The 138,740-nt window shown below is 43.9% G+C and overlaps 4 protein-coding genes, 3 long non-coding RNA genes and 1 other non-coding gene across 12 annotated transcripts; 4 read left to right on the top strand and 4 right to left on the bottom strand.

The window, feature by feature from the left end:
* Positions 1-3,193: 3,193 nt before the first annotated feature.
* On the bottom strand, positions 3,194-5,088 carry LOC135968060 (uncharacterized). The gene is made up of 3 exons (XR_010582496.2): positions 4,862-5,088; positions 3,827-3,964; positions 3,194-3,309 (listed from the first exon to the last, which is right to left on the bottom strand). It is a non-coding gene; the product is annotated as an uncharacterized lncRNA (long non-coding RNA).
* Positions 5,089-17,592: 12,504 nt separating this feature from the next.
* LOC135968059 (uncharacterized) lies at positions 17,593-43,878 on the bottom strand. Its single transcript, XR_010582495.2, has 2 exons — positions 43,127-43,878; positions 17,593-18,284 (listed from the first exon to the last, which is right to left on the bottom strand). It is a non-coding gene; the product is annotated as an uncharacterized lncRNA (long non-coding RNA).
* Positions 43,317-43,388, bottom strand: LOC123569891 (small nucleolar RNA SNORD27). The gene has a single exon (XR_006693776.1). It is a non-coding gene; the product is annotated as a small nucleolar RNA SNORD27 (small nucleolar RNA).
* A 98-nt stretch (positions 43,879-43,976) lies between the features above and the next one.
* Positions 43,977-52,857, top strand: SAP18 (Sin3A associated protein 18). The gene is made up of 4 exons (XM_045377618.2): positions 43,977-44,117; positions 44,323-44,432; positions 50,834-50,956; positions 51,238-52,857. The coding sequence occupies exons 1-4, from the start codon at positions 43,989-43,991 to the stop codon at positions 51,392-51,394; spliced, it is 519 nt and encodes a 172-aa protein (XP_045233553.1). The 5' UTR covers positions 43,977-43,988; the 3' UTR covers positions 51,395-52,857.
* Positions 52,858-58,483: 5,626 nt separating this feature from the next.
* On the bottom strand, positions 58,484-84,167 carry SKA3 (spindle and kinetochore associated complex subunit 3). Of its 4 annotated transcripts, XR_012426703.1 has the most exons (10): positions 83,967-84,167; positions 77,685-77,746; positions 77,404-77,569; positions 73,059-73,470; positions 70,688-70,808; positions 66,963-67,048; positions 65,099-65,184; positions 62,479-62,682; positions 60,612-60,730; positions 58,484-59,768 (listed from the first exon to the last, which is right to left on the bottom strand). XR_012426703.1 is itself a non-coding variant. In XM_045376843.2 (9 exons), coding segments are annotated over exons 1-9 (1,239 nt in total). In that variant the 5' UTR covers positions 84,070-84,167; the 3' UTR covers positions 58,484-59,767. The 4 variants fall into 4 exon arrangements, 2 of the variants coding, with proteins under 2 accessions (XP_045232778.2, XP_065389116.1); XM_045376843.2 differs by lacking the exon at positions 70,688-70,808; XM_065533044.2 differs by lacking the exons at positions 62,479-62,682; positions 70,688-70,808 and having other exon boundaries at positions 58,778-59,768.
* A 74-nt stretch (positions 84,168-84,241) lies between these two features.
* Positions 84,242-85,096, top strand: MRPL57 (mitochondrial ribosomal protein L57). Its single transcript, XM_005585417.2, has 2 exons — positions 84,242-84,298; positions 84,493-85,096. Exon 2 carries the CDS (start codon positions 84,498-84,500, stop codon positions 84,804-84,806), a length of 309 nt encoding a protein of 102 aa, XP_005585474.1. The 5' UTR covers positions 84,242-84,298; positions 84,493-84,497; the 3' UTR covers positions 84,807-85,096.
* A 20,317-nt stretch (positions 85,097-105,413) lies between these two features.
* Positions 105,414-106,313, top strand: LOC123569804 (large ribosomal subunit protein uL23-like). Its single transcript, XM_074021624.1, has one exon. The coding sequence runs from the start codon at positions 105,548-105,550 to the stop codon at positions 105,911-105,913; it is 366 nt and encodes a 121-aa protein (XP_073877725.1). The 5' UTR covers positions 105,414-105,547; the 3' UTR covers positions 105,914-106,313.
* A 10,913-nt stretch (positions 106,314-117,226) lies between these two features.
* LOC141408930 (uncharacterized) lies at positions 117,227-132,784 on the top strand. Of its 2 annotated transcripts, none has more exons than XR_012426661.1 (2): positions 117,227-117,352; positions 132,615-132,784. It is a non-coding gene; the product is annotated as an uncharacterized lncRNA (long non-coding RNA). The 2 variants fall into 2 exon arrangements; XR_012426660.1 differs by having other exon boundaries at positions 117,227-117,380.
* Positions 132,785-138,740: the final 5,956 nt, after the last annotated feature.

The following is a 138,740-nucleotide window of genomic DNA, read 5'->3' as shown; positions in this document are numbered from 1 at the left end:
AGAGTCTGAGGTGGGATGATTGCTTGAGCCCAGAAAGCCAAGGCTGCAGTGAGCTTCAACTTGGGCGACAGAGTGAGACCCTGTCTCAAAAAAAGAAAAATAAATTTAAGGAGTCAAGACAAAAAGAAAATATTTGTTAAGCATTTTAAACAGCTGAAACTACACTAAAAATCACAACTCAGAGTGAAACTAACAGGCTCGTTTTCTAAGGAGAGATCAGACATGATAGATGTTTTTCGCAGCCTGTCTTGTAAGCATCCACATCACCCTCGCAGATGGCCCTTCCATCTGACAAGTCTTGTACTAATTATTTTTCAAAATGTGTATGAGTTGAAGATCTCTCTAACGACTGTGCAACTATTCAAATGTTGAACACAACTTAGCTGGATAAATCTGGAGAAGTCTGGCTGGGAAGGGAAGAAGAAGCTGGAAAACAGGGCTAAGCCAAGGCGTGCAGCTGGAGCAGAAGCTGGGAGTCAGAACGGGCTGGCAGAAAGCGCTGAGCTCCCAGCAGGGAAGAAACCAAAGAACATTGAGGCTCCTGCGACTAGAGGCCTGTAGGTTTTGGGCGCCCACCCTGCTACTGTAGAATGGTTCTTGGCAGTAGATTTCTTAATTTCCTTCTCCAGTTTAATTTTTTAATAACTGAGTACAGTTAAAAATAGAGTAAGATCACAGTCTCCCAAGCCCAGTTCCTTATTTATTTGTGGGCCCCAAGAGGAGTCAAAAGTAAGAGCAGGTACTTGGGGGTACCCTGTGTGTCCTGGCATCATTTCACGGAAGATAAGGCCATGTCACCGCATCCCCAGTACAGGGCTGGCCCGGCATGGTATCCGCAGGAAACAGTGATTGAGCCCTCCTTCCTCCTATGTCCCCACCGCATCCTGGGCAACATTTTCTCTCTTAACTAATAACCGCTGAGTATTTGTATTTTTCAGGGAACTTCAGGAGACGTAAAGCCTTTAAGGTTTAAAGGACTGAATCTCTTCCGGTGCAATTTCAGGAATTACAAGTATTTTTTTCCTTTCTTCATTCATTCAATCAATACGTATGTTCTGAATTCCAGGCATAGCGCTAGCCATGGAGACCATAGTGGTGGGCAACGCAGACGCGACCCTGTCGTCACAAAACTTAAAGTTTAGAGAAGACAGACGTGATAAAACAATCACAGAAACGAGTATGTGCTGCGAAGCGGTAGGAAGTGCCCCGCGGTCTGATTCCCCCGGCGGAGAGACCGGCCTTGCGGAGGGAGGCCCCGCGCGGAGGGAGGGCCGGTGCGGCGAGGCCCGGCGGGGCGCGCCGTTGGTGACCAGGGCGCGGAGCCTGCGCCAGCTCCACAAACGCGGTGTGGACGCTCTTGCTGGACGGCTCCCCATAGCTCAGACCAAAAATCCCCCTCTGGGTGGCGCTGGCGGGAGTGACTAGGGCCGCAGTTAGGACGCGGAGTGGGGACTTGTCCCGAGCTGCCTTGGCGGACCCGGCGGCGGCGTTCTCCCCGAGGCTGCCCGCTTGGCCGCGCGGCTGAGGCCAGGTGAGGACCCAGCCCGCCCCCGCTCCCCTCACCCCTCCGCCCCCCGCTCCCCTCACCCCTCCGCTCCCCGCTCCCCTCACCCCTCCGCCCCCCGCTCCCCTCACCCCTCCGCCCCCTCTCCCCTCACCCCTCCGCCCCCCGCTCCCCTCACCCCTCCGCCCCCCGCTCCCCTCACCCCTCCGCCCCCCGCTCCCCTCACCCCTCCGCCCCCCGCTCCCCTCACCCCTCCGCCCCCCGCTCCCCTCACCCCTCCGCCCCCCGCTCCCCTCACCCCTCCGCCCCCCGCTCCCCTCACCCCTCCGCCCCCCGCTCCCCTCACCCCTCTGCCCCCTGCTCCCCTCATCCCTCTCTGGCCCCCGCCCGCCCCCCTCCGTCCCCCCTGCGCCCCCGCTACGCCCCACCTCCTCACTCCTCCGCCCCACCTCCTCACCCCTTCACACCACCCCCCGCTCCCCTCATCTCTCTCTGGTCCCCGCTCCCCTCACCCCTCCGCCCCCCGCTCCCCTCACCCCTCTCTGGCCCCCGCCCGGCCCCCATCCACCCCACCTGCGGCCCCCCTACGCCCCACCTCCTCACCCCTCCGCCCCACCTCCTCACCCCTTCGCCCCGCCCACTCTCCTCACCCCTTCTCCCCCCGCCCCCCCTCGCTCTCCTCCCCCCTCCCGCCGCCTCCCCGCTCTCCTCACCCCTCGGCCCCCTCTCCCCTCACCCCTCGGCCCCCTCTCCCCTCACCCCTCCGCCCCCCTCTCCCCTCACCCCTCCGCCCCCCTATCCCCTCACCCCTCCGCCCCCCGCTCCCCTCACCCCTCCGCCCCCCTCTCCCCTCACCCCTCCGCCCCCCTATCCCCTCACCCCTCCGCCCCCCGCTCCCCTCACCCCTCGGCCACCTCTCCCCTCACCCCTCCGCCCCCCTATCCCCTCACCCCTCCGCCCCCCGCTCCCCTCACCCCTCCGCCCCCCGCTCCCCTCACCCCTCTGCCCCCTGCTCCCCTCATCCCTCTCTGGCCCCCGCCCGCCCCCCTCCGCCCCCCCTGCGCCCCCGCTACGCCCCACCTCCTCACTCCTCCGCCCCACCTCCTCACCCCTTCACACCACCCCCCGCTCCCCTCATCTCTCTCTGGTCCCCGCTCCCCTCACCCCTCCGCCCCCCGCTCCCCTCACCCCTCTCTGGCCCCCGCCCGGCCCCCATCCACCCCACCTGCGGCCCCCATACGCCCCACCTCCTCACCCCTCCGCCCCACCTCCTCACCCCTTCGCCCCGCCCACTCTCCTCACCCCTTCTCCCGCCGCCCCCCCTCGCTCTCCTCCCCCCCCCCGCCGCCTCCCCGCTCTCCTCACCCCTCCGCCCCCCACTCTCCTCACCCCTCCGGCTCCCGCCTGCCCCACCCCAACCCCTCCCGCCCCTGCTCCCCACACCCCTCCTCGGGCCTCACCCCTCCGCCTCGCCCCTGGGTGGGGACCTGCCCAGGCGGCTTCCCCATAGGCCAGTGCTGGGCCCGCGGTGTTTTAGCGGCCCAGGGAAAAGTTTTAATTTTCATTTCTTTTAAAATTAAAAGAAATAAGTCAATGTGATGACATTGAATCTAAATAATAAAAACTCCAGTCTGGGTCACGTTCGCCTTTATACACTACATCGTGAAACTACTTACATCTTCAGGAGGAAGGGCCCATGGAGGCTGCAGTCGTCGCACAGCCCTGGGAGTGCAGGGCGGAGGGGTGGTGGCCGAGGATCCAGGGAGAGGGGAGGCTTGGGGGTTGGGGGGCGGCCAGGCCAGGTCCTGTGAGAGGGGAAGAATGGAAGACTCTGGAAGCCTTAAGAGGGCGAAACTTGATGTTATAAAGAGCACGCTGTGGCCGGGAGCGGTGGCTCACGCCGTTAATCCCAAAGCTTTGGGAGGCCAAGGCAGGCGGATCACCTGAGGTCGGGAGTTCGAGACCAGCCTGACCAACGTGAAGAAACCCCGTCTCTACTAAAAATACAAAATTAGCCGGGCAGGGTGGCGCATGCCTGTAATCCCGGCTACTCGGGAGGCTGAGGCAGGAGAATCGCTTGAACCGGGGAGGCAGAGGTTGCAGTGAGCTGAGATGGCACCATTGCACTCCAGCCTGGGCAACAAGAGCGAAGCTCCTCAAAAATAAATAAATAAATAATTAATAAAATAAAGAGCACGCTGAGGCGGGGCTCACACCCATACTCCCAGAGCTTTGGGAGGCAAAGGCGGGCAGATCGCTTGAGGCCAGGATAGCCTGGGCAGCATAACAAGACCCCATCTCTACAAAAAATACAAAAATTACCTGGGCATGATGATGCGGGCCTCCGGTCCCAGCTACTGGGGAGGCTGAGGCTGGAGGATTGCTTGAGCCTAGGAGGTTGAGGCTGCAGTGAGCCAAGATTGCAGCACTGCACTCCAGCTTGGGCGACAGAACCAGAACCTGTAAAAAGAAAAAAGCAAACAAAACAAAAAAAAAAACACAAAAAACAAACAAAAACGCACTCTGATTACCGAGTGGGAGCAGCAGGTGTGGGGAAGAGGCCAGCAGAAGTGGAAAGAGCCAAGAGGTCCCGTGGCAGCACCGAGGGTGAGGGCTTCTCAGGGCAGGCCCTGGTAGTCAGCTAGGGAAAGCTCTGCCAACAGCGGGGCACTAAACAACAGGAGTTCACTCCTCTCACACTCATGGAGGCTGGAAATCCGGAACCAAGGTGTGGGTAGGCTGGGCTCCTGTGAGGCCGAGGGAGGATCTGTTCCAGGCCTTTCTCCTAGCTTGACGTCTTCTGGTCATCTCAGGCATTGCCTGGCTGGCTGGTTGCTATCTTTTCCCTGTGACTTTTTCCTTTCTTTCCTTTCCTTCCTTTCTTTTCCCTCCCTCTCTCTTTCGACAGGGTCTTGCTCTGTTGCCTAGGCTGGAGTAGAGTGGCCCAATCTCGGCTGACTGCAGCCTCTATGTCCTGGCCTCAAGTGATCTTCCCAACTCAGCCTCCCGAGTGCTGGGACCCCAGGTGCGCTCCACGGCACCTGGCCCCACCTTCCCTTTTGAATGCCCTCGGGATGCAGCCTTGGGGCACTTTCTCTTGCCATCCTCTCCTTTGGTTCCCAGGCGCAGCTCTGCCTCCTCCCTCAAACCGGATCCAGCCCTCCTGCACCCCGGCCTGTGGGCAGCCGCAGGAGAGGAGGAAGGCAGCCTCTCCGGTGCGGTGCTTTCTGCATAGGTTTAGTGGTGGGGACCAACACGCAAGCTGGCGCTTTCTGCGCGAGCCCAGCATCAGGCGGAGGCCCAGGGCCAACCGGACTCTTGATGAAAGGGAGCCGACAAATGAGAAAGCAAAGGCACCTCAGAGACCACGAAGCCCTTCAGATGGAAATGGTCATCTCCCAACAGCTTCCCTGGACCTCTGCCTGCAAGCCCGGCCCACACATCTTGGACCCAGGCTGGAGACACAGACAGCCGGGCGGTGATGCCCACGCGCAGCTCCACGACCCTGGGGAGCCTCCGCCAGGCCGGAACCGGCGTCAGGTTTCTCTGGAACCTTCTCTCCAGGACGCTCTTCTGCGGTTCCTGAAAAAGGGAGTCTATGTGAATTAATAAGAGAAGGTGAAGAAGGGAGGGAGGAAGGGAGGGAGGGAGGGAGGAAGGAAGGGAGGGAGGAAGGGAGGGAGGCAGGGCCTTACCTCGTACTTGACAACAGCTCTTTGGCAGGGATTATTTTAGTCGTGGTTCCATCCCAGGACCTAGAAAAGGGCCTGGCAAGTAGGAGGTGATCAATAAATGTGATAGAATAATTGAAATTAATGACTTTCTAAAGAACCAACCATGCAAGTGATGTGAACTCGTGGTTCCTTCAGCTGCCCAGGAATGCTGTTTATTTCTTTCTGTTTATTTTCCAGATGGTTTTGATTCTTAATACGTTTTCCCACTTATTGCTCTGAAAGCTCCCATTGCTCTTGTCTTAAAACTCCTCCCAATCCTGCCACTTCCTTCAGGATCCTTTCCTGATCTTGTATTGCAAACATATGGCCTCTGGTCTGGGAGGCAGCTGAGTATCTGGGAAAGACTCGGGCTTTGGAGCCAACATATTTCGCTGGTTGTGAGATCTTAACCAAGTTTCTTAAAACGTCATAGGCTTGTGTTTTTTTCATTTGTAAAGCAGGTATTTATATCTGTTTCTTAGTGATATGAGGATCAAAAGAGATAATACATGTGAAGTCCCTGGCATGTGGTAGGTGTTCATTGAATAAATAAACCTTTTATCCAAAGAAAAATTGGGAAGAGCTGGAGCTTACCACGTATCAACAGAGTGAAAAGAATATTTTACAAGGAAAGATAAAGTCAGTAACCTTTCTGTGAATTTTAAGTCTAATGAATCAAATTATTAATATCAAATTTGGGGAAGAAAATGCATTTCTACAGAAGGTAATGGCACCATATGCTGTCAATTACAGCCCATAGCTGTGAATTCCTAGGATCGTGAACAGAACATCTAAAAAAAGGCATTTATGATGATCTTAAGTAAGGCATAGTTGTGACAAACATCCCGTTGATATTGAATAGTTTTAAAATAAAACTACTTAGCTACATTAAATTCTGCGTGCTGTACATGCCAGAAATCTAAAAGAATTTGGGGACTTTGAATGGAATTTCCCTAACCTTAGGAAGGAACACCACAACTTGAACATCGCCACTGCCAACTGTGGAATTAATTCTGAGCCATTCTAGGGCCTGAAAGTATTTTGTTTGGCGAGAGTAGAGCAATGTATTATGGAGGATCTCTGAAATTCAGGGTTCTGGTTAAGGGATAATCCTAGTTTTTCTTTAATGCTGTCATACAAAGAGAAGAAACATAGGATTTTCAGGTTAGACTGGAAAATACGAGAAGTTGACTTTGAACTTGCTGGTATCCCATGTGTTATGTTACCACTTCACCCTTTTTGGAGGTTTGTTTTTACATCCATCACATAATTAACTGAATTGATCAAATTCATGCTATCCTTTGTCAAAAGGAGACCTACACATGCGTGAGTATGTGTGTGCACAGTGGCCTCTCTCGGCTGGAAATTAGAGGTGAGAGTGGTTCAGGCAGGCAGCTCCCTGCAACACACTCTGTGAGGCAACATCCCATTTGGTCAGTTCACATACCCGAAAGAATGTGTCACTGCAAAACTCAGAATGTCAGGAAACTGAGACTATGGGTGAGGAGAAATGGTCAAATGATTTCAATTCCTTCCTTGAGAAGCAATTCCTCACACCATGGAGAATGCTTGGAGGAATTTGCTCTTTCACTTCAGGAAACAGTCCTCCTATCTAATGGGCATGATCACAAATGCCAATGGGCTGACCCGGGACAAATGCCAGTTCGAGGGGCTCAGCCCTGAAAATTCCCTGGCATTGCTGGACGTTAATCTGCAATGAAGTCATCACATGCGAGTTCTACAAAAAAGCACAACTGACACACTGACGTACGGGCTTTCATTTGTGTAAACAACAAACACTTGTCTGCTCAGCTGAAAACAAATCTCATATTTAAAGTTGCATTCATTGCTCCATGCTCAATGCTGAGCATAAATCTGGGCAATGCAGGGGTAATAAAACAGCCATTTGGGTGAAAGCTCTCCTAGCCTCTTTGGCATATAGTTACTGTGTTCTTTAAAATGCCTTCAAGATCCCATAATAATATAATACTTAGTTTCTGTAGGTGTGCCAGTTAATAAGATTGTCTAGGACTGGATGTCAGCCAATAGCATCTACTGAGCACTTTTGTGCCAAGGGACTATGAAGCGAACGAGCAGAATTGACTGATGGAGAGAGCCCCCCACAGGAGAGAGGTAATGACAGGATGCTTTTCATAGAGCAACAGAACAAGAAGCTCAATGTAATACACTGGCAAAGCAAGGGCTTAAGTGCTCAGAGGGTATCGTATAGAAATCCAGGGCTCGGTTGGAATCTAAAGTTCAAATGGGGCCAGCTGTACAAAAAACACAAACGAGGAACTCAGGGGCAGCTCTGGTGGACCGTTTGCGTGGTTTAAACACAGGTGCCTGGGCTTGGAAACATGATTTTAAAATAGCAACCCAAAAATTAGCCTCAGAGAGCTAGCTATAATTTCACCTCCAAAATCTGGAAGGCGGAAATAAATATTTTTTCTTTTATTTATTTATTTATTTATTTACTTATTTATTTATTTTTGAGATGGAGTCTCGCTCTGTCGCCCAGGCTGGAGTGAGTGGCGCGATCTCGGCTCACTGCAAGCTCCGCCTCCCGGGTTCACATCATTCTCCTGCCTCGGCCTCCCGAGAAGCTGGGACTACAGGCGCCGCCACCACGCCCAGCTAATTTTTTTTGTATTTTTTTAGTAGAGACGGAGTTTCACCGTGTTTGCCAGGATGGTCTCGATTTCCTGACCTTGTGATCCGCCCGCCTTGGCCTCCCAAAGTGCTGGGATTACAGGTGTGAGCCACTGCGCCCGGCCTATTTTTCCTTATTGAATTCTAAAAAGAAAAATCTGCTTTTGTTAAACTGCTATTGGTAAGAAGAAAAAAAAATCAGTTTGTGTGACTTTGCACAGTTAACTGATATTTGGTTTGAAGACAAATTACCACTTAAGGTTGTGGTATTTGATAGTGATAAGACAGAAGGTATAAACAAGTGGAATATTAATTTAAAAATCAATTCAATGATTTATGCTTGACCTCACAGCCTTGTTTGTTTGTAGAAGTGGTCTAATTATTGACTGGTAAATTAATAAAATTTACCATTCCCAGCAAACAAAATATACGATAGGTTAATATATAAATAACACTGTGCTAAATCACAGCTTTTTGTGACGGTAAAGGGAAAGCCTTCATCATCACTTCTTGAACACAGGTCTGGATTCGCCAAAGGGAGCCAACAAATGAGACAGCAAAGGTACCTTACACCAGTGTGGTGAAAACCTGGAATGTATCCTAGACTGGGATAAGAGAAACTCCGTTCATTTGTAATTCACAGACTGGGGCCGGAATCTTCAAACAGTATTGTCTGTAGGCATAGTCGGAGGAGCCTGTTAAAAAAGCAGATTCCTGGCCGGGCGCGGTGGCTCAAGCCTGTAATCCCAGCACTTTGGGAGGCCGAGACGGGCGGATCACGAGGTCGGGAGATCGAGACCATCCTGGCTAACACGGTGAAACCCCGTCTCTACAAAAAAAATACAAAAAACTAGCCAGGTGAGGTGGCAGGCGCCTGTAGTCCCAGCTACTCGGGAGGCTGAGGCAGGAGAATGGCGTGAACCCGGGAGGCGGAGCTTGCAGTGAGCTGAGATCCGGCCACTGCACTCCAGCCCGGGCGACAGAGCAAGACTCCGTCTCAAAAAAAAAAAAAAAAAAAAAAAAAAGCAGATTCCTTAATCACTTATCTCAGAGATTCTGAGTTCAAAATCTGTGATGGCTTGGGCACAGCACGGTGGCTCGTGTCTGTAATCTCAGCACTTTGGGAGGCCCAGGCAGGCAGATCACAAGGTCAGGAGATCGAGACCATCCTGGCTAACACGGTGAAACCCCGTCTCTACTAAAAATACAAAAAATTAGCCAGGCGTGGTGGCGGCGCCTGTGGTCCCAGCTACTCTGGAGGCTGAGGCAGGAGAATGGCGGGAACCCAGGAGGCGGAGGTTTATATGGAAAAGGGACCAAACAGGAGAAGAAACCTCATTTTATAACAACCTCGTCTCATAAGAACGAATCCATTCCTGAGAAAGCAAGAACTCCCTCACTCCCATAAGCTGGCCTTAGACTATCCTGAGGTATCTACCCCCATTACCCAAACACTTCCCACTAGGCCCCACCTCCCAACATTGCCACATTGGGAATCAAATTTCAACATGAATTTTGGCAGGGACAAACCACATCCAAACCATAGCAAATCTGAAAATAAAATTAAAAATCCACACAATAACATCAAAAAGAATAAAATACTTAGGGATAAATTAAAGCAAGAAGCACAAGACTTGTACACTGAAAACTGCAAAACGTTTTTGAAAGAAATTAAAGTATATAGACCTAAATAAATGGAAATACATCTTTGTTCATGGATTGAATAACTTAATATTGTTATAATGAAAGTAATTCCAAAATTGATCTACAGATTCAATGCAACCCAATCAAAATTTCAATTTTTTTTTTTTTTGAGACGGAGTCTCGCTCTGTCGCCCAGGCTGGAGTGCAGTGGCCGGATCTCAGCTCACTGCAAGCTCCGCCTCCCGGGTTCACGCCATTCTCCTGCCTCAGCCTCCTGAGTAGCTGGGACTACAGGAGCCCACCACCTTGCCCAGCTAGTTTTTTGTATTTTTTTAGTAGAGAAGGGGTTTCACCGTGTTAGCCAGGATGGTCTCCATCTCCTGACCTCGTGATCTGCCCGTCTCGGCCTCCCAAAGTGCTGGGATTACAGGCTTGAGCCACCATGCCCGGCAAAATTTCAAATTTTGAATTATGGAAATGGATATGCTGGCCCTAAAATTCATATGGAATTGCAAGGGACCGGAATAGCTAAAACAGTCTTGAAGAAAAAAAGTTGAACTCTTAATTTCAAACTCTACTACGAAACTACAGTAATCAAGATAGCATGGTACTGGCATAAGAATAGAATCAATGGAATGAAATTAAGAGTCTGCAAATAAATCCATACATCTATTACCAGTTGATTTTTCTTTTTTTGACAGTAAAAGCACAAGCAACAAAAGAAAACATAGATAAATTAGACTTCAAAATTAAAAGCTTTTGTACATCAAAGGAGTGTCAAGAAAACAAAAAGACAGCACAGAGTGGAAGAAAATATTTGCAAATCATATGTTTAGTAAGGGTTAGTCCTCAGAATATATAAAAAGTCTTACAACTCGCCGGGCGCGGTGGCTCAAGCCTGTAATCCCAGCACTTTGGGAGGCCGAGACGGGTGGATCACGAGGTCAGGAGATCGAGACCATCCTGGCTAACACCGTGAAACCCCGTCTCTACTAAAAATACAAAAAACTAGCCGGGCGATGTGGCGGGCGCCTGTAGTCCCAGCTACTCCGGAGGCTGAGGCAGGAGAATGGCATAAACCCGGGAGGCGGAGCTTGCAGTGAGCTGAGATCCGGCCACTGTACTCCAGCCCGGGCTACAGAGCAAGACTCCGTCTCAAAAAAAAAAAAAAAAAAAAAAAAAAGTCTTACAACTCAACAATAAAAAGACAAATAACCCAACTAAAAGATAGCTAGAGGATCTGAATAAACATGTCTAGTAAAAATATATAAAAATAGCCTATAAGGCTGGGCGTGGTGGCTTATGCTATAATCCCAGCACTTTGGGGCGCTGAGGTGGGTGGATGACCTGAGGTCAGGAGTTCAAGACCAACCTGATCAATATAGTGAAACCCTGTTTCTATGAAAAATATGGAAAAATTAGATGGGCCTGGTGGCATACACCTGTAGTCCCAGCTACTCAGGAGGCAGAGGTGGGAGGATGGCTTGAGCCGGGGAGGCAGAGGTTACATTGAGCCAAGATCATACCACTGCACACCAGCCTGGGAGACAGAGCAAGACCCTGGCAAAAAAAGAAAAGAAAAGAAAAAAGGAAGTAAAGAAGGAAGGAAGGAAAAAGAAGAAAGAGGAAAGAAAGAAGAAAGAAAGAAAGAGAAAGAAAGAAAGAAAGAAAGAAAGAAAGAAAGAAAGAAAGAAAGAGAACCAAGTATCTTTTGCAGCCACAATGATCTATTGATCAATAGCAAAAGGAAAACTGGAAAATTCAGAAATATATGAAAATTCAAAAACATACTACTGAACAAACAATGGACCAAAGAATAAATCAAAAGGGAAATTAGAAAATTAATCTTGAGACACATAAATGTAACAAGTGAATCTCGAGACAAATAAAAACGAGGCCCAGTATGGTGGCTCATGCCTATAATCCCAGCACTTTGGGAGGCCAAGGAGGGAGGATCATGAGGTCAGGAGTTCGAGACCAGCCTGGACAACATGGTGAAACCCCGTCTCTACTAAAAATACAAAAAAATTTAGGTGGGCGTGGTGGCACACGCCTGTAATCCCAGCTACTCAGGAGGCTGAGGCAGGAGACTCATTTGAACCCAGGAGGCAGAGGTTGCGGTGAGCTGAGATCCTGCCAATTCACCCCAGCCTGGGCAACAGGGCAAGATTCTGTCTCAAAAAAAGAAAAAAAGAAAATGAAAACACAACATACCAAAACCTATGGGATGTAGCAAAAGCAGTACTAAGGGGGATGTTTTTAGTGACAAATGCCTATGTTAAAAGGAAGAACTATCTCAAATAAACAACGTAACTGTATACCCCAAAGAAATAGAAAAAGAACAAACTATCCAAAGTCAGAAGTGGGGCAAAAATAAAGAATAGCACAGAAATAAATGAAATAGAGAATTTAAAACAATGAAAAAAAATTAACAGAGTTAAGAACTGGTTCTTGAAGAGGTAAACAAAACTGACAAATGTTTAATTAAACTAAATTAGAAGAAAAGAGAGAACACTCAAAATAAGAAATGAAAGAGGAGGCATTACAACCGATGCCACAGAAATGAAAAGAATTATAAGAAACTACTATGCAAAAGTACATGCCAACACATTGGATAATCTAGAAGTGGAGAATTTTCTAGAAACATACAACCTACCAAGACTGAACCATGAAGAAATAGAAACTCTGATCAGACCTATAACTAGCAAGGAGAGTGAATCAGAATCAAAGTGAAGTCCTGGATCTGATGACTTCACTGGTGAATTCTAGCAAATATTTAAAGAATAAACACCACCTCAAACTATTCCAAAAAATTGAAGAGAAAGGAATACTTCCAAATTCATTTTATAAGGGCAGCATTATCCTGATACCGAAGCCAGACAAAGACACTACAAGAACAGAAAATGGCAGACCAATATCACAAATGAGTAGGGATGCAAAAATCCTCCACAAAATGCTAGAAAACTGAATACAACAATACATTAAAAGGACCATACACCATGACTAAGTGGAATTGGTCTCTAGGGTGCAAGGATAGTTCAGCACATGAAAATCAATTAATGTGATATACTACAATCAAAGAGGGAAGAGTAAAAACCACATGTCATCTTAATAGAGCCAGAAAAAGCATTTGCCACAATTCAGCACCTTTCATGATAAACACTTTCAACAAATTAGGAACAAAAGAAATTACCTCAATATAATAATGGCCATACATGAAAAGCCCACAGTGAACATCAAATCCACAAGGCAAAGACACCTACTCTCCTCACTCTTATTCCACATAGTACTGGAATTCCTAGCCAGAGCAATTAGGACTTCACAAAACAAATAAAAGGCATCCACATTAGAAAAGAAGAGGTAGCCGGGCGTGGTGGCTCAAGCCTGTAATCCCAGCACTTTGGGAGGCCGAGACGGGCGGATCACGAGGTCAGGAGATCGAGACCATCCTGGCGAACACGGTGAAACCCCGTCTCTACTAAAAAAAAATACAAAAAGCTAGCCGGGCGAGGTGGCGGGCGCCTGTAGTCCCAGCTACACAGGAGGCTGAGGCAGGAGAATGGCGTAAACCCGGTAGGCGGAGCTTGCAGTGAGCTGAGATCCGGCCACTGCGCTCCAGCCCCGGCGACAGAGCGAGACTCCGTCTCAAAAAAACAAACAAACAAACAAAAAAAAAAAAATACAAAAAACTAGCCGGGCGAGGTGGCGGGCGCCTGTAGTCTCAGCTACTCAGGAGGCTGAGGCAGGAGAATGGTGTAAACCCGGGAGGCGGAGCTTGCAGTGAGCTGAGATCCGGCCACTGCACTCCAGCCTGGGCGACAGAGCGAGACTCCATCTCAGAAAAAAAAAAAAAAAAAAAGAAAAGAAAAGAAGTAAAATTATCTCTGTTTGCAGATGACATAATCTTATATGTAGAAAACTCTAAAGGCCCCCCGCCTCCCGCAACACACACACACAGAAAACTGTAGAACTAAATTCTATAAAGATGAAGGAGAAAAAATAGACATACAAGAATCAATTGCATTTTTTTTTTTTTTTGAGACAGTCTTGCTCTGTTGCCCAGGCTGGAGTGCAATGGCATGATCTCGGTTCACTGCAACCTCCGCTTCCTAGGTTCAAGAGATTCTCCTGCCTCAGCCTCCTGAGCAGCTGGAATTACAAGTGCACACCACCATGGCCAGCCTAATTTTTGTATTTTTGTAGAGATAGGGTTTCACCATATTGGTCAGACTGGTCTCGAACTCCTGACCTAAAGTAATCTACCTGCCTTGGCCTCCCAAAGTGCTGGGATTATAGGCATGAGCCACCACGCACGGCCATCAGTTGCATTTCTATACACTAACAATGATCTATCTTAAGAGGAAATTAAGAAAACAATGCCCTTTACAATAGCATCAAAAATAATAAAATAGAAATAAACTAAAGAGGTGAAAGATTTGTATACTGAAAACTATAAAACATTGATGAAAGAAATTAAAGGATATATAAATAAATGGGAAAAAAATCTCATGATCATGAATTAGAAGATTTAATATTGTTAAAATGTCCATACTACCCAAAGCAATCTACAGATTAAATGCAATCCCTATCAAAATCCCAATAGCGTTTTTCACAGAATTAGAAAAAAAAAATCCTAAAATTCCCATGAAACCACAAGGGATCTGGAATAGACAAAACAATCTTTTTTTTTTTTTTTTTTTTTTTTGAGATGGAGTCTCGCTCTGCCGCCCAGGCTGGAGTGCAGTGGCCGGATCTCAGCTCACTGCAAGCTCCGCCTCCCGGGTTCACGCCATTCTCCTGCCTCAGCCTCCCCAGTAGCTGGGACTATAGGCGCCCGCCACCTCGCCCGGCTAGTTTTTTGTATTTTTTTAGTAGAGACGGGGTTTCACCGTGTTAGCCAGGATGGTCTCGATCTCCTGACCTCGTGATCCGCCCGTTTCGGCCTCCCAAAATGCTGGGATTACAGGCTTGAGCCACCGCGCCCGGCCAGACAAAACAATCTTGAGAAAGAAAAAAGCTGGAGGCATCACATTCCCTGGTTTCAAAATATGTTTTAAATAAATGATTATTAAAATAGCATGGTATTAGCATAGCGACATAAATATAGTATAATGGAACAGAATAGAGAGCCTGTAAATAAACCCACCCATATAGGATCGACTGATTCTCAACAAGGATGCCAAAAATACACAATGGGGAAATAATAGTCTCTTTGATAAATGGTACTATAAAAACTGGATATCCCCATGCGAAAGAATGAAACTGAACCCCTAACTTCTGTCATACACAAGTATTAACTCAAAGTGGATTAAATAATTAAGCATAAGACCTGAAACTGTAAAACTTCTAGAAGAAAACATAGGGAAAATCTTCATGACATTGGTCTTGGCAGTAATGTCTTAGATATGACACCAAAAGCACAGGCAACAAAGGCAAAATTAAATAAGTGAACTACATTAAACTAAAAAGCCTCTCTGCAGCAAAGGAAACAACAACACAGTAAAAGTCAGCCTATGGAACAGGAGAAAATATCTGCAAACCATGTATCTGATAAGGGGTTAATATAAAAAATATAAGAAACATCTTCAACACAAGAACAAAAAAGCAAATAGCCTAATTTTCAAATGGCCAAATAAACTTGAATAGACATTTCTCCAAAGAAGACATACAAATGGCCAACAGGTGCATAAAAAGATGCTCAACATCACTAATCATCAGGGAAATGCAAACCAAAATTACAGTAAGATACCATCTGGCACCTGTTAAAATGGCTATTTATTTATTTATTTTTGTTAATTTTTGAGACAGGGTCTCACTCTGTTGCCCAGGCTAGAGTTCAGTGTGCAGTCTTGGCTCACTGCAGCCTCAACCACACCCAGCTAATTTCTTTTGTTTTGTATAGACTGGGGTCTCACTATGTTGCCAGGGGCGATCTTGAACGCCTGATCTCAAGCTATCCTCTTCCTTTGGCCTCGCAAAATGATGGGATTACAGGCTAGAGCCACAGCACTTGGCTAAAATTGTCTGTTTTTTAAAAGATAAAAAGATATGTATTAGCAAGGATGTGGAGAAATTGGAACCGTTCCACACTGTTGGTGGGAATGTAAAATAGTGTAGCCACTATGGAAAATCATATGGAGTTTCTCAAAAAATTAAAAATAGAACCACTGTATAACTCAGCAGTTCCACTTTTGGATATTTACCATAAAGAGTTAAAATCAGGATCTTGAAGAAATATTTGCTTGCTTACGTTATGGCAGCTCTATTCACAAAAGCCAAGATGAAGAAGGAGCTGGGCATGGTGGCCAGTGCCTATCATCCCAGCTACTCGGGAGGCTGAGACCGGAGAATTGGATGAACCCAGTAGGATGAGAATAGCCTGGGCAATATAGCAAGACCCCTCTTTCAAAAATAAAACAAAACAAGAACCAACAACACCATCAAATAACAACAACAACAACAACAGATGTGGAAGCCACCTGAACGTCCATCAACGAATGGATGGACAAATAAGGTATGATCCATACATACAATGCAATATCACTCAGCCTTTAAAAAGAAGAAAATCCTGCAATGTATGACAATATGGATGAAGCTTGAGGACACAAAGCTAAGAGAAACAAGCGGTCACAGAAGGACAAATGTGGCATGATTCCATTACATGAGGGATCTAAAATGGTCAAACTTATAGAAATGGAGGGTAGGGGGCTGGGCACAGTGGGTCATGCCTGTAATCCCAGCACTTTGGGAGGCCAAGGCAGGCGGATTGTCTGAGGTCAGGAGTTCAAGACCAGCCTAGCCAACATGGTGAAACCCTGTCTCTACTAAAAATATAAAAGTTAGCCAGGCACGGTGGCGGATGCCTGTAATCCCAGCTACTTGGGAGGCTGAGGTGGAAGAATCGCTTGAACCCAGGAGGTGGAGGTTGCAGTGAGCCAAGATTGTGCCACTGCATTCCAACCTGGGTGACAGAGGAAGACTTCATCTCAAAAAAAAAAAAGCAGTGGAGAGTAGAATGGTGGTTGCCAGGAGGTGCAGGAGGAGGAGATGTGGAGTTGTCCTTCAAAGGGTCTAAAGTTTCAGTTATGCATGATGACTAAGTTCTAGAGATCTGCTGTACAACATTTACAACACTGTGCCTGTGGTTAACAATACTGTACTGCATGCTTAAAAATCTGCTAAGAGAGTATAGCTCATGTTAAATGTTCTTACTATAGTAAATAGAAGTTAATCAGAGGGTGTCCATCAGCAAACACCTTTAATTTAAAATGCATTTAATAACGTTAACAGGGATTTCCCTCCTTCCCTCCCTCCCTTCCTTACTTTCTTTCTTCTCTCTCTCTGTCTCTTTTCTTTTATTTTCTTCTGTCAGAGTCTCGTTCTGTCGCCCAGGCTGAAGCACAATGGCGCGAACTCCACTCACTGCAACCTCCGCCTCCTGAGTTCAAGCAATTCCGCCCAGCCCCCCATGTAGCTGGGATTACTGGCGCCTACCACCACTCCTGGCTAATTTTTGTATTTTTAGTAGAGAATAGGTTTCACCATATTGGCCAGGCTGATTTCTTGGCCAGGCTTGTCTTAACTCCTGACCTTGTGATCTGCCAGCCTCAGCCTCCCAAAGTGCTGGGATTACAGGCGTCACCCACCGCACCTGGCCCCCTTTTTTTTTTTTTGAGATGGAGTCTCACTCTGTTGGCCAGGCTGGAGTGCAATGGCAGAATCTTGACTCACTGCAACCTCTGCGTCCCAGGTTCAAGCAATTCTCCTGCCTCAGCCTCCCGCATAGCTGGGATTATAGGCGCCATCACCACATCCAACTAATTTTTGTATGTTTAGTAGAGATGTGATTTCACCATGTTGGCCAGGCTGGTCTCAAACTCCTGATCTCAAGTGATCCACCCACCTTGGCCTCCCAAAGTGCTGGAATTACAGGTGTGAGCCACTGCACCTGGCCTCTTTTTCTTTCGTTCTTCTCCTCTTCTTCCTCCCCTCTCCTTCCTTTTATTACACACATTATGTTCATCTTGAGTGTGGAAAAGCTTCCAATTAGGTTGTACAGCCAGCAAAGGAGAAGCAGGGTTTATTGGTTTATTTATTCATTTATTTATTAAATGAGATGGGGTCTCACTATGTTGCCTAAGCTGGTCTGGGACTCCCGGGCTTAAGAAGCCCTCCTGCTTCGGCCTTCCAAAGCCCATACCTGGGATTATAGGCATGAGCCACCTTGTCCAGCCCAGGAGCAGTTTATCATTCATTTCTGTATGATTGGCTAAGGTGAACTTCAGTGAAAACTGTGCAATAAATGTGTGAAAAATCTACTCTTGTTTTGGTACCATGAAAAATACTGAGGTTCATACCAAAAGTGAGGAATTTGAAGATTATTACCTTTTAATAGAAAAGGATTTTACTGTAACAATGAAATACTAGCAAATCTCCAGGTCCAGATGGGAGACATGGTGGAACACTGAAGGAGGTGACAGAAAAGAACTGAGGCAGATGCCTCCTCTTCTGGTCTGGTTCCTTGAGCAACTGTTGTTTTCCATCGTCCTGCACTTTGCCATCTACCCTTCATCCAACTCCTCTGAATTCAGAATAATTGTTGAAGTCTGTCTGGCAGATCCTCAAGAGGAGTTTCCAATCTTTACATGCTTCTGAAATAAATCTCCGCAAAACACCTCTCAGTCTGGCTAGGCAGGGATTCTGAATCTTTTCTGAGCCAAGAACCCCTTTAACAGTCCAGGGAAGTCGGTGGACGCTTCTCAGAAGATTTTCTAATGCATAAAATAAAATACATATGATTACAAAAGAAACCAATTTTATTGAAATAACCACAATCATGTGTATTAGTCCATTCTCACACTGCAATAAAGACATACCTGAGGCTGGGTAATTTAAAAAGGAAAGAGATTTAATTAACTCACAGTTCAGCATGACTGGGGAGGCCTCAGGAAACTTACAACCTTGGTGGAAGGGGAAACAAATGTCCTTTTTCACAGGGCGGCAGGAAGGAGAATGAGTTTGAGTGAAGGGGGAGGCCCCTTATAAACCATCAGATCTCGTGAGAGCTCACTCACTATCACAAAACAGAATGAGGGAAACCGCCCCCATGATTCAATTACCTCCACCTGGTCCCTCTCAGGACACATGGAGATTATGGGAACTACAATTCAAGCTGAGATTTGGGTAGGGACACAGCCAAACCATATCCTCATACATTGTAAAAATCTGGTTATGTAGTGATATGTGTGTGTGTTTCTTTATTCATGCATTAGGATCTGATGGGAGATCTAGCAACTTCCATAGTTTTAAAGTAAGATTAACCATAAATGGTATTTGAAGAATAACTACAACAATTATAACGTCATATGAAAATATCTACGATTTCTCTGGAAGACAAAGTCACAGGTACTGCTAATATACTTGGATGTGTTGCCTACATTCGTAACAAAAGAGAATGCTGAGTTTCAGCTAGAAATCCCTAGACTTGTGTCCCTTTCATGAAGGGGCAGCCTGGTAAAAAGCTTAATGTAGAATTAAATATTAGGCATGATTACAATATATGGCAGGTCATTTGGTTTCCTTCCAAATGCAATGACATTTCTGGAGTTATCAGTAACTATTTTTCAAACATTTGGAAAAAGGAGAAGTCTGGCTAACAAAAGAAGGCTTTAATAAATCCTAACCAGATTTAAAAAAAAAAAAAAAAAACCAAAAGCCATGTATTTTTGCAGTCAATGTTTAAAAAGGGATTTAAGACGGGCATGGTGGCTCACGCCTGTAATCCCAGCACTTCAGGAGGCCAAGGCGGGCGAATCACTTGAGGCCAGTTCAAGACCAGCCTGGCCAACATAGCGAAACTCTGTCTTTATTAAAAATATAAAAATTAGCCAGGCATGGTGGCGGGTGCCTGTAGTCGGAGGCTGAGGCAGGAGAATCACCTGGGAGGTGGAGGTTGCAGTGAGCCGAGATTGCGCCACTGCACTCCAGCCTGGGTGACAGAGTGAGACCCTGTGTCCAAAAAAAAAAAAAAAAAAAAAAAGGATTTTAAAAGTAGTAGCAGTAAACAGCTGAACTTCTGGTGAAGCAACCACACAAATTTCCAAAACTATTTGGATATCAAATAATCGGTTTTCTACTGTTATAATTGACTTAACCAGATCACAGAGCTCCTAGGTTCATTTTGGTAGGTAATGGTAACTGCCAAAGAATTCTGAAGTGATTAGGATTGGCTATTCTCCCATATCTCACTACCATCTTATAAGGAAAGCAAGTCTCAGCCCAAATTCACACACACACACACAGATTTTAGACAGACATTTATTAGCAAAGCAAGCGTAAAACAGTTCATAAAACCTATTCTGTAAGCTTAAAGAAGTTCCAGCACTCTCTCCTTTTTGTTGCTCTGTTCAGACCCTTGCTGTACTAGTTGCAACAACATTCCTACGATGCAAAAAATGCACATTTTCAGGTCAGACCCACTGAATCAGAGACTCTGGGGGAGGCCCAGCAATCTGTGTTTTGACCAGCTCTCCAGGTGATTCTGGTGCTAGCTACAATTTGAGAACTCTTGATGTAGCTGGTGGCATATCGGTGTTCATTGTACAATTCCGTCAAGTTTTCTGTTGAATTTTTGTAATAAAATGTTGGGGCAGAGAGAAATGTTTGGCCTCTGGGCTGAGGAGCCCTCACAACTCAGGCCAGACCCCAAGAGTACAGTCTGCAGGCTTCTCCACTCTTTGCAAGAGACCAATCCATACTCAAATGTCTTTAATTTCACCAAATGGTGCCCTATTTCTATCATTTATCTTGCCAAATAGCAAGACACTGTTTTCATCAATAAAAGCCCATTTTTTATACCCAGTATGGTCGTTAGAGAAGTCGAGGTTGCTGATGGAGCCAGAGAACAGAGGGACCGGTCATAACCACCTGAAAGGGATCTTCCCTCTGATACGGTGCTAGCTGACCACTCCTGCACGATGCGTTCCTCTCTCTGCCCCAACATTTTATTACAAAAACCGTGCCCGGTCTGTTCTTTACAAATTACCTAGTCTCAGGTATTTTGTTACAGTGGCAGGAACAGACTAATACAAACAGCATAAGTAACGATTTAAGATGTGGTGACAATAATGGCAAAGTTTAAGATGACCAAGAAGCACCGAGTGGTTTGGAGCCAGGAATGCTATGATTAACTTGATGGATTAAGCAGATCTTTGGGCTGTAGTGTGGAGACTGGAAGGGAGAAGGCAAACCTGGGACCTGGGAGGGCAGGCAGGAAACTTATACACCAGGCAGGAGGGAGGGAGCCCTGAGCCAGGCTTTGGCAAGGGTGACCAGAGAGCCTGACCAGGACCTGGTTTGCATAGAACAAGCCCTATTTACACCTGTTATCCTGGGGCCCCATGCATTCTCAAATGCATCCCAGTTGCAAGGCCGGGCGCAGTGTCTCACACCTGTAATCCCAGCACCTTGGGAGGCCGAGGTGGGTGGATCACCTGAGGTCAGGAGTTCGAGACCAGCCTGGCCAACACGGTAAAACCCCATCTCTAAAAATAATATAAAAATTAACTGGGCATGGTAGTTCACACCTGTAATCCCAGTTACTTGGGAGGCTGAGGCAGGAGAATTGCTTGAACCCAGGAAGCGGAGGTTTCAGTGACCCAAGATCGTGCCATTACACTCCAGCCTGGGTGATAAGAGCAAAACTCTGTCTCAAAAAAAATAAATAAATAAAATGCATTTAATATGCTTAACCTAAACAAGGTATGGTGGCATGAGCCTATGATCCCAGCCACTCAGGAGGCTAAGTCAGGAGGATCACTTGAGGCCAGGAGTTTGCTGTGTGCTGTGATCACACTTGTGAATAGCCACTGCACTCCAGCCTGGGCAACTCAGCAAGATCCGTCTCTTAAAAAAAAAAAAAAAAAAGACACCTAGCCAAGCACGGTGGCTCATGCCTGTAATCCCAGCACTTTGGGAGGCCGAGGCAGGCAGATCATCTGAGGTCAGGAGTTTGAGACCAGCCTGGCCAACATGGTGAAACCCCATCTCTACTAAAAATACAAAAATTAGCTAGGAGTGATGGCACATGCCTGTAGTCCCAGCTACTCGGGAGGCTGAGTGGGGGGAATCACTTGAACCTGGGAGACAGAGGTTGCAGTGAGCTGAGAGCATGCCAGTGCACTCCAGCCTGGGTGACAGAGCAAGACTCTCTCTCAGGAAAAAAAAAAAAAACACCTAACCTACTGAACATCATAGCTTAGCCTCGCCTACCTTAACATCCAAGAACACTTACAGTAGCCTACAGTTGGGGAAAATCATCTAACGCAAAGCCTATTTTGTGATGAAGTGTTGAATATCTCATACAATTTATTGAATACTGTGCTAAAAGTGGACACAGAAGGGCTATATGAGAACTCCAAGTATGTACGGGCTGCAGAATGAGTGTTGCTTTCACGCCACCACAAAGTCGAAAATCTTAAGTTGAACGTCAGGGACGTCTGTACTAGATCATGTGTTACACTGGGGACAAGGGTGTCTTGGTGTGAAGGGGAGGGCAAGGAATGACCAGGGCTAGGGCCATGAATTTTAGCAGGGCCATGGCCATGCAGCCTGAGACTTGCCTGCAGCGCACTGTGGCTCCGTGATTGAGTGATTGAGTTCCTGCACTGAGATGAGATCGGAAGTGACGCGGACCACGTCCTTGCAAATGACGGTGAGGGCCTCCCCCATCTCCCCTTCTCCTGCTGTTTTGCAGGAAATGTCAACAACCAGAGGCTTCCCTCAGGGAAGGATGGCAGAGCTGCCCCATGAGCCTGGGCCACCACATCTGGACTGTACGGGAAGGAAAAAAGAGCTCCTCTATTATTTAGGCCATCCCCTACAGGTGGTCAGGCATGTGGGTGCATTGACATCAGCCTGGGAAGCCGTCACATTGCTACTGTGTTACCCTTCCTCCCTGCGGTCCTGCTCTCTGCTTCCCATCCCCCTGCAGTCCCTGAAGCTTCTGCCCCAAGGGCATTTACTCCACCCCAATGCTCCTCCATGCTCCTTGCTAGCCAAGCAGCACTTTTACTCAACCAGGAAAAGGCAAGCCGGCCGGCGGGATTTCAGACTGGCCTGTTCACCAACATAGCGAAACCCTGTCTCTACTAAAAATACAAAAATTAGCCGGGTGTGGTGGCACACACTTGTAATCCCAGCTACTTGGGAGGCTAAGGCAGGAGAATCTCTTGAACCCAGGAGGCAGAGGTTGCAGTGAGCTGAGATCGCGCCATTATACTCTAGCCTAGGTGACAAAGTGAGACTCCATGTAAAAAAGAAAGAAAAAGGTAAGCCTTTCTTCAGACCCTTTACCACCCGCTACAGGACACGGTCATGGTCATTGTACTATTTGATGATAACTATAATGGGACGGGGCTCACACAGAGTGGTGCAAAGCACAGTTTGCACAACCGTGAGCAGCAGCTTTTTATGCTGTCTATGGAGAACTTTGACTCTGCAATTAATCTGAGACTCCTATTTCCTGCTACTTTGGCCAACATACATCACACAAATTAGTGTGCCTTTTTATAGAACAAAACTGATGTTAAAGCCAATAACTAATCAAAGCCAGATTCCTAAAAACATATCTCACAAAACTGCTGTCACACAAGCACAGAAAGTAGTTCCCCCACCACCCTCATACCAAACACGACACTTCAGCATTTCCTAAGTGTCAGACATTGTTGTTAGTACTTTACAAATATTAACTCATTTAACTGCATCCTCTTAGCAATCTTATGAAGCTGCCATGATTATCTATTATAGATGAGAACTCTGAAGCATGAAAAGGCTAAGTGTCTTAGTCCGTATTGTGCTGCTATAGTAGGATACCTGAGATTGGGTAATACATAAAGGAATTTCTTTCTCACAGTTGTGGAAGCTGGGAAGTCCCAGATCAAGGCAATGGCATCTGGTGATCTGGTGAGGGCTGTATCCTCCGGAGGGGATAGATGCTGTGTCCTCATATGGCAGAAAGTAGAGAGGCAAATGGGCAAATGCTACATGAAGCCTCTTTTATAAGGTCGTTAATCCCATTAACCAGGAAGGAGTCCTCATGGTCTAATCATCTCTTAAACGCCTACCTCTTAATACTGTCACATTGGCAACACCTGAGTTTTAGAGGGGACACATTCAAAACAAAGGACTAAGTAACTTCCCCAAGGTCACCCGGAGTTAGCAAGTGGAGAACCACGAGTGAATCCAGGCAGCTGGCCTCAGAGCACTACACAATGCTTCCTTTGTTTGTCTTGGCATTTTTCTTTTCTTTCCCTTTTTTTTTCTTTTTTTGAGTGTCTCACTATGTTGCCCAGGCTGGTGCATCCCAGTTTCTTATTTCCATTTTTACTCATTATTTCACTTTTTATTTTCACCCAATGAACACACCCAAAAGCCTAACGCCATCTTTATATAGGCATTATAAACACACACATTTTTGAAATTTATGTAGATCAACACAAGTGGTCATGGAAGAATGATGAAGGTAAGCAAAATTAAAATGACTGATAATCTGCATTTGCACTACCTGGATTTGGAAAACAAGTGTGGGAGTTCAGCGTGACATTTATTTACAAATTAAGAATCAGAAAGACACCATGCTCAGTATTTCCTGTCACTCACCTCAGCCCTAACCAGTTGGGACCACCCAATTGCCCCAGGAATAAGAGATTTTTCAATGAACTTTCTGTTTGGGAGGCAGCACCCCTCCCACCCAGCGGCTGTTCCCTAGTGGCTGCCACATTTTCAGCTGGGGAATTCCAGCTCTGCCTTATCTCTGTGGCAGTGAGCTGACAACACGCTAGCAGCCCTCACTCGCTTTCAGCGCCTCCTCGGCCTCTCGGTGTCTACTCTGGTCGCGCTTGAGGAACCCTTCAGCCCACTGCTGCACTGTGGGAGCCCCTCTCTGGGCTGGCTGAGGTCGGCTCCCTCTGCTTGCGGGGAGGTGTGGATGGAAAGGCCTGGGCAGGGACCCGGCTGCATGCAGCGCTCGCAGACCAGCGTGAGTTCTCGGAGGGCGCGGGCTCGGTGGCCCGCACTCGGAGCGGCTGGCCGGCCGGCGCCACCAGCCCTGGTCAGTGAGGGGCTCAGCATCCCGGCCAGCAGCTACAGAGGGTCCCCCGGGGCCCCCAGCACTGCCGGCGCTGCACTCGAATTCTTGCCGGGCCTCAGCCGCCTCCCTCAAGGGCAGGGCTCGGGACCTGCAGCCCGCCATGCTCGAACACCCTCCCCGTCCCCTGTGGGCTCCCGAGCTGCCTGAGCCTCCCCAACCGGCACCGACCCCCTGCTCCGTGGCACCCAGTCCCATCCACAGGCCCAGAGCTGAGGAACGTGGACGCTCCCCGCGGGACTGGCGAGCAGCTCAGCCCGCGGCCCAGGTGTGGAACCTGCTAGGTGAAGCCAGGTGGGCTCCTGAGTCGGGTGGGGACTTGGAGAACTTTCGTGTCTAACTAAAGGATTGTAAATGCACCAATCAGCATTCTGTGTCTAGCTCAAGGTTTGTAAACACACCAATCAGCACCCTGTCAAAACGGACCAATCAGCTCTCTGTAAAATGGACCAATCAGCTCCCTGTAAAATGGACCAGTCAGCAAGATGTTGCTGGGGCTGGGGAGGTCAGATAAAGGAATAAAAGCAGGCTGCCCGACGGGGCAGTGGCAACCAGCTCCGGTCTCCTTTCGTCTTTTGTTTTGCAATAAATTTTGGTGCTGTTTACTGTGGGCCTGCATGGCCTTTATGAGCTGAAGCAGTCACCGCGAAGGTCTGTAGCTTTATTTCTGAAGTCAGCGAGACCACGAACCTACCAGAAGGAACGAACAACTCCGGACAGGAGGAAGGAACAACTCCAGACGCGCCACCTTAAAGAGCTGTAACACTCACCTGGAAGGTCTGCAGCATTGCTGCTGACGTCAGTGAGACCACGAACCCACCAGAAGGAAGAAACTCCAGACACGCCTGAACATCCGGACACACCATCTTTTTATTTATTTATTTATTTTTTTGAGACGGAGTCTCGCTCTGCCGCCCAGGCTGGAGTGCAGTGGCCGGATCTCAGCTCACTGCAAGCTCCGCCTCCCGGGTTCACGCCATTCTCCTGCCTCAGCCTCCCGAGTATCTGGGACTACAGGCGCCCGCCACCGCGCCCGGCTAGTTTTTTGTATTTTTTAGTAGAGACGGGGTTTCACCATGTTAGCCAGGCTGGTCTCGATCTCCTGACCTCGTGATCCGCCCGTCTCGGCCTCCCAAAGTGCTGGGATTACAGGCTTGAGCCACCGCGCCCGGCCCGGACACACCATCTTTAAACTGTAACACTCACAAGGGTCCGTGGCTTCATTCTTGAAGTCAGCGAGACCAAGAACCCACCAATTGCAGACACAGCAGGCCACCAGGAGCCATGCTGGACGGAAGTCAAGACACAGTCTGATGATACTGATCTATAATTACTGCTTGTGCCTTGTAACTCCACTTTTAAGCACTGTCAAGAAAAGTACTGTAACTTTTGTAGTATGTTAAAAGCTAAAGTGGAAGATTTTAAAGATTCCCATTCTATTTATAAGGCTATGATGGTGTCATATCCTTAGCAATGACAAGTTGTACACGCATGAAATTTGTAACATAGATCAAGGTTTGGGAATTTTTACCTTGTAGCTGGAAGCCTAATGAAGATGTACCTAAAGTAACCACTTTTGCTTCATACTTAATTTTTCCGTATGTTCTTAAGCGTAATAGATAGGATCAATTTGTTGGCAACTCACTCGTTCATTCATTCACAGTTTCAACCATTAATGTTGAACGTTAGATGTCGGGCTCAAGCTATGCCCTAGGACGCAGGAAAAATAGACCCTACCATCCCGGAGGAAAAAAAAAAAAAAAAAAACAGACAAGAAAGTGGGGCAAGTGCCACTCAGCTCTGCCAGGCATTGGTCTAGAAAGACTGACATGGTAGCAAATAGAGTTTGAAAGATTTGGGAAATCTTCAAGATTTTGTGGGTGGCTGGGTGCAGTGGCTCATGTTTGTAATACCAGCCTTTTGGGAGGCCAAGGCAGGAGGATTGCTCTAGACCAGCCTGGGCAACATAATGAGGTTCCATCTGTATAAAAATAGCTAGGTGTGGTGGCACACACTTGAGCCTGGGAGGTTGAGCCAACAGTGAGCTGAGATCATGCCACTGCACTCCAGCCTGGAAGACAGAATGAGAACATGTCTCAAAAAAAAAAAAAAAAAACTCGGTGGGTACAAGAGGAAGGAATGAAGTGTCCTGCCACTTGCAATCACAGGCAGTGGTTTATCTTCTAATTTCATGTTTCTTCCATGTGATCTGGGACTCTTTTTTTCCTGCAATACACAGGACCTCTTCAAATGGGAGATGATTTAGGAGCATAAACTATCAATAATTGAGCTAAATCTCAAGCATAATCTCAGTTTACCCAGCATTGCTTTGCTTTTTCATTTTTTGTTTTTATTTCTTTCTCGAGTGGTAAATATGCCTACATGGTTCAAAAGTAGTATTTTTAGGCCAGGTGTGGTGGCTCACGCCTGTAATCCCAGTGCTTTGGGAAGCCAAGACAGGCAGATCACCTGAGGTCAGGAGTTTGAGATCAGCCTGGCCAACATGGCAAAACCCTGTCTATACTAAAAATACAAAAATTAGCCAGGCATGATGGCATGTGTCTGTAATCCCAGCTACTCTTTAGGCTGGGGCAGGAGAATCACTTGAACTCAGGAGGCGGAGGTTACAGTGAGCCAAGATTATAGCATTGCACTCCAGTCTGGGCAACAGAGCAAGACTCCATCTCAAAAAATATATATATATTTTAAAATATAAATGTATTTTCATGTATTATTTATATATTAATATATTACATGATTAATATTACTAAGTTATTTTATTAATAAAATAATTTTATTAATAAATGTTTTATTAGTAAATATTAGGTTTATAAAATAGAGTAACTATAAAATAATAATTATATTTATGTGTATATAGACATATATATACATAAAACAAGGTATACGGTCTCTATAGGTAGCTACTTTTGTTAGTTCCTCATGGGCTTTTCCTATGTTCATTCATGAATAAACCAATGCAAATGTGCTTACTTACTCCTCCTCTTCCCCGTTTTATAAATAAAATGTAGCACTCTGTCTACAATACTCAGCACCTTGCTTTTGTTCATTTAACAGTGTATCCTGGACAATGATAATGTCCTGACTCTTTTTTATGGCTGCATAATATTCCTTTTTGTGAATGGGCCATAGTTTATTTAACCAAACCCTGATGGATGAGCATTTGAGTTTTTTAGTTTAAAGTCTTTGGTTGTGTCAAGCTTGTAACCACAGTTTTTTGTACACATGCTTGTGTATCTTAATTATTAGTACTCAGAAAAGGGGTTGCAGGGTCGAACATTTTAAAATTGGATTAAATACTGCATTGACAAAGTGTTCCCAATTGGGGTTGTAACATTTTACATTTTCATCAGCAATGTAGGAAAGCTCCTGCTTCTTCAATGTTTGGGTTTTTGTTGATGCAATAGGTAAAAAGCAGTATTTTCGTCAAGTTTTAATGTGCCTACTTTTCTCTTACATGAGAGAGGTTGAGCATCCTTTCATTGGTTCCAGGGCCATTTGCATTTCTTGTTCTATAAACTGTCCTGTGCCCATTTTTCATTTGATTAATCTTTTCTATTTCTAAGAACTCATAAGTCAGAGAGGGCAGGACAGATTGGTTCACACCTGTAATCCCAGCACTTTGGGAGGCCAAGACGAGTGGATTGCCTGAGCCTAGGAGTTTGAGACCAGCCTGGGCAACATGGTGAAACCTGGTTTCTACAAAAAAAAAAAAAAAAAAAAAATCTAAAAAAATAGAAACTAAAATAATAATACGTTAGCATAACCCTGTGTCTGTGGCATAGTTTCCAATATCTTTTCCTGGTTTGTCATTTGTTTGCTGTTTACAGGCAGGGTCTTGCTGTGTCATCCAGCGGGAGTGATGTGGCACAATCAGGGCTCATTGCAGCCTTGAACTCCTGGGGTCAAGTGATCCCCTCTGCCTCAGCCTCCCAAGTAGCTGGGACCACAGGCATGTACCATGCCCAGCCATGTCATTTGTGTTTTAACTTTGCTTATGGTGATTGATTTTTATGAAGTGGGATTATTCATTCTGTCGCCCAGAATGGAGCGTAGTAGCATGATCATAACTTTCTGCAACCTCAAACTCCCAGGCTCACGTGATCCTCCCACCTCAGCCTTCTGAGTAGCTAGAACTACAGGTGTGCACCACACCCAGGTAATTCTTTATTTTAGTAGAGACAGAGTTTTGCCATGTTAGCCAGGCTGGTCTCAAACTCCTGACCTTAAGTGATCCACCTGCCTCAGCATCCCAAAGTGCTGGGATTACAGGCGTGAGACACCATGCTGCGCCAATGTCCCCACTAGAAAATGTAACATCCATGCCTACCCAAACACTCCAAGCCCCTTACCCTGCGTTACCTTTTCCACAATGATCACTTTGTAATACAATGTTTTTTTTCTTTCTTTCCTTCTTTTTTTTTTTTTTTTTTTGAGACAGAGTCTCATTCTGTTGCCAGGGTGAACTGCAGTGGTATGCTCTTGGCTCACTGCAACCTCTGCCTTTCAGATTCAAGTGATTCTTGCGCCTCAGCCTCCCAAGCAGGTAGGATTACAGGCATGCCACCACACCGGCTAGTTTTTTAATTTTTAGTAGAGATTGGGTTTCACCATTTTGGCCAGGCTGTTCTCAAACTCCTGACTTCAACTGATCTGCCCGCCTTGGCCTTCCAAAGTGCTGGGATTACAGGTGTGAGCCACCATGCCTGGCCACTTTGTGACATGACCTATTATTCACTTATTTATTTTATTCCTTTTATTGCCTGCAGTGGCGTGATCTCAGCTCACTGCAACCTCCACTTCCTGGGTTGAAGCAATTCTCATACCTCAGCCTCCCGAGTAGCTGGGATTACAGGTACCCACCACCATGCCCGGCTATTGTTTGCCCTTTTTTGCCCTTCTACCATGTGAGGACAGAAGGTGCCATCTAAGAGGAACAGGCCCTCACCAGACACCGAATACCTGGCTCCTTGATCTTGGACTTCCCCACATCCAGAACTGTGAGCAAGACATTCTGTTGTGTATAAATTACGCAGTCTGAGCTGTTCTGCTGTAGCAGCCTGAACAGACTGAGACACCCACATTTGACAGTTGTTTCCTGGGGCCACTTCTGGCACCAAACACTTACACAGTGTTCAACTGGAAAAACAGAAACCATTCTAGATATTTTAAGCAGAAAGGGATTTAAATTATGGAATCAGATACTGTAAAAACTACTAGCAGGTCTAAAGGAGCAAAAATGCAGGGAAGTTTGTCAAAACAGCATGAAGAAAGATGCTAAGTAGCATGAAAAAAATCCAGGAAAGTAAGGTGTTAGTTTCCAGCTTCATCATGGCAGCTGAGGGACATGGACCCAGGAAATTGCTGCCCCCTGTTCCCTGGTCAGAAACCTCCATGATGCTCAAACGCCCAGCAGTGGGAGGGGCAGCCTCGCAGGGGGTGCCTGGAGGTGGCTTGCAAGGCCTCAGGTGTGCTGAGGTCCCCACATGCCCCCTGCTCATGGCCTCAGCATCCCTTTGTCTTTCAAATAATGCAGGAGTACCTGTCCTTGGTCCTTGGCAGAATGTAATCCTAGAATCCCGGAGGCAAGAGGCTCTGGGAAATACAGTTCTAGGATTCCCAGGAAGGCAGCGGAGATAAACCGTGGTTGAAGATAAGGAGAGAGAGCTCCATAAAATGGCTAGCACTCGCCATTAAAAACCTTCTTTCTTATCAGGAATTCAGCTCTCTTCATTATACTCACTCTTTCTGTGAATCTCCTGACCCCCACCCCTCCCTCCACAGGCTGCTGTTTCTCAGGGCCTGGTCCGCAGGCCAGGTGTGCCTCATCCCAAACCTAGTAAAATGTGCTCTCTGCAGGCGGCCTTTTTAGGACTACCCTTAAGTATGATGACAGCCGAAACTTTCCTTTAATCCAAGCTGTGAAGCTAAGGTTTCTGGAGTTTCCAATGGTTGCAAAGCCCACAGAACTCGCTGAGCAACTGAGCTTGTGTCTGTTCCCTCTCTGCTGGCACTGCCCAGAGTGGCAGCTTGCGAAGTCAGGAGCAGGATGGGGCATCAGAGATGGCCCTGCCTCCTCATTACGCTTCAGCACACTCCAGTGTGTGAGTGCAAGGCAGGAAGCGCTGGCTGCTGTCATTCCCTTTGTCCTGAAGAATGACAAATACTCCACTGTAGGGTCCCAGAGGCTTCCCTGCCATGCCCAACTCATACCCTCAGTATAAATTACAAATTTACAGTTACAGACCCTACCCTCATACCTTAGCAGAGAAAAAAAATTAAGCTGAGCTACAAACTAGATGTTATTAAAAGCCTAAAGATTATGGTTACAAAGAAAAATATAAGTATTACAAATTTTCAGGGCTTAATTATTTTTTATTTGTAAAGACAGGCAGGCTGGATGTGGTGGCTCATGCCTGTAATCCCAGCACTTTGAGAGGCCAAGGTGGGTGGATCACCTGAGGTCAGGAGTTCGAGACCAGCCTGGACAACATGGTGAAACCCTGTCTCTACTAAAAATACCAAAATTAGCCAGGCATAGTGGCACGTGCCTGTAGTCCCAGCTACTCGGGAGGCTGAGTCAGGAGAATCACTTGAACCCAGGAGGCAGAGGTTGCAGTGAGCCGAGACTGATCCACTGCACTCCAGCCTGGGCGATACAGAGCAAAACTCTGTCTCAAATAAGTAAATAAATAAAGGCAATTAATATGTAAATTTGTAAAACAACAACAATAACAAGGAAATAAAGGCTTGTGATACTATCCAGTGGATTAGATCAAGCAAAACTTTGGATCCGGTTTTTTTTTTTTTTTTTTTTGAGACGGAGTCTCGCTCTGTCGCCCAGGCTGGAGGGCAGTGGCACGATCTCGGCTCACTGCAAGCTCTGCCTCCCAGGTTCACGCCATTCTCCTGCCTCAGCCTCCCCAGTAGCTGGGACTATAGGCGCCCGCCACCACGCCTGGCTAATTTTTTGTATTTTTTAACAGAGACGGGGTTTCACCATGTGAGCCAGGATAGTCTCGATCTTCTGACCTCATGTGGATCCGTTAATTTTTAAGTCTTAAAAATTCTTTGAACTCAGAACTGTAAATAATGAAGAGATGTCCAAAGCATTGGCAGGCCTGGCACAGAAATTGCCTGGCTGCTTGAATTTCAAACTCTCGCCTCCCTACATCAGTGAGCATCAAGCTTTGGGAATGATTCCCAACCCCAGGGAGCCCTCGAAGCAGCTGAGGCCCGGGGCTTTCCCAGGAGGTGTTGGTTTCCACTGTTTGTTGTTGTTGTTGTTTTAAGATTCCCAGGTGCTTCCAATGTGCAGCCGGGATTAAAAACCTCTGGTTTAGGGGTTCAATAAGGCAGGCATCTTAACCGTTTTCATATTGATACTCCACTACTTCTACTACTCCCAGAAATAATCTAGTAACTATTTCCAGTCCCACAATGTAATGGTCTTGAACTGATGGCATTTAAAGTTGTTTTCACCTGGCCTGTACCAGCCCCCTTGGCTCCTTTCATAGCCTGGGGTTGTGGCTGACTTTTGTGACTTTCCCTGAGTGAAGCTGTGTGTGCACTGGAGTTGCTGTCTTCTCTCCTGGCTGGCCATTTGGAAATATCTTCCACATACAATACCTGCCTACTTACTTGCTTTTTCTCCCTTTTCCTTGCTCAGAACTTAAGAGTTTTGGAAGTTGATTAAAATAACTATTCTTCAGAACTTGAATCTGGCTGTCAAGAATGTGAGTGAAGTCCCATACAGCGGCTCACACCTGTAGTCCCAGCAGTTTGGGAGGCCAAGGCAGGAGGGTTGCTTGAGCCCAGGAGTTCAAGACCAGCCTGGGCCACGTAGGCACTCCGGTGGGGACATGCCCTCTGCACTAGCTCTGGGAGGCGATTCTGCCTGTTTTGCTGACTGCCCAGCCCCAGAGTGGTTGTGTGTTCTTCTAAGTCCAATTGATCAGCCTTCTTGATGGTTCTGTGAGTTGCTCTTTCAGTCCATTCCTTTTCTTAAATTGGCTAGAGTCCTTCCGTGTTTGCAAGAAGAATCCCAAACGCTATGACTCTTATTCTAATTAAAATAAAATTCAGACTCCTGTCATGGCCTTGGATAGGTGACCTGGCCCCTGCCCACATCTCTGGCCTTTCTGTCCTTTGTCCTCCCTGCTCCAGCCCCTGGCCTGGCTTTTTAATTTTATTAAATTTATTTTTATTTTTAATTTTTTTGAGACAAAGTCTCACTCTTGTCCTCCAGGCTGGAATACAGTGGTGCGATCTTGGCTCACTGCGACCTCTGCCTCCCGTGTTCAAGAGATTCTCCTGCCTCAGCCTCCCGAGTAGCTGGGATTACAGGCACCTGCCACCACACCCGGCTAATTTTTTTGATATTTTTAGTAGAGACGGGGTTTCACCATGTTGGCCAGGCTGGTCTGGAACTCCTGACCTCAGATGATCTGCCTGCCTTGGCCTCCCAAAGTGTTGGGATTACAGGTGTGAGCCATCGCGCACTGCTGGCCTGGCTTTCTTTTATTCTCCGTGCGTGCAGCCTGGGCCATCTCAGCCCCTTCCCAGAGCTCACCTTCTGCCTGCAAGCCCCATCTCCCGGATCTCCAGGCTGTTTCTTCTCATTTGGCATCACTTCAGAGCCCTGTGTGGTTTCTCTTTCTCTCTCTTTTTTTTTTTTTTTTTTTGAGACAGGGTCTTGTTCTGTCACATAGGCAGGAGTGCAGTGGCGCAATCATAGCTCACTGCAGCCTTGACCTCCTGGGCTCAAGTGATCCTCCTACATTAGCTTCCCAAGTAGCTGGGACCATAGGTGCACACTACCACACCCAGTTAATGTTAAAATTTTTTGTAGTGATAGGGTCTTACTATGTTGTCCAGGCTGATATTGAACTCCTGGGCTCAAGCGATCCTTCTGACTCAGCTACCCAAAGTGCTGGGGTTATAGGCACAAGTTACCAGTTAATTTGGGTGAATACCAAGAAGCGTGATTGCTGAATTGTATGATAATAGCATGTTTAGTTCTGTAGGAAACTGCTCAACTATCTTTCAAAGTGACTGCACCATTTTGCATTTCCAGCAGCACTGAACGAAATTTCCTGTTGCTCTATATCCTCAGCATTTGGTGTTGTCAGTGTTTCTCATTTAGCTGCATAAACAATCATGTCACCTGCAAACTACAAAAAAAAACCCCAAAAAACTATTTTATATAAATACAGAGTTTTGCCATGTTGCCCAGCTAGTCTCAAACTATTGGGCTCAAGTGATCTGCCTGCCTCAGCCTCCCGAAGTTCTGGGATTACAGGCATAAGCCACCATGCCCAGCCAGTACAACAGTTTTAATTCTTCCTTCCCAATCTGTCTACCTTTACCTTTCTTCTCTTGTCTTCTTGCATTAGCTAGGACTTCTAGTACAATATTGAAAAGCAGTAGTGAGAAGGGATGTCCTTTCGTTGTTCCTGATCTTAGGATAGGATTAATTTCTCACCATTAAGAATGATGTTAGCTGTAGGCTTTTTGTAGATGTTCTTTATCTAGTGGAGGAAGTTGCTCCCTATTCCTAGTTTGCTGACAGTTTTTATCATGAATGGGTGCTTGATTTTGTCAAATGCTTTTTTTTTTTTTTGCATTACTGATATGATCATTTTTTTTGTTCTTTATTATTATTATTATTATTTTTTGAGATGGAGTCTTGCTCTGTTGCCCAGGCTGGAGTGCAGTGGCATGATCTCAGCTCACTGCAACCTCTGCCTCCTGCGTTCAAGTGATTCTTCTGCCTCAGCCTCCCGAGTAGCTAGGATTACAGGAGTGCACCACCACACCCGGCTAATTTTTGTATTTTTAGTAGAGACGGGGTTTCGCCATCTTGCCCAGGCTGGTCTTGAACTCCTGACCTCATGATCCACCAGCCTTGGCCTCCCAAAGTACTGGGATTACAGGCCTGAGCCACCGCGCCTGGCCAATTTTTCCTCTTTAGCTTGTTGATATGATGGGTCATATCACATTAACTGATTTTTTTTTTTTCCTGGACTCTGTGGCATTTGTCGCCTTTTATTTTATTTATTTATTTATTTATTTATTTATTTTTGAGATGGAGTCTTGCTCTGTTGCCCAGGCTGGAGTGCAGTGGCCCAATCTTGGCTCACTGCAACCTCCACCTCCTGGGTTCAAGCGATTCTCCTGCCTCAGCCTCCTGAGTAGCTGGGATTACAGGCACTTGTGCTCATTTATAAAAACACAGAGTTCTGGTCAGGCGCAGTGGCTCATGCCTGTAATCACAGGGAAAGGTGAAGCCGGCTGGACTTCTGGGTGGAGTGGGGACTTGGAGAACTTTTCTGTTACAAAAGGATTGTAAAATACACCAATCAGTGCTCTGTAGCTAGCTAGAGGTTTGTAAAACGTACCAATCAGCACTCTGTGAAAACACACCAATCAGTGCTCTGTAGCTAGCTAGAGGTTTGTAAAATGGACCAATCAGTGCTCTGGAAAATGGACCAATCAGCACTCTGGAAAATGGACCAATCCGCAGGACATGGGCAGGGACAAATAAGGGAATGAAAGCCGATCACCCGGGACCACCCTCCCCCCCAGCCGCCCCCACCAGCAGCTGCTGGCGCTGCAGTGTCCCTCTGGGTTGCAGAGGCTTTGTTCTTTCGCTGTTTACAAGCTCTTTTCGCTGCTCCCTCTTTGGGTCTGTGCCATATTTAAAAGCTCTAACTCTTGCCGTGCCATCTGTAAGAGCTGTAACGCTCAGCGCAAGGGTCTGTGGCTCCATTCTCCAAGTCAGGGAGACCAGGAACCCACCGGACACGAGCAGTTTGGGAACCCTGGGAGGCCGAGGCAGGTGGATCACCTCAGATCAGGAGTTCTGAGACCAGCCTGACCAATATGGTGAAACCCCGTCTCTACTGAAAATACAAAAATTAGTGGGGTGTTGTGGTGTGTGCGCCTAATCCCAGCTACTTGGGAGAGACAGGAGAATTGCTTGAACCCAGGAGGCAGAGGTCATAGTGAGCGGAGATTGCGCCATTGCACTCCAGTCTGGGAAACAGGGAGACTACGTCCCCCCAAAAAAAGAGTTCTTAGGACGGCAGAAAGTAACCACCAAGGCTTGGTGGCTCATGCTTGTAATCCTAGCATTATGCGAGGCAGAGGTAGGAGAATCACTTGAGGCCTGGAGCTCAAGACCATTCTGGGCAACATATCAAGAATCCATCTCTACAAAGTATTAAAAAATGAGCTTGACGTGGTGGCTCATGCCAGTAGTACAAGTTGCTCAGGAAGCTGAGGAGGGAGGATCCCTTGAGCCCAGGTGTTGGAGGCTGCAATCAGCTATGATCATGCCACCGCCCTCCAGCCTGGGCGACAGAGTGAGACTCTTTTTTTTTTTTTGTAAAAAAAAAAAAAAAAGAGAGAAAAAGAGGCCAGGCGAGGTGGCTCACGCCTGTAATCTCGGCACTTTGGGAGGTTAAGGTGGCCGGATCACCTGAGGCCAGGAATTTCAGACCAGTCTGGCCAACATGGCGACTCTCTGTCTCTACTGAAAAATACAAAAAATAGCCAGGCATGGTGGCATGCGCCTGTAATCCCAGCTACTCCGGAGGCTGAGGCAGGAGAATCCATTGAACCCTGTAGACGAAGGTTGCAGTGAGCCAAGATGGCCACTGCACTCCAACCTGGGCAACACACACACACACACACACACACACACAAAAGGAAAAGAAATGTATATTCTAAGTAATAATTGTACTGAATTGTTATGGAAATTTATGTATTTTTTGACTCCTTTTTTGAGACAGGGTCTCACTCTGTTGTTTAAGCAGCAGAGTTGTACAGTTACATAACCATGGCTCACTTGACCTCCTGGGCTCATACAAACCTCTCACCTCCAGCTTCGTGAGTACCTGGGACTACAGGCACGTGGCACCACAGCTAATTTTTTTTTTTTTGAAGAGACAGGCGTCTTGATATGTTGCCCAGGCTGGTCTTGAACTCCTGGACTCTAGCGCTATTCCTACCTCAGCATCCCAAAGTGCTGGGATTACAGGTGTGAGCCTTTGCGCCCAGCCTTTACTCTTGGTAACAAGTAGATGCTTTACTGAGACTGTTCACATACACCCCTTTGTGAAACAGAGTCCGGTAAATATCGTGCTTATAAATGCTGTACACCTTGTCTCCTACAGATGCACCTGAAGGAAAGAGTGTCATGTGAGGAATTTGAAAAGCATTAATAGTCCCCTAGAGATTCAAATTTATAATCCACAACTTTTATAAAGAACCAGAAAGTTCTATGAATAATACATTTAATTACATCTTCTCCAGAAACACATTTTGTATAGTGTTCACTTATTTCCCTGCCATTAGAAGGTTATTCTTCATCATCTTAACATCAGAGAATGCCATGGAGTTGTAGTGATTGACTGAGGCATATTCTTTAGAACTCATTACATATTTCTGATTTTAATTGGGAGAATCTGCCTTTTCCTAGATTCATAATGCTAGGACACGCAAAAGAGAGGGAGTAGAAAAAGAAGAGTGGAGAGAGTCTGATGACTTATTTTTTACATACTTCGGATGTTCACTTTTTTTAATTTTTAAAATTGTGATAAAATTTATGTAACATAAACGTTATTATTTTAACAATTTTTAGGTGTACAATTCAGTGACTTTAAGTATCTTCACAGTGTTGTGCAACCATCCCCCCATTCATATCCAGAATTTTTTCATAATCTCAGACAGAAACTCTGTACCCATTAAGCAATAACTTCCCACTCCCCATGTACCCACCAGACCCTGGTAGCCTCTCTTATACTTTCTGCCTATAAATTTGCCTGTTCATTCTATGTGCCTCTTATAAATGACATCACACAATGTTTGTTCTTTTGTGTCTGGCTTTTTTCACTTAGCATAATGTTTTCTACGTTCATCCATGTTGTAACGGGTCAGAATTTTATTCCTTTCGAAAGCTGAATATTCCATTGTATGTATATCTTTCCGTCAGTTGATGGACATTCAGATTGTTTCTACCTTTTGGCTACTGTGAATAATGCTGCTATGAACACTGGTGTACAAATATCTGAGTCCCTGCTTTCAATTCCCGTGGGTATATTACTTAGAAGTGTAATACTTGTCCATGTAACTTCTAAAAAGAAAGAAAGGAAAGATGCATAGCCTTAAATATTACAATTTCAGACCAATTCAGAGCTGGTCTTACAAGGCCATGGAGGTAGAATGAGGGCTGCTGAAAAGGTATTCCAAGTATTCTAAAATATAGCTGCCCTTCTACTGTCTCAAGGTGTCGGAAAGTTTCATTTTGATGACAGCTGGTTGTTTGGAAAGGTCCCAAAATGGGAGCTAATATCTAAGAAATGAACCCTCCCCAGTATCACCAATAAAAGGTTGTGAAGTTCTTCATTTTCATAGTTTCAGTGTTTTCCCTTTAATGGATTGATTAGAGTGCCCTCATGTGTCTGCATTATATTATGGAGGTTTTGAAAAAAATACAATAGTGGAATCATCCTAGAATTCTTCTTTATTCAGAAAAATAAATTTTTTGAAAGGATATACTAGAATCATAGAACTGGGGAGAAAATTTAAATATCTTTTTGAAAAAACAAACATCGCCTGCATGCAATTCTGCATGCATGCCTACTCTAGGCACAATGAAAAAATAACTTTTTTATGGCTGGATGCGGTTACTCACGCTCGTAACCTCAGCACTTTGGGAGGCCGAGGCGGTGAATTGCTTGAGGCCAGGAATTTTTTTTTTCTTTTTTTAAGACGGAATCTCTCTCTGTCACCCAGGCTGGAGTGCAGTGGCACCATGTCGGCTCACTGCAAGTTCTGCCTCCCCGGTTCAAGCCATCCTCCTGCCTCAGCCTCCCAAGTAGCTGGTACTACAAGCGCCCGCCACCACGCCCAGCTAATTTTTTGTATTTTTAGTAGAGATGGGGTTTCACTGTGTTAGTCAGGATGGTCTCGATTTTCTGACCTGGTGATCCGCCCGCCTCGGCCTCTGAAAGTGCTGGGATTACAAGCGTGAGCCACTGCACCCTGCCAAGCTCAGGAATTTGAGACAAGTCGGGCAACACGGCAAAACCCCATTTCTAGAAAAAATTAGCCAGGCGGGTGGTGTGGTCTGTGGTCCCAGTCACATGGGAGGCTGAGGTGGGAGGATTGCTTGAGTCCAGGAAGGGGAGGCTGCAGTGAGCTGAGACTGAGATTATGCCAATGCATTCCAGCCTGGGCAGCAGAGCCAGACCCTGTCTCAAAAGTAAATAAGCACCTAACTAACAATATTTTAAAAGAGTAATCTAAATCACACATACAAAAGAGTTTCTAAGATGTACAGCTACATCTTGTAAATTAAAAAAACCACACCCCTCCTAGTGAGAAAGAGTATATTATCAGTATCTTAGAAGCCCTGGATGCCCTTCATAAATTGCATCACCCAAGCTTACCCTCAGAGAAAACATTAAACTGAATTTAGTGTTTGTTTCCTCCTGCTTCTCTTTGTAGTTTTACTAGTCATGTTTGTTTCCCTAAACAGTATTTTTAGGTGAGGGGTTCCTATTTTTCCCCGAAATTGAATAAATTGCATCAGTTGAATCCTATGGTATGTATTCTGTGACTTGCTGCTTGTACTTTTAGAAAAAAGAAGGCCGGGCACAGTGGCTCATGCCCTTAATCCCAGCACTGGGAGGCTGAGGTGAGCGGATCACGAGGTCAGGAGATCGAGACTATCCTGGCCAACATGGTGAAACCCCGTCTCTACTAAAAATACAAAAATTAGCTGGGCATGGTGGTGCGCGCCTGTAGTCCCAGGTACTCTGGAGTCTGAGGCAGGAGAATTGCTTGAACCTGGAAGGCGGATATTGCAATGACCTGAGATAGCGCCACTGTGCTCCAGCCTGGGGACAGAGTGAGACTCCGTCTCAAAAAAATAATAATAAAAAATTTAAAAATTAAAAAAAATTCCATTCATTTACTTTCAAGTCTTTATAGTATTCCATTTTATGACTATACTCTAGGTAGACAGTTGAATTGTTTCTAGTTATTATGAATAAACACGTTATAATATTATTCAAACTGTTGCCTTGTGCTCATTGCCAACAGTTTTTATGAGTTACACATTAAGGCATAGAATAGCTGAGTCTTTTTTTTTTTTTTTTTTTTTTTGTCTTGAGACGGAGTTTCACTCTTGTTGCCCAGGCTGGAGTGCAATAGCGCAATCTGGGTTCACTGCAACCTCCACCTCCCAGATTCAATCAATTCTCCTGCCTCAGCCTCCCAAGTAGCTGGGATTACAGGCATGTACCACCACCCCTGGCTAATTTTGTATTTTTAGTAGAGATGGGGTTTCTCCATGTTGGTCAGGCTGGTCTTGAACTCCCAACCTCAGGTGACCTGCCCACTTCGGCCTCTCAAAATGCTGGGATTACAGGCGTGAGCCACCGCGCCCGGCCAGAATAGCTGAGTCTTAAGCTGTACACATACTGAATCTTTCTAGGTGATGCCAATCAGTTTTCTAAAGTGAAAGAGAGCAATCTATAAGATTTCCCTTTTCTCCATATCCTTGCGAGCACTTAAGTTGTCAGACTTTCACATTTTGGTTAATCTAATAGAGTAAAATGTTATCTGTGTTTAACTTTGCATTTCTATGACTATTCTTGAAGTCGGGTATCTTCATATGTTTACCTTTATTTAATCTTCTATGAAATGCCCTTTTTTTGTTTGTTTGTTTTGTTTTGAGATGGTGTATAGCTCTGTTGCAAAGGCTGGAGTGCAGTGGCAAGATCTTGGCTCACTGCAACCTCCGCTTCCCGGGTTCAAGCGATTCTCCTGCCTCAGCCTCCAGAGTAGCTGGGATTACAGGCGCCTGCCAACACACCTAGCCAGTTTTTGTATTTTTAGTAGAGAGGGTTTTCCCATGCTGGCCAGGCTGGTCTCAAACTCCTGACCTCAAGCCATCCACCCACCTCGGCCTCCCAAAGTGCTGAGATTACAGGCGTGAGCCACTGCTCCTGGCCCATCCATGTCTTTTGTCATTTTTTCTGTTGAATTATGTATTTTTAAAATAGCAAGGTATAGCATTAGTACAGAAGGGTGCATAAAAAATAAATGGGGTTGGGCACGGTGGCTCTTCCCTGTAATCCCAGCACTTTGGGAGGCTGAAGAGGGTGGATAGCTTGAGGTCAGGAGTTTGAGACCAGCCTGCCCAAAATGGCGAAACTCTATCTCTGCAAAAATTAGAAAAATTAGCCCGGCATGGTGGCTTGCGCCTGTGTTCCCAGCTACACGGTCCCAGCTACCCAGGAGGCTGAGGTGGGAGGATCGCTGGAGCCGGGAAGTCAAGGCTGCAGTGAGTCATGATTGCATCACTGGACTCCAACCTGGGTGACAGAGCAAGACCATTTCAATAATAATAACATAATTGTACTCTTTTAAAGAGTAATTTTAATTCAGGCCGGGCGTGGTGGCTCATGCCTGTAATCCCAGCACTTTGGGAGGCTGAGGCAGGTGGATCACGAGGTCAGGAGTTCAATACCAGCCTGGCCAAGAGAGTGAAACCCCATCTCTACTAAAAATACAAAAAAATTAGCTGGGCATGGTAGTGGGCGCCTGTAATCCCAGCTACTGGGGAGGCTGAGGCAGAGAATTGTTTGAACCCAGGAGATAGAGGTTGCAGTGAGCCGAGATTGTGCCACTGCACTGCACTCCAGCCTGGCGACAGAGTGCGACTGTCTCAAAAAAAAAAAAAAAAAAAAAAAGTATTGTAATTCAAACAGCTATGTAACCACCAGCCAGGTTAAAAAAAAAAATTGAACGTGTCAACACTCTAGAAGCATTCCATTTCCCCCTGCCTTATTACAATTCCCTTCTATACTCAGAGGTCATTACTACTCAGACTTTTTGTTAATTATAATTACTTCTCCATTTTCTTTATAATTTTGTCACCTGGGAATTCTCCTGAACAATATATTTTAGTATTGCCTGCTTTTGAATGTTTAGAAAATGAATTCACACAGTAAATAAGTTTTTGTCTTTTGTTTCTTATACTTACCATCATGTTTGTGAGATTCACATTGTTTCATATGACTGTAATTTGTAAATTTGTGTTGCTTTATAGTATCCCATTGTTGATTGTTAGTGTTATTGCTGTCTAGTACAACATAATTCACTCAAGTGTCCTACTGTTGATGGACACTTGGGCTGTTTCCAGCTTTTTGTTATAGCTAAGAACATTCTTGTAATGTCTCTGGATACACTTGAGCAAGATTTTCTCTAGGGTAGGTACTACTTTCCAAAGCTAGGTGTTCTAGTTTACATTCTTACCAGCAGTATATCAGAATTCCCAGTAGCCTACAAACACTTGCTACTGTCAGAGTTCCTAGATTTTTTGTTTAAGATGGAGTTTTGCTATTGTTGCCCAGACTGGAGTACAATGGCGTGATCTTGGCTCACTGCAGCCTCCGCCTCCGGGTTCAAGCAATTCTCCTGCCTCAGCCTCCCAAGTAGCTGGGATTACAGGCTTGCGACATGAATGGTTAGTATTTTTTAGTAGAGACAGGGCTTCACCATGTTGGTTAGGCTGGTCTCGAACTCCTGACTTCAAGTGATCCACCTGTCTTGGCCTCCCAAAGTGCTAGGATTACTGGGGTGAGCCAGTGTGCCCAGCCGTATTTTTTTTTTTTTTTTTTTTTTTTTTTTGAGATGGAGTCTTACTCTGTGGCCAGGTTGCTGGACTGCAGTGGCACAATCTCCACTCACTGTAACCTGTAACTTCCGCCTTCCCAGTTCAAGCAATTCTCCTGCCTCCGCCTTCCCAGTAGCTGGGATCACAGGCGCTCGTCACCACTCTTGGCTTATTTATTTATTTATTTATTTATTTATTTATTGAGACGGAGTCTCGCTCTGTAGCCCATCTGGGCCCACTGCAACCTCCGCCTCCCGCCTCCCAGGTTCACACCATTCTCCTGCCTCAGCCTCTGGAGTAGGTGGGACTACAGGCCCCCGCCACCATGCCTGGCTAATTTTTTTTTTTTTTTTGTATTTTTAGTAGAGACAGGGTTTCACCGTGTTAGCCAGTATGGTCTGGATCTCCTGACCTCGTGATCTGCCCGCCTCGGCTTCCCAAAGTGCTGGGATTACAGCCATGAGCCACCGCGCCCGGCCGTTTTTATTTTTATTTTTATTTGTATTTTTAGTGGAGCCGGAGCCTCATCGTGTTGGCCAGGCTTGTTTCAAACTCCTGACCTCAAGTCGGGAGTCAGGAGGTCAGGTGATCCGCCTGCCTCATCCTTCCAAAACGCTGGGATTACAGGCGTGAGCCACCACCACGCCTGGCCAGAGTTCCTAATTTTTGCCAATCTAGTGGGTGTGGCTTAAAAACCAGTCAATTGAAACTAATCATGGTTTTAATGCATTTCCCTGATTTGTAATGCGCTTGCTCACCTTACATGTTTGTTGCCTCTCTGGATTTTGTCATTTCCAAAGCACCTGTTCAGTAATTTTATCCATTTTTCGATTGGGTTGTCTGTTTACATCCTATATATTCTGGATAATTGCCTTTGTCAATCATATGTGTAACAAATTTCTCCCACTCTGTGGCTTTTTTCTCTCTTATGATGTATTTTTTTTTCCCACTTTTCAGTCGTAAGATGATATCACTTTTAAGTTCAGTCATATACTTGGCATTTTGGGTTCATCATGGAGTTTGTTCATCACGGAGTTTTGAAGGTCAGATTATTTTTGTCCTAACCCAGTCAAATCAATTGCTTCTCGTTAGTTTTTTCTATCATATATTCCCATCCATAGGTCCTGAAGATATTCTAGAACGTTATTTCCTACAAGTTCCGGGTTTCCTGCTCGCATTCCGGTCTCTAAGCCGCCGTGTATGTGGCTGGAAGGATCGCTCCATGACCACGTACGCTGGCGACGCCTCTTCCGGCTTACCTCAGGGGCGGGTATGGCGGACCTGTTCTTTTATCAGAAAGATCTATATTTTGCTAATAAAGGAACGTTTTGTGTCCAATAAGGTTTTCGTCATTACGAGTGAAAACGCCACCTTAAGCTTATTTCGCCTGTGAATATTTAAGGGAAAAAAAAAACACCCCGGCAACCAACTGCCAGGCGACGGAGGCTAAACCGCTCCTCCCCACTGAGGCCAGCACCCACCTTTTCCCGAAGTCGCAACACGCAGGCGCGCCCGGCTCGCACGCCACGAACGGAAGTGCGCCTGCGCCAGGATACGCCCCGCCCAGCCACTGCCCGACTATAAAGTGTCGAGCTTCTCCTCGCGAGAGACTTCGTGCTCATGCTCGCTGCAGGGGTCGGAGGTCAGGGCGAGCGTCTAGCGGGCCGTAGGAGGAAGATGGCGGTGGAGTCGCGCGTTACCCAGGAGGAAATTAAGAAGGAGCCAGAGAAGCCAATCGACCGCGAGAAGGTGAAGGTCCCCTCCGCTTTGGGGTCCGGGAAGAGATTGGGGGTGGGCCCGGCAGGGTGCAGAGGCGCGGCCTGTGTGCGGGAGGAGACGGTGTTTTTGGTATCCGGACGGCTCGGAGGCCGCAACGCCTCGGGAAGAGAGGTGAGGTCCGGGCTCGCAGCTGGTGTCTTTAACTTCTGCCGTTCCGTTTTTCTCTCGCCCTCAGACATGCCCACTGTTGCTGCGGGTCTTCACCACCAATAACGGCCGCCACCACCGAATGGACGAGTTCTCCCGGGGAAATGTACCGTCCAGCGAGTTGCAGATCTACACTTGGTGAGGAGGGCGGGGGCGGGCTCGGACCCGGGCCGGGAACCTGGAACAACAGTTAATTGCCTTTGCCAGTGTAGAGAGTTATTCTCCTTGATTTAAATTTCATTCCTCCACTTGGGGTCTTCAGGCTCAACTTTCGGGAAGTTAGAAGTTTTTGTTGTTAGGTGAAAGGAGATTTGCCTTTATTGTAACGCTTTTGTGATTAATGTTGCAACTTTTGGGCGGTTAAGAATGCACAGACCCAAGATTTAGCACTGTTATGGCTGCTAGGTACAAAAGTGATAGGTAGATGATTAAGTTGTAGTATCCGCCCTAAAGGGACTCATGGTCAAATAAATTGCACTAGGACAGCATGGTAAGGGAGAGTGATGCTGTCGAGTGGTGTTTGTTATTCTCAAAGAGCATTTCCACGTAATATTAAGCCTTAGGTACCAAAGCACCAAAAGTGAAAAATAAACTACCAAAACCCGAGTTATTATCTAAGGGTTGATGGAAGAGCTTTTGGTGTGTGTTTAGTGAAGATGGTTCCTGAGTGTTCATCTCTTGGGTGTATCTCCCTACAAACTACTGCCGGCTTGTCTTTAGCGCTGCACATAACTCCTTGGATTGACACCATAATGGGTTTTTAATATAAGTAAAAGGTGTGTAACTGAAAAATATATGTATATGCTATATATATATGTGTGTGTGTGTATATATATATATATTTTCAGACGGAGTCTTGCTCTCGCCCAGGCTGGAGTGCAGTGGCGCCATCTCCGCTCACTGCAGGCTCCGCCTCCCGTGTTCACGCCATTCTCCTGCCTCAGCCTCCCCAGTAGGTGGGATTACAGGTGCCCACCACCACGCCTGGCTAATTTTTGTATTTTTAGTAGAGATGAGGTTTCACCATATTGACCAGGCTGGTCTCGAACTCCTGAACTCAGGTTGTCTGCCTGCCTCGGCCTCCCAAAGTGCTGGGATTACAGGTGTGTGAGCTACCGCGCCTGGCTTAAAATAAATTTTTTATTGCGATAAAAAGTTATATAACAAGCCATGCACGGTGGCTCATGCCTGCAATCCCAGCACTTTGGGAAACTGAGGCTGGCGGATCACTTTAGGTCAGGAGTTTGAGACCAGTCTGGTCGGCATAATGAAACCCTGTGTCTACTAAAAATGCAAAAATTAGCCTTGTGTGGTGGCATAGAATTGTAATCGCAGCTACTTGGGAGACTGAGGCAGGAGGATCACTTGAACTTGGGAAGTGGAGGTTGCAGTGAGCTGAGGTCGCGCCACTGTACTCCAGCCTGGGCGACAGAGCGAGATTCCGTCTCAAAATACATATGTGTGTGCATATGTAACAAAATTTGCCATGTTAACCATTTCTTATTTCTTGAGTCTCACTCTGTCGCCCAGGCTGGAGTGCAGTGGCGCCCATCTCGGCTCACTGCAACCTCTGCCTCCCGGGTTCAAGGGATTCTCATGCCTCAGCCTCCCCAGTAGTTGGGATTACAGGCGCCCACCGCCACACCTGGCTAATTTTTGTATTTCTAGTAGAGACAGGGTTTCACCATGTTGGCCAGGCTGGTCTGGAACTCCTGACTTCAAGCGATCCGCCCGCCTCGGCCTCCCAAAGTGGTGTAGGATTACAGGCGTGAGCCAGCGTGCATGGTCATTAACTGTTTTTAAGTGTATAATTTGTTGGCATTAATAGCATTCAAATTGTTGTGCAACCACTATTTCTACAAGTTTTTATCCCTCCCTCCAACAGAAAGCCTGTACGCCATCCTGCCTTGTTTTAATTTTTAAAGAGATGGAGTCTTGCACTGTTTTCCAAGCTGGATTTGAGCTCCTTGGCTCAACCAGCTGGGACTACAGGCACACACCACCATGCCCAGTGTGCTGGTAACCTTTTAAGGACACACCGTGCCTATTAAAAAATAATTTCCCATTCCTCCCCCGCCCCATCCCCTGGTAGCTTCTAATGTATTATCTGTCTATATATGAATTTGTCTATTCTGGATATTTCATTTCAGTGAACTCGTTACAGTGTTTGTCATTTTGTGACTGGCTTATTTCATGGTGTTTTCGGGGTTGATGTTGTAGCATCCATTCAGCCTTGTCAAGACTGAATAATATTTCATTGTATGTGTGCATCACATGTACTCATCTATTGATGGACACTTGGATTGTTTCATCTTTTTTGCCATTGTGAATAATGCTGCTGTGAACATTGGCATACAAATGTGTTTGTGTCCCTGCTTTCAGTTATTTTGGGTATGTACCTAGGAGTGGATTACTGGGTCATATGTTAATTTTGTTTAAGTTTTGAGGAACCATCAAACTTTTTCACAGCAGTTGCACTATTTTATATTCCCCAGAATGTGTATAATTTAAAACTGTTTAAGCCCTGTACACTAGAGCTAATCCCTTGAATATCGGGACCTTACTTATCTTATTTGGAAGTGCTTGTTAAATTTATGTAGTAGTATGATACTTGTATTTAAGCATCACTCAAGGGTAAGTGTTCCAGGAAGTTTGATTTAGCTTATATGGAAGAACTGTTGAATAATGACTTCATGAAAATCTCTTTTCAGAAATTGAAGTGTGTTTCTTCCAACAAATAAGAGTTCCTATTTGCCGGGTGCTGTGTGTGCTTAGATTCTGAGGGTATAAAGTCAAGAAGGTACTGCTCCTCCCTGTAGTCCTTTTATCAGGGAAAGCGGATGAATAGAGTGATTTTTAGGGTTAAGATGGCAGGGTGAGGTTGTTCCACAGACCACCTCCTCTGAATCAAGAAAAAAAAATTACAAAAAAAATCCTGTCCTGAACTACCTGTCCATAAATTGCAACCAAACAAAGAAGGAACCACCTTAAGTTATATCTCAAAATGGTGGCCAGAGATTCTGAGACTGGATGATTGGTAATGGGGGTAATGCAAAGGCCTGCCCTCACTCCCAGAAATAGTAATGAGGGAAAATTAGTTAACATATGTTGGAAATTCTCAATAGAAGTAGACTGTGAGGTTAAAGTAGGCAGCCCCAAGACAAGCTATGGAAAAAGGAGTGGGATTCCAGAGGAGCCCAGTGGAGGCAGGCTGTGCCCCCCAAAGTCAGTCATGGCTCAGCCAGAAAAACAGAATTGGGAGAGATGTGTTAAGAGATTTATTTCTGCTGGGCATGGTGGCTCACACCTGTAATCCCAGCAGTTTGGAAGGCAGAGGTGGGCAGATCATGAGGTCAGGAGTTGGAGACCAGCCTGGCCAACATGGCAAAACCCTGTCTCTACTAAAAATACAAAAATTAGCCAAGTGTGGTGGCAGGCGCCTGTAATTCCAACTATGTGGGAGGCTGAGGCAGGAGAATTGCTTGAATTGCAGTGAGCCGAGATCGGCGCCACTGCCTCTAGTCCGGGCGACAGAGCGAGACTCCATCCCCCCCTCCCCAAAAAAAAGAGTTTTATTGCAAAGAATTGGCCTATGTGATTGTGGGGGCTGTCTAGGCACTTAATTGTCAAATCTGTAGGGTAGGTTCTCAGGAAGGAAAGGCTGCTCTTAGGGCCTTTCAACTAATAGAATCAGGCCTACCCAGATTATATAGGATAGACCGTTGAATTTAAGGTCAATTGGTTGTTGACTTTAATCACATCAATAAAGTATCTCACAGCAATACCTACGTTAGTGTTCGGTTGAGTATCTGGGGCCTGTAGCTTCGTCAAGCTGACACAAGTACTGAACCCCACCCTGTCCTCAAGCTCCTGACTAGTGATGAAAAAGCAACACTTGGCACTCCAATTGTTGGTCTGGAAAGTTAGTCCTTAGAAGGTGGGAAGCTTGTGTAGGTTTCACACTGTCAGAACTGATAAAAGGTGTGATATAAATCCCCCAAACTCATTAAGAGCAAGACAATATTGAAAATATTTTTAGAAGGAAAAAATTCTTTCTGGTGTATATCATCGTAAGTATGTACTCTGTATCAGAATATAGATTGAGCATCGCAAGTCCAAAATCTGAAATGCTGCAAAATCTGAAACTTTGAGAGCTGACATGACACCGGTGGAAAATTGCACACATAAGTTCTTGACACAAACTTCTTCTTCTTTTTTTTTTTTTTTTTTGAGACGGAGTCTCACTGTGTCTCCCAGGCTGGAGTGCAGTGGCCGGATCTCAGCTCACTGCAAGCTCTGCCTCCCGGGTTTTTACGCCATTCTCCTGCCTCAGCCTCCCGAGTAGCCGGGACTACAGGCGTCCGCCACCTCGCCCGGCTAGATTTTTGTATTTTTTAGTAGAGACGGGGTTTCACCGTGTTAGCCAGGATGGTCTCGATCTCCTGACCTCGTGATCCGCCCGTCTCGGCCTCCCAAAGTGCTGGGATTACAGGCTTGAGCCACCGCGCCCGGCCGACACAAACTTCTTTTTTTTGAGAGAGTCTTGCTCTGTCGCCCAGGCTGGAGTGCAGTGGCGCAATCTTGGCTCACTGCAACTTCTGCCTCCCAGGTTCAAGCGATTCTCCTGCCTCAGCCTCCTGAGTAGCTAGGATTACAGGCGTGCACCAAACTTCCTTTCATGCACGAAATTACTTAAAATGATGTATAAAATTATATTCTGGCTGTGTATAAGGTATGTTTGAAACATAAATGAGTTTCTTATTTAAACTGGGGTCACAACCCCAAGATACCTTACGTATCTGCAGAAATTCTAAAATCTGAAAAAACTCAAAGCATTTCCAGTCCCATGTATTTTGGGTAAGGGATACTCAACCTGTAACTGATACAGAATAACATCAAAATATCAGGTTAAAAAAAAAAACTCACCTCTGAGACAGATAAACCAGTGTGACCTCAGATTTTTTTGTTTTTGTTTTTGAGACAGTCTCACTCTGTTGCCCAGGCTGGAGTACAGTGGCACAATCTTGGCTCACTGCAGCCTTTGCCTCCCAGGTCAGGCGATTCTCTTGCCTCAGCCTCTCGAGTAGCTGGGATTATAGGCTACAGATGTGTGCCACCATGCCTGGCTAATTTTTGTACTTTTAGTAGAAACGGGGTTTCACCATGTTGGCCAGGCTGGTCTCAAACTTGAGCTCCTGGCCTCAGGTGATCCACCCGCCTTGGCTTGCCAAAGTGCTGGGATGACAGGCATGAGCCACCGCGCCTCAAAAAAATGTATACTAGGTTATTTCTAAGATGCTTATATTGGCCGGGCGCGGTGGCTCAAGCCTGTCATCCCAGCACTTTGGGAGGCCGAGACAGGTGGATCACGAGGTCAGGAGATCGAGACCACGGTGAAACCCCGTCTCTACTAAAAAATACAAAAAACTAGCCAGGCAAGGTGGCGGACGCCTGTAGTCCCGGCTACTCGGGAGGCTGAGGCAGGAGAATGGCGTAAACCCGGGAGGCGGAGCTTGCAGTGAGCTGAGATCCGGCCACTGCACTCCAGCCTGGGCGACAGAGCAAGACTCCGTCTCAAAAAAAAAAAAAAAAGCTTATATTTTAAAATATTTTTTCAGATTGTGTCCTATTAGCTCAGGGGACTATATGAAAGTTGCATTCAAATCAATATTTGCAGGGTAAGAAACTTTATTGTGACAAGAGCCTGTGCTTCATCCTAAGAAAATTTTGTATATTTCATTGGCTCTAGGACTCTTATCTGTTGTAAAACTTAAGATTCCATCTAAGAAAGAAGAAACACATCTGGCTGGGCACAGTGGCTCACGCTTGTAATCAGTCCCAGCACTTTGGGAGTCCAAGGTGGGTGGATCACTTGAAGTCAGGAGTTCAAGACCAGCATGGCCAACATGGTGAAACCCTGTCTCTACTAAAAATACAAAAATTACCTGGGTGTGGTGGCGGGCACCTGTCATCCCAGCTACTCAGGAGGCTGAGGCAGGAGAATTGCTTGAACCTGGGAGGCGGAGTTGCAGTGAGCCAAGGTCATGCCACTGCACTGCAGCCTGGGCGACAGAACGAGACTCTCAAAAACAAAACATGTCAGTATGAAAATGCTTTCCTAGTACATTGATTCTAAGATACACTCCAATTTCAGAGATGCTAAAATGTGGAAGAGTACATGTCTTAGAACTAATGGAATACATGTATTTTGCATATTTGGATTTATTTGGACTAGTTATCCTTAGGTAAATCACTGGGCCATAAGGTGTTGTGTAGCAACAGAAGATGGCATATGGAATCTCTGAAGTCCCTTTTAGCACTGAGTCTAATTAATTGAAATTTCCAGCAGTAAGGCTGGTACACGGAGTTTTTGGAGGCAAATAGTATTTGTAGCTGCTTTAAAAGTAAACTCTAGTATAAGACCCTGGTAGTTTCTAACGTAAGTCACAACTCATATATGTGATTAATGCATTGTCAGTATCCTTTTAATAATATTGCTGATTAAACAAATGTAAATATCTGTTTTTAAAAAAATCCAGGATGGATGCAACCTTGAAAGAACTGACAAGCTTAGTAAAAGAAGTCTACCCAGAAGCTAGAAAGAAGGGCACTCACTTCAATTTTGCAATTGTTTTTACTGATGTTAAAAGACCCGGCTATAGGTAAGTAACTTCTCATTTTTAAGTCCTGTAATATCTTTGTTTTTAGTATGTTTTAACTGATAGAAATCACTCCTTCAGTGAGTCTTATTAGTGGGAGAATAGAGTTTATACTCAGATCTGGTTTGGCTTAATAAAGTCCTTAAGTTTTGGAGCCGTGTTATAAAGAGATGGAGCAGATCTGGTGCCGGATTCACTTTGTAGCACATGCTGGGACTCACTTCGTAGCACATGCTGGGATTTACTGGTTTTGATCCATTAACAGTTGATTTTTCTTCTTGCAGAGTTAAGGAGATTGGCAGCACCATGTCTGGCAGAAAGGGGACTGATGATTCCATGACCCTGCAGTCGCAGAAGTTCCAGATAGGAGATTACTTGGACATAGCAATTACCCCTCCAAATCGGGCACCACCTCCTTCAGGGCGCATGAGACCATATTAAATTCTATTTACAATTTCTTGAATTTATTTTTCCGTCAGTTATGTAAAATAAACTTACTCTTTTTCCTCCCCTGATTATTGCCATTAAGCCTTTAAATTCTAAAATTATAATGCATCATCTATTTAGGAATTAGATTCGGATGTGCTATTGTATGATCACTAATAGAAAGTCTGTATGTTTCAAGCCCTTCTGTAAAATATGAAGAAAAGTGCTCTTAGCATTCTGTGTAAAACTGTACTGTTAAATATATGTGTGTAATCAGCCTGAGTGTGAAAGTTAATGGAGGCCTGGGAACAGGGTTTATACTAAGTGGTGGAGGAGGGTATGGTTAACCCCAAAGGGGCAGAACAAGAAAGCCACGGGATTGTATGAAATCAAACATGAGTTTGTGGTGTAGACTGCTGTAAGCAGTTGGAAAGGACATGTGAGATTGAGCTCAAGTGGCAGCAGAGGCAGTTTGGAATAGTATAAGCTGAGGCAAGTTGAAGCTATGTTGGAAGAGATGGCGCTGCCTTGATCAGGGTACCATGACATAAAAGGTTGAAGAACTGGCACCACAATGAGGACTTATATTTTTAATGTGGGGAATAGGGCATTTTAAAGGCTGGAACCAGTTCAGAGGAAACAAGGGTTTCAGTAGAGGTAGAAAGGTTTACCTTGGAGATCTGCAAATGGAGGGAGGGGTGAAGGAAAAATCTTAAAGACTGAGGGAGAAGAGCCAAGGACAAGGTCAGGTTGAATGAGTAGGAGGTATTCACGCACCCTCTTGTGTGGTAGGTACTGGCGTGCATCTGATTAGAGAGGCAGTAAAGCAATGATGCAGACCAGTGCAGCAAAACGTTTAAATCCTGATTGCAGCAGTGGCTCTGCAACCTTGGATAAATTATTTGAATCTTCATTTTGTAAAATAGAGATAATGGCCTATAGGATTGTCAAGGTTGAATATTTTAAAAGAGCTAAGAATAGTGCCTGGCAAATGAGAAAACAATAAATACTGGTTATCGGCTGTAAAGTGGTGTTAAAACTGGAACTCTTCCATGGCACTATTCTCATTTTGAAGTTTATGAACAGTATGACAGTGTACTGTAAATTCCCTTTAGTTTGTTACAGTAGCCAAGTGAAAATGTATATCCCAAAATTAAAAAAAAAAAGTACTGGCAGCAATTAAATTGCACTAGTTTTATCTGGTACATAGAAAAACAGCCATTTAAAATCTAACGATTCTGTGGAATTGGTGTCCCTGTTAGTGGCAGAGACCAACCTGGAGCCTAGATCTGATGCCTCTTCTGTGCTGTGGTTTACCCCAAACCTTTAGGTTGTTTATTCATTCAGATAAAGTTAATTTACACCTAGCTTTTTGGAGAATAGCCATGATTAACTTCCTATTCGTGGGGGGAAGAACCCTATGATTTACTATGCAGATGAAGAGGGTAGGAACTAAATAAAGGACTTTGTAAGCCAAAGTGGTTGAGCTGGTTTGTCAAATTCCACCCTTTGCTTGGTTCCAACATGGAATGTTTCCTTTAAAGATTTCAATATTCCATTAAAAGTACAGTTAGAGAATACCTAGTAGAATTTATTGAATATAATGCTAAGAATCAAAAGACTTGTTTACCTCAGGCTTTGGTAGGTAAGTGTGGCTTTAATAACTGAGCTGTTTCCCCACATATAAAATAGAAATAGTCGTCATGACAGCGTCTTGCTCGGTTCTTCAGCGTCTGCCCTGGTTGCCTCATTGGCTCATAGGTATTTTGGAATTGACGTTTTCCGTCTGGAATATGTGTTACAGTACATGACATTGCCTATGTCTTTTTTTTCACGGTATACAAAAACTGGGATGGTTATGCCCAGCTGATCATTGACTCAGGTAATGCTTTAGGTATCGGTTTTATGCATATGAGAGGCAGGTGTGAATGCGGGTAGAAAGAAACATTAGGCTAGGTTTAAGATTCTCCAAAATTGAACATACTAAATAAAAAGCTGAACTCGATATACCTCTTTCTTGTTCAATTAAACGCATTTCAGACTTGTTTTTGTGAAACAGAGAAGGCAACACTAAATCAAGTTTATAACTATGATTTAAGTGTTTACTTGCGCCAAACACAGATGGCTCCCAAGTTATGATAGTTGAACTTCAGATTTTTCAGTTTTGCGATGGAGCATAAGTGATAAGCCATTCACTACGGTCCTCAGCTTATTATGGGGCTACATCCCGATAAAACCAATGTGAACTGAACACATTTTAAGTAGAAAGGGCACTTCTGACAGGGTATTTTCAACTCATGATGAGTTTATCCAGACATGACCCCATAAGTAAGGAACACTGATACTGTGCTGAGGAACAACTTTACCAGCATTCTCATGTAACCACAACTGAGATACTGTGACTATAGTGGCCATTTATAGGTGACAATGAGGCCCAGATGGAGGGGCTACTTTAACAGCTCAAAAATGCGTCATTGGACCTAGGTAGCCAAAAATAGAGGACTAGTTGAAACATTTCCAGAAATAATGTTCTTTCATATTCAGTTTCTTATAGTCTGACATCCACCCACACTACACTGACACACTATTATTGCAGTGATGTTATCCCCTACAATTAGCAAGTTTTGCCTAGTTATCTAAAGTAGACCTCTTCTATTCAGTTTTTATACAAACTCAAAATGCCTCTCTTAAAAAAAAAATGACATGGTCATAGTTTCCACTTTGAATGTGTTAAGAGCAGCCAGATGTCTGCCTGTTCTGGTTTGTCTTCTATTAGTTAAATATAGGTTGCTTTTGCAAATAACTGATTTCCTGGAGTCTGCAAGGCACAAGCTTGAAGGAAGTTATGTTTATTGTGTTAGAAAGGATTAATCATGGCTAGGCAACTATTCTGTGAAGACAAAATCATGGATTCTCCCCCATAAGACATCCTTAGGGGAAATAAGCTAAACATAAAAGTAATTTTAATACTAAAAAGTACTTGTAATAAGCAAAAGTCCTTAGCCTGGGAATGTTAATGCAGACTTTATTATAGGAAGGTGTAATGATATCCCTACCTCATAAAACTTGGGAGGAGTCAGTGAAACTAGGGGAGAGCCTGGGGGGCAGTGAATATTTAGTAAAGGTAAGCTATTTTAAAAAGAGGAAAAAGGTATTTCTAGCCTCTTCAATTTGCGCCTTCAGCTGTTTAGAATTTCTTGCTCTACCCATGGTACTATGTCAACTCAGTTACAACCAACTCACAAGAAAATTTAACCAGAATTTGGCCAGGTACGGTAGCTCACACTTGTAATCTCAGCACTTTGGGAGGCCGAGGTGGGCAGATGACCTGAGGTCAGGAGTTCAAAACCAGCCTGGGCAACACAGCAAAACCCTGTGTCTACTAAAAATACAAAAATTAGCCAGGCGTGGTGGCAGGCGCCTGTAGTTCCAGCTACTTGGGAGGCTGAGGCAGGAGAATGGCGGGTGAACCCGGGAGGCGGAGCTTGCAGTGAGCCAAGCTAGCACCAATGCACTCCAGCCTGGGCAACAGAACAAGACTCTGTCTCTTAAAAAAAAAAAAATTGGCCGGGCGCGGTGGCTCAAGCCTGTAATCCCAGCACTTTGGGAGGCCAAGACGGGCGGATCATGAGGTCAGGAGATCGAGACCATCCTGGCTGACACGGTGAAACCCCGTCTCTACTAAAAAATACAAAAAACTAGCCGGGCGAGGTGGCGGGCGCCTGTAGTCCCAGATACTCAGGAGGCTGAGGCAGGAGAATGGCGTGAACCCGGGATGTGGAGCTTGCAGTGAGCCGAGATCTGGCCACTGCACTCCAGCCTGGGCGGCAGAGCGAGACTCCGTCTCAAAAAAAAAAAAAAAAAAAAAAAAAAAAATTAATGGAATTTGATATTTGATGAAATTAGAGCAATTTAAGAATGAAGTGGGCCAGGCACGGTGGCTCATGCCTGTAATCTCAGCACTTTGGGAGGCTGAGGTGGGCAGATCACGAGGTCAGGAGTTCGAGACCAGCCTGATCAACATGGTGAAACCTAGTCTCTACTAAAAATACAAAAACTAGCCAGATGTGATAGCAGGCGCCTGTAATCCTAGCTACTTGGGAGGCTGACGCAGGAGAATCGCTTGAACCTGGGAGGCAGAGGTCGCAGTGAGCCAAGATCTCGCTACTGCACTCCAGCCTGGGCGACAGAGGGAGACGTTAAAAAAAAAAAAAAAAAAGAATGAAGTGAACCTCCTGAGGGATATTCAAAAATCCTTGAAAATTTTAGATGAGTGCCTATTTTATGCACCAGATGCTGTGAACCTGGCAATACCAAGATTTGACACAGATACGGATCCTTCCTCAAAATCTTACAATCTAGTAAGGAAGAAAAGGTGCAAATACTGATAAAAGGTGGACAGAAAAATGTCACAAGAAAGAATTGCTACTGAAACTGTGGTAGGATAATGGCAGGTTTTCTACAGATGGCATTTAAGCTTGTTCAGCTCCTTCAAGTGGAGTGGGGTCTACACTCCAGTAAAGGGCACAGCACGAACAAGAGGAAATGATGAACTCACAATCAGTAAAGCACTTACCTTTGGCAGGGGTTCCAGATAATTCTAAAGAATTGTAATAATCTAGGTGAGAATCAGGGTAGTGGTAGAAAGATGTTAAAAGACCCTCTGTAGGGCTTGGCAACCAACAAGACCTGGGATGGGAAATTGGACATGGAAAGTTAATCATTAAAGCCTCAATTTCCTCATTTGAAAAACTGGGTACCGGCCGGGCGCGGTGGCTCAAGCCTGTAATCCCAGCACTTCGGGAGGCCGAGACGGGCGGATCACGAGGTCAGGAGATCGAGACCATCCTGGCTGACACTGTGAAACCCCGTCTCTACTAAAAACTACAAAAAACTAGCCGGGCGAGGTGGCGGCGCCTGTAGTCCCAGCTACTCGGGAGGCTGAGGCAGGAGAATGGCGTGAACCCGGGAGGCGGAGCTTGCAGTGAGCTGAGATCCGGCCACTGCACTCCAGCCTGGGTGGCAGAGCGAGACTCCGTCTCAAAAAAAAGAAAAAAAAAAAAAAAAAAAAGAAAAACTGGGTACCTACCTCAAAGAGTTAACTACACACATTAATAAATGTATAGCATTTAGAACCATGCCTGGCATTGTAAGATCTCAACTCTTTAATGTAATCACTAATTCACACAATAAACCTTTTAAACCTAGGTGCCTGGGTAATGGACAAAGTAAGCAAACAAGGTCCTTGCCCTCATTGAGCTTTTGTGGTCCAGTGGGGGAAACAAATATTAAATAAATGTATACCCAAATATTTTATTAAATCGAATTTATTAAATTCTACCAAATACTATGAAAGATGAGAATAAGGTGCTGAGAAAGAACTAAGGGGGAAGATCTCTTTTAAACCAGGAAGATAGGTAAAGTCTTTGATAAAATGATACTTAATCGGAGAGCATATTAGCCAGGGCTCAAAGTCTGAAGTAACACAAAACTCCAGCTAGCTCAAGGGCAAGGAGTTTATGCATCAACAGAAAAGTCCAGGGTGGAGCTAGCTTACTTCAGGCCCAGCTGATCCTTGAGCTCCACCACCACCTCAACTCTGTGGCAAGGGCTCCTCCACTCAGGCCGGCCCTCCCTTCACAGCTCCAGCTGTACCTCTGCATCTCCAGAAGTGTGCTGCTCTTTCCCAGTACTTCCCCAGTCCCAGAATGGGCTTTCATTGACCTGAGTTGACCGGTGTGGTCAGAAGTTGTGATGCTGCTTGGTTGAGCCTGGAGCTGGCCTGTAAGTTCTTAAGGGCAGTAGTGCGGGGCAGACAAAAACATCAAGTATCCACCAATTAAGGATGAGGGAGTGTTAGCAGAATGGGTGGGAAAAAGTATTCCAAGATGAGAGCAGCCTGTGTGAGGCCCGGGGGCAGGAAGAACGGAGGAGTGGAAGAGGGTGGTGTGGCTGGAGCACAAGGGGCAGGAGGGAGAAGCAAGCTGCGGTCAAATCACATAGGGCCATGTAAGCCAAAATTAAGATCTTGGATTTCATTTTAAGAGCAGTGGGAAGACACACTTGAAAGATCCCAATGTCTGAAGCTTGACAAGCTGGAAGCATCAGTTCTAAGAAACAGAAACTAGGGTCATAGGAGGGAGGTGGTAAGGGTTAAGGAAATATGATTTGGACAAACTGAGGGGCCACCACTAAACAAGTGGTGCTCCCTTGCAGACAATCAGAAATGCTTAACAGTCTTTATCGCCCACTGATGTGGTTTGACTGTGTCCTCACCCAAATGTCACCTGAATTGTAGTTCCCAGAATTCCCACAAGTCGTGGGAAGGATGCAGTGGGAGGTCACTGAATCATGGGTGTGGGTCTTTCCTATGCTGTTCTCATGATAGTGAGTATGTCTCCCAAGATCTGATGGTTTTATAAAGGGGGGTTCCCCTGCACATGCCCTCTTGCCTGCCACCATGTAAGACGTGTCTCGCTTCCCACTTCGCCTTCTGCCATGATTGTGAGGCCTCCCCAGCCATGTGGAACTGTGAGTCCATTAAACCTTTCCTTTATAAATTACCCAGTCTTGGGTGTCTTTATTAGCAGTGTGAGAACAGACTAATACACTCATCTTTAAAAAACCTCTTCACTACATAACCTCTTCTAGCTACTGCCCGTTCTCTTGCCTCCCTTCTTTAGCAAAACTCCTCAAAAGAGCTGTCTGAAGCCACTGTTTTACCTCCTCAGCTGTTTTCTCTTCCATTCACTACAGACTTCTAGTACCAGCACTCCATAAAAATTAATCAGTGTTGTCAACATCAACTTTGCCAAACCCAACAGTCAATTCTCAGTCCTCTTTTTACTTGAATTCTCAGCAATACTGACAGAATCGTCACTCTCCTTGAAATACTTTCTTCCTACTTCACTGGCCTCCTCTCAGTCTCCTTTGCTAGATGACTTTGCCCTTTTCCATCCTCTAAAGTTGGGAGAACTCTAGGATTTGGTCCTTGGTATACTTTGAATATATTCCCTCCCTAAGCAGCTCATCCGGTTCTGTGGATTCATATACACACAATACACAATAAAAGGCTGGTATACATTTCAGAGTCAATGGCATACATAAAGCTGACTAGAGCTTTATTTTGAAAAACAAAACTAAATATCTTAAAATTTTATTTTACATTATATTTAACAAAAATTATACTTACAACTACCCAGTAACTTCTAGAACAAGGGCAAAATCAAGTTTTGTTTTGGTGACAGTTTTCTGACAAGATTAATAGAGCACAATGGACAGGTCCCCCATTTGACTTTCAAGGAACCATCATAAAACAGGGTAATCTTTACTGCATCAAATTCCCAAAACTAAGCCTTTGAAGCACATTGACATAATACTTAATTGTTTCTTCTCAAATTTTTAATGGTTCTCCACAGTACATTAGGTCCTTATTTTCTCATTGGCTGTAATTTGACAAGTTCTCCAAAAGCACTATCATGAACTTAATTAGATAATACTTTCCAGTTGTAATTAAATCAGAAGGATCGTAGGCTTGATAAGCAGGTCAGACTGAAGCTACCAGGCAGCTCTAGAGGCTCCCGTGGCCATAGCTAACAGCGCACAGGAAGGCCCCTGGCCTAGGACGAGCCCTCAGAACCTTTTAGAGAGTGAGGTTCGGGGTCTACTGGGTGTCCAAGCTCGAGAGTGGAGCGTGACAGGTCAGCTGCCATGTGATAGAAAGAACTGACGTGAGAGAAAAGACCCCACACAGTGAAAAGCTGGGAGAAAAGAGAAACAAACTCACAACCTAACAGCAGAGTTCCTGGTTCCAACTGTTGAGACCTGTCTCCACCTCCAGTGGTCACAGTATATAGTTACTCAGGCCTGGAAATCTCCCTTTTTTCCTAATTAGTTTAACTGGTGTTCCTGTTGTTTGCAAACAACAGCAACTGCATCTTCAGACAGCACTGAGGAAGTAAAAGGTGTGGGACGGTCCTGAAAGGAGATGATGGGAAGGCAGAGCTGGCTGGCAGCAATGTCTCCCTGGCCAGGTCAGGGGCAGCCTCATCTGAGTAGCAAGCACCTTTATATTTTTAAAATTACTTGTCCTACTTCCTGGTACTACTTAAACCATTCTGTTGATTAAGCTGGGTAATTTAGTATCAATGAAACACTAATAATCCTTAAAGAGTGAATGACTGGACTACATGTCAACAAGACTAACGTTAAACTTTATCGAAACTTCATAAAAAGCGTATTATGATGTTAATGTTCATGTTCCTCTTTAAAATGGGTCAATGTTTAAAAAGGGGAAAGAGGCAGGGGAATGTGAATGATAAAATTGGTCCAGCTCTGCTTTAATTTCATTCTGTTCAGTTTCTTGTAATGGATAGATTCACTAGAAATTCTGCAACAGATACAAATAAAAAATATCAATTTAATGTAATTAAAAGCCATTAAGACAAATGACACAATACTGTGGCTATATATTTTACACTTATAAAATAATTGAGGATAGGCCGGGCGCGGTGGCTCAAGCCTGTAATCCCAGCACTTTGGGAGGCCGAGACGGGCGGATCACCAGGTCAGGAGATCCAGACCATCCTGGCTAACACGGTGAAACCCCGTCTCTACTAAAAAATACAAAAAACTAGCCGGGCGAGGTGGCGGGCGTCTGTAGTCCCAGCTACTGGGGAGGCTGAGGCAGGAGAATGGCGTGAACCCGGGAGGCGGACCTTGCAGTGAGCTGAGATCTGGCCACTGCACTCCAGCCTGGGCGACAGAGCGAGACTCCGTCTCCCAAAAAAAAAAAAAAATTTGAGGATAGATTCCCACTGATATCATTAAACTGGATAATTTGGGAATCTGAGATTCAGGGATCACAAGTCCTGTATCAAAAGATAGAGACAGGCTATTAAGCTGGCAAATGTTAATTAAAAACAAAAGTTTTACTAACATTTAAATGTTTTTTTCTTTTTTTTTTTGAGACGGAGTCTCGCTCTGTTGCCAGGCCGGAGTGAGTGAAGCCATCTCCGCTCACTGCAATCTCTGCCTCCCAGATTCAAGCGATTCTCCTGCCTCAGCCTCCCGAGTAGCTGGGACTACAGGTGTGCACCACCACACCTGGCTAATTTTTGTATTTTTAGTAGAGACAAGGTTTCACCATGTTGGCCAGGATGGTCAAATGTTAATTTTTAAATGTCCTCCTCAAATAACACACGAACTTTCTTTGCAAAGGTAACATACTCACCAGTTTTCTTTGTTGCTGACATCTCGGATGTTCTGTCCATGTTTAAGGAACCTTTTACTGGGTGGCACTGCTTTAATTGCTACTGGAGTAGCTAGGTTTGTGTTGTATTTTGATAAAAGCTAAAAAAAAAAAAAGCAAATTCCTTTTTATTGAGCCATATGAACAACATAACCTAAATTTGGAAGAAGTTATAAAATGTTCAATACAAGCTATGGGCTGGGTGTGGTGGCTCACACCTGTAGTCCTAGCACTTTGGGAGGCCAAGGCAGGTGGATCACTTGAGGTCAGGAGTTTGAGACCAGCCTGGACAACAGGTGAAACCCTGTCTCTACTAAAAATACAAAAATTAGCCGGGAGTGGTGGCACACACCTGTAATCCCAGCTACTCGGGAGGCTGAGGCAGGAGAATCACTTCAACCCTGGAGGTGGAGGTTGCAGTGAGCTGAGATCATGCCACTGCACTCCAGCCTGGGAGACAGAGCAAGACTCGTTCTAAAAAAAAAAAAAGACATGCTAACAGCAATGAAAAGATGGGGATATTAGAAATGTAACTTGGATGTGAAGGACTGATTTTTAAAGCCTAAAATGTATTCTGACTGAGGTTAGTGAAAACAAGTAGCAATATATCCCCGAGAGCAAATTAAGCCTTAACAAAGATGTTAAAATACACAAAGGAAAGATGTAAAATGAAGGCTCAAAGGAAGGTCACCAATTACAAAAATTATGACAGGAGAACATGAAATATTAGCTAGAATTTTTTCATGCATAAAGAGATGATATATTAAATATAAGCTTTCCTTCCTTTTACATAGAAATAAGGAGAGATGAAGCAACTGTTGGGAAGTGGAAACTATATAATTTTCATAAAGACAGAAGATGCTCCTTCTTCATGCAATTTATTATTTCTTCCAGAAGAGCAGAAGAGAGAAAAAAGGATAACAAGTACTTTATTGATATCCCAGCATGAGTCAGTTCTAAAGGCATCTGAGTATTTTCCTAAGTGATTTATCCTTCTCATGGGTCTCCGTAAGTCAGGAAGATTTCTAGAATGGTTATTAAGAATTCCATACGTGTAAGTAATAACTGCCAAACACTGTAACTTCTATTAAGGAGGGGGACTGTCAAAGAATCAGACTGGTTATTTAGAATTGGCAGTTGTTATAAGTCATTAGTAGACTAATGGTAACTGCTGTTAAATACTAAAGAATCGGATACAGTCAGGCATCACTTAACGATAGGGATACATTCTGAGAAATGCATCATGAGGTGATTTCATCGTGTGTGAACATCACAGTACTTACACAAGCCTAGATAGTATACCCTACTGCACACCCAGGCTATATGGTACAGCCTATTGCTCCTAGGCTACAAACCTCTACAGCATGTAACTGTCTGAATAGTGCAGGCACTTGCTACACAGTGATAAGTACTTGTGTATCTAAACATAGAAAATGTACAGTAAAAATACAGTATCATATTATCATTGCTGCGGCATAAGCGGTCTGTTATTGACCAAAACGTTATGCAGCACATAACTGTATTCTAATATACATCAATCAGTGTTTGTAAACTGAGGTCCAACAAGTCTCAAGTTCAAAAAGCACTGACATGTTATTCATGATACCCTGGTTCTGGGAAATTGCAGGGTAAATGACTTTTCTGACTTTGCCAGCAACACTTCTAATGGAACCATGATCGACATGGAAACCACAGTTGAACAAGTACTAGAAAATAAGGTCCTGACAGCCTAGAACTTAGATTTTCTCATCACCAAAATTAGCACATAACAGTTTACATGCAGTTTCAGGTCTTTAAGTATTTCATTTTGAAAAGAATATCAGAAAAAAAAATAGCCTGGAAAAATAACCTGGAGAATATCGTCTGGAATTTTAGTTACTTCTGGAGGCGTAGGTGTTCTGAGCAGATTCTCATAAGAAGAAATCGTAGGTGAAGAGGGATCTGTTAAATTCTCAAAGCATGTGTCTGAATTTAAAACCAACGAAGCATGATCTTTAACTTCCAAATCATTGGGTGAACTATTTATTTTTGATAATGGGTAATTTGTAGATACCTATTGAATAAAAATAAACCATTAAATTATGGTAATATAACATAATGTAGTAATCAAAAATGGTTAATCATTTGTTAGTTCTGTTGGGGTCTCTAAGTAGGCCCCCATATGCCCCATCTTCTCTGACCAAGTTCTAAACAAAATCAAGAACAAATGGCATACAGACGACAAAATATCACCTTCATTACCAATAAAGGCTGAGTTAAAGCTTAATGTCAGCAAGGTGCGGTGGCTCACGCCTGTAATCCCAGCACTTTGGGAGGCTGAGGTGTGCGGATCATGAGGTCAGGAGTTTGAGACCAGCCTCGCCAACACGGTGAAACCCCGTCTCTACTAAAAATATAAAAAATTAGCCAGGTGTGGCGGTGCGTGCCTGTAATCCCAGCTACTCAGGAGACTGAGGTAGGAGAATTGCTTCAACCCAGGAGGCAGAGGTTGCAGTGAGCCAAGATTGCGCCACTGCACTCCAGCCTGGGTGACAGGGTGAGACTCCATCTCACCAAAAAAAAAAAAAAAAAAAAAAAAAAAAAAAAGCTTAGTGTCATAACTAAATAGAATGAACCAAAGATTTAGATGGATATACCCACCCCATCTTAGGCAACAGTGAGTGTAGTCTGAGGAAAATCACAGCATGAATGAACAAGTGTTACCACATGCCCTCCCAAGAGGAAAAAAGCAGATCAGAGGTAAGTTTAGTATGCAGACTATTCATGCTAAACCAGCCAGTTGGGTAAGTCGCTCCATCTCTCTCAGGTCAGACTTAACAGAGAGAGAGGGTCACCTCAGTAGGGTACCTTCCATGTGAACATAAGGAGTAGATTAATTGTAAATGGCAGGTATTAACAGGCAGATAACCTGATACCTCAATTGCTAACACAGCCCTATGTTCATCCACAGCTGCACTGTACAATATGGTAGCCATAGCCACACAGGACTCTTTAAATTTTAAGTTAATCAAAATTAAATAAAAATTAAAGAATTAAATATTCTTCCGATATACTAGCCACATTTTCAGTGCTCAATAACGTGATTAGTGGCTACCATACTGGACAGTGCAGATTAGAAAACATTTCCATCATTACAGAAAATTCTATTGGATGCCCTAACACAGTATTGGTTTTCCGTAGCATTGGTTAAGTGACCATACTGACTGAAGAGGGATAAGGTTTTGATTTGATGAAATCTGATTATTCACTGGTAAAATTTAGGGGAAAAAAAGCACAAAATCACCCATAATTTTATCACCCAGAGATAACTACACTTTGCTGTTTCTATCCACTCTTTTTCCTTAAAACATATGTGTGTACATATGCATGTGTGTGTGTACGTAGACACACATAATTTTCCATATGATTAATATTTCTTGAAAATATTTTTTTTTTTTTTTTTTTTTGAGACGGAGTCTCACGCTGTTGCCCAGGCTGGAGTGCAGTGGCGCGATCTCGGCTCACTGCAAGCTCCGCCTCCCGGGTTCCCGCCATTCTCCTGCCTCAGCCTCCTGAGTAGCTGGGACTACAGGCGCCCACCACCGCGCCCGGCTAATTTTTTGTATTTTTAGTAGAGACGGGGTTTCACTGTGGTCTCGATCTCCTGACCTTGTGATCCGCCCGCCTCGGCCTCCCAAAGTGCTGGGATTACAGGCTTGAGCCACCGCGCCCGGCCGAAAATATTCTTTTTATATGCTCTCATCTGTTTTGAAAAACACATGATAGTATACATAATACCTGATCTTATGGATATGCCTTGCTGTGTTTTAGTTCTTCGATATCATTCGATATTTATACCGTTTCCCATGTTTTGTGCTTACAAATAATGCTATTTCTTACTCTGTAACTTGTTTTAAATCTTTGCTCCACTTTGCCTTAGAAAAAATTCTGAGATATGGTTTAAGGGTATGAAAAATATTTTTTAGCCGGGCTTGGTGGCTCACGCCTGTAATCCCAGCACTTTGGGAGGCCCAGGTGGGCGGATCACAAGGTCAGTAGATCAAGACCATCCTGGCTAACAAGGTGAAACCCCGTCTCTACTAAAAATAAAAAAAAACAGCCGGGTGTGGTGGCAGGCGCCTGTAGTCCCAGCTACTCCGGAGGGCAAGACAGCTTGATTCTAGACAAGCTAGAATCGCTTGAACCTGGGAGGCGGAGGTTGCAGTGAGCCGAGATTGCGCCAATGCACTCCAGCTTGGGTGACAGAGCGAGACCCGGTCTCAGAAACAAAAACAAAAGAAAAAAAAGAAAAATACTTTTCAGAGCAATTGACTTATGCTGCCAAGCTACCCTCCAGAAATGCACTGTAAATACACTCCTAAAAGCTGGATTCATCCATGTCTTCTAAATAGCCTCTTTGAGTCTGCAAGCAGTAGTGTATCTGAGTCTTTAGGAGAAAGATTGTGGCTTTCAATTTTACAGAAACTTACCAAAGCTATGCTGTTCTTTGTAGATGGAATTTTCAAACCAGGAGTACAGAATGTAGGTACCAAAGGCGAATTGGTATACTCGGCATCTGAAAGACACATAAAATGGTCACAGAAAATTGTAACTATAGTATACTTAACTGGACAGGAAAAAAAATCTCATATTCACATATGTAATTACCATTAGCACTAATAAAATTCAGCAAGGATGCAAGAGCAATACACAATAACAAACAGTTGTAATGTATACTAAACATAAAAGCAACAAACTATTACACATATAATTTGAAAAAAGATACTTTTCACAGTAGCAACAAAGACAAGATACCTACAAATATGTCTATTAAAAATGGTGTAAAACCTTTATGGAGAAAATTATCAAACTTCTGACAAAGGAGGAGGAAGAGGGAGAACAGGTCACTTGCCTTCCAAGATGGCAGGACTTACTCCGAAGGTACGATAGTTAAAAACAGTGTAACATTAACCAGGGATGGAAAAATTAAAGATAAGAACAAGAGAGACCCATGCATATACAGACAATTGCTATCTAGGACACATAGTATCATCGAGGCAACCTTAAAAAACAACAAAGAGAAAAGGTAAATGTTAGAAAAACGATCTAACTGGCAAAATATTTTAAGTCTAAAAATCATCAAGTGCTGGAAAAGATGGAGAAACAGGAACTCAACACCACTAGTGAGAAGATAAATCTTAACAGCCACTCATAGCTGACTATTCAGCATTTTCTAGAATAAGTAAAAATATGCATGCCCTTTGACCTGGCAATTCTACTCCTAGATGAGAAATACACATATGCACTACGGAAAATTTCCTTAGGGCACTGCCTATAATAATAAAAAACAAAAACATTACCTCTTAATCAGCAAATGAATATGGCTCATATATACAGTAGAATACTATTTATCAATTAAAAAGGATGAAGTGCTTTGGGAGGTCAAGGTGGGCGGATCACTTGAGTTCAGGAGTTTGAGACCAGCCTGGGTAACATGGTGAAACCCCTCTACCAAAAAAATACAAAAATTAGCTGGGCATGGTGGTGTATGCCTATAGTCCCTGCTACGTTGGGGGCTGAGGTGGGAGGATTGGTTGAGTCCAAGAGGCAGAGGTTGCAATGAGTAGTCTACAACTGTGACCAGCCTGGGCAACATGGCAAATCCCCATCTATACAAAAAATACAAAAATTAGCTGGACGTTGTGGTGTGTGCCTGTAGTCCCAGCTACTTGAGAGGATTGCTTGAGCCTGAGAAGCTGAGGCTGCAGTGAGCCAAGATCATGCCACTACACTCCAGCCTGGGCAACAGAGTAAGACCCTGTCTCAAAGAAAACAAAACAAAAAAAATCACAAAACTCTAGGATTTTTTAATCTTGCTTTTTCATGAACACCAATGTTTTCATGTTTGCTGGGACAAATATGAAAACAATGTATGAAAATTTTCTTTAAGTTGCTGAGCTATTCAAAAGAAACCAAAATTTAAAATGACAGCTGAGGTATTCTGTGCGTGGTTTATATAATAAAGATAATGTACAACTCTAATCAATAGGTTAAAAGAAAAAGTACCATGGCTCTACATCAAAAGATTGGTAAATAAATATATATGTTTCAAATCAAAATGTTAAAAACAAGCTGACAAATACTGAATATAATCAATAGTATTAAAAACATACCAGAAAATTTTCTTTCTCTTGGACAAAATCATGCTGAATGAAATGGTAGTTAATGTAATCCAACATTAGGAATTAAACAGATGAAGAAAACTGTTAGAATGTCTAAGATGATGAAATCAATTTTGTTCAAAGATAGTTTGGGAAAAATGTTCCTGAGAAGTAACTTGATTCTTATACTTACCACTTTTTTCCAGCTGCTGGATAGTGGAGCCGGTAGTGGCAAAAACATTATCATTGGGCCTGGATTCTGTATCTGTGGCCTCCTCACTGGTGTGATTCATAGGGAAATTACAAGGTTAAAAAAGTTAACATCCAATCTCTGGGAAAAAATTTAACCTTACTAAATATCAAGTTTGGACAAATATTCAGTTATGCTTTATGGTATAGAAGTCCCATGAAGCAAATTCATATATATCCATGGTATAAAATGGTTAAGGACCATTAACTTCAACTTATTAGTTCAAAAAAGGAACTATGTAGCTCATGGGGCTTCAAAATCCTAAAGTGGAATTTTATAACTGGTATACATATATAGATTAAAAACTTGCCATTTTTTTTAAGACTAAAATGAGTGATCCTGTCATCTGATTATCATTGTCCTAGACAATTACACAGATGTCTGTAAAATAGTTATAAAGAGAATATCACTGAATACAAGATAGTTCAAGATTGATTTTCACTTATAAGTTTCCAGTTTTGAATTTAAACATAATGACCCATGCTGTCTTTAACATCTTGTGCAAACATTTTCTTTTTTTTCTGAGATAGGGTCTCGATCTACTCCCAGGCTGAAGTGCAGTGGTGCAATCTCGGCTCATTGCAACCTCCACCTCCCAGTTTCAAGTGATTCTCCTACCTAAGCCTCCCCAGTAGCTGGGACTATAGGCGCATACCACTGTGCCTGGCTAATGTTTTTGTATTTTTTTGGTAGAGACAGGGTTTCACCATGTTGGCCAGGCTGGTCTCAAACTCCTGACCTCAGGTGATCCACCCACCTTGACCTCCCAAAGTGCTGGGATTACAGGTGTGGATTACAGGTGTGAGCCACCATGCCTGGTCATTGTGTAAACATTTTTTAAAAGTGTATATACAGTATGGCAAAAGAATATATGTTGTATAAAATCTCTAAAAATAAAAGGGCTGGGCATAGTGGCTTATGCATGTTGTGGGGCAAAAGTGGGAGGATCTCTTCAGGCTAGGAGTTGGAGACCAGGCTGTGCAGCATAGCAAGACCCCATCTCTACAAAAAATAAAAAATATTAAAATTAGCTGGGAGTTGCAGCACATAACTGTAACCTCAGCTACAAAGGAGGCCGAGGTGGAAGAACCACTTGAACCCAGTTCACGGTTGCGGTGAGCCACCATCCTGCCACTGCACTCTAGCCTGGGTGTCGTGAATGTTTCATGGAAACAGGTGGTTTTCAAATGTCTAAAACCTTTTACCCAGTCATTTTACCTCTAGGAAAACCCAACAAATATTTTGGCACAGTAGTATTTATTACAGCTTATTTATAATAGGGGAAAATTGGAAAGAACCAAAATAGGACAGTGAGACCCTGTCTCTAAAAATAAAAGGAAGAAAGAGAGAAAGAAAAACTACTACTAGTACCTGTGTAGTCTCCTGTGGAAGCTTCCCAACTTGGTACCCATCTCTGCCCAACAGAGGTAAATTTCTATCTAGATTTGCTTGGTTCTTTAACTACTTATTTGTGTACTCTAAATATAATTTTTGTGCTTTTGAACTATAAATGAAATAATAGTGTTTTACATCTATATAACTGCACACTTTGATTATTTTCCTTGAATGTGTTCATTTAAGTAAAATTTCATAGAGGCTTTTATATACACTGGCAACTTTCCCTAAGATTGATTCACCAATGGCCACCAGCATTATAAAAGCATTTTCTTATGTCTTTATCAACATTGAATATAACCTGTCTTTTTTGGTATTCTCTCTTAACATTAACAAACCTAGTTAAAACTTGGAAATAAAAACGTGCATCTGGATAGTTGAAAAATGACATCTTATTTTTGTATTTGAATTTCCTTCATTACCTGCAACGCTAAAAGTGTTTATATGCTTATTGGTCAATTGTATTTCTTTTTTTTTTTTTTTTATCTTGAGATGGAGTCTCACTCTGTCACCCAGACTGGAGTGCAGTGGCATGATCTCGGATCACTACAGCCTCTGCCTCCAGGGTTCAAGTGATTCTCCTGCCTCAGTCGACTGAGTAGTTGGGACTGCAGGTGCCCATCTAATTTGTGTATTTTTAGTAGAGCCAGGGTTTCACCATGTTGGCCAGTCTGGTCTCAAACTCCTGACCTCAAGTGATCCACCCACTTCGGCCTCCCAAAGTGATGGGATTACAGGCGTGAGCCACTGCGCCCAGCCTCTTCTTTGGTTAATTCATGTCTTTGCTCGTTTTAAAAATGGGATGTCTTTCACCAATTACTGCATATGGGTTTTTAAAACATGTTATATAATTACATAACATATATATGCACATATATTATATCATGTTAGAAAACTTTTCCTGCTTTGTCATTGGTCAAACATTTTATGATACAGTAGTTTAAATTTTGTATGTGATCAAATCTATCCATATTCTTTACTATGATTTCTAGCTTTGCTGTCATGCCATAATTTACTTCCTACTGTTAACTATTTTGGTTCTTTCCAATTTTCCCCATTTAAAATAAGGCTGTAATAAATACTACTGTGCCAAAATGTTTGTCAAGTTTTCCTAGAGGTAAAATGACTAGGTAAAAGGTTTTAAACACTTAAGAATCAACTCTTTCCGGCCGGGCGCGGTGGCTCAAGCCTGTAATCCCAGCACTTTGGGAGGCCGAGATGGGTGGATCACGAGGTCAGGAGATCGAGACCATCCTGGCTAACCCCCGTCTCTACTAAAAAATACAAAAAAAAAAACAAACTACCGGGGCGAGGTGGCCGGCGCCTGTAGTCCCAGCTACTCAGGAGGCTGAGGCAGGAGAATGGCGTAAACCTGGGAGGCGGAGCTTGCAGTGAGCTGAGATCCGGCCACTGCACTCCAGCCTGGGCGACAGAGCGAGACTCCGTCTCAAAAAAAAAAAAAAAAAAAAAAGAATCAACTCTTTCCATGAAACATTCCTGACAATGATATATGAACACACATTTCATTGTACTCTTCTAACAGCTAAAACAAACATGCTTTGTACTATTTTAGACAAAACTGTTTTTAAAATATTTATTAGTCATATCTGTTCCTGTCCATTGCCTAGGTAGCTTTTGGTGTGTTAGTGGTTTCTTGTCAGTATGTGTGTAACATAGTCCTCAATGCAATTATTTTCTTGGTTTATTTTTTATCCTTTATATGTTTCATGTTCCAGTCTATTTATTTTATTTTTATTCTTTTAGAGGTGGGATCTAGCTATGTTGCCCAGTCTGGTTTCAAACTCCCAGGCTCATGTGATTCTCCCACCTCAGCCTCCCAAGCAGGTGGGACTAAGGCATGAATCACCATGCCTGACTCATGTTCCCTTCCATATTTCTGAATAGAACAAGCAATTATTGTTAAGATGTCGAATCATTACCACTTTCTTGCAATTACAAACATATTGATAGTTGCAGTATACCCTTTCACTGTTTAAACAGCTAATTTATCTATATTTTCTTTTACTTTTTAAATAATTTATCTAAATATTTATCTTTTTGATCTATCTTTATTTTATATTGACTCGAGGTAGAGACGACTTGTTTTTTTTCCAGTTAACTAATTGTTCCAGTATAATTTACTGAATCATCTTTACTTCAAAAATACCTTCAGGATCACTTGAGGCCAGGACTTAAGAGACTAGCCTAGGCAACATAGTGAGACTCTACAGAAAGTTAAAAAAAAAAAATTAGTCAGGCCTGGTGGTCCACACCTGTCGCCCCACCTACTACTTGGGAAGCTGAGGCAGGAGGACTGCTTGAATCTAGGAAGTCGAAGCTGCAGTGAGCTATGGCGATGCCTCTGCACTCCAACCTGGGTGACAGACTAAGAACCTGTCGAAAGAAAGAAAAGAAAAGAAAAAGTTGCCTATGTAACTATATAAAATATATATCTTCTATCAGCCTCTTACTTGAATTTTATTATTTCTGTAAGTTTTTCATGTGATTTTCTTGAGTTGCCTAGGTACAAAATGGCCTAGAAGTGCAACACAGAAATATTTCTTATTTCCTATCTCATTACACTGGCCAGAGCATCAAGAATGATGTTAGGCTGGGCATAGTAGCTCACACCTATAATCCCAGCACTCTGGGAAGCTGAGGCAGGTGGATTACTTGAGGCCAGGAGTTCAAGAGCAGCCTGGGCAACATGGCAAAACCCCATCTCTACTAAAAATAGAAAAATTAGCCAGGCGTGGTGGCTCATGCCTGTAGTCCCAGCTACTCTGGTGGCTGAGGCTCGAGAATCACTCGAACTCAGGAGGTGGAGGTTGCAGTGAGCTGAGATTGCCCCAGTGCACTCCAGCCTGGGAACAGAGCGAGACCTTATCTCAAAACAATGACAACAGCATGACATGACATGACATAACATTAGAAAGGATTCATCCAGAACACCATCCATGCTCAGAGCTTTTTGGAGCTTGTTATCTGATAACTTTTTTTTTTTTTTGGAGAGAGTTTTGCTCTTGTTGTCTAGGCTGAAGTGCAGTGGCTTGATCTCAGCTTACTGCAACCTCCACCTCCTGGGTTCAAACAATTCTCCTGCTTCAGCCTTCCAAGTAGTTGGGATTACAGGTGCCCACCACCAAACCCAGCTATTTTTTTGTATTTTTAATACAGACAGGGTTTCATCCTATTGGCCAGGCTGGTCTTGAACTCCTAACCTCAAGTGATCCACTGTGCCTGTCCTGTTATCTGATAACTTTTTCAGTTTTCTTCTCTGATTACTGCTCTACCCAGGTTTTCTACTTCAAGTCAATTTTTATCACTTTGTATTATTTTCCAAAACTTTATCTGAAATTTTCAAATTTCCCAATACTATACCGTATGATATTTTCTGATAGCTTAGAAAAATAAAAACATAGGCCAGGCAGTGGCTCACGCCTGTAAACCCAGCACTTTGGGAGGCCGAGGCAGGTGGATCACTTGAGGCCAGGAGTTCAAGACCAGCCAACATGGTGAAACCCTGTCTCTACTAAAAATACAAAAATTAGCCAAATGTGGTGGCGTGCCCCTGCACTTCCAGCTACTTAGGTGGCTGAGGCACAAGAATCACTTGAACCCAGTGGTGGAGGTTGCAGTGAGCTGAGATTGAGCCATTGCACTCCAGCCTGGGCGACAGAACAAGACCATCTCAAAAACAAAACAAAACAAAAGAAAACAAAACACACAACACAGTCCTTAGTTCTTAGTTCTGTTATTTGTATTTATGTTTAGATAAGGACCAGTTCTTAGGTTTATCAATTCAACTCTTTTAAAAATCTTTTGGATTAGAATTTTATGTTATCTTTAGTGTTTCTTCTTTTCCCCAGAGTTGTGGGGTTTTCTGACTCTTTGACATGAATGTTTATTTTCTTTCTTTAATAGTAAGTTTTTAATGATAAGTATTGATCTTTAGACACTGCTTGGCTACTTTGATAAGTGGTATTTTCATTGTAACTCTCACGGTTTTAATCACCATTTCCATGCTAATGGCTCCCAAATCTAGTTCAGCACTGACTTCTTCACTGAGCTTTAAACTGATATTAGAATGCCTAAGCATGAAGAGGCACTAACAATGTCAAAATCAACATGTAAACACATCACCTACCCCCCGTACTCCAGGTATTCTTCTCCTGTTCTCTCTATCATCCCAAGCAAGAAAACAGAAACTCGGGGTTTATCCTAGATCATCCTCTTTCCCCAAGTCTCCAGAGCAAATCAATCACAAGTTCTTACTAATTTTACCCCTTTAATTTTATTCCCTCTTTTCTATCCCTACAAATACCATCTTTTTTTCAGGCCCTTATCACTTCTTCTATAGTCTCTCACCTGAAGAAACCGATGGCTCACACTTTATTGACAGTATTGGTGATTCGAGAAGATCTGTAATATAAAGTATCTGAAAACCTTACCACTAAAGAACTTATTGATGTAACCAAACACCACCTGTTCCCCTAAAACCTACTGAAATAAAATAAATAAATATCTGAAAACTTTTTAAAGGAAAAATGTTGTCTGAAACATTATATTTCTTCTGGAAAAAAATCAATAAATACAAAAGGTTTAGAAAGCTAGAGAAAATTGCCTTTTAACAGAGCTGCTTACCGTTTATTATTCCTCACATTTTTAAGTCCCATTGTGTAATCTTCATTTAAACACATAGTATATTCAGAGATACCAAAGTGTTCTAATTTAGGAGTTACACACTCAAAATCATCCATTTTTAGTGCACATTTTGGAGTTTTTAGTACTTTTACTAGTGATGGCTTGCTAGGTGGAGTTACAATTACAAGCTCTTCCTTATAGTTGTTCACTGCCTGTGGAGGGTTTGGTGGAACCTGGGATACCATGTACCGCTCAAGTCCAAAATCTGAAAGTTGTGGGCTACGTGGAGACTTCTCAGAAATACAACTACTTGCAACAGGAGGATCAGAAAGATCATCTTTCACATCAGGCTTCTGAACATTTTCACAATTAGACAACTCTGGGTCAGAGCTAATGGCTTCTTGCTCGTGTACTAGGAGGAAAAATCAGAATATTCTGGTCAAACATCAAAACAGAAAATTTCATGTTTACAAAAACAACAGAAAACAGCTTATCTGAAATTTCCCAAATCAGCAAAAGTTCCGATTGTCTAAACATATTTATTTATTATTTATTGAGACAGGGTCTCGCTCTGCCACCCAGGCTGGAGTACAGAGGTGTGATCACAGCTCACTGCAGACTTGACCTCCTGGGCTCAAGTGATCGTCCCATCTCAGCCCCTGGGGTAGCTGGGACTGTAGGTGTGCCATCATGCTCAGCTAAGTTTTAAATTTTTTGTGGAGATGGGGTCTTATTATGTTGCCCAGGCTGGTGTCAAACTCCTGGGCTCAAATGATCCTCCTGCCTTGGCCCCCAGAATGATGGCATTTCAGGCATGAGCCACCACACTCAGCTGAAATGCTATTTCAATTGTCCCTTTAATAAAGTTCCGACATGTATCTCTTGTGCACCCATATCCCATTGTGATTATACATTAGAGGAGGAAAGCAAGTTAAAGTGTTACAAGATGAAAAATTAATATTCACAAATAAAAGTCCAATTTTCTTATATCCTTAATGTGATTTACTAGTTTTTCTTAATATTTTCTTTTTTTCTCTCATACTTTAGTGAGCATCAGAATATATTTTCTGCAGCTTTGACTGTTGCCCAGGCTGGAGTGCAGTGGCACTATCACAGATCCGGATGTAGGCAACAATGGGGGAGGGACCCAGGTTGGGGAGAACAATGAACAATTGTTCTGAGAAAAGGCTAATCACAAACAACCTACAGGTACTTTTTTTTTTTTTTTTAAATTTTTGAGTCAGGGTCTCACTTTGTCCCCCAGGCTGGAGTGCAGGGGCAATCTCGGCTCACTGCAGTCTCAACTTCCAAAGCTGGGACTACAGGCATGCACCATCATGCCCAGCTAATTTTTTGTATTTTTGGTAGAGACAGGGTTTCACCATGTTGACCAGACTGGTCTAGAACTCCTGAGCTCAAGTGATCCGCCCATCTCGGCCTCCCAATGTGCTGGGATTACACATGTGAGCCACCATGCCTGGTCACAACAACCCTGCTCTGTACCTAGCCCGCCTCCAGCATGACCCTATAAAACTTCCCTTCAGCCTCTGCCTCTTTGCAGACAGCCTCTTCTCTGCTGTACTGCCCACTGCAACCTTGCAATGTATTTTCATACTTTAATAAATCTGCCTTTCTCTACCTACCACTGTCTTGGTAAATTCCTTTACCACCAGTGACACTAGCCCCAGCTAGTTGCACACACAACACTGGGCTCAGGTGATTCTCCTACCTCAGCCTCCCAGGCAGCTGGTACTACGGGCGTGTGCCACCATGCCCAGATAATTTTTTGTACTTTTTGTAGAGATAGGGTTTCGCCATGTTGCCCAGGCTGGTCTTGAACTCCTGGGCTCAAGTGATCCACCCGCCTCAGCCTCCCAAAGTGTTGGGATTACAGGCGTGAGCCACTGCACCTGGCCTGAAACTATAATTTAAAATTTCATGACAGTATGGAATCAACTGTGTTCCATATTTAACATAGAATATGATATTATTTTAGATTCATCACTTCCAGATGCCCAAGCTAAACAGCAAAGACTGCTATATAAAGATAAGTTTTTATCCTAAGTTAGTCTGGAACACCTATATCAAACACCTAGTTGAGAAAAATAATAGGGGAGCATTTCAAAGATATACAGTTTCTCAACCATTAATAGGTTATATACTTTTGTTTTTCTGAGATGGAGTCTTGCTCTGTCACCCAGGCTGGAGTGTGGTGGTGCAATCTCAGCTCACTGCAACCTTTGCCTCCTGGGTTCAAACAATTCTCCTACATGAGCCTAAGGAGTAGCTGGGATTACAGGCACACACCACCACACCCAGCTAATTTTTGTATTTTTAGTAGAGACAGGGTCTCACCATGTTGGCCAGGATGGTCTCGAACTCCTGACCTCAGGTGATCTGCCCGCCTTGGCCTCCCAAAGTGCTGGGATTACAGGCATGAACCACAGTGCCTGGCCGGTTATATACTTTCTTGTTTGTTTTTAAAAGCCTTGAGTTTAAATCTCTGAAGTTTCATATTTTGATTTCATAGTTTTTGTTCCCTTGAAGAGATTCTGAGTCACTGAGTTGTTTTGGCATTATGCTTTCTGTAAATTTTGAGAAATGTTACAAGAGTTGCTAAAAACCTACTGATGTATTTATCACAGGACTGTCATTTAAGAGAGTAATAAATCATCATTATCAGTATTCCATAGGGACATATTATTATCCCCATCTTATAAGTGAGGAAAAAGCAACTTACAGAAATTACCCAAGGTCACACATGTAATAACTGGTGGAGCCAGTATTTGACTCTATGGCTCTTTCACACCAAAGTCAACTAAATTCTATGATACCATGTGGGGGGGTGGTGGTGGTATGGGTTGTTTGTATGTATGTAGGTATGTATGTATGTATGTATGTATGTGTGTATTTTATTTATTGAGACAGGGTCTCACTCTGTCATGCAGGTTGGAGTATAGTGGCGTGATAGTAGCTTACTGCGGCCTTGAACTCCTGGGCTTAAGGGATCCCTTCTGCCTCAGCCTCCCAAATAACTAGGACTCCAAGTATGCACCATCATGCCCAACTAATTTTGTAAAACAATTTTTTGTAGAGACAAGAGTCTCATTATGTAGCCCTGGCCTCAAGTGATCCTCCTGCCTCAGTCTCCCACAGTGCTGGAATAACAGGCATGAGCCACTGTGCCCGTCTCACATGGACTGTTTAACTTACCTGCCATACACATCCTCAATATATACTTGTTCAGCCGGGCGCGGTGGCTCAAGCCTGTAATTCCAGCACTTTGGGAGGCCGAGATGGGCGGATCACGAGGTCAGGAGATCGAGACCATCCTGACCTACACGGTGAAACCCCGTCTCTACTAAAAAATACAAAAAAAAAACTAGCCGGGCGAGGTGGTGGGCACCTGTAGTCCCAGCTACTCGGGAGGCTGAGGCAGGAGAATGGTGTAAACCCGGGAGGCGGAGCTTGCAGTGAGCTGAGATCCAGTCACTGCACTCCAGCTTGGGCGACAGAGCGAGACTCCGTCTCAAAAAAAAAAAAAAAAACCAAAAAAAAAACCTTGTTCAATTTAATAATAGAAATGAAGACACTGAAGTTAGTCATTCAGAGGTATGGGCATAACAATGGCAGTTAATAATTAACCTTGGGTGACTGACATGCTAGGCACTGCTCTAAGCAAACTTTATCTTATTTAATCCTTATACAATATCATGAGATAGATACACTAAATATTCCCACTTTACAAATGAGAAGCTAAGGCACAAGATTAAGTAACTTGACAAAGATAATAATACAGCTATTAAGCGGTGGAATACAGATTTGAACTCAGGCATTTTGGCTCCAAATTCTAAACCACTATGATAGACTGCCCTTCATTAAAATTTTAGAACCAAAAAATGACTTTGTCAAATTTTTATAGCCAATATCTCTTTCTACAGAAGAGAAAACTGTGAACAAGAAAAATGAAATAACATGCCTTGAGGTCTCTCAGCTTTTATTGGCAGGGCTAACTAGAAACCACCTATCCCAAGTTACGAAGATTTATCTTGTAGTTTTCCATCTAATAGGCCATCTAGCCTAAATGTGCTAAATATAGCATTGTGCTAGCTTTCATTTGGCATTCTGGAAAGGAAAGCAAGGACTGTCTTTATATTGCACCCCTGATTAGCACTCCAAAAGCATACCACACAGTGAGAGTTGACTAAATGTTTATCAAATAAGCATCAGATAATGACAGAGCTAGAATTAAAAACCATGGCCAAGCCTACAGTTGTTTTAGTTAATCAGGCTGCCTTGTTTCTTCAATACTAAAACAAATGCTATAAAATGAAGTTATTCAAACCTGAATTTTTCTTGACACGTGGACTATATCCATACTTCTGGAAATACTCTCTTATTTTCATAATATCCATTGAATTTTTTTCCATTAGTACTTTTGTTGCCTTTATGAAATCAATGCCTTCTTGATTTTCCAATCTTGCTTTATCAAGAAGAATATTAACATCATCCTTTTATGAATAAAGAAAATACATTTTAATTTCTCTGACTTCTGACTAAATCTATTTAGGACAAAAAAATTACTCGTCACAGAAAAATCATAAATTAATATTGTAGGAGTGATACCTTTAGAGTCTGAACTTCTGAATGAAGGTCATATAAAATTCTCATTGGATAATCTTCAAAGTCTTCAATATGAATATTGAAAGAAAAAAAGTCCAATAAGTGTAAGGAAAAGGAGGAAGAAAAAGTATAGTTAGTATACAATCATATACCTTATAATGACATTTTGCTCAAAGACAGATCACATATGACAGTGGTACCATAATACCATATTTTTTACTGTACCTTTTATATGTTTAGATACACAAATACTTACCATAATCTTACAGTTGCCTACAGTATTCAATGCAGTCGCATGCTATACAGGTTTGTAGTCTGGGAACAACAGGCTACACCATATAGTCTAGGTGTGCAGTAGGTCATATCATGTAAGTTTGTGTTACATATGCTCTATGATGTTTGCACAATAACAAAATTGCCTAACATTGCTCAGAACGCATCCCCATTAAGTAACATGACTGTATAACATACACACTGAAAAGCATACAAATCCTAAGTACGTAGCTTAATGAACTTTATCAAATGAGCATACCTGCATAACTGGCCCTCAGCTCAAGAAACAGAAGTAGAAACAGAGCCTTATTAGAACTCTAGAAGCCCTCTTATAGCCTCTCCCTTCCCCACAAGGGTAAACTTTACCCTGATTTCTTTTTCTTTTTTTGAGACAGAGTTTTGCTCTTGTTGCCCAGGCTGGAGTGCAATGGTGCAATCTTGGCTCACTGCAACCTTTACCTCCTGGGTCCAGGCTATTCTCCTGCCTCAGTCTCCCAAGAAGCTGGGACTACAGGTGTGCGCCACCACGTCGGCTAGTTTTACATTTTTAGTAGAGACAGGGTCTCACCATGTTGGTCAGGCTGGTCTTGAACTCCTGACCTCAAGTGATCCACCCACCTCGGCCTCCCAAAGTGCTAGGATTATAGGTGTGAGCCACCGCACCCGGCCACCTTACCCTGATTTCTAACACCACGAAGCAGTTTTACCACTTACGAATTTGATGTAATGGACTCATACAATACGCACCCTTTTGCGACTGGCTTCTTTCACTCAACTGTTGCATTCCTCCAAGTTCAAATCTAATCCATGTTCATTACTGTGTAGTATTTCCACTGCATGATACCAGATTTATTTATTCTACTGTTGAAACACTTTGGATTGTGCCTAGTTTGGAACTATTATGAATACTCTTGCTTTGAACTTTCTAGAACATGTCTTTGGTATCAATGTATTCATATTTCTGTATGTTAAGAGACTTAGAAAAAGTGCTGGATTACATGTTACGCATATGTTCAACTTCAGTAAATACTGCTAGTTTTCCAACGTGATTTTTACAGTTTGCACTCCCACCAGCAGTGCATAAGAAGTGCATTTGTTCCACATCTTTCCAAACACTTGGTAATTTTCTCTTTTTCATTTTAGCTATGCTGGTGGGTATGCAACTATACTACATTGAGACTTAATTTTCATTTCCTTGATTACTAATGAAATTAATGTCTTTTCACATTCCTAATGGCCATCTGAATTTTTTTTTTTTTTTTTTTTTTCTGAGATGGAGTCTCACTCTGTTGCTCAGACTGGAGTGCAGTAGCTGATCTCAGGTCACTGCAACCTCCACCTCTGGGGTTCAAGTGATTCTCCCACCTCAGCCTCTTGAGTAGCTGGGATTACAGGCGCCCACTACTATGCCCAGTTAATTTTTAGTAGAGACGAGGTTTCACTACGTTGGCTAGGCTGGTCTTGAACTCCTAACCTCGGGTGATCCACACACCTCGGCCTCCCAAAATGCTGGGATTACAGGTGTGAGCCACTGTGCACAGCCGAATCTTTTATTTTTTTCTGGGACGGTGTCTTGCTCTGTCGAGGAGGCTGGAGTGCAGTAGCATGATCTCGGCTCACTGCAAGCTCCGCCTCCCAGGTTCATGCCATTCTCCTACCTCAGCCTCCCGAGTAGCTGGGACTACAGGCGTCCACCACCATGCCCGGCTAATTTTTTGTATTTTTAGTAGAGACGGGGTTTCACCGTGTTAGCCAGGATGGTCTCGATCTCCTGACCTTGCGATCCGCCCGTCTTGGCCTCCCAAAGTGTTGGGATTACAGGCGTGAGCCACTGCGCCCGGCCCAAATCTTCTAATTTTAAGGCAGTCCTACTTATCCATTTTTTCCCTTATGACAAGCACTTTTTGGTTTCTATTTTTTTAATATTTGCCAATGACAAGATATGTGTCTCTCTCACATTTTCTTGTAAGAGCTTTATGGTTTTAACTTTTGCATTTAGAGCTACACCCATCTGGAATTGATTTCTGTATACAGCATGTCATAAGAATCAAGATCCACTCTTTTTCTCCATATGGATATTCAATTGACCTGGCACAACTTACTGAAAAGGCATCCTTTACCCACTGCATGTCACCTTTGTCATTAATCAGTGGGTGTTACATATGATGTAAAAGTAGTTTTTTCGTTTAACTTTTTTTTTTTTTTTTTTTTTTGAGACGGAGTCTTGCTCTGTGCCCCAGGCTGGAGTGCAGTGGCGCGATCTCGGCTCACTGCAAGCTCCGCCTCCCAGGTTCACGCCATTCTCCTGCCTCAGCCTCCCTGAGTAGCTGGGACTACAGGCGCCCGCCACCTCGCCCGGCTAATTTTCTTGTATTTTTAGTAGAGACGGGGTTTCACCGTGTTAGCCAGGATGGTCTCGATCTCCTGACCTCGTGATCCGCCCGTCTCGGCCTCCCAAAGTGCTGGGATTACAGGCTTGAGCCACCGCGCCCGGCCTCGTTTAACTTTTTTGAGACAGGTTCTCACTCTGTCACCCAAGCTGGAGTACAGCGGTGCAGTCATGGCTCACTGCAGCCTTGACTTCCTGGACTCAAGCAATCCTCGCACCTCAGATTCCCAAGTAGCTGGGGACTACAGGCATGCACCACCCCACCCAGCTAATTTAAAAGAAGTGGAGTTATTTTTTGTTTCTTTTTTGAGACAGAGTCTCACTGTCACCCAGGCTGGAGTGCAGTGCCCTCATCTCAGCTCACTGCAACTGCCGCCTCCCAGGTTCAAGTGATTCTCGTGCCTTAGCACTGCCCCCACCAGTAGCTGGGATTACAGGTGTGTACCACCACACCCGGCTAATTTTTGTATTTTTAGTAGAGACGGGACTTTGCCATGTTGGCCAGGCTAGTCTCAAACTTCTGGCCTCAAGTGATCTGCCCACCTCAGCCCCGCAAAGTGCTGGGATTACAGGCCTGAGCCACCACACCAGGCCTAAAAGTAGTAAAATAATTATATTTCCCTTTTCTAAAACACATCTCCCTGAAGGTCTCCTTCTTCTTCCACCTGTTAAAAGTTGACCAGTTTTCATTAGGGAAATGCAAGTCAAAACCACAATGAGATTCCACTTCATACTCACTAGAATAAGTACAGCAAAAAAGATAATAATAAACATTGGTGAGGGTGTGGAGAAATTGCAACCCTTATTCATTGCTAGTGCAAATGTAAAATGATGCAGACACTTTGGAAAAACAAATCTGGCAAGTCCTCAAGAAGTTAAACTATATGACCTAGCAATTTCACCTCTAGATATATGCTCAAGAGAATTAAAAACACATTAACACAAAAACTTACATGTGAATATTTACAGTAGCATTATTCATAATAGCCAAAAAGTAGAAACAACTCAAATGTCTATCAGCTAGTGAATAACGAAAATGTAGTAGGACCATACAATGGAATATACTCAGCAATAAAATGGAATGAAGTGATGACACATGCGACTACATAGAGAAACACTGAGACATTACACTAAGTGAAATAAGTTAGTCACAAGACTATAAATTCTATAATTCCATTTATATGAAATGTCCAGAATAGACAAATCTATAGAGACAGAAAGTGGATTCATGGTTGCTTAAAGCTGGTGTGGTGGATGGGGTAAAGGGGAGTGACCGTTAAGGGGCACAGGGATCTCTTCTAGGAGTGATGAAAATCTAAACTTTTTGTTGTGATAATTGCACAACTCTGAATATCTTAATAACCACTAAATTGTATCCTTTAAATGGTTTTATGGTATGTGAATTATATCTCAAAGATATTTAGAAGTCAACCAACTGAATTATTCATCATTGTGATCATAAAAGGCGAGATTGTTTGTGACCATTGTCTCTAATTACAATTCCACATTTTCTATAACGCATATGGGACAGGAATTGAATGATTATTCCAAGTTTTCCTTGTAAACACAGAAGAAAATGCAGATTATGCAGAGTCAATATGTCGGTAGGAAAATAAATTAGGATGAGCTTTATGGAAAGTCTCTCTCACATATATATGAGAAATTTTATATATATATAAAATGTATATAAATATACATAAAAATAAACAAATATAAATATATATTAAAATATATAAAAATATATGCAAAATATATGTAAAATATATAAATACATAAAAAATATATATTATATAGCTATCTTATATAAATACATGTAAATATATGTGATATATAAATATACAAATATATAAAAATATATATATTATATATAAAATAAATATATAAAATATATAAATATATATAATATATATAAAAATATAATATACATATATAAAATATATTAAAATGGAGATTCTATACATTTTATATATAGATTATATATATATATGTATATTTTATATATATATAAAATCTCCAGGCTGGGCCCGGTGGCTCACATCTGTAATCCCAGCACTTTGGGAGGCCGAAGCGGATCACTTGAGGTCAGGAGTTTCAGACCAGCCTGGCCAACATGGTCAAACCCTATATCTACTAAAAACACAAAAATTAGCTGGGCGTGGTGGCGTGAGTCAGTAATCCTAGCTACTTGGGAGGCTGACGCAGGAGAATCGCTTGAACCTGGGAGGTGGAAGTTGGAGGAGTCAAGATCGCGCCACTGTACTCTAGCCTGGGCAACAGCGAGACTCCATCTCAGGGAAAAAAAAAAAAAAAAAGAAAAAGCATCCAAAAATGTCAATGCAATTTTGTGTCTATTATAGTACTATCACAAAATCAAATAAAAACAAAAAAGCCCTAAAATAAGAATGGTAGAAAAGCTACTAAAATATTAATAGTGGTGTGGCATGACCCATGGATACCGGGTATTTATTTTCTTTCTACTTTTCCATAGCTTAAATTTCCTACAATGCACATATGTTGATTTTACAGTCACAGAAATAGACATTTTTTTATTTTTCCTTTTTTTTTTTTGAGACAGAGTCTCGCTCTGTCGCCCAGGCTGGAGTGGAGTGGCGCGATCTCGGCTCACTGCAAGCTCCGCCTCCCGGGTTCCCGCCATTCTCCTGCCTCAGCCTCCCGAGTAGCTGGGGGCTAATTTTTTTTGTGTTTTCAGTAGAGGCGGGGTTTCACCGTGTCAGCCAGGATGGTCTCGATCTCCTGACCTCGTGATCCGCCCGCCTCGGCCTCCCAAAGTGCTGGGATTACAGGCGTGAGCCACCGTGCCCGGCAGAAATAGGCATTTTCAAGTGACTGGAGATCATTCATTACATAATTAAAGTAAAAGTCTGCAGGGTGTAATATTTTAAAGCACATTACAATTATGACATTTATGAAATAATTCCAAAATCTGAACTACTTTTTCAACAATTTAAAAAATCTCCAATAAAAAGGGGAATGGTGAATTTTGCTTTATTTATACACATTTTTTTAAAACCCCAGCACTGTCGAGTACTAGTGTTTGTGTTGGTAATACGGTTTAGTGGGAAAAACACAGAGGTTTACTGCAACTGTTGACCACCTGGGTGAGAAAAAAGTCACTATATGTGTAAAGTATCGTGTATAGAACAACGTTAAATAGCTTGATTCTAAGATAATCTGTTTAGGTTTACATGGTATTTTATTGACAAGCACATATATTGTATGTGACGAAAGCATATCACGTATAAATTAGTATATGTATTATGAGCTCAAACTGTCAACTTAGGTTCTTACTCTTAAGCGCTGCTGTCTCTGTTCACAACATAAATAGTGCCACTTTCATTATCTCAGGAGAGCCTTGGGGTTGTACATGGGACTAAAAGGGACACGCGATAAGAGTTCCTAGGAATAAACCATAAACAGGCCCGGGAGCTACGCTAACGCCAAACGCCGAGCATGGAGACACTCAGCACCCACTCCGCGCCTTGGAGGCGGCCGTCCACGCAGTCAGTGCCTGGCGGTTTCCGCGGGCCGCACCCTCCACTCGCCACGCCCCTCCTCCCGCGGCGCACCCCGCGCACCGGGCCCTGGCAGCCCGCCTCACGCACCGCTTTCCTCTCCGTCCAGCGCTCGCTGCAGCCGGGCCGTCTCGCAGTCCAGCGTGCTGGCCAGAGACCGCAGCTTCCCACAGAAGCTCCGGATAGGGTCCATGCTGAGCACACCCGGGAAGGACTCCAGGCGTACGCGGACAACAACCCTCAGCTCACAGCCTCCCGCCACTAGTTTGAATCGGCGCCGGACGCGTCCTCGGCTCTGCGCAGACGCAGTCCTCTCTCGCGAGAGCTGAAGTCTCTCGCCGAGGCGCCAGGAGACCCCGCGAGACAGGTGCGCTTACGCCGCAGCGTCTGCCGGCAGCCGCGGAGTCCTGAGGAACCGACCGGTGAGTACCTGTGCGAATTCAGTCCTGTAGGAAGCGCCTTGTTCGCCTGCTGGCCTTAGCTGGGCTCCCCGCTTCTCTGGAGGGGAGGCGGTGCGGGAACTCCCGTAGGCGTGAGCTGGAGCGCGCGCCCGCTGCTCTCTCCAGGTCAGGCCGCGCCAGTTCGCGTCCACAAAGCCCGTCCCTCTCTTCCGCAGGCACCATGTTCCTGACTGCGCTCCTCTGCCGCAACCGCATTCCCGGCCGTCAGTGGATCGGGAAGCACCGGCGGCCGCGGTTCGTGTCGTTGCGCGCCAAGCAGAACATGATCCGCCGCCTGGAGATCGAGGCGGAGAACCACTACTGGCTGAGCATGCCCTACATGACCCGGGAGCAGGAGCGCGGCCACGCCGCGGTGCGCAGGAGGGAGGCCTTCGAGGCCTTAAAGGCGGCCGCCACCTCCAAGTTCCCCCCGCATAGATTCATTGCGGACCAGCTCGACCATCTCAATGTCACCAAGAAATGGTCCTAACCCTGAGTCGTCATCCTCGGATTTTATGGATCACGGGGCTGCCCTTCTTTACCTGGTTCTGGAACTGAAAAACTGTAGCTACTGTGAAAATGAGCCTTTGGACCAGTGTTTATTAAAACAAACAAACATGAATAGTCTGCATATAGAATATCTAGGGCTCTAAACCCTCCAATACTTAAAAGTGTAATCGCTGTCCTGTCGTTTCTTTAGTCTGATAGGAAGATAGGGATTTCCTCAGACACATGATATTTTGAAGGAAAGCTGCAATAAAGCCACAGACTATGATTTGAGGTCTTTGCTTAAGTGTGAGATACTTGATGGGGGTTTATCATGCAACATTAGTTTGCTTACCTTAAGAATTGCCCAAAAATAAAAGGAAATATGAGCTTTTTAGTTAAACATACTCCCACAAACATTTTCTGGGATTTTACTACTAAAAGTGGACATTTAAGCAAAGTCAAAGAGGCCGGGTGCGGTGGTTCACGCCTGTAATCCCAACACTTTGGGAGGCCAAGGCGGGCGGATCACTTGAGGTCAGGAGTTCAAGACCAGCCTGGCCAAGGTGGTAAAACCCTGTCTCTACTAATACAAAAAAAAAAAATTAGCTGGGCATGTTGGTGCAGGCTTGTAATCCCAGCTACTCGGGAGGCTGAGTTGGGAAGATCGCCTGAATGAACCTCATGCCTCAGAGGCAGAGGTTGCAGTGAGGTGGAGGTTGCAGTGAACCAAGATCATGCTGGTGCACTCCAGCCTGGGAGACTGCATCTGAAAAAAGGAAAATAAACGAAGTAAAGATATTTATCAGAACTGTTACAGGAAGGTATATTTTGTAGCTATTTAAGGCGGGGTGCTGTAGTGCCTGCATGTAGTCCCAGGTATTCGGGAAGATTGCTTGAGTCCAACTTGGGCAACATTGCGAGACCCTATCTAAAATATGATAATAATAATAATAATATATGGCCAGTCGGGTGGCTCATGCTTGTAATCCCAGCACTTTGGGAGGCTGAGGCGGGCAGATCACTTGAGGCCAGGAGTTCAAGACAGGCCCAGCCAACATGGTGAAACCCTGTCTCTACTGAAAATACGCAAAATTAGCCGGATGTGGTGGCGAGGCCTGAGAATTACTTGAACCCGGGAGGTGGAGGTTGCAGTGAGACAAGATTGTGCCATTGCACCCCAGCCTGGGTGACAGAATGAGACACTCTCAAAAAGTAAATTAATAAGTGATTATAATAATATCTCTGAGCTTTTCATACCTGGAAATAGTGGCAGCTGATACTGTTGAGGAGAAAGGTGGAGAAAGATTGCCAGGGGGACCTGCTTAAGCGTTACTACTACTATTACTCTAGTCTATGTATGAGTCAGAAACCTTGGAATTTGGAATTTGTAAAATGGTAATGGTTAACTTGAATCTCAGAGGACAGTTGAGAAGCAAAAGGATGCCAAAATAAAACCACAAGTATGAAGAAATTAAAGGCAACAAATGAGAAGATAGGCATTGTAATGTACAATTATCATCTTTAAGTTTTAAAATAATCTTGTAAAATAGATATCCCCACACTACAGATGTGAAACTGAAGCTCAGAAATGTCAGCAACTTCCCATAAACAGTAAATGTATAACATAGGACTAGGCTTACTAAAGACCATGCTTGTTTTAACATAGCACTCTGGGTGCTGCAAATAAAATACAGCCATTGGCCAAGGCAGTGTCATTGAAACATGTAACTTTTCTCTTTGAAAACCTATAACTGTTAGCATCGTAGCCATCATAGTCCTTGATCTTTTTTGTCAACAGAGGCTAATTGGCCACCCAGAGATGTTCATAATTACACATGTAACAAAACATCAATGCCAACCTGGGCGTTATGCACAGTCCCTGTCTCATATCTGTAATAGAGGTCCTGGGGCTCTGTTTTATCCAATGTTGACTGAGGGAAAGTGCCATTTCTCAACCTTGCCTGAGTAGGCAGGAAAAGTTTCATAAGAAGTGATCCTTGAACAAATTCATAGTTTGCCTGGCCAGCAAGTGGGTGGCAGGAATTATAGGCAGAGGGAACGATCTTGTGATTGTTTAAGAAGTTGATAGTATTTTAGTATTGTTACAGGGTAGGATATTTGAGAATGGGGAAGAAAAGAGAGAAAAGGCTGAAGAAGTAGGCAGGAACTAGAACACGAAAGGTCTTGCATGACACTATAAGAAGTGTAGCTTTTATAAAAACGTATCAGCAATGTGGAGCCATTGAAAATTCTTAATTAGTGGAATAATGAAAAACACGATGAAGCCATGCATGGTGGTGCACCTGTAATCCTACCTAATTGGGAGGCCTAGGCAGGAGGATTGCTTGAGCCCAGGAGTTTGAGGCTGCAGTGAACTGTGACTGTACCATCGCACTGCAGCCTGGGCAACAGAACAAGATCCCATCTCTTTAAAAAGGAAAGAAAGAAAAAAAAGAAATGCATTGGTAATGGTACCAAAACAGATGTATAGACCAATGGAACAGAACAGAGGCCTCAGAAACACATCTACAACCATCTGATCTTTGACAAACCTGACAAAAACAAGCAATAGGGAGAGGATTCCCTATTTAATAAATGGTGTTGGGAAAACTGGCTAGCTATGTTCAGAAAACTGGACCCCTTCCTTACACCTTATACAAAAATTAACTCAAGATGGATTAAAGGCCGGGCACGGTGGCTCACGCCTGTAATCCCAGCACTTTGGGAGGCCGAGGCAGGCAGATCACAGGGTCAGGAGATTGAGACCATCCTGGCTAACACAGTGAAACCCTGTCTCTACTAAAAATACAAAAACAAAATTAGCTGGTTGTGGTGGCGGGCACTTGTAGTGCCAGCTACTCAGGAGGCTGAGGCGGGAGAATGGCATGAACCTGGAAGGCAGAGCTTGCAGTGAGCCAAGATCGCGCCACTACACTCCAACTCCAGCCTGGGCGACAGAGCGAGACTCCATCTCAAAAAAAAAAAAAAGAAAAAAAAAAGATGGATTAAGGACTTAAATGTAAGACCTAAAACCATAAAAATTCTAGAAGAAAACCTAGGCAATACCATTCAGGATACAGGCATAGGCAAAGACTTCATGACTAAAACACCAAAAGCAATGGCAACAAAAGCCAAAATTGACATATGGGATCTAATTAAACTAGTGAGCTTCTGCACAGCAAAAGAAACTATCATCAGCGTGAACAGGCAACCTACAGAATGGGAGAAAATTTTTATAATCTATCCATCTGACAAAGGGCTAATATCCAGAATCTACAAGGAACTTACACAAATTTACAAGAAAAAAAAAAAAACTCATCAAAAAGTGGGTGAAGGATATGAACAGACACTTCTCAAAATAAGACATTTATGCAGCCAAGAAACATAAGAAAAAAACAAGCTCATCATCACTGGTCATTAGAGAAATGCCAATCAAAACCACAATGAGATACCATCTCAAGCCAGTTAGAATGGCGATCATTAAGAAGTCAGCAAACAACAGATGCTGGAGAGGATGTGGAGAAATAGGAAGTCTTTTACACTGTTGGTGGGAGTGTAAATTAGCTTAACCATTGTGGAAGACAGTGTGGCGATTCCTCAAGGATCTAGAACCAGAAATACCATTTGACTCAGCAATCCAGTTACTGGGTATATACCCAAAGGATTATAAATTATTCTACTATAAAGACACATGCACACGTATGTTTATTGCAGCACTATTCACAATCGCAAAGACTTGGAACCCACCCAAATGCCCATCAATGATAGACTGGATAAAGGAGATGTGGCACATATATACCATGGACTACTATGCAGCCATGAAAAGGATGAGTTCATGTCCTTTGCAGGAACATGGATGAAGCTGGAAACCATCATTCTCAGCAAACTAACACAGGAACAGTAAACCAAACACCACATATTCTCACTTGTAAGTGGGAGTTGAACGATGAGAACACATGAACACAGGGAGGGGAACATCACACATTGGGGCCTGTCAGGGGGTAGGGGCCTAGGGGAGGGATAGCATTGGGAGAAATACCTAATGTAGATGACGGGTTGATGGGTGCAGCCAACCACCATGGCACATGTATACCTATGTAACAAACCTGCACGTTCTGCACATGTATCGCAGAACTTAAAGTATAATAATAATAAAGACGGCTGGGTGTAGTGGCAGGAGGATTGCTTGAGTCCAGGAGTTCAAGATTATAGCAAGCTATTATTGTGCTTGTAAATTGCCACTGCACTTCAGCCTGGGCAACATAGTGAGACTTGGTCTCAAAAATTTTTTTTCTTTAATAAAAAATTTAAAAATAAAGATTGCCGGGAAGTGTTGAGTTCTGAGTGATTGTGATCATGAATTTCAACAGCAAGTAATAACCCTACTTAAGTGATTTTTTTTCCAGCAGCAAGCTTGGTTTCAAACAAAGAAAAGCAAATGGTAGGGTTCATCCCAGGGAACTTTCCAATGAATATATTGGAGAGATAGTCACTGAAGCTACTTGCATTATCCCATATAAATCATAAAACACCCTCCAAGCCAGAAAATTAGAAGTCATCTGATTGGTCACAAACTTATGTTAATTCTACCTTTTAACCCCCTTGAGCTTCTACCATCCAAATTCAATACTTAGCTGGATTACCACACTAGCCATATGTTCTATTCCCAGTCTCTACCTCCACCAAGCCACTTCCATCATACATTTTCTTTTTTTTTGAGACGGAGTTTCGCAGGCTGTAGTGCAGTGGCGTGATCTCAGCTTACCGCAACCTCCGCCTCCTGGGTTCAAGCAATCCTCCTGCCTCAGCCTCCCAAGTAGCTGAGACTACAGGCCCACTACCACGCCTGGTTAATTTTTTTTATTTTAATTTTTTTGTGGAGACAGGATCTAGTTATGTTGCCCAGGCTGGTCTCAAACCCCTGATCCTCCTGCCTTGGCCTCCCACAATGCTGAAAGTGGATGCCGGCAGGCACTGTTCTTATTACCACTCAGCAAGCGCCACACAAATACACCCGGGTGTGTCTGCCCTCTAGTGGGTGATGGTAGGCACTGTTCCTATTACCACTCAGCAAGCGCCACACACAGGGGTGTGTCTGCCCTCTAGTGGATCCTGGCAGGAACTGGGAGCAAATGTGACCATAAAAAAATGAATGATTTAAAAAATACCCATTATCTCCAGAGGGAATTTAATTCTAACAGGAAGCATTTTTTTTCCTTTTTTCAAATGAGCTGATGGGTAAAAATAATACAAGACTGGAGATGTTGGAAAAAAGCACACTGCGTTTGCCTTTTGGCATCTGTGATGACTGAGTCCTTCCTCAGCGCTGCCACAGGGAGCACATTCACACACATGTCACACAAATACCAGGGTTAGGTAAAAAACGCAAGTGTTACCTGGAGGAAGCCACAGAGGCTATGAGACCAAGCCTTCACCTGGAAGACACTTGACAGTTCAGAAGCTGAGATCCTGCGAGGTGTCTCGGAGAGCTCAGCTGTGACCCTGCACTGTATGGAAGGGTGGGCAGTGGGGCCCAGGCAGGTGAAGAGAATTGTCCACTGTTGAGCATCATCAGCCTAAAACCCACGTGCAATGCTGTTGCTGCAAAACCACCGACTGTTGAAGCCACAAACCACGGAAACAGACTCCCTTTATGGTCCTCACTGTGCAACTGGTGACTTTTCAGAAGATGAAGATTAATTAAATTCAAAGTATCAGAAGAAATACTAGGAGATTCTCTAACCTCTGCTACCATGACTTTTTTTTTTTTTTTTGCAAGATTCGTGAATTATTGTAAATAAACTCACAGAGGCCAAAGTGCTCACCTGAAGTCATCCAGAAAGAGGAAGACTGCTAATCCCCACGTCTGAGACATCTGTGTTTTCTTCGGATAATACAAAAATTAAAGTAAGGGAGAGAGAGAGAGAGAGACAGAAAGAGACAGAGAGACAGAGAGTTGGAGCTAAGAGGAAACACTTACGTTTTGCCCCCCAAAATTCCCAGTGAACATTACCATTGCCAGCGGGTGAAATCCAAGGCCCTGGCTCCAGGATCCTGCTCTTTCCTTTGGTGACTCCTGTTCAGATTTCACGTAGAAACAACATGGAACTTGTTACACTTCTCTGGACAAGTCATTATGCTCGTACTTTGGGCTCACAGGCTCCACTTCCCTGGACACCCCTTCACCCTAAGCTTCAAGTAATTCAGCTTCACCCTTCAGAGAAGAGCTCAGCTGTCACTTCTTCTAAGGATCCTCCCAGGCCACCTCTCCAGCAGAAGGGCCCCCACCTTGCTGTTTGCACATCTGTCCCTCGAGGTGCTGTTGTCCTCTGTGGAGGGTGGGACCCCGGGAACTAGAGCCCCTCTCATGCTGGGCAATCAGTAAGTGTGTGCTGAGTGTATACAAGTGCGGCGAGCTTGCACAGCCTTACAATGTGTACTCTCATGTCTGGAATAGATCCCCATTTTCATTCTTGGTAAAATGAGTAAGTGGGTCTGGGTGACCCATACTCTCTTTTCAACTCAGAAGTCCACATTGAGCCTGACATCAAATAGCTTCCCAGCCAGTGCCAGGCCAGGACCCAGGTTGTTCAATGTGCCTGTGTCCCCCACAGAGTGGGGAAAACATGGAGAAATGGGACCAGCTCTGCTGCCTGCTGCCCAGTGCCAGTCAGCAACTCCAGGCTCACAGAGCCAAGGCAAAGGCACCTGCAGGAGATCTTGGTTATTCATTAGCTGTGATTGGGCTGGGAGGGGAGTATGTTCACTTTTAATTTTCCAGGGAGTAGCATGAGACAGTAAAGTTTGAAATGTGGTGTTTTTGTGTCTTGGCCAAAAAAAAAAAAAAAAAAAAAAAGAGAAAAAAAGGCCTTTTTACTTTCTCATCCTTGGAGCCACTGGCATTAGCTATGGGCCTGATAGTTTAAGAAAACTTGAACTATGTGAACCAGTATTCTTCAAAGTAATATTTTGATAAACAGTGTAATTTTTTTTTTTTTTTTTGAGACAGAGTCTTGCTCTGTCGCCCAGGCTGGAGTGCAGTGGCGCAGTCTCCACTCACTGCAAGCTCTACTTCCTGGGTTCACGCCATTCTCTTGCCTCAGGCTGGGACTACAGGTGCCCGCCACCACGGCTGGCTAATTTTTTTTGTATTTTTAGTAGAGACGGGGTTTCACCGTGTTAGCCATGATGGTCTCGATCTCCTGATCTTGTGATCCGCCCATCTCGGCCTCCCAAAGTGCTGGGATTACAGGCTTGAGCCACCGTGCCTGGCCAATAGTGTCATTCTTTATTACAGCAAAACCATTGCTTAAGTGGGCAAAACTCTAGAGGACAGGAAAACACACTCTTGAAAAAAGGTGGTGATGCCCTGAAATTCAGCAAACTGCAGGGGCACGTGTTGTTCTACCCCAGGTCAGAGTGTGTCAGTCATCACTCGATGCTACTCACAGACCACCAACTTCAGAATACCTGCGTGTAAAGGCCTGTACAAAAGTCATAACATAATAAAGTAAATAATTTTACAGTATTATTAATAATAAATTATTATTTATATTACACTATTACATAATGTAAAGACTATTAAAACATGTTTGTCTTCAAAGAATGGCCTTGGTTTCTGTGGGCACTGTCTCCTCATGGAAAGGTAGTGCATTCCTGCTAAATCACGGACAAAAGGGGCCTCCAGGAGCTGCAGGCTGCGGCAGCAGCTTCTTATCTACGTCCTTCACTGCATGATACTGTTGTTGACTTTGAAAGCTTCTTTTGGTCTAGTTTTATCAACAGAGCTAGTATTTCATGAGGATCTACTACATACCAGCTTCCAGAAAGCTAAATGCCTTTTGTTTGTTACTATTCACTAAATACAAATCACAACGCTCTTCTCATTACTCACACAACAAAATTTAGCTGAGGGAGATTGAGTGACTGTCCCAGGGTCACACAGTTACTAAGAGTAGAGTCGTGTTTAGATTCATGTGGGAATGCTGAACACAGAAATGAACCAGTGAAAATATCATACATTCCAAAAGCCTACTCAAGTCATTTGTTCTTATTTTAAGGAAAATCTTTATGCTAATTTTAAACTCCAAATATGTATGAAAGGCAGAGATCTACAGATTTGATTATGATGTAAGAAATGATGCTCACCAGCTGGTTACTGCTACCACCCCACAACCCTGAGCATACTGGACAAATGTCTAAGCCTCGTGGTTAGTGGGGACAATGCTGGTGGAGTCTGAAGTTGTCATGCAGTGACTCACGCAAGCTTAGGCAGATTTGGTGATATATGACACAGAGATGCAAAGAAATGCCACAGCTGACACACACAGGATGGCTCTGGGAGATGCAGAAGGAGCATGTCACCCAAAATAGAGCCAGACAGGCATCCTTAAGGAAGGAGCAAAGGGGCTGCATCTTAAAGAATGAAGAAGAGATCTGTCATGAGAGATGGGACAGGAAGTTCTTGAGAGGCAGACGGAGAGCAGGAGAATGTCGGGAAGGGAGGAGAGATTCTCGCACATCTGGGAAGCTGACAATCCATCAGCATGGCCAGAAGGAAAATAAGGAGGAGGAGCAGAAATAATAGATGAGGCTGGATATAGAAGCAGGGCTGAAGCTGTGTCGATTGTGGTAAAGAGCTGTGATTTTATCCAGAAGGCAATAGGTAGCATTTTAAACAGAGATTTTTTTAAAACAAGAGTCAGCAAATATTTTCTGCAAAGGGCTAAATGTTAACTATTTTAAGTTTTCCAAGCCTTATGGTCTCTCTCTCTCAATGACTCAGCTCTTCCATTGTACCATGAAAGCAGCCAGAGACGTCATATAACACATGTACGTGGCTGTGTCCCATTACAACTTTACTTACAAACGCAGACTGCGTCAGACATGGCCCGTGCATGGTAGCTTGCCACACCCTGTTTTAGAAAGCTCAGGTTTGTGATATGATGGAGAATGCCTACGAGAGCTCTTGTTTTAAATGGTAGAGTGAACATACACTGCAATTCTATCCTGCTTGACCCCAGCTCTTGATAGTGAAAGGTAGAAAAGATAGATAGTAAATAGATAGATGATAGGCAAGTAGATAGATGACAGATAAAGAAAATACATAGCTGTTCCAGAAAACAGAAAGGGATAACTTCATGAACCAAAAACAAAGTAATATACTTTAGAAAGGAAGCAGGCCGGAAAACCCACAGTTGCAAAGTGAATAGAATTTCCAATTGCCTTGCACACAGCAACAGACAATGCACAAAGCCACTTCCTTATGGACTGAAATTCTGATCCTTTTATGACTGGCCTTTCCATCCTTCACCTTCCCCTCTCCCATGCTGTGAATGATTGTATTGGACATTTTTGTTTTAATCTCAGTGACAGGGGAACACAGGTAGCTCTAATATAACTCACCCAGATGCTTCTGTTTCTAGCATGTATTTATTTTGTAGCAAATATTTACATCCATCACTTTTCACTGTCTTTTGAAAATAATTAGGCAATATCTCATCTGAGGTAGAACGTTTCTAGTGGTTGTGTTCTAAGGTTAAAAAACTAATCTGTTCTCTTTCCACTGCATTCCAGGAACAGTAAGAGGACCTTTTGCTTGAATAATTTTTATCCACATTACAGAGTGGGTAATGAGCAGATTTTGTAAAAACAATTCTGCTTCACTTCAGTAACAGCCTCCTCAACTCATTTTTTCTCAACAAACTTATTTTTCCTGCAGAAAAATCCCAGGCTTCTTAGAGAACCCAGTGACTTTTTGCACCTTAAATCGGTGAAATCATCATGTTTTCTTCTGCCGTATCCATAGTTCAAACAAAGATGAGGCAAAGCTAGACTCATTCCTGAAGGAACCCAAGAAATTCCTCCTTTCTCTCTCTGGAATGAAATGAATTCTCTAGACCATCAGTTCTAACCTTCAAAAACCAAACCTGTTTGTGAGATCTCCTTCAAATACTACTGTAGACTCCAGTGTTTATTCATCAAATTTTTGAATATTTGTTTTATTTGGAATCAATTTATTTGTAAGTTTAGTATTTGTATTAATATAAGGGAGAAATGTTTAAATCTGTCTAGGCCATATGTGCCTCTGACTTATTGCCCAATTAATTGTAGCCTCAGGCTAAATTTTGGTTTCTGTCTTTAATTTTTGTCAGAACGAATATAAGTGCTCTCAAAACATCTGCTTTTATTGTAGGGACTCACGCTGCCATCTCCATTCCTCTCTCTCTTCTTGCAATCTGGGTGGAAATTCTTTAATATGAACATTTCAACCACCTTCACTCGCCCATGTCCACTATCAGCACATTCAAACTTATCCAGCCAAGGCTGTCATCCTAGGCCAGGGATTTTTTAGGAATCTATTTTGCTGTGATGCAGCTGGCACCCCTTTGACTCACTTTATCACCCCAGGGTTCTTTTCATTTTAGGAGCCCAAGAGGACAGAAAAAGAAGTAGGTGAGCAATTAAATCTTCTGTGTCCGGAGCTGCACGCCCCGGCCATAGCGAATAATAACTGACGATTAAAAACGCCTGAGCTATATTCATTTCCACCCCACACCTTCTCCCTATCTTTGCCTTTTTTCCCTGTATTAATACCTCATAAAAGATGGCGCTCTTCCTGCTGCTTCTTCACCCATTTTTCCCGCGCCCGCGAAAATTACTACCTGACAGCGCAGGTGCAACATGACGTTCGACCAGAGAAACCAATACCTATCTGGCCATGCCTTCACTATGAGATCATTTTCGCCTTGGCCCAACCCCTTCCCCTCCAAGTGTATATAAGGCATTGCATTACCGCCATTAAACGAGACTTGATCAGAGCACTGTCTTGTCTCCATTTCTCGTATCTCTTGTTCCCCAAATTCCCACCCCCTCCTCCAGGGCCTGCTTCGACTATCCCGCGGGCCGGGATACCTCTGAGTCAGGAGTGTCTCTCCTTGTGCTAAGCAATGTTGTAGAATATCATATTTAGTAAGCTCCTAGCAGATGAGCCACGTGGCTGCTGAGCACACACACCTGCTTGCTGCTGTGAGCTCAGACACCATCATCATTAGTCTTTTCCAGCTCTGGAGGGAATAATTAAGGGCCATTTAATAACCTGTAAATCATAGAGAGTTAAATGTGTTTCCCCAAAACGCTGATGACAGAATGAAAGTGAGGAGTGTTAGCCACAGGTCAAAAGTGCAGGAAAGTCTCTCCATGTGGGTTGTTGAAGAAATGTAGGTCTTTTTTCTTTTGGAAGTCTCACTAGAATGGGGTCAAGGACTCTGCCCATTCTAGGATGAAAAATTGGGATAGTAGACACCCTCAGATATTTATCCCAAGTCTTCATTTAGGGCTTTTAATTAGTTTGTTCAACCATCACAATCTCAAATGCTAAACAGGGCATTTGAATCTCTCCACAGTCCAAATCAGCACCGTCTTTTAAAGTTAAGTTTCTCCTTATTCTCACCTGATATACCTTATTTATCCCACACGCACCCAGTAACATATCATGCTCACTGTTATCTTTCAGACAACACTTGAATTTTACTCAACCTGGAGTGCTCTTCACATGTCTTGTCCAGATCCAGTTTGGACTCATTCTTCAGCCCTGTATCAGTCAATGGGGGCTAGGTTAAACTGTGGTGACAGACAACCTCCAAATTTCAGTGGCTCAAAAATCTTCTTCCTCATTTATATACATCTCATCATGGATCAGGTGAGAGGTAGCTCTGTGCTGTATCATCCTAACACAGGAATCCAGACGGAAGGAGGGACCATCAATAAGATCCCCATTGCTATAGAAAAGAGAAAAAAGCATGCAGAATAGAACTCTGTTTCTTGGAAATTTCTTCTGAAAAAGTCACGTTATTTTCTTCTCAACTCCATTGGCAAAGAAAAAAAACAGTCATGAGGCCATGTGACAATTTAAGTAGGTGGGATGGAACAGTCAGAATGCATTCATAAAAAGTGAACTGAAAATATTTGGAGAACACGGCCGGGCGCAGTGGCTCAAGCCTGTAATTCCAGCACTTTGGGAGGCCAAGACGGGCGGATCACGAGGTCAGGAGATCGAGACCATCCTGGCGAACACGGTGAAACCCCGTCTCTACTAAAAAATACAAAAAACTAGCCGGGCGAGGTGGTGGGCGCCTGTAGTCCCAGCTACTCGGGAGGCTGAGGCAGGAGAATGGCGTAAACCCGGGAGGCGGAGCTTGCAGTGAGCTGAGATCTGGCCACTGTACTCCAGCCTGGGCGACAGAGCGAGACTCCGTCTCAATAAAAAAAAAAAAAAGAAAATATTTGGAGAACAGCACTAATGACTATCATGAATGCCAACATGCATCCCAAACAACTCAGGGCTGTCACCCTCCAAACCTTTTATGTCTTGCAAAATATTAGAACTTATCTGAAGCCATGCCACTCAGAGAGACTGCAAAATACATAATGACATCTCCTTTAGGATGTCCTTAGAGAATTCAAGGAAAAGAAGTTAAATAATTTAAAAGTGCTTTTGGGTACAGCTTTTTACCACTAGGGAGTAAGACTAGAGATAGATCGTAAACATAATAACAGGGATTATGCTCAGAGTCAGGGCCAGAAGTATGGTTTGAGGTAGGGTCCTGGTCGGGGTCAACATCAATGTCAGGGTCAAAGTAAGGGTCAGAATTAGGGACTAGGGTAGGGCTCAGGGTTTAGGTTCAGGGTCAAAGTCTTGGGACAGGGTTAAGGTTAGGATTAGAGCCAGAGCTTTGTTCTCCTTGGGACCCACCCGAGAGTGGGTCACCATGGCTTTGGAGCACCTAGTAGCGTGTCCACCTTGAAGACCAGAGTTTCGTTGACCTTAAGACTGACCTGGGGAGACGTGACTGCAGGCCATTGAGGAAGGTGAGGCAAAAGCTTCCTGTCTGCTCCCCGTGTGCTGAGGAGGGAGCTTTGCTATGGGCTTTACTTTCACATGTTACATTCTACAAGTCTTGTTTTACAAAAGCCTCCCTGCCTTGAGGCTTTGGCTGCTCGTCGCTGTTCATCATCACAGCGTGCCATAACATATGTTAAGATTTGGGCTTGTTTCTGGGGAGAGGTCTTGGTACAGAGAAAGGAGCAATGCTTAGAGCCACCATCAGGACAGTTGGGATGAAAGCTGAGGATGGGCAGAGGCTGGAGGAAACATGTGCACCCCCTGTAAACACTTTTATTCATGTTTTAATTACTAATTTCTCTTACAGTGTTAAAGTAGTAAAAATTAATATTGAAAAATTGAAAAGTAGCCATATTAAGACTTGCAACATTATTTAAGTTTAAATATATTATTTGTGTCTCATCAACATTTTTTATTTTGTTGAGAAAGTCTAAGGTTAATTGGCAGCATATTTGTAATAGTAGATAGAATAATGTCTGTTTTATAAACATTGACATCCTACATTACACGTGTGAATCCTGAAAATCTGAGACAGCTCTCAGATTTTTTAGAAAGTGTATTTTGCGGCCGGGCGCAGTGGCTCAAGCCTGTAATCCCAGCACTTTGGGAGGCAGAGACGGGCGGATCATGAGGTCAGGAGACCGAGACCATCCTGGCTAACACGGTGAAACCCCATCTCTACTAAAAAAAATACAAAAAAAAAAAAAAAAACTAGCCGGGCGAGGTGGCGGGCGCCTGTAGTCCCAGCTACTCGGGAGGCTGAGGCAGGAGAATGATGTGAACCCGGGAGGGGGAGCTTGCAGTGAGCTGAGATCCGGCCACGGCACTCCAGCCTGGGCGACAAAGCGAGACTCCGTCTCAAAAAAAAAAAAAAAAAAAAGAAAGTGTATTTTGCCAAGCTTGAGGATGTATGCCTGTGATGCATCCTCAGGAGGTCCTGACAACAGGGGCCCAAGGTGGCAGGGGCTCAGCTTGGTTGTATACATTTTAGGGAGACATGAGACATCAATCAATATGTGTAAGATGTACATTGGTTCAGTCCAGAAAATTCAGAAGGCCAGACAGGGGGCTTCCAGGTCATAGGTTGGTAAGAGACAAATGGTTTCATCCTTTTGCGTTGCTGATTACTCTCTCCAAATGAGGCAATCAGATATGCCTTTATCTCGGTGAGCAGACGGGTGATTTTGGATAGAATGGGAGGCAGATTTGCCCTCAGCAGTTCCCAGCTTGACTTTTCCCTTTAGTTTAGTGATTTTGGGTCCCCAAGATTGATTTTCCCTTCACAAGGTCTAACATGTTTTCGTATGAGCATTAATTATTCATTGTGCATTTTATTATACAAATAAGGCACAGATTTTTAAAAAATCATCAACTTCGTGGCTAGCTATATAGACATAATTACACAGAAGCTCAACTAAATTTGCAAACATTCCAGAGTTTGGGTTTCCAATAATTCTTTGTGATTCTTTAAAAGGTAAAAGTATTTTTTTCCCACAAAACATAGCAACATCTAAAATCACCTGTAGAATGTCCTGCCATTTTTGTTTCTCTAGTTTCCTCATTTTCTGCAAAGCCTCACTGAGGAAATTGATTTTGAATATCCTCTTACACTCTTCTGTTTTAAAAAGCATTGTGGTAAAACATTGAATCATCAATGTCATAAGTTCTCTCCACATTCTTTCTTTCTTTGAATATTTTTTCCCAGTGCCTAATATTTGATTCTGTTGTATTATGGCTAAAAGGTAGGCATGGGCACAAAATAAAGACAAGAAGTCTTTGGAATAAGTGATCCCATCATAATGAATCAATTTTCCATTGGAACATATTTTTACAAAGTCACTCTTTTGAAAATATTTAGCCATGAATTGAAACAGAGTCTGTAAGGTTATTTTTTTTCCAGGTCTAAGGCAAACAGCATTTTAGAGAATGAACCCGGGACATAACCACAGCACAAGAAAAAAAGATGATAATTAAGTTTACACATATGTGTGACTACTGTAACAGAAAACATGTAAAGAGCATTTGTTTTGATTTATATATCAGTCTGCACTGTTTAATTTTTTGTATCATAAATGCTCTTATTAAAAAAAAAGGACTAGTTAACAGTGTCAATTACTAGTAATTCATGGTATAAATAATTAAACAAAGAAGTGTTCAAAAAATATAACAGTGTTTTAAATAAAGTTTTATTTTACATCATTTTTTTACTCACACAGAAATTGACAGAAAAAAAAAATGCAGAGATTTCCCATGTAGCTGCAACCTAGTTTTGGCTCTTATTAACATCTTCTATCAGTGTGTCTCACATGGCTTATTAATCTCTTATATAATTTGTCATAGTTAATGAACCCATACTGATAGACTATTATTAACTAAAGTTCATATTTCATTTGGATTCCCTTGGTTCTGTCTTACTCTGACCCAGGATCCCATCCAGGATCCCGCATGACATGTAGTCATCACGTCCCTGTGGGCTCTTCCTGGCTGTGACAGTGTGTCAGGCTTTCCATGTCATGCTGACCTTGATAGTACTGAGGAGGATTGGTCAGGAATTTTGTAGAATGTCCCCCATTGTCACTGCATGTTCTCAAGGTGAACTGTCACCTTTGATGTTCACTTGGATCATTTGGAAGAGCTACTGTTTGTCAGGTTTCTCCACTGTGAAGTTATTTTTCCTCCTTGCCCATACTGCATGTGTTCTTTTGGAGCAAGTCACTGTGCAGAGCCCACACTTACGGAGTGAGGAGTTGGCTCCACCTTCTTGATGGCTGAGTGTCTACATCAATTATTTGGAATTCTTTTGCAAAGGAGATTTCTATGCAACTCCATTTGCTTATTCACCTGTGTATACAAATACAGACAGCTAGATAATTACTTTCAGCTTTAGTTATTATTCAACACTACAATTCATTCCTGTGTTGGCCATCAGTAGCTGTTTTTATTGGCTATTATTTTTCATTGATATATTTTAATTTTTTTTTAGTACTTACTTACTTTCTGATACTTCAAGATTATCCTGGCTTCTATATTTACTGTCCCAGTTCTAGTATCAGACATTTCTTCAAAGAGCCTGATTCCTTTCAGAATGGTAGGAAAACTTACATCTGGCTGCCGAATGAGCACATTGTTGAATGAGCACTTGTCCCTCATTAGCAATGCTAGGACGTTTATGTGTGTGTCTAACTTACCTATACACACCTAATTATGAAGTTTTCTATGTAGAACTGTGTGTATCTGTATTAAACTAAACATAAGTTTACGTTGATGTCTCCATCTCTGATCTACTATCACATGAATCATTCTAGCCTTCTCCCCTTGCAAATTTGTAACCTCCCACTTCAACAGTGAGAGACCTGGTTCCTACCATCTGCGACTTATGTAAGTCATTGTTTTATTCCAGATATACATAGTGTGGTTTTACAATTGTTCACAATTGCTTCTGTTGGAAAGAACTTTATAAAATGGAATCCAGTGATGAAGTATAGTTCATTTGCCTTCAGCATACGGATTCTATTCATTTTCAAAGTGACTTAGGTCAACACCATTTTCCCTACACCTTCAGTGAGTTTTTTCCTACATTTGTGTCTTAGTCTGTTTTATGCTTCTGTAACAGAATACCTGAGGCTGGGTAATTTGCAAGTAAAAAAGGTCCTTTTGGCTCACAATGCTGGTGGCTGGAATGTCTGAGATTGGGCAGTTGCATCTGGTGGAGTCTCAGTCTTTTTCACCTCATGGTGGAAAGTGGAACAGGAGCAAGGGGTGCACCAGAGATCACATAGCAAGAGCGAAAGCAGGAAGGAAGCCAAGCAACCCAGACTCTTGTTAACTACCCACTCCTGCAGGAATTAATCCATTCCTGTGAGAGTAGAACTCACTCACCCCCATGGAGGACATTAACCTATTCATGAGGGATCTGTCCCCATGACCCAAACATGTTCCACTGGGCCCCACCTCCCCACACTGCCACATTGGGGGTCAAATTTCAACACGAGTTTTTGCAGGGACAAACCACATCCAACCCATAGTAATTTGTAGCATAGTTAAATTCTTTTTCACATGATATATTCTGTCCTTGGATACTCCACATCCTGAGTAATTTTATTTAATTTGAATAGAGTTTGATTTATCCATTTGGTTGTAAAATTCTGCGTATTTTGACCAATGCATAGTGGCAGGTACCCACTATTAAAGTATCATACGGAATGCTTCAAACCCCCACCCCATGGAGCCAATGGCTTCCCATCTGTGTAGTTTGCCTTCTGCAGTGTCTCATTAAATGAGGTCACACTGTGTGTATTCTCCTCAGACTGTCTTCTTCCACTTAGCAATGTGCATACAAGATTCACTCATGCCTTTGTGTGAGTTGATAGCTTGTTCCTTTCTATGGCTAAATAGTATTCCATTGCATGAATGTACCACAGTTTGGTTATGCATTTTGGGGAGAAAAACCTACCTCTTCTAACTTTGTTCCAGGGTTGGAGACCTTCAAATTAACTGACAATAGATACATTAGTAGGAGAGACAATACTTGGCTTCTTATTGCACAAGTATCATTGTGGGACAAAATTCATCAGATGGCAGGATCCAGTTTACAAAGAGGTAAAAATAGCCCCAAAACAATAAACAAGACTAGAATCTGATAACCCACAATAGCTATAGCTTTCCTTAAAAAAAATTTTTTTTTGAGACAGGGTCTGGCTCTGTCACCCAGGCTGGAGTGCAAAGGTGCAACAATCTCCACTCACTATAACCTCTACCTCCTTGGTGCAAGTGATCCTCCCTCCTCAGCCTCCTCATTAGCTGGGACTACAGTCACATGTCATGGTGCCCATCTAATTTTTGTATTTTTGGTAGAGACGGGGTTTCAACATGTTGCCCAGGCTGATCTTGAACTCCTGGCCTCCCAAAGTGCTGAAATTATAGGCATGTGCCACCATGCCCGGCCAAGTTATAGTTTTCCATTGTTTTGGAAATAGTTATAAATTTCTCTGTAGTAACCATCATTTTTGATCATAATCAAAGTAAGACTATTCTTGTTTTAAAAATAAGTCTGGTTTTGTTAGATTTTGCTTGATTATTTACGTAAGTGCAGCAAGAACAGGAGATGACCACATAGGTGTTTTCAAGTTTCTTTGCTGGAAGTTTTCATACAGAATCTCAGATTTGACTTTTAAAGGCCTTATTCAGGCTAAAAGCCAAGCTAAGAACATACTATCAAATTTCAGCTGCAGTCCTTATAGCTTTGTGTGAATTCCTCTTTTCTTGAGTCCCCCCAAATATCCCTAAATTCCTGGGCCTACCAGGAAATGACCTTCTTTACTAACCTGTAAGGCTGTGAACCCTGTAATCTAAGTATCAGCCTGGCTTTTCTCAGAGTGCTGTTGGGAATGAAGTTTCTGGTGTTCCAAAAAACAAAACAACAAAAAGAATTAACATGGGAACAAATGATCTCTTAGCAAGGTGAGCTTTACTTTCTGCAGAAAGGGTGCTACTCAATAGCTGTCCAGCCACAAGAGCACACCGAACAAAAGAGACAGAGTTACTTATAACCTGATGTGTCTACCCTACTGCTGTGTCCAGTTACCATTGGCTGGAATAGGACCTCACATTTTACACTTTACCCAATTGGCTATTAGTTTAAAACTTTCTTAATTAGGTAAGGGGAATAGAACAAAGAAAGAAAAGGAAGTTGCCAGGGATAGTTAAAGAAGCATCTCCAAATAAGGAATGGCACTATGGGCTGGGGCTTGTCTAGTTCTGTCCAGACATGCCGGAGCAAGCTAGGACAACAGATTTGGAACACACCTACACACACACACATACATAAAAATAGTGGATAGCAATCTTATAGTAAGAAATTGTGACTTTTTACAATCTTTGAAGAACTTTCCCATTTCTCACAGTGCTTTGTAAGCATTGTCTCCATAAAAGTCAGCCTTACTTCCTTAAAATTGCTGGTCGTAACTGATCTTAGGTACACTTCCAAAATATGATATTCCAGTAAAAACCTTGATAATATAACCAAATTTTCCAATTATGTCCTGTTATAAGGTGAACAGATTCTTACTGGACTTTTGCTAATAACTATATCATCATGAAAATAAGAGTATTCAGTAAGAATTTCAAAATTCTGGAGAGATTAGGCAGGGAAAAAAAGATAAATGCTTCATTTCTGTTTACAAAAGTATAACCTACTAAATTGTTGTAAGTTACAGTTAGATTAAGAGAAAGAGATTTCTTAAATCCAGAAACTAGAACATTAAAGAACCAGCAATGCTCTAAAAAGCTATAAAATTATAATCAATTTTCATCAGTTCATTCAGTGCCATGTAATCAATTCCAGTCTTGCTGGATCTTGGGTTAGCAGTCTCATGAACCCACCAATTTCTCCACCAGGCTTCTGGAGATCTTCACTGAGTTAAGTATATGGTCTTAAAGTTATTTAAGCAATATCATCAGAAGTCTTTAACCAGAGTACTTGTCATACTCTTTTCCATGAGTCTCAGAGGGAGTCTTGTATCGGAGATGAACATTCTGACCTGTAGCTGATCGCAGGAGCTTTCAGGAAAGCATAAGGGGGAAAAAATATCTAAATGACAAAGATTATGAAATGGCTGTGATTATACCACAATTGAAAAGGATATTCGATTTTTTCTGTGGCATACAACATTTATTTATTTATTTAGAAATGGAGTCTCGCTCTGTCACCCAGGCTGGAGTACAGTGCTGCGATCTCGGCTCACTGCAAGCTCCTCCTCCCGTGTTCACGCCATTCTCCTGCCTCAGCCTCTGGAGTAGCTGTGATTACAGGTGCCTGCCACCACACCCAGCTAATTTTTTGTATTTTTAGTAGAGAAGGAGTTTCACCGTGTCAGTCAGGATGGTCTTGATCTCCTGACCTTGTGATCCACCCGCCTCGGCCTCCCAAAGTGCTGGGATTACAGGCATGAGCCACTGCACCCGGCACAACATTTAAAATAATAATTGGAATTATGACTCATAACTCTATACTGGCACATAGCATGGATAAGGAGGACACTGACAAATTTCCAGGAATTTTATATAATTTCTGAAAACGTAACATTTTACCCATACAAATATAACACAGGGAAGGTTAGATATCCGTTTTTATTTGTATCTTTTGTATGGTTTTCCTTATAAAAAATACATCCTACTTTACTTGCGAAACATGCCCTACTTTTCTTGCATGCTTTGCATAGAGTCGTTTCTAGTTATTCTATTACTTCTAGTAGTTTTATTTACATATATTGATTATAATTTTAATACTTAGTAATCTTTTATTTTCCAGAGAAAACTAGGAAGTAAACAGTTATAAACTGTCATATATTAGTATTCTATAGTAGGTTAGAAAATGTATGAGTATACCATCTCCCAACATCTACAGGGATGTGTTTCCTCATAGTACAATTTCTCATTGTGGCAGACAAAACCATGTTTATTAAAGGGCCAAAATATCTTTAGTCTCTCTGTAAAAATAAGAAGCCAAAATTATATAAACTTGAATTATTTATGTTCAGTAATTAATGTTTTAGTATTGTATCTTATTTATAAATGGTCTAGATATTTAATGCAAATCTTTTACTTAGCTTAACTTTAAGGTTAAAAATTACCGAAAGTATTTTGGAAGCTACTATTAAGCAGGTTTACAGTAAACAAATTACTTTTGAAATAATGTTTTTCGCTTTTCACAAGATGGCACCAAAAGTGAAGAAGGAAGCTCCTACCCCTCCTAAAGCCAAAGCCGAAGCGAAGGCTTTAAAGGCCAAGAAGGCAGTGTTGAAAGGTGTCCACGGCAACACACAAAAAAGAAGATCCGCATGTCACTCACCTTGAGGTGGCCCAAGACACTGCGACTCCGGAGGCAGCCCAAATATCCTCGGAAGAGCACCCCCAGGAGAAACAAGCTTGACCACTATGCTATCCTCAAGTTTCTGCTGACCACTGAGTCAGCCATGAAGAAGATAGAAGAAAACAACATGCTTGTGTTCATTGTGGATGTTAAAGCCAACAAGCACCAGATCAAACAGGCTGTGAAGAAGCTCTGGGACATGGATGTGGCCACAGTCAACATCCTGATTCGACTTGAAAAAGAGAAGAAGGCATATGTTCGACTGGCTCCTGATTGTGACGCTTTGGATGTTGCAACAAAATTGGGATCATCTAAACCGAGTCCAGCTGGCTAACTCTAAATATATGTATATCTTTTCACCATAAAAAAGAAATAATATTTTTAATAAGAATGACAACTTAATTAGAATCAAATCTATAAGCTTTAAGATTTTACGTTTCTAGTAAGTATAATATTAGCTTATTTGACTAGAACTCAAGCAGAATAGGAATTGATGCTTGTTTTAAATTCAGTAGTGGTAACTTTGAAGACACAGTTGTTTTATTATACTAAAAATATTATATTAACCTTATTTAACTTAGTTTTATCCAAATCGTGTTAACTTAAAAAACATTTGATCAGTTCCTATATTTCTAGGAGTTTGGTGAATATTTATTTATAAATGCTTATTTTTTTCCAAGGCAAATTAGAATGGAGCACCTTTAAAGGATTTTATAAATGAATTTTGCAACGCTATCCTGAGTTAAGAAAATATCACATATACATAACACACATTAATAGACATACAAACACAAATAGAGATTTCATAGCTTTCATCCTGAAATTTCAGCCATGAATCAGGCATAAATATTCTGATGGTTAATTTTAGACATCTACTTGATTGGATTAAGAGACACACATAGCTGGTAAAACACAATTTCTGGGCATATGTGTGAGGGTGTTTCCGCAAGACACTGAGATAACCCTGCCCCAATGTAGATGGGCACAGATATGGTTTGGCTGTGTCCCCACTCAGATCTCATCTTGAATTGTAGTTCCTATAATTCCTACATGTCGTGGGAGGGACCCAGAGGGAGGTTATTGAATCATGGTAGTGGTTACTGCCATGCTGTTCTCATGATAGTGAGTGAGTTCTCATGATCTGATGGTTTTATAAGGAGCTTCTCCCATTTGGCTCAGCACTTCTCCTTGTTGCTGCCATGTGAAGAAGGACGTCTTTGCTTCCTCTTCCACCATGGTTGTGAGGTCCCTCCAGCCATGTGGAACTGTCAGCCTGTTAAACCTCTTTGTTCTTTATAAATTGCTCAGACTCAAGTATTTCTTCATAGCAGTGTATAAATGGATGAATACAGGCACCATCCAATTGGTTGAGAACCCAGATAGAACAAAAAGGAAGAGGAAAGGGGAATTATCTACTTTTGAAATGGAAACATCCTTCTTCTCCTGCCGTTGACATCAGAACTTCAGGGTCTCAGGCCTTTGGCCTCAGAATGAGAGTTACACCATTGGCTTCCCTCATTCTGAGTCCTTTGGACCTGGACTGAGCCATGCAACGCTTTCCTGGTTCTCCAACTTGGCGCTTTCCTGGTTTTCCAACTTGGAGACAGGCTATCGTGGAACTTCTCAGCCTCCATAATTATGTGAACCAATTCCCCTAATGAGTCTTCTCTCATCTATCTATCTACATATATCACATTGATTCTGCCTTTCTGGAGAACCCTGACTAATGTGATTACAATAATACAAAATTCACTAGTTTATACAGAAGACTTGGATTTTGTCTCTGCCCCATTTTATATTTGTATTATAACTGTGTTTCTGGAAAATGGAACACATTTTTATCTTCTTCATATGAGGGCTAAACCTTTTTTCTCGCTAATACTTTTGGAGATTTGTAACAGTTTCTTTTGTTTTGACATACAATCTTACGGAGGCAGAGAAATAATTTTTTTCTGTTTTATTTTTCAGCCCCAGGTGTTTGCTTTTGCAGATTCTTGAGCATGTTGAGAGCCTCCAAGGCATGGAGCAGGGTGCCTACAGTTTCAGTGATTATAAGGAGTTGAGAGACTCAAATGGGAAAGGAAAGGTCTAAAAGGAGGCAATTTGGAAGATAAAAATTTTCTCAAAGGAGCCATTAAAGTTCTAAATAATTCTTATTCTTAGTAAAGTCATGCAAACAGGAAAGGAAGCAGACAGAATTAGTTCCATAACGGTGGAACACATAGTCAGCAGAGGTTTGAGAAGGGAGAATTTATTCAACTTTGAAGTTCCCATGAAAGGAGCAAGATCAAGATCACAGAGACACCATGAAACAAAAAGCCAGGAATAACTTCCAACCCAAGAGGAGAACAGAGAGGCCTCAAAACCAAAGCTAGGATAAGAAACTTGTAGCCCAAGAGTTACCTTCCAGACAAAGAAGCCTGAGATTCCAACCCAGCTTCACAGAGGACTCACTCAAAATGTTACTAAAACTGTAGGCTTTTCAATGACTTAGCCATGCATGCAAAAGGCATTCCCTAAGGTGGCACAGAAGATGGAGCCCCCATATCCAAAGATAGCTAAGGAGAAAGAAAGACCCCTGTTGGCAGAGCCAGTAGGCAAAGGCAACAGAAAAGGAGACAAAAATCCTAATGGGATGAGATCCTTTCAGATTTAGGCTTATACAAACTCCTGAGAATTGGCAGGTTGACAGCGATAAATGGGGTACCAACATTTCTACTCATTGGGTTACAAGTTCTTCAGCATCCAAAATGATTAACAAAATGACAATTTCTAGGGCTTTTGTGGGAGAGTATGGAAGGTCTTTTTGAACGTTTTAATGCTGTCAACGGAAGAATGATGACATTCATAAATTTGGAAAGGAGACATTTCTTTATTTTTATGTTTTTTTTTTTTGAGATGGAGTTTCACTCTTATTACCCAGGCTGGAGTGCAATGGTGTGATCTTGGCTCACTGCAACCTCCACCTTCTGGGTTCAAGCGATTCTCCTGCCTCAGCCTCCCAATTAGCTGGGATTACAGATGCCCATCACCAAGCCTGGCTAATTTTTATATTTTTAGTAGAGACAGGGTTTCATCATGTTGGCTAGGCTGGTCTCAAACTCCTGACCTCAGTTGATCCACCCGCCTTGGCCTCCCAAAGTGCTGGGATCACAGGCATGAGCCACCACACCCAGTGAGAGATTTATTCCCTATAAAGGGTTGCAGCCTGCAGGATTGTCCTTCTGACAGGCTGGGAAGCATAGCCTCCAGCCAGAAGCCTGAAACAGATGCTTCAAGGGCGATGTAAAGGAAATAGTAATTTATGCTGAGTGGAACTGGCAAATACATATATTTAATAAACTCTAGGAGGAGTCATGAATATTATGAGAGGAGAAATGCATGCTTGTGCAATTGAGTTTCTTGTTTCTTCATGGGTCCCATGTACAAAAAATGGCAGTGTTAGCACGATCCCAGGGTAGAGTTTTCAGCCCTCTGACATTAAAAGGTGAAGCAGAGGACATGAAAACTCACTCTGTGCATCCTCTGTACGCAGGCCAGAACCTCTCCGTCATGGGTGGTCTCTTATCAGGCAAGAAAGGAGAGGTTGATATCAGTGGTGGAGCCTTTGAAAGGGCTGGTTTCTGTTTAATCCTTAGGGAAGGAAGCGTCATCATGGTTAGCAAATGAGGGGGTATAACGAGGTGTATCTGACCCGCATCATCCCATCCTGGCCAAGCTGAGAACTCAATTTTGAAAGTTACTCTGGGGTTCCCTCAGCCAAGAATTGGTCTGTTCAGTCAGTTGGGAGCTTAGGATTTCATTTTCATTTATCAATGCAAATGGGAAAGAGTACGCTGTCTTCAGGGCAGCTGAATTTGCAGGAAACTCCTTGGATGGAGTTAATGGCAACCGTATTTTTTGTGGGCACTCTGCTTTAATTGGATAAAGTAAGTTCTGGTAAGATTTCTTCCTTTATCTTCAGTATCTCAAATGTTTTCATTTAAATAATCTTTATAAGAACTCTTGATGTCTGAGTGGATTCCCACACCGTCATCTACTATAAGACTTTCTGATTCTTTTTTCCCTTTGGTCATTATGAATAGCGCTTCTGTAAATAATTGCATGGTAGCTTTTATTTAGAAATAACATCAAAGTAGTTGTCAAAATATTTAGGAATGTGATTTTTGGATTGTAAGGTGAGACTTGTTTAGCTTTGGAAAACACTGCCCAACTTGTAATAGGGGAGGAAAAAGAATTTTCTATGTTTTCGGAATTCTTAGATGGGACCCTCTGTAACAAATGACAGATTAAAATGAGGAAAACAGGAAAGTTTAAAAACATGTATACCTTATGGATACATGGAAGGTACTCAGGGAAAAATGAGTAAATCTCCAACAGGTGGCTTTCGATTCAAGCATAAATACTATCTTCAATGTAAAGAAAGAAGATTTGAGGTGCAGTAGTGGGGAGTTAACCACCAAAAGCATAGTAGACAAGGGTAAGGTTTGTTATACAGACTTAAGTCCATGCATTCTCCATTGATAAGACTCTTTAGTGATTTAGTTATCCTTCTCCTCTTGGTGCTGAGAGAGAGAGAGGTAGTTTTTAAATGGGGATTTCCTTTATAGATGTAAATTTTCCTTACACAAGGGTAACTTCTACTCTGTTTTCAGAACTTCCTTGGTCAGCATTTTTTTTTTTTTTCAAAATAATCAGCTTGGAATAATTCTTAAGCCAAAGGGACACATTTTTGGGTGGCATATTCTGATATCCTACCATTATATTTTGGAGTGGCATATTTTGGTCTTATACACTGTTCCACCAGCAGTGAAAAGAGTTCTTGTTTTTCCTCCAGCCATTTGTCATTTTTGAAAGAGTTTAGCAGTTCTAACAGATATAGACCAGCTGTGGTATCTCATTGCGGTTTTCAGTTATCTACTATGTTGAGCATGTTTTTGTATGTTTACTTGCCATCTGTAGATCATCTTTGGTGAGGTGTCTGTTCAGATCTGTGTGCATTTTTAATTGGGCTGTTTAACTTATTGTTCAGTTTTAATAATTTTGTATATATTTTGAATACAAATTCTTTCTCAGATCTGTATTTTGCAAATATTTTCTTTCAATATGTGGCTTGTCTTTTTGTTCCCTTCACAAGGTATTTTCCAGAGTATAAACTTTAAACATTAATAAATCCACATTGTCATGTCTTCTGTGTATATCAACCTTTTGTGTCATTTATTGAAATTCATGACCAAACCCAAAGGCACATAGTTTTTCTTCTCTAGTTTCTTCTAGAAATTGTACAGTTTTGCATTTTTAGTGTAAGGATGATTTTGAGTGATTATTTGTGTAAGTTGTAAAGTTTTCATCTACATGCATATCATTTGCTATGATTTCCAATTCATTGTTCCCTCACTATTTTTGGGAAAGACACAGGATAGTGGGCTCTGTTAGAGTAGATAGACAGCTAGACATGAACAGGAGGGGGAGCTCCTGGAAAAGGGAAAGTCTGGGAAGGCTCACCTGGAGGGACCACCAAAAATTCACATATTAGTAGCATCTCTAATGCTGAAGTGGATGGGCACTTATCAATTGTGGGTAGGAGGGAGAAGAGGTACTTACGCAGAAAGAAAGACCCTAGAACTCCTCTTAAGATGCCCTAGTCATCATTCACTCTGCAGTAAAAATGTCACAATATTGCTAGCTACATGCTGATAAGGACAAAGGGGACATTCTTAAAAGAAACCTGGCACCATAAATACAGATTAGGGCAGAGAAGGACATTCAAAAGAGATAGGTGCAGTAGGTACATATGTGACCGCTGTCAGCCTGCTTGGGATGGCGGGAAGGAGCCCGGTGCCAGAGTGGATTCAGATCAATCACCACACATGTGTCTCAACCAACAGTGAGGAGGTCCCATAAGCCTAAGTGGGGACCTAAGGCAGTAGCAGGAAAACCAAAGAAAACAGGGGCAGACCTGAGACAGAGGCAGGACTGTGAAGTCCAAAATAAAATTCCCTGCACAGGACTCTTAGGCTGCTTTCCTGCACAATCAGCCTCCCTATTTTTCTACAATAAGCTCTTCACACTGTATTTTTGTCAATGAAGTTATCTGTCATCTTTGTACTGTCTCTTGGTGAAACTCTTTCTTCCAAGTTAGAAAAGAACTGGGACATCAGCTCTCCCCAGTAATAGCTCCGTTTCAGTTTGAATTTCCAGAACTGATAGCACTTAATAACTGGTGCTCTGACTTGAAGTGGTGCAGGAGGTGGCCAGTAGGGGGCGCCAGCCGTGACACCTGGAGCAAGAGGGCCCTGCATAGTCCCCATCTGCCTGCAGGTGTTGTGCTGCCACGACACCGCCAGCAAGAGGGCCCGGCAGTGTCCCCAGCTGCCAGCAGGGGGCGTACGATGAGTATACTGTGAGCAAGAGGATCCTGCAGTGTCCTTAGCTGCCACCAGGTGGCGCAAGGGCGCCACACCATGAGCAAGAGAAGCCTGCAGCGTCCTGGTTGGCAGCAGGGGGCGTGCTGCCACCACACTGTGAGCAAGAGGATCCTGTAGTACCCCCAGCGGCCAGAAGGGGGCGTGCCCTCACTACAAGGCAAGCAAGAGGGCCCGGCAGTGTCCCCAGCTGCCAGCCGGGGAGCCAGCCGCCACTTCACTTGGAGCAAGAGGGCCAGGCAGTGTCCCCAGCTGCCAGCATCGGGGGTGCTGCTACTACACTGTGACCCAGAGAGCCCTGCAATGTCCCCAACTGCTAGCAGGCAGCGTGCCGTCACTATACTGCAAGAGGGCCCTGCAGTGTCCCGGCGCCAGCAGGGGGCGCTGGCCACCACTGTAAGAAAGAGGGTCCTGCAGTTGCTCTAGTCGCCAGCAGGGGGCGCACTGGCACAGCACGGTGAGCAAGAGGGCCCTGTAGTGCGCGACTGCAAGCAGAGGGCACCCGAGGCTGGCTTTTCAGATTACTGATGTTCCACCGGTCTCTGCGCGGCTCCCCGGGCGCCGAGCGTCTTTGCGTCTGCACCGCGCCCCATCAAGCCCACGCGGCGTGCGTCTCTGCGCCTGCGCCAGGACTCCCCCCCCGACCACGCGCGGGCCTGCGACTCTGCGCCTGCGCCCCCCTGGCCTGCGACTCTGCGCCTTCGCCATCCAGCGACTCTGCGCCTGCGCCGAGCCGGCCTGCGAAACGGCGCCTGCGCCTCCCGGGCCTGTGACTCTGCGCCTGCGCCGGCCTACGCCGCGCCAGCCTGCGACTGTGCGCCTGCGCCGCTACGGCCTGCGACTCTGCGCCTGCACCGGCCTGCGCCGCCCCGACGCGCGACTCTGCACCGGCGCCGCCCCGGCCTGCGACTCTGCGCCTGCGCCGGCCTGCGCCGCCGTGGCCTGCGACTCTGCGCCTGCGCCGGCCTGCGTCACGCCGGCGCGCCACTCTGCGCCTGCGCCGCGGCAGCCTGCGACTCTGCGCCTGCGCCGCTACGGCCTGCGGCTCTGCGCATGCGCCGAGCGACAAGGCTGCTGCGACTCTGCGCCTGCGCCGAGCCGGCCTGCGACTGTGCGTCTGCACCGGCCTGCGCTGCCCTGGTCTGCGACTCTGCGCCTGTGCCGCCCTGGCCTGCGACTCTGCGCCTGCGCCGGCTTGCGACACTGCGCCAGCGCCGGCGCTGTCTCTCTGTGAGGGCGGAGCTGCGTTCTCCTCAGCCCAGAGCCGGAGAGCATCGCAAGGGCGGAGCTGTGTTCTCGTCTGCACAGACCTCGGGGGTACCGTGAGGGCGGAGCAGCGTTCTACTCAGCCCAGACCCAGGCGTAGGGGGCACCGCCAGGGCGGAGTTGCGTTCTGCTTAGCACAGACCCGGGAGACGCCGCCAAGGCGGAGCAGCCTTCTCCTCAGCACAGAGGTTGGCGGCACCGCCTCGCTTTGGGAGAACTCGGGGCCGCATCCACTGTGAATAAAATCTCTTGTTGGTAGCCCTGAATAATGAGGTCAGAGACTAATTAGAATGGTTCAGTGTGGAAAGCGGGAAACCAAAATCACCTCTGAATCCTGCGCACCGAGGTTCTCTCCAACCAAGGGTTAGGGTTTTAGGGTTAGGGTTAGGGTGTTAGGGTTAGGGTCAGCGTAGGGTCAGGGTTAGGATTACGGGTTAGGGTTAGGGGTTAGGGTTTTAGGGTTGGGGGTTTGGTTAGGGGTTAGAGTTAGGGTTTTAGGGTTGGGGTTGGGTTAGGGGTTAGGGTTGGGGTTAGGGTAGGGTTAGGGTAGGGTTAGGGTTTAGGGTCGGGGTAGGGTTAAGGGTTAGGGGTTTAGGGTGGGGGTGGGGGCGGGGGCTAGGGGTAGGGGTGGGGTTAGGGTTGGGGTTAGGGTTGGGTTAGGGGTTAGGGTTAGGTTTAGGGGTTAGGGTTAGGGTTAAGGGGTAGTGGTAGGGGTAGGGGTAGAGTTAGGGTTAGGGGTTAGAGTTAAGGGTTAGGGTAGGGTTAGGGTTAGGGTCAGGGTCGGGTTAGGGGTTAGGGTGAGGGGTGAGGGTGAGGGCGAGGGCGATGGCTAGGGCTAGGGTTAGGTTAAGGGTAGGGGTAGGGTTACGGGTAGGGTTAGGGTTGGGTGAGGGTTAGGGCTGGGGCTGGGTTAGGGTTAGGGCTAGGGCTAGGGTTAGGGTTAGGGCTAGGGTTAGGGGTTGGGGTGAGGGCGTGGGCGAGTGCTAGGGCTAGGTTTAGGTTAAGGGTAGGGTTAGGGTTTAGGGTTAGGGCTAGGGCTAGGGTTAGGGTTTAGTGTTAGGGTTAGGGTTTTAGGGTCAGGGTTAGGGGTTAGGGTTAAGTTTCGGGTTAGGGTGGTGGTTAGGGTTAGGGGTTAGGGTTTAGGGTTTAGGGTTAGGGCTAGGGCTAGGGTTTGGGTTAGGGTTAGGGCTAGGGCTAGGGTTAGGGTTTAGGGTTGGGGTTGGGGTTAGGGTTTGGGTTAGGGGTTCGGGTCAGGGTCAGGGTTAGGGTAGAGTTAGGGTTAGGGTTGGGTTAGGGTTAGGGTTAGGTTAGGGTTGGGGTTGGGGTTCGGGTTCGGGTTAGGGGTTTAGGGTTAGTGTTTTAGGGTTAGAGTTTTAGGGTTAGGGTTTTTGGGTTAGGGTTAGGGGTTAGGGTTAGGGTTAGGTTAGGGTTGGGTTTAGGTTAGGGTTGGGGCTGGGGTTAGGGTTTAGGGTTAGGGTTAGGTTTAGGGTTAGGGTTTAGGGTTAGGGTTAGGTTTAGGATTGTTAGGGTTAGGGTTAGGGTTGGATTAGGGTTAGCGTTAGGGATGGGTTAGGGTAGGGTTAGGGTTAGGGGTTAGGTTTGGGTTTGGGGTTAGGATTAGGGTTTAGGGTTAGGGTTAGGCTTAGGTTAGGGTTAGGTTTAGTGGTAGGGTTTAGGGTTAGGGTTAGTGTTAAGGTTAGTGTTTTAGGGTTAGGTTAGGGTAGGGTTAGGGTTAGCGATGGGTTAGGGTTAGGTTTGGTTTAGGGTTAGTGTTAGGGCTAGGACTAGGGTTAGGGGTTAGGGTTGGGTTAGGGTTAGGGTTTGGGTCCATGTTAGGGTTGAGATTCAAGTTAGGGTTCGTGTTCTGTTTTGGGTTAGGTTTAGGGTTCGGATTTGGGTTCGGGTTAGCGTTCGTGTTTGGTTTCAGGTTAGGGTTGAAGCCGTTCTGCTGCCTCAGCCTCCCGAGTAGCTGGCATTATAGGCACACACCACCATGCGCAGCTAATTTTTTTATTTTTAGTACTGACAGTGTTTCACCATGTTTCCCAGGTTTCTCTGGAACTCCTGACATCAAGTAATCCACCTGCCTCTGCCTCCCAAAGTCCTGGGATTACAGGCATGAGCCACTATGCCCAGCTTTCACTTTCTTCTTTGTGTCAGAGATCTCTAGCAAGATACCTTTTCACAACTTTTATTGCAACGGAAGTATTTCAGAACTTTGTCAGGTTAAACTGTTAAGGGTATGTCTGTTTTTCTATGATACACTCAATTTAGGAATGTATGACTCAGTAATGAAAGTTGATCTGGCATCACCCTTGGCATTTGAGTTCCTAGGTGGAGAAGGGTCTGTTTTCAGGCATGATAATGGCTTACAGGAATGCAGCACCCCAAGAGGACCCTAGCAATTGGGAGAATTATGTTTACATGACACCCAAATAACCTTAAATTCTTAATAAAAGTTCCAAGGGTAATTTGTATAAGGGTCTTGTTTTTTATTTTTTGTTTTGAGATGGAGTCTTACTCTGTCACCCAGGCTGAACGGTGGCATGATCTTGGCTCACTGCAACCTCCACCTCCCGAGTTCAAGTGGTTCTCCTGCCTTACCCTCCAAAGTAGCTGAAATTACAGGTGCCTGCCACTATGCCAAGCTAATTTTTTGTATTTTTAGTAGAGATGGGGTTTCACCATGTTGGCCAGGCTGGTCTCGAACTCCTGACCTCGTGATTTGCCCGCCCCAGCCTCCCAAAGTGCTGGGATTACGGGCGTGAGCTACCGCACCCAGCCAGGGCCTCGTTTTTAAAGAAAATAAATTATATGACAGATTTGTTTCATATACATATATATATATAAAATATAAACTATACTCGTGAACATTTTACTCAACGTTTAAAAATCTTTAAGACCTTTCAGTACATAAAGCTTACATAACAAAATCTAGCAAAAGTGTATAAAATCTAAACACATTTCTAAAAGAAAGGGTGAGGCTTTCAGGGTGGCTATGCTGTGTTGGATATGGGCAGTGTTCCCTCTCTCTTGTGGTTCTGCTTATATGGCAGTTCCAGCTCACAAGAGCCCTCGGAGCCTGTCTGTTGGCCTGCATCCTGTGGCATTTGGCAAGTGAGATCTGTTTAATATAAGGTGTCCATAAAGCCAAGGTTATGATATCTAAAAATAATCAACAGTAATTCCCCAGAAATTTTGTCTTTTTTGACCAAGCCACTGGTGCAATGTGGAGTCACTGCATTATATGCAAAAAGAATAATGCCCTCACTCCAGAGTCTGAACCAGAACTGACCCTCAGTGGTGACTCCCCCTTTATTCTAGGAGGTGTTAACATTAGCTGTGGCAATGTAAAAACGGTGTTTCTGGAGGCAGTGGGGGCCGAGAATGGAAAATCCTCTGCAGCCGTCAACATAGAGAGTGAGACAATGCAGGTGTTGACTCACGGAACTGGACGAGAATCTACTACTCCTTCTCCAGTGAGAGTCTCTGTCATTTCATAGAAGGCTTAAACGCAGGGAGGGCGTGGGGATTCCGTGTAAACTTCAGTAAGGTGCATAAACAGAGGCCGTGATGTGTTTTTTCTCCGACCTTTTCCAGGGAGATCTGACCCCAGGGTTGCAGCGTGATGCTCACTAACAGAAGCTGACTTAATTGTGTTATGTCTCTGATCTTTTCCAAGGACATCTGGACCCAGGGTCGCAGTGTGATGCTCACTAACAGAAACTGATTCAATTGTGTTTCCAGGTTTTGGGGAATATCTTTAATTACTGCATGAATGTTTGTAAACTGTTGGGGCTAAATACGAAAGTTGCTCTTCAGGTGCCGTCTCCACCGAGCCACTGTGTACATTTTCTTTCTCTCTCTTGCAGCTGTTGTCTTCCTACAAACTGAACGAAAATGAAAAGGAAGTCATTTCTGCATGTGTCACAGAGGCATCCTTTGGTTCCAAAGGGAGCTGAGTTGGATTCCACAAGCGCATGGTCCTTGTAGCATGTGAATAGGATTCAGTCACGGACGAGAAGGAAGGGTTCAGGGGAGACTGTCACCGCCCTGTCCAGGCTAACACTCCAGCTGCCCAGGTGACAGGCTGGCCTGTGTTTGTGTTGTGTAAGTGTGTACAGCTGCTAATGTAGGGTCCAGAAACATCTTACAGAGTAAGCCTATCGCTACATGTAGTTTTATGTGGGTATAAATGCATTTCAGTTCTTAACATGAACATTTGTACAGTGCTTCCAAGTGAGGGTTTGACTGCCTCACATCTGGAATCCTTCAAGTTTATCCTTCTTGGAGTCAGTGTCGTGAACGTTTTCCCCTAGGTCAAGAGTCTGCTGTCAACATGATGTTCTCTAATTACACGGCTTCATACAACTCCGAGCTTTGTGGACATATATTTTTGTATTTAAGGTGTTCCTTCTTTTACTTCTGTTTATAGTTCATCCTTGACACTGCTCTTTTCCCACTGTCTTTATCTCAGGTCCTTTCCAAGCTTTCATCCTGGCTGACTTCTTTTAAGTAATGGAAGGAGAGGACGTGGGGTCAGTCAGCCTGACTTCCGATCCCTTCTCCACCCATTGTGGGGAAAAGAAAGAGATCAGCCTGTTACTGTGTCTATATAGAAAGAAGTAGACACAAGAGGCTCCATTTTGTTCTGTATTTGAGATGCTGTTAATCTGTGACCCTACCCCCAACCTTGTCCTTGCAAGAGACATGTGCTGTGGTGACTCAAGGTTTAATGGATTTTGGGCGTGCAGGATGTGTCTTTGTTAAACAAGCGCCTGAAGGCAGCTTGCTGGTTAAAAGTCATCACCATTCTCTGAATTTCAACTACCCAGGGACACCTACACGGCCAAAGATTGCAGGGACCTCTGCCTAGAAAAGCTAGATATTGTCCAAGGTTTATCCCCATGTGATAGGATGAAACAATGCTGCTAAAAGGTTTATGGAGATGTTTGCATATGTATCTCAAGGCACAGCATTTTCCTTTAAACTTATTCATGTCACAGAGATCCTTGTTCTTATGTCTTATTTCCTCCCTAAAAACGATCCTATTGTCCTGCCACTCCCTTATCTTTAAGATGGTAAAGATAATTATCTATAAATACTAAGGGAACTCAGAGACCGGTGCCGGCGTGGGTCCTCTGTAAGCTGAGCGCCGGTCCCCTGGGCCCCGCTTTTCTTTCTCTATATTTTGTCTCTGTGTCTTATTTCTTTTCTCAAGTCTCTTGTTCCACCTAACAAGAAACACCCACAGGTGTGGAGGGGCAGGCCACCCCTTCAACCCATTACTTGACAAATTAAAGCTGTGTTTAGGCTTCATTTATGTCATCCTGGATTTCTCAAGAGTTACAATTTTTTGATACATTAATTACAATTATAGGATCGTTTAAAGATCAAACAAGACAATGTATTGTTGGAACCGAACTGTCGATTCCCTCCTGGGCAGGGGTCGCCGCGAAGGATCACCGACACGAGATTCACAGCAGAGAGTTATTTATTACTAGCGCGCTAGGGTCCCAAGCTCTAAGTTGGTCCTGGGACCCCGAGTGCTTGTTACAGGTTGTTTATATAGGCAAACACAAGTTCAAACACAGCTTCAGGCGCGAAATTCAAACAAAGCTTTAGGCCCGTGGTAATTGGGTCTAGCTATGGCCTGAGCAAGGCGTCTTGTTCTAATTGGTTAGAGCAGGACCTTATGAGGTTTTTTCTTGGAGTTGCTGATTCCGGGAACTTCGAGGCAGGGTGGGACCCCCGGAATTGGCAGGGTGGGACCCCATGAGGTTGTTTCCCGGAATCGGCAGGGTGGGACCCTATCAGGGTGGGACCCTATCGAGGCAGGGTGGGACCCTATCCAGAGCCACCTGGTGTTAATTTTTTCTATATGAGGCCTAGTTTCTAAATTTTATGAGGCCCAGTTTCATTCCCTCCTCTTTTTGTGTCAGAGGCTCAATCTTGAGCCTCTTCTTCAGTCCTGAGGGTCTGGTATTGTTGGGTCAGAACCATAGCATGTACTATGTTTAATCTATTTTTAATAAGGGTGAGTAAGCGGTTGAGTATGCATGGCCCGAAAGTCAGGATGAGCGTGAGCAGGATGAGGGGTCCTAAGATGGTGGAGATTAGGGTGCTAAGCCAAGGGGATTGGTTGTACCAATTTTCAAACCAATTTTGCTGAGATTCTCTCTCTTTTTTTCTCTTGTCTAATCTTTCTCTCAGTTTTGCCATAGAATCTTTAACTACTCCTGAATGATCTGCATAAAAACAACATTGCTCTTTCAGGGCTGCACAGAGCCCGCCCTCTTTCAGAAAGACAATTTCTAGTCCTCGTCGGTTTTGTAATACAACTTCAGACAGAGAAGTCAAGGACTCTTCAAGTTTTGTGATGGATCGTTCTATGGCTCTAAGGTCTTCATCTATGGCTACTCTAAGTTGTTGCAGATGATGGTTACCATGCACTAGGGCTGCTGTCCCGGTCCCAACTCCAGCCGCTACCCCAATTCCTAACATTACGGCGAGGGTGAGGGAGATAGGTTCTCTCTTTGGTCTAGTATGAGTTTTTTGCTCATACCGGAGATCAAAGGAGTCTCCAGAGTGATAGTATACTCGGGGAACAACTTGTACCAACACGCAATAGTGGGTGCCACTGCTAAAAATGGCTGTGGATATACAGGGGGTGAGTCCAGTGTTGCAAGCCCACCAGTCCGTCTCGGAGGGGACCAAATAGTGATTGGAGCTGGGTACTGTCATGGTTACATTACAAAGATGCTGATGACTAGGGGGCACCTGGCCTATGTAGGTTCCTGACCCAGAAACTTCAGCCAGGGTTAGTTTTCTTTGTTGTTCCCATGTGCATCCAGTAGGATTGGCGGAGTTAGTGAAATTATTAGTGGAGGCAATGCCTTCATAGTAAGGGGGGCCTGTTGCCAGACATAGCCAGCAAGAGGATGTAAATTCTGGCTTTGTCTGGTTTAAAGCGAAGTAGGAGCCCTTTATGAGATTTAGGAGCCTGTCACCTATTCCCAGGTCAAGGGGCCCGCGGGTGACGTTTTGGGCTGAAGGTGTGTATTTAGAGGAGGTGGAGATTAGAGGCGGGGAAGTGCTTTTAGGAGCTCTTGGTTGGGGCTCTCTTGGTGCAGGAACCAGGGGCTTCCTTGTTTCTGATAAAACTTGGTTTGGTCCTACTGCGACAGGGGCTGTGATAGGGTTGACTATTAATTTGATTTGGATAGGGATTCCATACAGTGGCTTTTGGTATAAATATAGGCCCCATATTAACCCGGATATTCAACGGTTATCAGATTTTGCTGCATCTTCAAACTTGATGTGGACCAGATTGCAAGTTTTTGAATATCGGGTTCTAGTGCAGCGCTGGACAAAGGACATGGTTATGTACCAGGGTTTCATGGCCCATTTCCATTCTCCATCATTAGTAGTTATACAGGACCAACTAGCGCAAAACAGGGCATCTATTTCTCTACAAGTTTTTTTCATTTTTCCTGTCCTGAATCCGGGACAGGCATAGAATCCGTTCCGGCTTACGGACACCCTTCTAGCCTGTTTTCTCCATTCTCCCCCTTCCATGTCATCTATTTTTGCTATTTTGTCTAGGTTGAAATAGAGGTCAGGGAACCAAGTCCCCATAGGAGCAATTTTTGAGGTTTTATCTAAGACCTCATGAGTACTAAAATCAATCACCTGCCAGGTCAGGTTATATGGCCGGTGGGGGTTATTACTGCCAGCGACGCAGGGAAGGAGGGCTAGTAACAAGCAAGGGGCTAGATACGAGAGAGTCTTATCTTGAGCGGGTCCTCGGAGCGTCGGAGTCTCCATGTCTCAGGTGGTGTTGGTCCGGGCGTCCCTGGAGCAGCCTTGGCGTGGGATGCGTGGATCCAAGTGGAGATTCCGTCAACCTTTATGGCTGTGGGTGTGGTCAGGAGAACAATGTAGGGTCCTTTCCACCGAGGCTCTAGTCCTTGAGTGCGATGCCGTCTAACGTAGACAGAGTCTCCCACCTGGAAGGGGTGACTGGTCTGTGGATGTCCTGGTTGGTACAGTTCTGCCAAGGGGGCCCAGATTTGGGCCTGTACTGCTTGGAGTCCTTTTAGCCGGGCCTGTAGGTCAGTCTTAGGATCGGAGGGGGAGAAGGAATTAAGCAAGTTTGACAAAGGGGGAGGTCCTCCGTAGAGGATTTCATATGGAGTGAGCCCAAAACGGTTAGGTGTATTCCGGGCCCTTAACAGAGCTAAGGATAGGAGGCGTCTCCAATCTTTTAAACCAGTCTCTAAGGTCAATTTAGTAAGGGTCTCTTTTATTGTTCTATTCATTCTTTCTACCTGTCCTGAGCTCTGGGGTCTATAGGCACAATGTAATTTCCAATTAATCCCCAATATCCTGGCGAGCCCCTGACTTACCTGAGAAACGAAGGCCGGCCCGTTATCTGACCCAATTACCTTGGGAAGTCCGAATCTAGGAAAGATTTCTTCCAAAATTTTCTTGGCTACTATGTGTGCCGTTTCTTGCCGGGTGGGGTAGGCTTCTACCCATCCTGAAAAGGTATCTACAAACACCAGTAAGTACTTATATCCAGCATAGTGAGGTTTTACTTCAGTGAAGTCTATTTCCCAATAGACTCCTGGGCGGTTACCACGAGTTCGTTTCCTTTCTGGCACTCGGGTAGCCCCAGCGTTTACCTGCTGACAGACCTTACAGGCAGATGTCACTTGTTCTACGAGGGTACTTGCCTTTGGGATTAGAAAGTCAGTTTTTTCAATCAGTAATTTTAGCTTTCGATTACTGAAGTGTGTCCAGGCATGCATCTGCTGGATCATTGCCAGGGCCTCCTTTTGGGGAAGGACTATTTTCCCTCCTTTTTCCCAGTTTTTAGTGTCTTTGTTTTCTATAGCCCCTATGGCCTTTGCTTCTTCCTGGTCTTCTGGGGTATAAGTATGTTCAATAGTTATGTGGCTGGTTTCGTCAGGTTCTGTGGCTAGGGTCAGTACTTCCGCCATGGCGGCTTGCCTGGCTACTTGGTCAGCCTGTCTGTTTCCTACTGCGACTGGATCCTGTCCTTTCTGATGCCCGGGGCAGTGAATTATAGCCACTTCTTGAGGAAGAAAAAGGGCTTTCAATAAGGCAATTATTTCAGCTTTGTTCTTGATTTCCTTTCCTTCTGAGGTTAGGAGACCTCTTCTTTCATAGATACTTCCATGAGTATGAGCCGTTGCAAAGGCATACCGGCTATCAGTATAAATGTTAGCTTTTTTCCCTTTCGACAGCTCTACAGCCTTGGTTAGTGCTATTAACTCAGCCTTCTGTGCAGACGTGCCAGGAGGTAGTGATTGTGCCCAAATGGTGTTGTGGCCATCTACTACCGCTGCTCCCGCCCTCCGGGTACCTGAGTCAAGGTAACTGCTGCCGTCTGTGTACCAGGTGTGATCCGCGTCTGGGAGTTCTTGGTCTTTAAGGTCTTCCCGTGTTCCATGGGTCTCAGCCAGTACTTGCCGACAATCGTGTGGGCTTGGTTGGTCTTCCGGTACCGGCAGCAGCGTAGCAGGGTTTAGGGTGACCGGAGGGCCAAACTGGACGCGGTCCGTGTCCAGTAGGAGGGCCTGGTAGTGGGTCAGGCGTGCGTTGGTTATCCACCGGTCCGGGGGCTGCCGCACTATGGCCTCTAGAGCATGTGGGGTAATAATAGTCAGTCGCTGCCCAAGGGTTAACTTAGCAGAGTCCTTGACCAGCATAGCGGTGGCTGCCATGATACGGAGACACGGGGGCCAGCCGGCCGCCACAGGGTCTAGCTTCTTAGACAGGTATGCTACCGGTCTTTTCCAAGGCCCTAATTTTTGGGTCAAGACCCCTTTGGCAATTCCTTGCCTTTCGTCCAGGAAGAGGGTAAAGGGCTTTGAGGTGTCTGGTAACCCAAGGGCCGGGGCAGACAAGAGTGCTTGTTTTAGTGCCTCAAAAGCCAATTGATGCTCTGTCTGCCAGGTGAAAGGGGCGCTCTCCTTGGTGAGTGCATAAAGGGGGGCGGCCAGTTCAGCAAAACCGGGTATCCACAAGCGACAGAACCCAGCAGTTCCCAAGAATTCACGTACCTCCCTGGGATTTCGTGGTGGTGGAAGGCGAGCCACTGTCTCTATGCGCCCAGGGGTGAGCCACCTTTTCCCTTCACTCAGGATATACCCCAGATATGTTACCTTGGTCTGACAGAGCTGTGCCTTCTTGGCGGATGCCCGGTATCCTTTTTCACCCAGTGCCTGGAGTAGATGCCTGGTACCTTGTATACAGATTTCCTTTGTAGGAGCAGCCAAGAGGAGGTCATCCACATACTGGAGTAGAGTCACTTCTGGATTTTGGGTCCGGAAGTCGGTCAGGTCTCGATGAAGAGCCTCATCGAAGAGAGTGGGAGAGTTCTTGAATCCTTGGGGAAGCCGGGTCCAGGTCAATTGGCCCGAAATTCCTTTCTCAGGATCCTTCCACTCAAAGGCAAAGAGTTCTTGGCTTTGGGGGGCCAGAGGTAAACAGAAGAAAGCATCTTTTAAATCTAATACTGTATACCAGTCATAGCCTGGTTTTAAGGTGCTGAGTAAGTTGTAAGGATTGGGGACCGTGGGATGGATGTCCATGGTTCTTTTGTTGATTTCTCTCAAGTCTTGGACAGGCCTGTAATCCTGAGTACCAGGCTTTTTTACTGGCAGAAGAGGAGTGTTCCAGGGCGAGCGACAAGGTCGCAACACTCCGAGTTCTAGAAATTTGTTAATGTGCTGCCGAATTCCTATATGAGCCTCTCGGCTCATGGGATATTGCTTGATAGACACGGGCACCGCCGTGGGCTTTAGATCAATTATGATTGGGGCTTGATACTTAGCTAGCCCGAGTCCTCCCGTTTCCGCCCAAGCTTGGGGAAAATCTTGCCACCAAATATCAGGGAGGCTAGTGATAACCGGAACGTCGAAAAGCCGATGCTCATCTTGCAGAGACACAGTTAAGATTTGGATGGGCTGACCGTCCCGATTTAATACCTGGGCCCCTGTCTCAGAGAAATGGATTTGGGCTCCGAGCTTGGTCAGAAGATCTCGCCCTAGGAGGGGGTAGGGGCATTCAGGTACCACCAAGAAGGAATGTGTCACCATTCCTTGTCCAAGGTTAACTGTCCGGTGGTTAGTCCACTTGTGCAATTTTCCCCCTGTTGCCCCCTGGACCCAGGATGTGCGGGAAGACGGGCCTGTCTGCCTTTGTCAAAACTGAATGTTGGGCGCCTGTGTCCACCAAGAAGGTGGTGGGTTGCCCCCCTACAGAGAGAGTTAGCCGGGGCTCGGGGGGGGCTCCAGAGCCTTGACACCCCTATTCGCTATCTTCACCTAGGGTGAGGACAGCGGCAGGTTTCTTTTGGTCTTTAGGACGCTTGGGGCAATCTTTAATCCAATGTCCCCGTTCTTTGCAGTAGGCACACTGGTCTTTTTCCACTTTTGGCCGCCTCCGCTTCTCTCCCTCTCTCCCTGGTCCTTTCTCTCTCACAACTGCCGCCAGGATTTTTGTTAAATGCTTATCCCTCACTCGGTCCCTACGATCCTCTCGCTCCATCTGTTCCTTCGCTAACCTGGCTTCCCTTTCCTCAGGGGTTTCTCTCTTATTATACACTTTTTCTGCCTCCCTAACCAATTCCTGTAATCCATAGGTTTGGATTCCATCTAGCCTTTGGAGTTTTCCTTTTATATCTAATGCAGCTTGGTCTATGAATGCCATAGCTACGGTAGCCTTATGTTCTAGGGCCTCTGGATCGAATGGGGTATACATTCGGAATCCTTCCAGAAGCCTTTCCATGAAGGCTGCCGGGCTTTCATCCCTTTCCTGAGTTATGGTCCTTACCTTGGCCAAATTTGTGGGGCGCTTTCCTGCCCCTTTGAGACCCGCCAACAGAGCCTGGCGATAGATTCGGAGACTCTCCCTACCTGGTGCCGTTTCATAGTCCCAGTCTGGGCGGGTGAGGGGAAATCCCTCGTCTATTTCATTGGGAAGTTGGGTTGGGAGGCCTCCTGGTCCTGGCACATTTTTCCGGGCCTCCAGGAGGACTCGCTGCCTTTCTTCAGTGGTTAGGAGGACCTGCAAAAGTTGCTGGCAATCATCCCAAGTGGGCTGGTGAGTGAGGAGAATGGATTCTATTAACGAGGTTAGGGCCTGGGGGTCTTGGGAAAAGGAAGGGTTATGGGTTTTCCAGTTGTAGAGGTCAGAGGCAGAGAAGGGCCAGTACTGGACCATGCGATTGACAGTACGGAGGGGAAAAAGGGAGGATTGCCAAGTAGAAGGGCCCTCTGGGTCCTCAGTCCGCCGCAAGCGGAGACGAGAAGGTGTCGGCGGCGGCGTCCGAGGGGTGAGCTTGGGCGGGACTGGAGAAGGAGACGGGGTGGAGGGAGGGGCCGAGGGAGAAGTTGGAGAAAGGGTAGGGGCCGAGGCGGTAGAGGAAAGAGCTGGGGACAAGACAGGGGGCAAGGGTGAAGCGTAAGGTGGAGGTCCCAGAAGGGGGTTCTGAGGTGGAGGAGGCAGGGGGTCAAGAAGGAGGAGATCCCTCTGGGGTTCATCTGGGAGGACTGGCTTAGGCGGGTCCGGATTCCGATTCTTTGGGGCTTCTAAGGCAAGGAGGGTAGATTGGGATGGGGAAGGGGGATGGAGGAAGGGTTTCACCCAAGAGGGAGGATTTCGGACCAGATCCTCCCAAATAATTATGTAGGCCACCTGGTCCGGGTGTCCGAGTGGCCCAGGATCCATCACTTTTGCTTTAACCTGCAAGATAATTGAGAGGTTAAATGTTCCGTCCCGGGGCCATTCCCCATGGAGGGTTGGCCATTCGGACGAGCAGAATGTTTTCCATCGTCCCTTACGGACTTCTACAGAGAGGTGGTGGGCTCGAGCCCGGACGTCAGGGAAGTGAGTCAGGGTTAGAGACAAAGGAGTCGTCAACGTCTGTCCTATTTCGTCCACGTATAACAAGGACAAAACAAGGGAAACAAAAACAAAGACCAGACAAGTAAGGAGAAGCCGCGCGGCCAGAGAGTGGCGCCACAAGATCACAAAATATTCAGACGGCAGGGGCGGCCTGCCTACAGATTTGAAGAGGCTGACTGAGTCATCAGCTTTCTCCCAGACTACCGCCAGGGCGTCCCCCAGGGCGCAAGTGGGAAGGTGCGGGACACGTCTGTCCCCCTTCCCCACTTAATTCAGAAGGAGTACTCCCCAGAGTTCAGAGTTAGCCGGCAAGACAGACAGAACAAAACGAAAGTACCTGGTGGGTCCGTTCAGTCAGCAGTCCGTGGCCCGGGCCAGATAGGTCTCCGCCGGATGGGTCGGGGGTCCTCGGACGACCCCACTTCCCGGCCAACGCACCAAATGTTGGAACCGAACTGTCGATTCCCTCCTGGGCAGGGGTCGCCGCGAAGGATCACCGACACGAGATTCACAGCAGAGAGTTATTTATTACTAGCGCGCTAGGGTCCCAAGCTCTAAGTTGGCCCTGGGACCCCGAGTGCTTGTTACAGGTTGTTTATATAGGCAAACACAAGTTCAAACACAGCTTCAGGTGCGAAATTCAAACAAAGCTTTAGGCCCGTGGTAATTGGGTCTAGCTATGGCCTGAGCAAGGTGTCTTGTTCTAATTGGTTAGAGCAGGACCTTATGAGGTTTTTTCTTGGAGTTGCTGATTCCGGGAACTTCGAGGCAGGGTGGGACCCCCGGAATTGGCAGGGTGGGACCCCATGAGGTTGTTTCCCGGAATCGGCAGGGTGGGACCCTATCAGGGTGGGACCCTATCGAGGCAGGGTGGGACCCTATCCAGAGCCACCTGGTGTTAATTTTTTCTATATGAGGCCTAGTTTCTAAATTTTATGAGGCCTAGTTTCAGTATATTGATGTGTTTTGTAATATTTGTTGTTGTTTGTTTGTTTGAGACTGAGTCTCACTCTGTCACCCAGGCTGGGGTTCAGTGGCGTGAGTGAACCTTGGCTCACTGCAACCTCCGCCTCCTGGGTTCAAGTGATTTTCCCGTCTTAACCTCCCGAGTAGCTGGGACTACAGGTGCCTGCCACCACACTTGGCTAATTTTTGTATTTTTAGTAGAGATGGGGTTTCACCATATTGACCAGGCTGGTCTTGAACTCCTGACCTTGTGATTCACCCAACTCGGCCTCCCAAAGTGCTGGAATTATAGAGGTGAGCCACCGCGCCTGGACTGTAATCTTTAAAGCTCAATAGAAATGTAAGATCTTGCTATTATTATGCGATGATAAAATCTTTCATTCTTTGCTTTTTCCTTGGTTGCTGGCCTAGAAATTGAATCAATTCTGTTCTCTCTTTTTTTAAAAAAATAATCTTGAACGTGTGAAATTGCTGATATTTTAATATGTTGCTGATGTTTGATCATTTGAATGGTAGCTTCCTATGGTTTCTTCTAGTAGTTAAAACTATCAGGCCAGGCATGGTGGCTCATGCCTATAGTGCCAGCACTTTGGGAGGCCAAGGTGGGCAGATCACCTGAGGTCAGGAATTTGAGACCAGCATGACCAACATGGTGAAATCCTGTGTCTACTTAAAATACAAAAATTGGCAGGAGAACCACTTGAACCCGGGAGAGGAAGGTTGCAGTGAGCTGAGATTGCATCACTGTACTCCAGTCTGGGCAACAGAGTGAGACTCTGACAAAAAACGAAAACAAAAACAGAAAGAAAAAACTATATCAAAGTTATATATTTGTATAGTGAAACCTCAGACAGTGCCACTAAGTGAATGATGATATAATACTCTTATTTCTTATTTTGCTATGACGTTAGTTTCTCAACAATCACTCCACCTGCCGGTTTGGTCTTTTTTCCCATTGGGATTGGTTTCCCTTAAATGTCTGGTGATTCTTCATTGTTCACATTTAATAGTGACACAGGAAGAAGAAGAAAGGAGTCTGTTATCATTAGTAAAAGGCTCGTCTAGAGGGTTTTTTTTCCGGGAGTTGATAGGGTTTCCACATGTTAGTAAGTGATGTCTTTGGTCTAGATGGTTTCCTTTCTCTGGAGAAAAACTTCTCCTCTCCTCTCTGGAAGGCAGGTGCTTGCTGTTGGTTGTTGGTGTTCTACTCACTGGTTACCTGAGGGGTGGGGTGCAGGCATCGGTGAGGGAGGATAACAAGGGTTGACTGTTAATGTACAGATGTTAATCAACCTTCCTGTTTTCTGACGCCTGCCTCACTTCTCCGCCCCTCACCCCCAGGAAGGTCCACAGATGATACTCCTTCTCAAGGCTGCGAGGCCATCACATCACTTTTTTGTCTCTGCTGCTCTCTCTACGTGATGGATAACCATCATGGTTTCTTGGGAGGGAAAGGAAACAACTGGGCCAGTATTTGGTCTACCATCTTTTAGTTGGAAGCTTCTTCTTCCAACTGAAGCTAGAATAACAAAGCTTGAGAAAGCGTTTTTAAAATATCTAGTATCTCAACTTTTGGGGACAATTTGAATATCTTAAGGCACTAAGTAACTGAGTTTTCTGAAAAGGGTGACGGGGGAACCATTAATTAATTAATTAATTAATCTCTGCTTTAAATATATTGCACCAGGTTTGTGTATTATAATTCACACTCAAAAAGTACAGATTTAATTTTGATATATTTTCTTTGAAGAAATAGCTTAACTACTCTTCAGTGCTGCATTTACGATGTGGCCAAATCTTTGAGATAAAATTATTTCTCTCTATGTAAATGAAGATGTTGTACTTTGAAAAATCATTCCTTTTGGCATTTTTAGATCTTTCTCAGTTTTCTTGAACCTTTTGTGCAAGAGCAATGACCTTATATTTCCACAATATTCCTATTAAACACTTAGCTGTGGGCCTGAAAGAAATGTGCAGTTCTGTTAGAAAAAAGGTGGGGAAGGTAGTATCACTATTCCTCTTTCATGGATGGGCAAACAGGTTCAGGAATTTTCCAGAACTGAGGTTTTCTATCTTATAATTGGGTGTTCTTTGTCTCACAACGTGCACTTCGTCCTTCTGTATGGATTTCTTTGCTGAGGCTGACTGTGAATTTTGGCTCTCACATGCTAAGTACACATTAATTTCTTATCCTTTATTCCCACATAGTGTACGAGTGATTTTGAGAGGGTCCTGGATGGCATGGTCCTCAGGTGCTTGGCAAAATGGGTCTGCTCTCTCCTAGGTAAGCCTGGCTCTAGGCCCTTTTCCATGTCCTGGCCTTCCCCAGCAGTCCCTGGTGCCCTCTGCTAACCAAAACTCCACAGTGAAGCACCACCCGAATGGTGACCTGTTAAAGGTTCCCAGTTTGGGACATGTTATTCCTCTTCTGTAAAAACTGCATCAATGGCCGGGCGCGGTGGCTCAAGCCTGTAATCCCAGCACTTTGGGAGGCCGAGATGGGCGGATCACGAGGTCAGGAGATCGAGACCATCCTGGCTAACACGGTGAAACCCCGTCTCTACTAAGAAATACAAAAAATAGCCGGGCGAGGTGGCAGCGCCTGTAGTCCCAGCTACTCGGGAGGCTGAGGCCGGAGAATGGCGTGAACCCGGGAGGCGGAGCTTGCAGTGAGCTGAGATCCGGCCACTGCACTCCAGCCTGGGCTACAGAGCGAGACTCCGTCTCAAAAAAAAAAAAAAAAAAAAAAACTGCATCACTTTCAGATAGACTCTCAGGCAAAGGCACAGAAAATTATGATTAGATTAATGATCTTTCAGAGGTTTCCTGTCGCTGAGGTCATCTGAGCCAGTAGTTTTCAAAATGAGTTGCGGGCTTCATATCCTCAAATGTTGCATTTAAATTCTAGTTAAAAATAGTTTCACCACTGTATTTTTCCATTCTAAGACAGATTTTTTCCCATGCTTTACTTACTCCGGAGTTAGCCTGCATCTTACAATTGATCCACTGCATTTCATATGATGAGATCTCTTCTGTTCTTCTAAAAAATTATCAATAGTTTTGTGATGGATATTGATTTAATAGCATCTCAGAATGTAAAACATCCAGGTTACAATCATTAACTCTTCTACAATATTTACATGCAAGAAGGCAATATTTCTTTCTTTTTATAAGCCAAATTATATCTAGCAGAAACTCCCATGTGTCGAGATGTGGAAGATTCCAATTCACGGAAGTTTCTCGTCATATTCTGTTCCAGACACTGGAGGCTGGGATGGTGGCACTTCATGCTCCTCACCTTCCTGTCTCACTACTTTTCCTGTGACTGCTGACTGCTGGCCCTTTACTCTGAAGGGGGTGAGAGGACCACTGCCCTGGCACTGGGGAGGGGATGTTCCTCACAGCACAAGAAGTGCCTGGAAGGCAGCCGTCACATGCCGGAACCTTGGCCACACCAACCACATCTGGGGAACTGCACATAACTAGGGCCTAGCCCATTAGGAATGCTACTGTTCTGGGAACATCTCCCCGGCATCCTCATTTTGTTTTCCCATTGGCTAGTCCAGCTTAACTTAACCCTTAGATGATTCTAGATTTCCCTAGAAAATACCTAGGTGAGAGTTATCCAGGCAAATTCTCTTTTCCTCCTTTAAACCCCTAAAGGCTATATTTTGTGTGTGTGTGTGTGTGTGTGTGTGTGTGTGTGTGTGTGTGTGTGTGTATGTGTATGTGTTACAGAAAGACCTAATCTGCAAAAGCACAGCTTGGCCTTCAGAAAATAGATGGGAAAAGGGCTGCTTTATTATTTCCTGGTGCCTCCAAAGCACACACAAAGAGGATATAAGTTAGTACTTTCTCTAATAATTCCATCTGTAACATTGAGCATTTAAATACCTTGCCCATACAAGTGCATCATAAAAGGTAGCATTAATGAAACAATTAAATGTCTCAACCTGTCTTCTTGTAAGCCATGAAATAAATTTCTCCCATTATCTCTATGTATATGTTTACCATTTGTGCAAATATACCACTGAATAGAGATTGTAGACAATTTTTATTTTGATGACAGTCCACTCATGTAAAATTACACACAAAAATAGTACTGTAACCCAGGTGCATTGCCAGATCCAAGTAAATGTGAGCCTAGGCCCATTTGTTCATGCATGTGTTTTTATGATTTTGTCTGTTCCTTTTCTGACTTACATATTTATAATACAGAATGTGAGAAGAGGTAGCTCTTTGTAGTTATTTAGCTTTAAGACATAGAAAACTCTTCTAGAATCTTTAAAAAGTAATTGCAAGAATTTTTTGAAAGCTTCTTGAAATTACAAGTCAAGATTTTAAAAAAATTATTATTCTTTGAAACTACTTTTCTGTATACATCAAGATTTATCAATAGCATATAAAATAAATCAATAGCAACAAAATAAAATGGGAAAGGATGGTAATGGCCATCTCATATTGCTTATTTCTTTTTCTTTTTTTTTTTTTTTTTTTGATACAGAGCCTTGCTCTGTCGCCCAGGCTGGAGTGCAGTGGCCCCATCTCTGCTCATGGCAAGCTCCACCTCCCGGGTTCACAGCATTCTCCTACCTCAGTCTCCCAAGTAGCTGGGACTACAGGCGCCTGCCACCTCGTTCGGCTAGTTTTTTTGTATTTTTTTAGTAGAGACGGGGTTTCACCGTGTTAGCCAGGATGGTCTCGAACTCCTGACCTCATGATTCGCCCGTCTCAGCCTCCCAAAGTGCTGGGATTACAGGCTTGAGCCACCATGCCTGGCCTTGCTTATTTCTTTTATAATAACTAAGTCATATAAATTGAGCTCACAAAAATATTTAGATTAATAAAATTATAATTTACCATTGGTAATGTTTGAGTTTTTCTTGTACATTTTTATGTAGCAAGAAAAACAGTTTTTACTGTTAAAAATGGTTTTTAAAAAATCAGAGCAAGCCTAAGCCCCTTCATTTTATAAATACAATAACCTGAGGCTCATCAGTGCTGGTGACTCACACAGGCACACACTCAGCATTGCTGGATGTCAGCTCAGGATCCAGAATGCATTTGAACAATTCGTGCTAAATTAATAAATGTACTTTAAAATAGGCCCATATTAATCCAAAAATAACTAAACCTGTGGAATTTGTAAAATAAGATGTTTATGAATGAGGACATGGCATTTCGCCTTAGTTCTGATTCCCCCCTTTCTGAAAGCAGAATCTACAGTCTATTTTCCCATTGCTAGATTTCAGAGGAGAGCCTGGTGTCACTTACAGCAGACATTGCAGATGCCTCAGCATTTCGGATGAAGACGGTAAAGACCTTCTTTGTTTCAAAAAAACCTTTATTTTCCAGGGGAGAAAACACAGGTTGGATCTAAACTCAATCTTCCTATTGAAATATTTTAATGACACTGAAAGAGGTTGTTGCATTTGGCAGGTGCAAGTGGAGCCGTGCGGTCCTGCACTGAAGCCCTGCAGTCCTGACTTCTGAGTGGAGCTAGAGGAGAATTATATTAATGTGTTTGCACTACTTGCTCAATTGTAAAGCATAACAAATATATTTAAGGCATGTTTTTTTAAATGAGAATAAAATAGTTTAACAATGTTTACACACCTATTTTAGTTGTTACATTCTCTAATCTTTTTTTATCCTCACAACCATGGAAGCGCTCTACCATCTCCATTTCAGAAAGTAGACAGTAACTGAACAACACTATCTTCTTTTAAAAAACATTTATTTCATTATGAAAGTTTATGGTTTATGTAATTAATACCTTTTTGTGGTCTGCATTCAATGGGTGTGGGCATCTGCACACTGTCGTGGGTCCACTATTGTGAAATCGCACACAGTGGTCTCACTGCCCTAAACAGCCAAGGCTCTCTGCCCATCCATCCTTTCCTCTCCCCAACCCCTGTCAACCACTGATTATTTTGCTATCTATGTAATCTTCCCTTTTCCAAAATGTCACATAATGCCCACAGCAATGAATGCGAGTTTCTTTTGCTCCATATCCTCACCAGCATTTGGTGTTTTTGGTCTTGTGGATTTTGGCCATTCTAATAGGTATGTAGTGGTATCTTACTGTTGTCTTAATTGGCAATTCCTAATAACACATTATACAGAGCATCTTTTCATATACTTAATTTCCATCTGCATATCAGTTCAGCTTTTGCCTATTTTTAATTGGGTTGTTTGTTTTCTTATTGAGTTTTAAGAGTTCTTTGCATATTTCAGATATGAATCCTTAGATATATTTTGCAAATATTTTCTCACAGTCTCTGGGTTGTCTTTTTATTCTCTTAACAGTATCTTTCACAAAACCAACAGTTTTTTTATGTTAAAATTCAACTTCCCAATATTTTTCTTCGTGGATAATGCTTTTCGTGTTGTATCTAAAAGAATCACCAAATCCGAGGTTATCTAGAGTTTTTCCTTATGTTATCTTCTAGGAGTTTGAAAATTTTGCATTTCATATATTGATCTGATATCTACTTTGCATTAACTTTTGTAAAAGGTGTAAGGTCTGTTTATAAATTCATTTTTTTTTTTTTTTTGCACATGGATATCCATTTGTTCCAGCACCATTTGTTAAAAAGACTCTCCTCTCTCCATTGAATTGCCTTTGCTCCTTTGTCAGAGATCAGCTGGCTGTATTTCAGTCTGTTTCTGGGCTCTCTGTTTTGTTTCACCCGATATATGTGTATATGTATATATGTATATACCCGATATATGTGTATATGTCTTCTGTTTTGCCTTTAGTTTAAAAAAATGTAATTGCTACCTCAATTTGCTTATGAATTCTCATTTGTAAACAGAAGAGCGTAAATTAATGCCTGAGTATATTTTAGGGTAGATGTTGCCTTGAATACAATGAGCAGAATGAGTTATAATTTTAAAGTGAATATAAAAATTTGACCATAGTGGTAACAGATTTGCGAACTAGTGATATCAATGACAGAGTCCATTGCAATATTGCTTCATCCTTTGGCTCAGCTCTGCTTCACACCAGGTAACTACCAATCCCTTTTGTGATTAGTTCAAGGATTTCTGTGGGGTGAAAAGTAGAAATACGATATCAGTGGAGGGAGAGAAGGCAGTTTCCCAGACTGGGAGCAGTCAGATCTCCAGTGGGTCCCAACACTGCTCTGTGGCAATATCTAGAGGGTGATGGAAACAGAGACAGGGTGCAAATGAGGTGGGTGCTGGCCCTAGGGTTCCCAGTGTTTCCTGGTTCCCATGGTCTATAAGACGTCTGAAATGAGACCTTCCGGGCTTTGGGGGGCCCCTGTGGAATTGGAAAATGAGGAAGTGAGCAGTGACAATCTAGACTGATTATTAGAGGTACGTCTCTCATTTTTCAGCAACCAAGGAGCCTTTGATTAGTAGTGAAATTGTGGCACCCCAACAATGGTGGAGTGGAATGTCCTGCCACTCTGGAAGGGTGATGGCTCAGGGTCAAGACTGAACTAACTAGAAAAAAAAATGCACTCCAGGAATATCAAGTCCAAAACGAAGCTCTTCAAACCATCTGGGAAGAGAAAACAGCATGACAAGGAAAGGTATATTTGTCAGATCCCAGAAATCAATATAAACATCCATGATAACCCCACCTATTTTTTAAATATATGATTTGGATGAAAGAAGAGAAAGAGACTGATTGTTGCTGAGTCCCTGCTGCAGTCCCAACACAGCTGGAGATGCCCTGTTCCCCTGCTCCCCTGCTCCCCCGCTCTCCTGCTCTCCTGCTCTCCTGCTCTCCTGCTCTCCTGTTCTCCTGCCCTCTTGCTCTTCCGCTCTCCTGCTCTCCTGCTCTCTTTATTTTGTTGATGCTCATGAGGACCCTGATGTCTGAGGAAGAAGGTTCCCGTCCAGCTCTGCCCCTGGTGTGTCACGTACCGGCCTTGTCAACGCACACGAGAACCTGACAGGGTGAGTGTTATAACCCCAATCATAGAAAAGGAAACGTCTCTAAAGTCTTTAGCATCTTGCCCGAATTCGGACACCTAGCAGAGGCCTGAGTTTAGATGCAGCCCCGTCTTGCTCTTTGACAGCCTCAGCACCACATGCTCTGGGTGACCCACGCAGTGAGTCACTGACAACCCTCGTGGTTGGCTCATGGCACAGCGTGGAGCGAAATGGCCCACTGACCTTTCCAGACACGTGGACAATTCGTGATATAGTTTATGCGGTCACTCCCAGTGAGTTCTATTGTTCAGTTTAATAGAATACCTAATTCTGTGTTTATTATGAATAAAGGGAGATTTCTTGTGGTTTTTAAGAATATGAAGCATATCTATTTTGTATACAAGTTGGAAGTTCCAATACTATAGGAAGCATAAGTGCAGGTTATAATGATGGGTCTTTTATAAGACTGAATTCACATCAAACTGAATCAGTAACTCCGGCTGTATGAACAGGGTGAGACACTAAATATTTAATGAAAAGAATTCCTTTCTTAGGTCACAGCAAGGACTAAATATGTCTAATTATCATGCCCGCTAAGAAGATGTATTGTAATATTTGCAGTTAATCACTCATTCAGTTCCAAGAGTATTTATTAATTGTCTGCTCTGGGCATAACAACAATTGGAAGCAGTATGTTCACATGAAAAAAAACTTACCTGAGGCTCTAAGTCACAACTTTCCATGACCAGCACACATTTCTGATTTGAAATACATATCTAAAGCTTCAAATGCATAAATAGATATCCCAATCTAGAACTAATAGTTGCTTAGAATTAATTGTTTAAATTATCCTGGGAATCAGAAAGATATGTCTACATGAAACAATAAAGGTTATATTAGAATTAATAAACTTTAGAAGACCATTTTAATCTTAATATATAAGCATACTACCTAGGCACACTGTTTAAATACATCTGCAACCTACTATTTTTAGATTTAGGTAAATCATTAATCCTTAAATTTGGAAGATTCCAGTGTTAGAGCTCTAGACTATGAAACTTGGATGTTTTTCTAAAATTTTTGAGTCTTTATCCAGAAATACATATTTTCCTGGCACTGAGAACTGCAAGAAATTTCACTTGGAGTCTCCAAATAGTCAGCCATGTGTGATGTCAACATCAGTGTAATAAATACTATCACAAACATCCTGTGACTTTTATTTTTTTTTTATACTTTAAGTTCTGTGATACATGAGCAGAACGTGCAGGTTTGTTCCACAGGTATACACGTGCCATGGTGGTTTACTGCACCTGTCAACCCGTCATCTATGTTAGGTATTTCTCCAAATGCCGTCCTTCTCCTGGGCCCCGACCCTGCAACAGGCCCCTGTGTTTGATGTTCCCCTCCCTGTGTCCATGTGTTCTCATTGTTCAACTCCCACTTATGAGTGAGAACATGCGATGTTTGCTTTTCTGTTCCTGTGTTAGTTTGCCAAGAATGATGGTTTCCAGCTTCATCATGTCCCTGCAAAGGACATGAACTCATCCTTTTTTATGACTGCGTAGTATTCCATGATGTATATGTGCCACATTTTCTTTATTCAGTCTATCATTGATGGACATTTGGGTTGGTTCCCAGTCTTTGCTATTGTGAATAGTGCTGCAGTAAACATACGTGTGCATGTGTCTTTATAGTAGAATGATTTATAATCCTTTGGGTGTATACCCAGTAATGAGATTGCTGGATCAAATGGTATTTCTGGTTCTAGATCCTTGAGGAATTGCCACACTGTCTTCCACAATGGTTGAACTAATTTACACTCTCACCGACAGTATAAAAGCGTTCCTATTTCTCCACATCCTCTCCAGCATCTGTTGTTTCCTGACTTTTTAATGATCGCCATTCTAACTAGCATGAGTTGGTATCTCATTGTGGTTTTGATTTGCATTTCTCTAATGACCAGTAATGATGAGCTTTTGTTCATATGTTTGTTGGCCACATAAATGTCTTCTTTTGAGAAGTGTCTGTTCATATCCTTCACCCACTTCTTGATGGTTTTTTCTTCTCCTTGTAAATTTGTTTAAGTTCCTTGTAGATTCTGGATATTAGCCCTTTGTCCGATGGATAGATTGCAAACATTTTCTCCCATTCTGTAGGTTGCCTGTTCACTCTGATGAGAGTTTCTTTTGCTGTGCAGAAGCTCTTTAGTTTAACTAGATCCCATTTGTAAATTCTGGCTTTTGTTGTCGTTGCTTTTGGCATTTTAGTCATGAAATCTTTGGCCATGCCTATGTCCTGAATGATATTGCCTAGATTTTCTTCTAGGGTTTTTATGGTTTTAGGTCTTATGTTTAAGTCTTTAATCCATCTTGAGTTAATTTTTGTATAAGGTGTAAGGAAGGGGTCTAGTTTCAGTTTTCTGCATATGGCTAGCCAGTTTTCCCAACACCATTTATTAAATAGGAAATCCTTTCCCCATTGCTTGTTTTTGTCTGGGTAGTCAGACATCCTAAACTTTTAAATTTAAGAATTTACATTTTTTTTAAAGTAACTGACAACTGACAATGATTTAAAAATCCATAACTTAAAAAAATAATAATTCCTCCTAAGTTTTCAACCAAGAGAAGTGAAAATCTGTTGATACAAAGGCCTGAATATAAGTATTCATAACAACTTTCTTCTTAATAGCCAAATATTTTTAAAATAGCCTATCACTGAAGAATAGATAAGCAGTAATATATCCCTACAATGGTTACTGCCCAACATAAGAATGACATACACACTGGAAACCACATGGACATATCTCAAAGGCATTAGAACACATGGAAGAAACTAGGTATAAGAGAATATTCTATATGATTCCATTTATATCAAATACTTCTTTTTTGAGATAACATCTCACTCTATCACCAAGGCTGGAGTGCAGTGATGTGATTACATATCACCGCAACCTTGACCTCCCAGGCTCAGGTGATTCTTCAGCCTCCTGAGCATCTGGGACCAAAGGGGTTGGGACCAAAGGGGTGTGCCACCACACCTGGCTAATTTGTGTGTGTGTGTATTTTTTTTTTTTTTTTTTTTTTTTTTTTTAGAGATGGGATTTTGCCATGTTGCCTAGGCTGGTCTCAAGTTCCTGGGCTCAAGTGATCCCCACTTCTCAATCTAGTGCTAGGATTACAGACTTGAGTCATTGCACGTGGCCTGTATCATATTCTAAGACAGACAAAACTAGAGTGAAAGAAAGCAACTGCCGGGAGCTGTGGGTGTGGGGCAGGGGTCCCTGACTACAGCAGCATGCAAGGGAATTTTAGGGGTAATGAAATGTATTTTAATGGTAGTGTTGTGTACATGACAATATGTATATTTGTCAAAATGCATTGATTTGTACACTTAAGATTACTAAATTTTATTATATGTAAATTAAACTCAATTAGATAATAAAAAATAAACTTTTGATCCTGAAAAAATACCTACATACATACAAACTACCTCTGAAACAAACTACTTTTTCAGAATTTCTAATTTAAATATTCAGAAATATGAATGATGATGATGAATTTTAACAAAGCTTACATAATTCAATTCTGTTTTGGATCATGTCTGAGAGGCATATTAGCTGCTGGACTTATTTGGACTTCCTTACCTCCTTTGCATATG

The sequence above is a fragment of the Macaca fascicularis genome, chromosome 17 (assembly GCF_037993035.2).
Source record: "Macaca fascicularis isolate 582-1 chromosome 17, T2T-MFA8v1.1".
Taxonomy (NCBI): domain Eukaryota; kingdom Metazoa; phylum Chordata; class Mammalia; order Primates; family Cercopithecidae; genus Macaca; species Macaca fascicularis.
This window is presented reverse-complemented; position numbering and strand designations above follow the sequence as displayed.

Excerpts from the sequence above, each read along its gene's own strand:
- SAP18 (XM_045377618.2), top strand. The coding sequence starts at position 43,989 with ATGCTCGCTGCAGGGGTCGGAGGTCAGGGCGAGCGTCTAGCGGGCCGT. Across the intron at positions 44,433-50,833 it reads GAGTTGCAGATCTACACTTG|GATGGATGCAACCTTGAAAG; the intron begins GTGAGGAGGGCG and ends AAAAAAATCCAG. Across the intron at positions 50,957-51,237 it reads GTTAAAAGACCCGGCTATAG|AGTTAAGGAGATTGGCAGCA; the intron begins GTAAGTAACTTC and ends TTCTTCTTGCAG.
- SKA3 (XM_045376843.2), bottom strand. The coding sequence starts at position 84,069 with ATGGACCCTATCCGGAGCTTCTGTGGGAAGCTGCGGTCTCTGGCCAGC. Across the intron at positions 77,747-83,966 it reads GCTGGACGGAGAGGAAAGCG|ACTTTGAAGATTATCCAATG; the intron begins GTGCGTGAGGCG and ends TTCATATTGAAG. Across the intron at positions 77,570-77,684 it reads CAGAAGTTCAGACTCTAAAG|GATGATGTTAATATTCTTCT; the intron begins GTATCACTCCTA and ends TATTCATAAAAG.
- MRPL57 (XM_005585417.2), top strand. The coding sequence starts at position 84,498 with ATGTTCCTGACTGCGCTCCTCTGCCGCAACCGCATTCCCGGCCGTCAG.
- LOC123569804 (XM_074021624.1), top strand. The coding sequence starts at position 105,548 with ATGTCACTCACCTTGAGGTGGCCCAAGACACTGCGACTCCGGAGGCAG.